Genomic DNA, 144179 nt, shown 5'->3' with positions numbered 1-144179 from the left:
CATGAATTTGAGTTGCTGTTTTGAGGTGACTTGAGGATACGGATAGATGAAGAATGGGTTGGCTAGGACAATTTGTGATGAAGGGTTTTAGTACGCCAAAAGTGTAGAGTGTGGAGAGTGGGGATTTGAATGTGAGGAGTGAGGCTGCACTAAGGTTCCTTTATATTGGGAGATCATGAGAGAATGGAAGGTGTGGATTGCAAGAATGGTTGCTTGATGGACGGTTGGGGTTGTCCATGAAGGAAGGACAAGGATCACTTAATGAGAGTGAATGGTTCGGTCTTCAAAGGGTCTCCTTTCTTCAATGTTGCATGGCAACGTTTCCCCATGCGTTCCTTCTTGAGACAAGTGTGTAGTTCACTTCATGAAGTGACTGAACCTCCCCCATTTAATTGTCCAATCAATCCCCATCAATGCTCCTTTTCTTTTCCCTATAAAGACAAAATAAGAAAGGTGAGAAAAGATATCAAAACGACAACATGAACTTTACGGCTAGAATTAAAAAGAAAAATGAGAAAAGATTAAATTGTTTATTCATGAATTCCAACTAACTAACTAACTATTCATGGGTCCTTATATGCATATTGGTGGCACCATGGGCTGACACCAAACTTAGTTTGGAGCACTATGATGAAAAGTTCTGTTCAAAGCTTCCAAGACTAGCATGCTCTTGGTTGCATTCATGCTTTCTTGGCATGCTTTGAACACCAAACTTGTTCTTCACTGTATACTGCACAATAAGGATTCCACCAAGAGTTTGCCAAGTTTGGGTTTGAATTCATAAATATTGACTTATTTACTATTTTCTAAAAGCATATAGAACATGGGTTGCCTCCCATGAAGCGTTTCTTTAGCGTCACTAGCTTGACGTTTCTCCCTCATCAGGGTGGTTGGTAATGCTTGAAGTCCTCCCCTCTCGCTGTGGACTTGTATCCATTGGTTGTATCAATGATCTCTACATGTTCCAGGGAGAGAATTCTGTTGATTGTGAAGACTTTAGGTAACTGAGATGGTACAGTAGGGAGATTAGGGGGGATATCTGGAAAGTAAGCTGAGATCACTCTATCTCCTGGAGAGAAGTCTTCCGTAGGGATCTTTTTGTTCCTCCACTTCCTTGGTACCTTCTTTTTCTAAGGGATTTGTGATGTTGTCTTCACATGCCTCTAGAGGTTTAGGTTCTTCTAACTTTTCCTTGAGCTGTGGTAGTTGCTGTTTCCCTTATTTATCAACCAAAGGAGTCTCCAGATAAGTTGGGTGTGCTTCAGTGCTTGCTTCCTCATTCAGCATCTCATCATGATCTTTACTTGGTTCCTTGTGCTCTTGGTCTACTTCTTGTGAGAGTTTGAAGACATTAAAGCTAAGCCGTTCATCATGGATCCTCAATATTAGCTCCCATTTCTCCACATCTATGAGTGCTCTGGCCGTAGCTAGGAAGGGTCTTCCCAATATGATTGGGTGAGTGTGACTCTCTTCCATGTCCAGGATGACAAAGTCTATTAGGAGAAAGTATTTTCCAACCTTTAGTAATACATTTTCCACCACTCCTACTGCTTGCTTTTGAGTCTTGTCAGCCAGTCTGATGACCACATCTGTGGGCATTATCTTATTGATCTGCAGCCTCTTCGCCAAGGATAGGGGCAGTAAGTTGATGCTTGCCCCTAAATCACAGAGTGCTTTGTCAAACATTATTTCCCCTATGGCACAGGGGATGTGAAAACTCCCTGGGTCTCTTCTTTTTGCAGGAAATTCAGGTTGAATAAGGGCACTACATTCCTTGTTTAACACTATAGTTTGGCCTCCTTTGAGTGAGCTTTTCCTGGGAAGAAGTTCCTTCATGTACTTGATGAATGCAGGCATTTGTTGTATGGCCTTGATGAATGGTATGTTCACATGCAGAGATGCAAACAAGTCTAGGAACCTTGAGTATATTCTCTTCCCCACAGCACCATTTAGCAGTTGGGGAAATGGTGCATAGAGCTTCAGCAACTCTTGTTGTGAGATTTTTGGTTTTTGGTGATCTCTATCCTCCTCCTCTGTTGAGTTGTTTTCAGGCTGTTGGGAGAGGTTGCTTTGCTCGTCTTCATCCTCTTGATCACTTGTAGTGACCATTTTGCAATCTTCCCATCTTACTTTCTTTGCTTCTCCTCTTGGGTTTTTCTCCGTGTCACTTGGGAAGCCATCAGTAGGTTTGGGAATCTTCTCCGCTAAGCATCCCACTTGGAATTCCAGCTTCTCGATGGTCTCTCCTTGGTTCTTAATGTTGGCTCGCACCTCTTCTTTGAACACCTTCTCTTCTTGAATCTCTTGGCATATTCCTTCAAGTAAGGTTTCAAGCTTAGAGAGTCTGTCATCAATTGATGGTAAATTGGGATTAGAGGTGGAAGGATGAGAGGTGTTGTTGTGGGGGTGTTGATATATCCTCTGTGTGAATTGTTGATGAGCTGCATTGTTGTTGGAGTTATAACGTCTCTGGTCTTGGCTTTGCTCTTGCTGATTCCCCCACCCAAAGTTTGGGTGGTTCCTCCATCCAGAGTTGTATGTCTTGGAGTATGGTTCATGGTTCTGTCTAGGTGAATTCCCAATGTAGTTGGCTTGCTCAAGGTCCTCTTCTTCAACTTCATCTTGGGTTGTTGATGAGGTGGTGATTGCTGCCACTTGGTTCCTTTCCATCTTCTTGGTGAGGTCAGCTAACTGCTTGGTAATGAGCTTGTTCTGAGCCAGCAGAGCATCTACATTGTTTAGCTCCATTACTCCCTTAGTGTTCCCTCTTTCGGAAGCATAGAAGTAGTCATTCTCAGCTACAGTTTCAATGAAATCTATGTCTTCTTCAATGGTCTTCTTCTTGTTCAAGGATCCTCCAGAGGAATGATCTACTGCCTTCTTTGATTCATATGACAAGCCTTCATAGAAGATATGCAACTGCACCCATTCATTAAACATATTTGGTGGACACCTTCTTGTTAGGTCTTTGAACCTTTCCCAAGCTTCATAAAGTGTCTCCCCATCTTGCTGTCTGAACGTCTGTACTTCAGTTCTCAGCCTATTGATCCTTTGCTGGGGGTAAAACCTTGCCAAAAACTTATTCACTACCTCCTCCTAATTTGTCAGGCTTTCTTTTGGGAAGGATTTGAGCCATTTGAATGCCTTGTCCCTGAGTGAGAAAGGGAACAAGAGTAGCCTATAGACATCCTGGTGGACTCCGTTGGACTTCACTGTGTCACAAATCCTCAAGAAGGTGGTCAAGTGTTGATTCGGATCTTCTTGAGCACTTCCTCCAAATGAGCAATTATTCTGCACAAGAGTGATGAGCTGAGGTTTTAGCTCGAAATTGTTGGCCTGTATGGTGGGCTTCTGAATGCTGCTCCCATAGTTGCCTGGGTTGGGATTGATATAAGAGCTTAACACTCTTCTATCCTCCCCAACATGATTTGCTCTACCTCCTCCCCCATGGTTATTAGCCTCTTCTTCATGTTGGTTTTCTATGTTGCCTTCCATGTTTAGTTCAAAGTGTTCCTCCTCCTCTTCAGCACCGATTGCACGTTTCCCTCTTGCTTCCCTCCTTAATCTAAGGAGGGTCCTTTCTGGTTCAGAATTGAAGGAACTTGAAGCCCCGCTTCTTCTCCCTATCATACAACCAACAAGTACAAGCAAGTAAAAATATGTGCAGATAGTATTTGTTCATACCCTGACCGGGCTCCTCCAACTCGGCAAATCTATGAAAAGTCCGACCTCGTCCTAAGGCCCACGCCTAGAGGTCGGACCTCGGACAACAAAGCAAGGAAGGCCCATCAAAAGGAACGCAGCCCAAAACCTAAAGGCCGAAAAGGCCTAGCAAAGGCGGTTCCACAAAGATAGGGATAAAACTCCCGAAAGATAAGATAAGATAAGAATATCTTATCCAGGGAAGATCACGGCCAAACTACTATAAATACACTGGAGCACCCAGGTATGACACACATTCCACATTCTACACATATCTGCTTGGACCCATGCTAACTTAAGCATCGGAGTGTCATTGCAGGTACAACCACCAACCACCCAACATATCAAGCTCGGGTCCCTGACCCCCACCTCGGGCCTCTCCAGACGACCGAGCTATACGTTTCAGGTAACCCTCGGAACATTGGCGCCGTTGCCGGGGACCTGGAAGTCATCCCTCTATCATGGCGGACGACCCTCTCAACAATGACCACACTGCATCTGAACAAGAGGACGAAATTGACACCGGAGAACGACCGGACAGCCCTCTATCACCACGCACGCCAGGAGGAAACAAACAGAATCGCCCAAAGACATCACTCCCAAACAAAGATCCACAAAATCCCGAAAAAGAAAAGGGCTCGGAAATTCTAGAAGCAGTCCGGGCACAACAAAATCGACTGAAACAACTCGAAGAGGACATAAAGAAGCAGAAAGAAACTGAACAAGATCTGAGAAGGGAGGCTCGCAAGCGCAGAGAGTTAGAAGAAAAACTGCGGAAAATAGAAGCCAACCTGAAGGACCGAACAGAACGCGGCTCCACCCCCGAAAGCAACCATGATCCCTTCACGCGAGAGATCATGAAGGAAAAAGTACCGCGAAACTTCAAACCACCCGACATGGATCTCTACGACGGCACCACCGATCCAAGTCACCACCTCAGCAACTTCAGAAGCAGAATGTACCTAGTCGACGCCTCCGACGCGATTCGGTGCAAAGCCTTCCCCACCACTCTCACCAAGTCAGCCATGAAGTGGTTCGACAACCTGCCACCAAGATCAATCACCAGCTTCGAAGACCTAACCAAAAAATTCCTAACAAGGTTCTCTATTCAAAAGGACAAGACAAAACATGCCCCCAGTCTACTCGGGATCAAGCAAGGTAACCAAGAAACTCTCCGAGAATACATGGAGCGATTCAACAAAGCCTGCCTGGACATACAACACTTGCCCACTGAAGCAGCCATCATGGGACTAGCAAACGGCCTAAAAGAAGGACCGTTTAGCCAATCCCTATCCAAACGATACCCGACCTCCCTATACGAGGTGCAGGAGCGAGCAGAAAAATACATCAACATGGAGGAAACCTCCCAGTTAAGAGACTCTTCTAGGAAGGAATCGGCCTACCCACTCCGAGATCGAGATCGGGAACAGAAGAAGAAAGAAGAACCCAACTCGGACAAGCCACGGAAGTACCACAACTACACCCCCCTCCGAGTCTCCCTGGTAGACGTCTACAGAGAAGTATGCCACACCGAAAGGATCCCACCGCCCCGACCGCTAAAACACAAGAGAGCGGGAAGAGATCGGTCCGAATACTGTGAATATCACAAGCTCTACGGTCATTCTACTAACGACTGCTACGACCTAAAAAATGTTATAGAAAAACTGGCCAGAGAAGGAAAACTCGACAGATACATAGCAGAGAAAGGAGAAGAGACCAGGAAGAGAAGACGGGGAGATAACGAAGGTCGGGCCGAACAAACCCCGCGAACCCCTGAAAGACATGTTCACATGATAAGTGGAGGTTTTGCAGGCGGAGGAACATCCAGATCCTCGCGAAAAAGACACCTCAAAGAAGTCTATCACGTCCGAGAAGACAGTCCCCTGCCCGAATTACCTACTGTCTCATTTACCCGAGAAGATGCTCAAGGGATAATACCCGGGCACGATGATCCAATGGTAATCACCATTATCCTAGCAAACGCCAACTTACATCGAACCCTGATTGACCAGGGAAGCTCAGCAGACATCCTGTTCAAAGCGGCCTTCGACAAGCTCGGACTTGAAGAGAAAGAGCTAAAGGCCTATCCCACCGACCTATTTGGGCTAGGGGACACCCCAATCCATCCCTTAGGATACATCTCGCTACACACTACCTTTGGAAGAGGCGAGCAATCCAAAACATTAAGCATCGACTACATTATAGTCGACGTCACTTCAGCATACAATGCCCTCATTGGGCGACCAACCCTAAACAGACTGGCAGCCATAGTCTCGACCCCACACCTCTGTATGAAATTCCCTACCGCAAAAGGAATCGCTACCCTAAAAGGCGACCAAAAACTAGCGCGGCGATGCTACAACGAAAGCCTGAGCCTAAAAGGGAAAGAGGTCAACACAATAGAACTCGGACGAGTTCAAGCCCGAGAAGATCTTCGGCCACAACCAGAGGGAGAAACCGAAAAAGTCCAGATTGGGAACACACCTGAAAAAATAACAAACATAGGAGCGAACCTCAAAACGGGCCTAAAAGAGGAACTCATAAACCTCTTAAAGGGGAATTCCGACCTCTTCGCCTGGAAAGCCTCCGACATGCCAGGCATAAGCCCCGACCTGATGTGCCATAAACTATCAGTTTACCCGGGGTCCCGACCTGTCCAACAAAGACGTCGGAAGCTCGGACCCGAGCGCATGCAAGCAATAGAAGAACAAGTACAAGCACTACTAGATGCAGGGTTCATTAGGGAAGTAAAGTACCCCCTATGGCTCGCAAACGTGGTCCTGGTAAAAAAGCCCAACGGAAAATGGAGGATGTGCGTCGATTACACAGACCTCAACAAAGCCTGCCCCAAAGACCCATATCCACTACCAAACATCGACGCCTTAGTAGACGCAGCCTCAGGCTACAGGTATCTCTCCTTCATGGACGCATACTCAGGGTACAATCAAATCCCGATGTACGGACCCGACCAAGAAAAGACCTCGTTCATAACCCCGAGGGCAAACTACTGCTACGTAGTAATGCCCTTCGGGCTGAAGAACGCAGGGGCAACCTACCAGAGGCTAATGAACAAAGTGTTCTCAGAGCACATCGGACTACAGCTAGAGGTGTACGTCGACGACATGCTGGTAAAGACACAAGAAGACAGAAACTTGCTGACCGACCTCACCAGCGTCTTCGGCACCCTCAGAAAACACAACATGAGACTTAACCCGACAAAGTGCACCTTCGCCGCAGAAGCCGGAAAGTTCTTAGGCTTCATGCTGACTCAAAGGGGCATCGAAGCGAACCCGGACAAATGCCAAGCGATACTCAATATGAAGAGCCCGACGTGTGTCAAAGAAGTACAAATGGAAGGCTAGCCGCCCTATCAAGATTCTTGGCAGGATCAGCAATAAAGTCACTACCTCTCTACTCACTCCTAAAGAAAGGGAAACCCTTCTCATGGACCCCGGAGTGTGAAAAAGCCTTTCAAGAATTCAAGGAATTCCTCGGGCAGCCACCAATCCTAACCCGACCTTTAAAAGGAGAAGCACTCGTATTATACCTCTCGGTTGGGCATCGAGCAGTCGCTTCAGCATTGATACGAGAAAATGACCAAGGACAGCATCCCATATACTTCGTAAGCAAGGCACTACAAGGGGCCGAATTAAACTATCAGAAGATAGAAAAATTCGCCTACGCCCTAGTGTTCACAGCTCGGAGGCTCCGTCCCTACTTTCAAGCCCACACCATCAAAGTCCGGACAAACCAACCCATGAGACACATCCTCCAAAAAACAGACCTGGCAGGACGAATACTGCAATGGGCGGTGGAACTGTCCGAGTTCGACCTCCACTATGAAACCCGGACTGCCATAAAATCTCAGTATCTAGCCGACTTCATCGCAGAATACACTGAGACCCCTGGAAACCCACTCTCATGGAACCTGTATGTCGACGGGTCCTCAAAGAAAACTAGAAGCGGAGCCGGGGTTATACTCGAAAGCGACCAAGGAACGCAGATAGAACTATCCCTAAAATTCGAGTTCCAGGCCTCAAACAACCAAGCCGAATACGAGGCCCTACTAGCAGGTCTAAAGCTAGCCGAAGAGGTCGGAGCCCAGAAAATCGTGATCTTCAGCGACTCCCAGGTCGTCACATCACAAGTAAATGGAAGCTACCAGGCCAAAGACCCCACTATGAAAAAATACCTGGACCAAACACAGGCACAACTACGCCACTTTTCAGAGGTACGGATTCAGCACATACCTCGGGAACAAAATGCCCGGGCAGACGCCCTCTCGAAACTTGCCAGCACCAAGCCCGGAGGCAACAACAGAAGCCTCCTCCAGGAAACCTTACAATCTCCCTCCGTGCTAAGAGAGGAAGAAACGCTAAATATATCCGACCAACAGCAAGGATGGATGACCCCCATACTCAACTACCTGAAGTCGGGAACTCTCCCCGCCGAAAGAAAAGAAGCTAAAAGACTCACGAAAGACGCCCAGAATTATACACTAATTCACGACGTATTATACAGAAGAGGATTCGCAAACCCCCTCCTTAGGTGCGTCCCGACCTCAGAAACAAAGAGCGTCCTCGAAGAAGTCCACGGAGGCATGTGTGGGAACCACCTCGGAGCTCGGGCGTTATCCAAGAAAGTAGTCCGAGCCGGGTTCTACTGGCCAACTTTGCAAAGAGACGCAACGGAGTTTGTGAAAATATGCCCCCCTGCCAAAAACACGCCAACTTCCACAAAGCACCACCCGAAGACCTTATCAGCATCACCGCACCATGGCCCTTCGCAAAAAGGGGACTTGACCTACTCGGCCCGTTCCCCCAAGGACCGGGGCAAGTCAAATACCTCATAGTAGGGGTCGACTACTTCACAAAGTGGATCGAAGCTGAACCCTTAGCCACCATTACGGCTCAGAAAAGCCGCAAATTCCTATACAAAAACATTGTCACTAGGTTCGGAGTCCCCTACTCCATAACAACAGACAATGGAACACAGTTCACGGACACAAGTTTTCAGAACTTGGTGGCCGAACTAAAAATCAAACAAAAATTCACCTCAGTCGAACACCCACAAGCCAACGGACAAGCAGAGGCTGCAAATAAAGTCATCTTGGCAGGGTTAAAACGAAGACTCCAAGAGGCCAAAGGAGCATGGGCCGAGGAGCTTCCCCAGGTATTATGGGCATATCGGACAACTCCACACTCTACAACGGGAGAATCGCCATTCCGACTAGCTTACGGGATGGAGGCAATGATTCCTATCGAAATAGATGAAGGGTCACCCAGAGTCATCTTCTACAACGAAGAAGGTAACCCGCAGGCGCAAAAGGAAGAACTCGACCTCCTCCCCGAGGTCCGAGAAAGAGCCCGGATCCGAGAAGAAGACTTAAAACGGCGAACGGCCCTTAGATACAATCAGAAAGTAATAAAACGAAGCTTTTCCACTCACGACCTAATTCTAATCCGAAATGACATCGGAACACAAAAGTCGGGAGAAGGAAAGCTAGCTGCAAATTGGAAAGGACCCTACAAAGTAACAGAAGTCGTAGGAACAGGCTATTACAAGATATCCGACCTAGAAGGCAATGAGCTGCCCAGGGCCTGGCACGCCTGTAATCTAAGACGGTACTACAGCTAGAAAAATTTGACCCGAGGTGTACTCTTTTTCCCTACAAGGGTTTTTTAATGAGACACCCGGTCAAGTAAGGCACCCGACCTAGTCAAGGGTAAACACTCTGTAAATATTCTTTCTTTTTTTTTAATACTAATCAAAATTTTCCTATTTTCTTTTGTTCTTCCTCGTGATGAAACAAATCCTGAAAAAGTACCCCGCCAAGGCGCATTAATTTATGCTCGACAAAACGCAAAAAATCATTGCCAAAAGACCACACAAGGTCGGCAAAGATAAAAGCGACGAGGTTCAAATTAATGTGAGAAGTTATAAAGCAACTCTGAAAAGGCTTAAAAAAAAAAGCCAAATAAAAAGAGATTACAAAAATAACTTAAAAGGCCGACCAACGACAAGGTCGGACCCAACAAAGGGAGGTACTCGAACGCCCGAGGTCCGAGAAAAAGCCCGGACCCAAGAAAGAAGCCCTAAAACAGCGAAAGCCAAGATTTCGAAAACGCTTACTAAAAAGTTGCTATACAAAACAGCTAAAAAGTACAAGCGAAAAAACGAAATCAAAGGAAAGGGTAAAGCAAAAGTTTCAAGCGCTAGCTAAAAAGTTGTTAACCAAAAACAACTAAAAAGCATAAAAGCGGAACAAAAGGTCAAAACGCGAGCAAAACACCACATAATAAGCTAAAAAGTTACTACAAGTAGCTAAAAGCAGAAAGGCGTCCAAAGCGTTTACAGAAAACATCCAAAAAACAAAAAGAGCCCACAGGCCGGGCAAGAATCAAAGATTACAGAGGATCAAGGTCCTTTCCGGACTCCACATCAACAGAAGGCTGCGGAGGAAACATAGAAATCGGGACTGCATCGACAGCACCGTCATCCCGGTTTGAAACCTCCACACCAGATCCATCCCCGGCCAAAGGTGATGTCGGGTTCGCAACCGAAACTTTGGGGTCGGACACCGGAACCTCATCCTCGTTGGGAGCAGGGACAATCTTTCCCTCCACAACAACGTTATCCGTACTAAATAAGCTCAGATCCAGATCAGGAGCAAGAGCCCGGACCTGAGCCTTCAGATTTTCAAACATAGCATCCATACCCTTGGCCACATGACCTTCTAGCTCGTAAAAATCATCCTGAGCAGACTGCAACCTCTCCTTTGTCTCCACAAGCTCGGCGTATATCCGAGTATAATTCTCCGTCGCCGCCTTCGCCATCTCCTCAGATGCTTTCGCTGCCGCCACCGCCGCGGTAGCTTTAGCTTTCTCTTTCTCCAAAGAGGCCTCCAGCTCAGTAATCCTAGCAGCCTTCAGCTCACTAATCTTCTCGAACTCGGACTGAGCCTTCTCAAGTCGGGAGCTGGTCGCGCCAATGGGGGATTTCTTGAACTCCCGGGCAATAGCAGCATGAAGACTGGCCATCCGGACACAGCTCCGCGCCATATACTGAAAATGGTGCTCCATAGACACATCATCAGTAGAAATAAAAGTCTGAGGGAGAATGTGCTGTTCAATCCAACCAAGAGCATCGAAATCCTTATCGTTAAAACCCGCAAGCTCTTGAGAGGTTTTCTGCTTCTTGGGAGGAGGACCCGAGAACGGAGGAGGAGAAGAGGTAGCGGGCCCAAAGGTCGGAGGATCTTGATTTATAGCTCGGAACCGGGGAGTCGGAATAGTCTTTGACCGAGTAGTGACACCCACAGTAGTCTTCTCCGGAGAAGATCGGGCAGAAACCCCCCCAGCCTCAATATTCCGAGCGGCCACAGACTTCTTCGTCCGACGAAGGAACTTCATGGAATCCGCCTGAGAAGACATCTCTGCAGAAATAAAAGAAAAGGATTACCACAACAGAAATTCCACCAAAACAAGTAAAGCCAAAAATACTAAAAAAGATGAATCTCGGAGAGGTCGGGAACTACCTAACTCGGAACGGAGAAGGCTTGGATCTCCCAACATTTTCTTCGTGTCCAGGTGAGGTGCCCGACCCCATAAACTGCTCACCACACCCACAAAAGCCTGCTCAACCTCATCTAGACTCTCAAAGGTATACTTAGCAGACACTACATTCTCCTGCCAACAAAGAGGAAAGGAAGGCTCCCCACTCTCATCTAGAAAGAAAGGTCGGGCGTCTCCAGTAGCCCGGACCTTGAAATAAAAGTTCTTAAAATCATGAAAGGACTCATCATAAAGGGTACAAAACTTCCTTCCCTGGTTAGCCCTAAAAGAGACCCAAGATACCTTCCCTCCACCCGACCCCGGCTTCGTCAACACAAACAAGTAGGAAAAAAGAGAGATAGAGGGAGCGACGCCCAAAAAATGACACAAAAGTTGAAACAGCTTTAAGAACGCCCAAGAATTCGGATGGAGCTGCATAGGGGCAAGGTTACAAGACCATAACACCTCGGACTCCAGGTCGGTAAAAGGAAGTCGGACACTCAGCTTAGAGAAAAAACAATCATAAGCATAAAAGAAGAGCTTCTCGGAACTATCTAGGGGCGGGAAGCACACTCTCTCCTCAGAATCCGGGGCTACTAGTTCATAATCCCTCTCAGACTCTCTATTTTCACATATGCTACAGTGCCTACGGAACCTAGCTAAATACTCAGAATCTACCACAGAAGGGACTTTAGAGGAAGAGGGTCTACCCAACCAAGACCACTTGGAATCTTGGTCGACATCGCTTGAAGAACCTTTCGAGACATAAAACTCTTACCTACAAAGAAGAATACAACAGCAAGCAAAAATCACATAAAAGCAGACAGCAAAAACCCATTCAGCAAAGCAAGAAACAAAAACCCAACGAAGAAAATGAGGCAACCCGGAACAAAATACCAGAGAACGAAAAAGAGCCCCCCCCCCCCATATGCAAACAACAAGCAATGGCGGCACCTCTTTTTGGGGCAACCCAGGCATAAAGAAAAAGAAGCAAACAAGAGCAGAAGCATACGATCACAAGAAAAGAGAAACATAGGAACAAACCTGGAAGAAAGAAAACGAAGGCGAAGAGCTCCGAAGCAAGGAGAACGAAACGGCGGCGCAGAGGAAACCCCGGAAAGACACACGGAAAGATTCGGGGAAGAAGAACTAAGAGAGAGAAGAAGCAGTGCTCGAAAAAGGAGACGGCGAAACTTAGAAAAACAGGAAGGGAACAGAATAAACGAAGAAAAAGGAAGGGAGCAAATAAATAATGCCCTCACAGAACCCGAACGGAAATCGAGGAGAAACGGTAAAAAGCAATAAATGCAGGAACGGCCATTTTTGAATTTTGAAAAACTACTATGCCCGAGCTCGACCTCCAAAAAAAAAGGACGAACTCGGGCAGGGGCACTGTTCATACCCTGACCGGGCTCCTCCAACTCGGCAAATCTATGAAAAGTCCGACCTCGTCCTAAGGCCCACGCCTAGAGGTCGGACCTCGAACAACAAAGCAAGGAAGGCCCATCAAAAGGAACGCAGCCCAAAACCTAAAGGCCGAAAAGGCCTAGCAAAGGCGGTTCCACAAAGATAGGGATAAAACTCCCGAAAGATAAGATAAGATAAGAATATCTTATCCAGGGAAGATCACGGCCAAACTACTATAAATACACTGGAGCACCCAGGTATGACACACATTCCACATTCTACACGTATCTGCTTGGACCCATGCTAACTTAAGCATCGGAGTGTCATTGCAGGTACAACCACCAACCACCCAACATATCAAGCTCGGGTCCCTGACCCCCACCTCGGGCCTCTCCAGACGACCGAGCTATACGTTTCAGGTAACCCTCGGAACAGTATTGTTGTCAGAATTAGTGTTAGTTGTGAGTGATGCAATATATCAAACAGTTAGTGGGTTAGCAAACTGAATTGTAAATAACAAAGAAAAACGAAAGAGTAGAGGGGGAAAGAAAAAAGTTAACTAAGACAGAAAGTAAATTACTCAAACAGAAAATTAAATAAAAAAAAAACAAAAATGCTCAATCTAGTAATCTTCCAATCTAATCATTGTTGATGCACAATCAATCCCCGGCAACGGCGCCATAAACTTGATGCAAGTGGAAATTGTCTCTCAACAAATTTCCTTCGGCAAGTGTACCGAATTTGTAGTCAAGTAAAAACTCAAAATAGAGTGAGGTCGAATCCCACATGGATTGATTGATCAAGCAACTTTAATTAGAAGATTGTTCTAGTTGAGTGAATTCAGAATTTGGGTTGAGAGTTGCAGAAAATAAAATGGCGGGAATGTAAATGACGGAAAAGTAAATGCTAGAATTAAAGAACTGGAAGTAAATGACTGAAATTAAATTGCAGAATTGTAAATGGAAATGGGGTGTTTGCTCATGAAAATAAACGCAGAAATTAAAGAGAATGGGTGAGATCAGAATTGGGGAGTTCATTGGGCACAGGAGATGTTGCAATTCTCCGGATCAAGTTCATTTTCATCTTTTCCTCAATCAATGCACTCATTGATCTCCTTGGCAATCTTAATTGATTGAATTACAATTTCTTGCAATTCAATCTCTCAAATCTTGATCAATAGCCAATTCCTTGGTCAATTGCTCATGAGAAAAGATGAAGTGTGGTCACTGATTATACCACATGCATTTCCCAAATCAAGTTTTGAGAGGATTATAGTCACATATCCATCCAAACCCAATTTGGTCCAGCATGAGAAAACATTTCTAGCTTGATCTCTTCATTCCTCTTTCAAGGTTCAGAAGGGATCCAAGTTTGAATAGCTTCTTTTCCAAGATAACTACCCAATGGGATGAAGATCGAAAGCTTTCAAGGAAAATCAAGAGAAAAGATAGAAGAAGAATGAAGAAAACTAGTATTGATCCATCAAATTACAACAGAGCTCCCTACCCAATGAAATGGGTTTAGTTGTTCATAGCTCTAAAAAATGAAAACAAAGATGGAGAATACATTCTGAACTAGAAGAGCAGAGAAAGTAAAAAATAGAGAGTAATGCTTTCCCCCCACTTTCAGAACTCTTTCCAACTCTGCTTAAATAATTCAAAGCTACTCCTATATATACTACTCTTCTATTCTTCTAGTTGATTCTTCAAGTCTTGGGCCTTTGGATCTTCAGTTTGGAGCAGTTCTCTTAATCACTTGGGCTTGGTTTTACTTGCAGAGAGAAAGTGTGAAGTGGGCAGAGACTTTAGCTCAGGACGTTAGAGGTGTTAACATTCAGTGAGAAAATGGGTTCGAAAACGTTAGTGTCATTCAACTTTTTCACTAACGTTTCTTACCCAAGTAAAGGCTACGTTAACCTCAACGTTAGTGGCACAAACGCTGCCACTAACGTTGCCTCTTTGTCCTTCGCACACGTTATTGGGACTCAACTTTTCCAATAACGTTGAGAGCCTCCCCCTTTCCTACGTTAGAGTCCACGTTAACTTAGTTAACGTGGCTCTTTTAACGTAGGCGTGCCAATCTTCGAGAACGTTAGTGACACTCAACATTGTCACTAACGTTCCAATATGCCCCTATCTCACGTTAGAGTCCACGTTAACTAGGTTAACGTGGCTTCTAACGTGGCCTTGCAAACCATTTCCATCGTTAGTGACAATGTTGAGTGTCACTAACGTTGGCTCATCTTTCACTCATCGCCGTTAGCTTCCACGTTAACTAAGTTAACGTAGAAGTTAACGTGGCTCCTTGGGGTTTTGTGGTTGCTTCCAACGTTAGTGACAATATTGGGTGTCACTAATGTTGTCGACCATTCTTGCTTCTCACGTTAGCTCCCACGTTAACCAAGTCAACATGGAAGTTAACGTGGTACATTGCACCTTAGGCCAACGTTAGTGACTATGTTGAATGTCACTAACGTTGGCTTCCTTCCCCTTGTTAACGTTAGAAGCCACGTTAACCAAGTTAACGTGGACTCTAACGTGGCCACTTATGATCATTGGCCAACGTTAGTGATAATGTTAAGTGTCACTAACGTTGGTTCAAAGTCCTTTCTTCACGTTAGAGCTCACGTTAACTTAGTTAACGTGACTCTTAACGTGGGCAATGATGGCTTCGAGAGCGTTATTGGCAATCACTTTTCTCATTAACTTTGGAAGTTACCTCCCATTCCACGTTAGTGGCCACGTTAATTAGATTAACGTGACTGCTAATTGGTTCTTCCTTGCTTCCTTTGGTCCTGAAATCAAGCAATAGAGTGCATCAAAGTTCTAGTCTAAGTCATGGGTAATGCAACATACAATTTGTCACTAAATTCATGCAAAATCCTCATGAAATCATGTAAAATGCACAATGTATGCTTGAATCAAGGTGTAAGTGAATATCTACCCAAAACTAGCTTATTTTCTATGGAAATGCATGAAACTACCCTAAAAACAGTAAAGAAAAGGTCAGTGAAATTGGCCAAGATGCCCTGGCATCAAGCTCTGCTGTGTCTCGATGGATTAATGCAATTATTTTTGTTTTCTATTCAATCACGCTTGTTTCTATTCTAAGATATTCATTCGCACTTCAACATGATGAATGTGATGATCCGTGACACTCATCACCATTCTCAACTTATGAACACGTGCTTGACAACTACTTCCGTTCTACCTTAGATTGAGTGGGTATCTCTTGGGTTCCTAGTTCACGAGTTTGATTGCCTCTCCTGACAACAAAGTGTTCAAATCCGTGAAACCAGAGTCTTCGTGGTATAAGCTAGAATCAATTGGCAATACTCTTGAGATCCGAAAAGCCTAAACATTGTCTGTGGTATTCCGAATAGGATCTGTGAAGGGGTGACTATGACGAGTTTCAAACTCACAAATGTTGGGGCCGTGACAGTGTGCAAAAGGATCAATGGATCCTATTCCAGCACGAGTGAGTATCGATAGTTGATTAGCCCTATGGAACCCGTAGTTGGACTATTTTCGCTGAGAGGATGGATGGTAGCCATTGACAATGGTGATCCACCAACATACAGCTTGCCATGGAAGGAGCCTTGTGATGAGCGGATAATTTATACGCTTTTTGGCATTATTTTTACATAGTTTTTAGTAAGTTTAAGCTACTTTTAGGGATGTTTTCATTAGTTTTTATGTTAAATTCACATTTCTGGACTTTACTATGAGTTTGTGTGTTTTTCTGTGATTTCAGGTAAATTCTGACTGAAATTGAGGGATTTGAGCAAAACTCTGAAAAAGGCTGACAAAAGGACTGCTGATGCTGTTGGATTCTGACCTCCCTGCACTCGAAATGGATTTTCTGGAGCTACAGAACTCCAAATGGCACGCTCTCAACGTCGTTGGAAAGTAGACATCCAGGGCTTTCCAGCAATATATAATAGTCCATGCTTTATTCGAAGATTGACGACGTAACTTGGCGTTAAACGCCAAGTTCATGCTGCTGTCTGGAGTTAAACGCCAGAAAAACGTCATGATCCGGAGTTGAACGCCCAAAACACGTCATAACTCAAAGTTCAACGCCAAGAAATGCCTTAGCTCGTGGATTGATCAAGCTCAGCCCAAGCACACACCAAGTGGGCCCCGGAAGTGGATTTATGCATCAATTACTTACTCATGTAAACCCTAGTAGCTAGTCTAGTATATATAGGACATTTATCTATTGTATTAGACATCTTTTGACCACTTTAAACTCTTTATTCATTCGGTCACTTGATCATGGAGAGGGCTGGCCATTCGGCCATGCCTGAACCCTTTGCTTATGTATTTTCAACGGTGGAGTTTCTGCACACCATAGATCAAGGGTGTGGAGCTCTGCTGTACCTCAAGTATTAATGAAATTCTATCTTCTTTTATTCCATTCCTCTTTATTCTTATTCCAAGATATTCATTCGTACCCAAGAACATGATGAATGTGATGAGTTAGATAACCCTCATTATCATTCTCACTTATGAACGTGCGTGATTGACAACCACTTCCGTTCTACATGCAACACAAGCTTGAACGTGTATCTCTTAGATTCCCCAACAGAATCTTCGTGGTATAAGCTAGATGGATGGCGGCATTTATGAGGATCCGGAAAGTCCAACCTTGTCTGTGGTGTTCCGAGTAGGATCCTGGGAATCCGGAAAGTCTACCTTGTCTGTGGTGTCCAAGTAGGATTCCGGTAATGAATGACTGTGACGTGCTTCAAACTTGTAACCTGCTGGGCGTAGTGACAACACAAAAGAATCAATGGATTCTATTCCAGTAGGGGAGGGAACCAACCGGTGATTGGCCGTACTGTGACAGAGTGCGTGAGCATTAGCTTTCACTGCGAGGATGGAATGTAGCCATCAACCATGGGTGATGCCTCCAGACTGGTTAGCTGTGCCAGTGACAGCCGCATAGGATATTTCCCCGAGAGGATTGAAAGTAGCCACAGTTGATGGTGAACCCCTATACAAAGCTTGCCATAGAAAGGAGTAAGAAGGATTGAGTAGAAGGAATAGGAGAGCAGGCGTCCGTGAGCTCTACAGCACCTCCATTCCGCTTATCTGAAATTCCTACCAATGAATCTACATAAGTATTTCTATCCTTTTTATTATTTATTTCTTTCTATTTTCGAAACCCATAAATCAATATTTAATCCGCCTAACTGAGATTTGCAAGGTGACCATAGCTTGCTTCATACCAACAATCTCTGTGGATTCGACCCTTACTCACGTAAGGTTATTACTTGGACGACCCAGTACACTTGCTGGTTAGTTGAACGGAGTTGTGAAGAAAATAAACAGTGCCATAAGAGTATACATCCTTTATAAACAAAATAACAAGTGATCACAATTTCGTCCACCAAGTTTTTGGCGCCGTTGCCGGGGATTGTTCGAGTATGGACAACTGACGGTTCATCTTGTTGCTCAGATTAGGTAATTTTCTTTTCAAAAATCTTTTTCAAAATTTTTCTTTTCTTTTTTTTCGTTTTTTTTTCAAAAATATTTTCGAAAAAATTAAAATAAAAAACCAAAAAAATTAGAAAATCATAAAAATCAAAAATATTTTGTGTTTCTTGTTTGAGTCTTGAGTAAATTTTTAAGTTTGGTGTCAATTGCATGCTTTAAAAATTTTTCTTGCATTTTTCGAAAATTTCATGCATTCATAGTGTTCTTCATGATCTTCAAGTTGTTCTTGACAAGTCTTCTTGTTTGATCTTGATGATTTCTTGTTTTGTGTATTTTGTTGTTTTTCTTGTGCACTTTTGCATTCATATTTTCCATGCATTAAAGATTTCTAAGTTTGGTGTCTTGCATGTTTTCTTGCATTAAAAATTTTTTCAAAATTATGTTCTTGATGTTCATCATGATCTTCAAAGTGTTCTTGGTGTTCATCTTGACATTCATAGCATTCTTGCATGCATTCATTGTTTTAATCCAAAAATTTCATGCATAAAATATTTTTGTTGTTTTTCTCTTTCATTATTAAAAATTCAAAAATCAAAATATATATCTTTTCCTTATTTCCCTCCAAATTTTCGAAATTTTGGGTTGACTTGGTCAAAAATTTTCAAAATTAGTTGTTTCTTACAAGTCAAGTCAAAATTTCAATTTTAAAAATCTTATCTTTTCAAAATCTTTTTCAAAAATCATATCTTTTTCATTTTTTTTTCTATTTTTCGAAAATTTCAAAAATTATTTTTCAAAACTATTTTCAAAATCTTTTTCTCATCTTTATATCTAATTTTCGAAAATTAGCTAACAATTAATGTGATTGGTTCAAAAATTTGAAGTTTGTTACTTTCTTGTTAAGAAAGGTTCAAACTTTAAATTCTAGAATCTTATCTTGTAGTTTCTTGTTAGTTAAGTCATTTTAAAAATTAAATTTTTTTTTCTTTTCAAAATATCTTTTTATTAAAAATTTTTTTTTATCTTTTATCTTATCTTTTTCAAAAATTTTATCTTTTTCAAAATTTGATTTCAAAATATCTTATCTAACTTCTTATCTTCTTATCTTTTTAAATTTTGATTTCAAATCTTTTTCAATCAACTAACTAACTTTTCGTTTGTTTCTTATCTTTTTCAAAACCACCTAACCACTTTTCCCTCTCTAATTTTCAAAAATTCTCCCTTTCTTTTTCAAAAATTCTTTTTGTTTTAAATTTTAATTTTAATTACATTTTATCTTTAATTTTCGAAAATCACTAACTTCTTTTTCAAAATTATTTTCGAAACCTCTCTTCTCTTTTCTTCTTCTATTTAATTATTTAATTACTAACACTTCTCTTCACCTCTCTTCATTCATATCCTAAACATCTCTGCCATCCTCACAGTTGTGTTTCTTTTTTCCACTCCCCTTCTACCCCCTTCTTCTTCTACTAACATAAAGGAATCTCTATACTGTGACATAGAGGATTCCTCTTTCTTTTCTTGTTTTCTTCTCTTTCATATGAGCAGGAACAAGGATAAAGGCACTCTTGTTGAACTTGATCCAGAACCTGAAAGGACTCTGAAGAGAAAATTAAGAGAAGCTAAATTACAACAATCCAGAAGCAACCTCGAACAAGAGAAGAGATGGCCGAAAATAATAATAATAATGCAAGGAGAATGCTTGGTGACTTCACAAAGCCAACGTCCAAGTTTGATGGAAGAAGCATCTCCATTCCTGCCATTGGAGCCAATAACTTTGAGCTTAAGCCTCAACTAGTTGCTTTAATGCAACAAAACTGCAAGTTTTATGGACTTCCATCTGAAGATCCTTACCAGTTTTTAACTGAGTTCTCGCAGATCTGTGACACTGTAAGACAAATGGAGTTAATCCTGAAGTCTACAGACTCTTGCTTTTCCCTTTTGCTGTAAGAGACAGAGCTAGAGTATGGTTGGATTCACAACCCAAGGATAGCCTGGACTCATGGGATAAGCTGGTCACTGCCTTCTTGGATAAGTTCTTTCCTCCTCAAAAGCTGAGCAAGCTGAGAGTGGATGTTCAAACCTTCAAACAAAAAGATGGTGAATCCCTCTATGAAGCTTGGGAAAGATACAAGCAGCTGACCAAGAGATGTCCATCTGACATGTTCTCAGAATGGACCATATTAGATATATTCTATTATGGTCTCTCTGAATTTTCGAAAATGTCATTGGACCACTCTGCAGGTGGATCTATTCACCTGAAGAAAACGCCTGAAGAGGCTCAAGAACTCATTGACATGGTTGCAAACAACCAGTTTATGTACACCTCTGAGAGGAATTCCGTGAACACTGGGGTACCTCAGAAGAAAGGAGTTCTTGAAATTGATGCTCTGAATGCCATATTGGCTCAGAACAAAGTGTTGACTCAACAGGTCAACATGATCTCTCAAAATCTGAACGGATTGCAACATGCATCCAACAGTACTAGAGAGGCAGCTTCTGAAGAAGCTTATGATCCTGAGAACCCTGCCATGGCAGAGGTTAATTACTTAGGTGAACCTTATGGAAACACCTACAACTCATCATGGAGAAATCATCCAAATTTCTCCTGGAAGGATCAACAAAAGCCTCAACAAGGCTTTAACAATGGTGGACGCAACAGGCTGAATAATAGTAAGCCATATCCATCATCTTCTCAGCAACAGACAGAGAACTCTGAACAAAACAATTCTAATTTAGCAAATATAGTCTCTGATCTGTCAAAGGCCACTTTTAGTTTCATGAATGAAACAAGATCCTCCATTAGAAATCTGGAGGCACAAGTGGGCCAGCTGAGTAAGAAAGTCATTGACACTCCTCCCAGTACTCTCCCAAGTAATACAGAAGAAAATCCAAAAGGAGAGTGCAAGGCCATTGATTTAATCAAAGAGGCCGAATGCACCAAGGAGGAGGAGGACGAAAATCCCAGTAAGGAAGATCTCCTGGGACGTTCCTCAAGCAAGAAGGAATTTCCTATTAAGGATCCTGAGGAATCTGAGGCTCATCTAGAGACCATAGAAATTCCTTTAAATCTCCTTCTGCCATTCATGAGCTCTGAAGAATATTCATCCTCTGAAGAGAATGAAGATGTGACTGGAGAGCAAGTTGCTCAGTACTTAGGAGCTATCATGAAGCTGAATGCCAAGCTGTTTGGTAATGAGACCTGGGAAAGTGAACCTCCCTTGCTCATTAGTGAACTTGATACTTGGATTCAGAAGACTCTACCTCAAAAGAAACAAGATCCTGGCAAGTTCTTAATACCTTGCACCATTGGCACCATGAGCTTTGAAAAAGCTCTATGTGATCTTGGGTCAGGAATAAATCTTATGCCACTCTCTGTAATGAAGAAGCTGGGAATCATTGAGGTACAACCTGCCTTGTTCTCATTACAATTGGCAGACAAGTCCATAAGACAAGCATATGGAGTAGTGGAGGACGTGCTAGTAAGGGTTGAAGGCCTTTACATCCCCACTGATTTCATAATCCTAGACACTAGGAAGGAAGATGATGAATGCATCATCCTAGGAAGACCTTTCCTAGCCACAGCAGGAGCTGTGATAGATGTCAACAGAGGTGAGTTAGTCCTTCAATTGAATGGGGATTACCTTGTGTTTCAGGCACATGGCCATCCCTCTGTGACAAAAGAGAGTAAGCATGAAGAGCTTCTCTCAGTTCAGAGTCAAGAAGAGCCCACACAGTCAAACTCTAAGTTTGGTGTTGTGAAGCCACAACCAAACTCTAAGTTTGGTGTCCAAACCCCATATCCAAACTCTAAGTTTGGTGTTGGGAATATCACACTTAAGTTGACCTGATCACCTTGTGGCTCCATGAGAGCCACTGTCAAGCTACTGACATTAAAGAAGCGCTTGTTGGGAGGCAACCCAATTTTATTTATCTAATTTTATTTTATTTTGTTTCCTTGTTATTTTTATGTTTAATTAGGTACATGATCATGAGGAGTCACGAAAAAAATCAAAAAAAAAAATTAAAAACAGAGTCAAAAACAGAAGAAAAAATTTTCACCCTGGAGGACGCACGGGCTGGCGTTCAACGCCCAGAAGGTGCATCTGGCCGGCGTTCAACGCCAGAACAGAGCACCATTCTGGCGCTGAACGCCCAAAACAAGCAACAACCTGGCGTTAAACGCCAGGATGCGCACACAGAGGACAATCTGGCGCTGAACGCCAGAAACAAGCATGAAACTGGCGTTCAACGCCAGAAACATGCATTACATGGGCGTTTAACGCCCAGAACGTGCATCAAAGGGCGTTTGAACGCCAGAATGATGCATGAAGGCATGTTACATGCCTATATGGTGAAGGAATGGTATTTGTTTTCACCTCAGGATCTGTGGACCCCACAGGATCCCCACTTCAGGATCTGTGGACCCCACAGGATCCCCACCTAACATATTCCCACCTTACTTCCCAATCCTAGTTTTTGTGATGTGATTCCCCATGTCACAATTCCCAACATCTTCTTCATCAATCACCTCAATTCCTCCTCTCAATTACCCCATTCACCATTCACATCAACCTCCTCTTCCCCATAAACCCCACCTACCTCCATCAAATTCAAATTCAATTTCCCACCCATTCCCACCCAAATTAGCCGAACCTATACCCCCCCTCTCCCTATAAATACCATTATTTTCTTTTACATTTTCACACAACACAAACCCCACATTCTCCTACATAGCCGAACCCTCTCTTCTCCCTCTCTACCATATTTTCTTCTTCTTCTTCTACTCTTCTTTTCTTTTTTTTTGCTCGAGGACGAGCAAAATTTTAAGTTTGGTGTGGTAAAAAAGCCTAAGCTTTTTATTTTTCATTCACCATCAATGGCACCCAAGACCGGAGTTCCTTCAAGAAAAGGGAAAGCAAAAGCTTCCACATCCGAGTCTTGGGAGAAGGAGAGATTTATCTCCAAAAGCCATCAAGACCACTTCTATGATGTTGTGGCCAAGAAGAAAGTGATCCCTGAGGTCCCTTTCAAGCTCAAGAAAAATGAGTATCCGGAGATCCGACATGAAATTCAAAGAAGAGGTTGGGAAGTCTTAGCCAACCCCATGCAACAAGTCGGAATTCTAATGGTTCAAGAGTTCTATGCCAATGCATGGATCACTAGGAACCATGACCAAAGTATGAACCCAAGCCCAAAGAATTATCTTACAATGGTTAGGGGGAAATACTTGGATTTTAGTCCGGAAAATGTGAGGTTGGCGTTTCACTTACCCATGATGCAAGGTGATGAACGCCCCTACACAAGAAGGGTCAACTTTAATCAAAGGTTGGACCAAGTCCTTATGGACATATGTGTGGAAGGCGCCCAATGGAGAGTAGACTCCAAGGGCAAGCCAGTCCAACTAAGAAGACTGGACCTCAAGCCTGTAGCTAGAGGATGGTTGGAGTTCATTCAAAGATCCATCATCCCTACAAGCAACCGATCTGAAGTTACTGTGGATCGGGCCATCATGGTTCATAGCATCATGATTGGAGAGGAGGTGGAAGTTCATGAAGTCATCTCCAATGAACTCTACAAAATAGCTGACAAGCCTTCATACATGGCACGGCTAGCCTTCCCCCACCTTATATGCCATCTATGTTACTCAGCTGGAGTTATCATAGAAGGAGATGTCTCCATTGAAGAAGACAAGCCCATCACCAAGAAAAAGATGGAGCAAACAAGAGAAGTTCCTCACGGCCCTCAAGGAGAACATGAGGAAGTTCATCATCAACAAATGCCTCAAGGAATGCACTTTCCTCCCAACAACTATTGGGAGCAACTTAACACTCCTTAGAAGATTTGAGCCATAATGTGGAGCAATTAAGGGTGGAACATCATGAGCACTCCATCATTCTCCAAGAAATAAGAGAAGATCAAAGAGCAATGAGGGAGGAGCAACAAAGGCAAGGAAGGGACATAGAAGAGTTGAAGAACATCATTGGTCCTTCAAGAAGAAGACGCCACTAGAGGTGGATTCATTCCTTGTTCTTTATTTCTTTCTGTTTTCGGTTTTTAATGTTGTGTTTATCTATATGTTTTGTGTCTTTCTTTCATGATCATTAGTGTGTAACCATGCCTTAAAGCTATGAAATAAAATCCATTAGTCCTTCACCTCTCTTAAAAGAAAAAATGTTTTAATTCAAAAGAACAAGAAGTACATAATTTTCGAAATTATTATTGAATTTAGTTTAATCATATTGATGTGGTGACAATGATTTTTGTTTTCTGAATGAATGCTTGAACAGTGCATATGTCTTTGGATCTTGTTGTTTATGAGTGTTAAAAATTGTTGGCTCTTGAAAGAATGATGAACAAAGAGAAATGTTATTGATGATCTGAAAAACATCATGAAATTGATTCTTGAAGCAAGAAAAAGCAGTGAAAAAAAAAAAAGAGAAAAAGGGGCGAAAATTTTAAAAAGCAAGGATCCAAGGCTTTGAGCATCAATGGATAGGAGGGCCTAAGGAAATTAAATCCAGGCCTAAGCGGCTAAATCAAGCTGTCCCTAACCATGTGCTTGTGTCATGAAGGTCCAAGTGAAAAGCTTGAGACTGAATGGTTAAAGTCGTGATCTAAAGCTAAAGAGTGTGCTTAAGAGCTCTGGACACCACTAACTGGGGACTCTAGCAAAGCTAAGTCACAATCTGAAAAGGTTCACCCAGTTATGTGTCTGTGGCATTTGTGTATCCGGTGGTAATACTGGAAAACAAAGTGCTTAGGGCCACAGCCAAGACTCATAAGTAGCTGTGTTCAAGAATCAACATGCTTAAATTAGGAAATTCAATAACACAATCCAAAATTCTAAGTTCCTAGAGACGCCAATCACTCTGAGCTTCAAAGGAAAAATTGAGATGCCAAAACTGTTCAGAAGCAAAAAGCTACAAGTCCCGCTCATGTAATTAAATTAATATTCATTGATATTTTGGACTTTATAGTATATTCTCTTCTTTTTATCCTATTTGATTTTCAGTTGCTTGGGGACAAGCAACAATTTAAGTTTGGTGTTGTGATGAGCGGATAATTTATACGCTTTTTGGCATTATTTTTACATAGTTTTTAGTAAGTTTAAGCTACTTTTAGGGATGTTTTCATTAGTTTTTATGTTAAATTCACATTTCTGGACTTTACTATGAGTTTGTGTGTTTTTCTGTGATTTCAGGTAAATTCTGACTGAAATTGAGGGATTTGAGCAAAACTCTGAAAAAGGCTGACAAAAGGACTGCTGATGCTGTTGGATTCTGACCTCCCTGCACTCGAAATGGATTTTCTGGAGCTACAGAACTCCAAATGGCACGCTCTCAACGGCGTTGGAAAGTAGACATCCAGGGCTTTCCAGCAATATATAATACTCAATGCTTTATTCGAAGATTGACGACGTAACTTGGCGTTAAACGCCAAGTTCATGCTGCTGTCTGGAGTTAAACGCCAGAAAAACGTCATGATCCGGAGTTGAACGCCCAAAACACGTCATAACTCAAAGTTCAACGCCAAGAAATGCCTTAGCTCGTGGATTGATCAAGCTCAGCCCAAGCACACACCAAGTGGGCCCCGGAAGTGGATTTATGCATCAATTACTTACTCATGTAAACCCTAGTAGCTAGTCTAGTATATATAGGACATTTATCTATTGTATTAGACATCTTTTGACCACTTTAAACTCTTTATTCATTCGGTCACTTGATCATGGAGAGGGCTGGCCATTCGGCCATGCCTGAACCCTTTGCTTATGTATTTTCAACGGTGGAGTTTCTGCACACCATAGATCAAGGGTGTGGAGCTCTGCTGTACCTCAAGTATTAATGAAATTCTATCTTCTTTTATTCCATTCCTCTTTTATTCTTATTCCAAGATATTCATTCGTACCCAAGAACATGATGAATGTGATGAGTTAGATAACCCTCATTATCATTCTCACTTATGAACGTGCGTGATTGACAACCACTTCCGTTCTACATGCAACACAAGCTTGAACGTGTATCTCTTAGATTCCCCAACAGAATCTTCGTGGTATAAGCTAGATGGATGGCGGCATTTATGAGGATTCGGAAAGTCCAACCTTGTCTGTGGTGTTCCGAGTAGGATCCTGGGAATCCGGAAAGTCTACCTTGTCTGTGGTGTCCAAGTAGGATTCCGGTAATGAATGACTGTGACGTGCTTCAAACTTGTAACCTGCTGGGCGTAGTGACAACGCAAAAGAATCAATGGATTCTATTCCAGTAGGGGAGGGAACCAACCGGTGATTGGCCGTACTGTGACAGAGTGCGTGAGCATTAGCTTTCACTGCGAGGATGGGATGTAGCCATCAACCATGGGTGATGCCTCCAGACTGGTTAGCTGTGCGAGTGACAGCCGCATAGGATATTTCCCCGAGAGGATTGAAAGTAGCCACAGTTGATGGTGAACCCCTATACAAAGCTTGCCATGGAAAGGAGTAAGAAGGATTGAGTAGAAGGAATAGGAGAGCAGGCGTCCGTGAGCTCTACAGCACCTCCATTCCGCTTATCTGAAATTCCTACCAATGAATCTACATAAGTATTTCTATCCTTTTTATTATTTATTTCTTTCTATTTTCGAAACCCATAAATCAATATTTAATCTGCCTAACTGAGATTTGCAAGGTGACCATAGCTTGCTTCATACCAACAATCTCTGTGGATTCGACCCTTACTCACGTAAGGTTATTACTTGGACGACCCAGTACACTTGCTGGTTAGTTGAACGGAGTTGTGAAGAAAATAAACAGTGCCATAAGAGTATACATCCTTTATAAACAAAATAACAAGTGATCACAATTTCGTCCACCACCTTGCGTGCATGAAGAAGACAACAGTAGAAAAACAGAGATTCAGAAGACAGAGCATCTCCAAAACCTCAATCTGTTCTCCATTACTGCATAACAAGTATTATTCATTTCATGTTCTTTTACTTTTTACAAATAAAACTTTTTTCATTATTAATCTCCGGACTAAGGTTTACAAGATAACCATAGATTGCTTCAAGCCAACATTCTCCGTGGGATCGACCCTTACTCACGTAAGGTATTACTTGGACGACCCAGTGCACTTGCTGGTTAGTGGCACCGGAGTTGTGAAAAGTGTGAATCACAATTCCATGCACCAAATTTTTGGCGCCGTTACCGGGGATTGTTTGAGTTTGGACAACTGAAGGTTCATCTTGTTGCTTAGATTAGGAATTTTTTTTTCTTTTCGGTTTATAATCACTAAATTTGAGTCTTTTATTTTCTTCTAAAAAATTTTTCTAAAATCTTATTTTTCTTTATCAATTTTTTATTTTTTCCTTGAGTTTAATTTCATGTTCTAAGTTTGGTGTCTTTTGTTGCTTTTCATCTTATACATTTTTAAATTATTAGTGTCCAGGGTATAAAAATTTTTAAGTTTGGTGTCCTTTGTGTTTTTATTTTTCGTAAAAATTTTCAAAATTTGTTCTTGGTGTTCATCTTGATATTCAAAGTGTTCTTGGTGTTCATTTTGGTTTTAATATAAAAATTTTAAGTTTGGTGTCACTTTGTTGTTTTTCTCTTTCCTCATTAAATTCAAAAAAATAAAAAAAATATCCTTTCCTTTAATTACTCATAATTTTCGAATACACTAGGATTGATTTAGTCAAAATTTCAATTTTAAAAATATTCTATCTTTTTAAATCTTTTCCAAAACAATTTCTTTTTCAATTTTCTTTTATTTATTTTATTTTTCTAATTTTTGAAACTTCTTTTTAATTTTTCAATTATTCTATTTAGTTTTATTTTTATTTTTGGTCAACATCATTTCCCTTTCTCCATCATGGACCTAAGTGGAAATGAACAGTCTAGAAAGACTCTGAGGTCATATGCTAATCCCAGTGCTGCTTCATGTAGGGGTAGTATCTGTATACCCCCATTAAAGCTAGCAGCTTTGAGCTAAACCCTCAGCTCATTATCATGGTGCAGCAAAATTGCCAGTATTTCAGTCTTCCACACGAAGAACCTACTAAGTTTCTGGCATAGTTCTTACAAATTGCTAACACAGTACGTGATAAGGAAGTAAGTCAGGATGTCTACAGACTATTACTATTTCTATTTGCTGTGAAAGATCAAGCTAAGAGGTGGTTAAATAACCAACCCACAGCAAGTATAAGAACGTGGAAACAACTATCAGAAAAATTCCTGAATCAATATTTCCCTCCAAAAAGGATGACACAGCTAAGGCTGAACATCTAAGGCTTTAAACAAGAGGATAATGAATCTCTTTATGATGCCTGGGAGAGGTACAAAGAGATGCTAAGGAAATGCCCCTCTGAAATGTTTTCAGAATGGGTGCAGTTAGACATATTCTACTACGGATTAACAGATAAGGCCCATATATATTTAGACCACTCAGCTGGTGGATCTATAGACATGAGAAAGACAATTGAAGAGGCTCAAGAGCTCATTGATACATTTGCTAGAAATCAGCATCTGTACTTAAGTAGTGAGTCTTCCATGAAAGAAGAGGCTAAGGCAGTATCCACTGAACTTAGTCCTCCATAACAAGTTGCTGAACTCAATCAGCAATTATGTTATCTTATAGAACAGCTAGCAGAATTTAAGAAAATGCTACAAGAAACCAAGGATGCTAACCAAAATATGGAAAAATAATTGAATCAAACAAAACAGCAGTTATTCAGACAAATAACAGAAGAATGACAAGCTATTCAATTAAGGAGTGGGAAGACATTAAATGTCTCAACTCAAGGCAACAGAAAGTCAAGGAAGGAACAGCTGACAAAGGATGAGCAAACCACTACCCAAAATTCCTCTGAGGACAGTAAGAGCCCAGAGAGAAATAATTCTGGCGTTCAAACGCCAGAAAAGGGTGAACAACTGGCGTTAAACGCCCAGTCCATGTCCAGTTCTGGCGTTCAAATGCCAGAAAAGGGTGGAAAATTGGCGATAAACGCCCATCCAACCCCTAATCCTGGCGTTTAAACGCCAATGAGGGATCAGACACCTGCAAGTGCTGATAGTAACCCTCCTAAGAAGGCTTCTCCAACCACCTCTGTAGGAAATAAACCTGCAGCAACCAAGGTTGAGGAATATAAAGCCAAGATACCTTATCCTCAGAAACTCTGCCAAGCGGAACAGGATAAACAATTTGCCAACTTTGTAGACTATCTCAGGACTCTTGAAATAAAGATCCCGTTTGCAGAGGCACTTGAGTAAATACGCTCTTATGCTAAGTTCATGAAAGAGATCTTAAGTCATAAGAAGGATGAAGAGAAACTGAAAAAGTTTTTCTCACTGAGGAATGCAGTACAGTCATTTTGAAAAGTTTACCAGAGAAGCTTAAAGATCCCGGAAGCTTTATGATACCATGCACATTAGAGGGTACTTGTACCAAGACAGCTCTATGTGATCTTAGGGCAAGTATCAACCTAATACCTGCATCCACTATCAGAAAGCTTGGCTTGAATGAAGAAGTCAAACCAACCCGAATATGCCTCTAACTTGCTGATGGCTCCATTAAATATCCATCAAGCATAATTGAGGACATGATTGTCAAGGTTGGGCCATTTGCCTTTCCTACTGACTTTGTTGTGCTGGAAATGGAGGAGCACAAGAGTGCAACTCTCATTCTAGGAAGACCTTTCCTAGCAACTGGACGAACTTTTATTGATGTCCAAAAAGGGGAGGTTACCCTGAGAGTTAATGAGAATGAGTTTAAGTTGAATGTTGTCAAAGCTATGCAGCATCCAGACACATCAAAAGACTGCATGAGAATTGATATTATTGACTCCCTGGTGGAAGAAGTCAATATGATTGAGAGTCTCGAATCAGAGCTTGAGGACATCTTTAAAGATGTTCAGCCTGATTTGGAGGAACCAAAGAAAACAGAAGAACCCCTGAAAATTCCTCAGGAAGAGGATAAGCCTCCTGATCCCGAGCTCAAACCACTACCACCATCCCTGAAATATGTATTTTAGGGAGAGGATGCAACTTTTCCTGTGATCATAAGCTCTGCCTTAGAACCACAAGAAGAGAAAGCACTACTTCAGGTGCTAAAGACACATAAGACAGCTCTTGGGTGGTCCATAAGTGATCTTAAGGGCATTAGCCCAGCCAGATGCATGCATAAGATCCTATTGGAGGATGATGCTAAGCCAGTGGTTCAACCACAGAGGCGGCTAAATCCGGCCATGAAGGAAGTGGTGTAGAAAGAGGTCACTAAATTACTAGAGGCTGGGATCATTTATCCTATTTTTGATAGCCCCTAGGTGAGCCCTGTTCAAGTTGTCCCAAAGAAAGGAGGTATGATAGTGATTCATAATGAAAAAAATGAACTGGTTCCTACAAGAACAGTTACAGGGTGGCGTATGTGTATTGACTACAGAAGGCTTAATACAGCCACCAGAAAGGATCATTTTCCTTTACCATTCATAGACCAGATGCTAGAAAGACTAGCAGGTCATGACTATTACTACTTCTTGGATGGCTATTCAAGCTATAACCAAATTGCAGTAGATCTTCAGGATAAAGAGAAAACAGCATTAACATGTCCATTTGGAGTATTAGCCTACAGAAGGATGTCATTTGGTATGTGTAATGCACCTGCAACCTTTCAGAGATGCATGCTCTCTATTTTCTCTGATATGGTAGAAAAATTTCTGGAAGTCTTCATGGATGACTTCTCAGTATTTGGAAACTCATTCAGCTCCTATCTTGATCATCTATCACTTGTTCTGAAAAAGTGCCAAGAGACTAACCTGGTTTTAAACTGGGAAAAATGTCACTTTATGGTGACTGAAGGAATTGTCCTTGAGCATAAAATTTCGAACAAAGGAATAGAGGTGGATCAAGCTAAGGTAGAGGTAATTGAAAAATTACCACCACCCACCAATGTTAAGGCAATCAGAAGCTTTCTGGGACATGCAGGATTCTTCAAGAGGTTTATAAAGGATTTTTCAAAAATTGCAAAATCTCTGAGTAATCTGTTAGCTGCTGATATACCATTTGTCTTTGACACAGAGTGTTTGCAGGCCTTTGAGACTCTGAAGGCTAAGTTGGTCACATCACCTATCATTTCTGCACAAGACTGAACATTACCATTTGAATTAATGTATGATGCCAGTGACCATGCTATTGGTGCAGTATTAGGACAAATGCATAACAAGCTTCTGCACGTCATTTACTATGCCAGCCATGTTCTAAATGACGCACAAAAGAATTACACAACTACAGGAAAAGAGCTGCTTGCAGTGGATTATGCCATTGACAAGTTTAGATCCTATTAAGTAGGATCAAAAGTGATTGTGTACACTGACCATCCTGCTCTCAAATATCTACTCACAAAGCAGAATTCAAAACCCAGGCTCATAAGATGGGTGTTGCTTCTGCAAAAGTTTGATATAGAAATAAGTAGCTGATCACCTGTCCCGGATAGAACCAGTAGCAGGGGCGTCTCTTCCCCTGACTGAGATCTCTGAAACCTTTCCTGATGAGCAATTCTTTGCCATTCAGGAAATACCATGTTTTGCAGACATTACAAACTATAAGGCTGTAAGATTCATTCCTAAAGAGTACAGTAGACAACAAATGAAAAAATTAATCTCTGATGCAAAGTACTACTTGTGGGATGAACCATATCTCTTTAAGATATGTGCAGACGAAATGATTCGCAGATGCATGCCTAGAGAAGAAGCACAAAAGATCCTATGGTATTGCCATGGATCGCAATATGGAGGACATTTTGGAGGTGAGCGAACAGCCACAAAAGTCTTCCAATGTGGCTTCTACTGGCCTACCCTCTATAGACACTCCCGAGAGTTTGTACGTAACTGTGACAGTTGCCAGAGAGCTGGTAATTTGCCTCACGGTTATGCCATGCCTCAGTAAGGGATCTTAGGAACTGAGTTGTTTGATGTATGGGGTATTGATTTCATGGGGCCTTTCCCACCATCATATTCAAACACTTACATTCTGGTGGCAGTAGATTATGTATCCAAATGGGTAGAGGCAATTGCCACACCCACTAATGATACTAAGACAATGTTGAAGTTCCTCCAGAAGCATATCTTCAGCAGATTTGGTATCCCCAGAACACTAATCAGTAATGGAGGAACTCATTTCTGTAATAAACAGCTTGACTCTGCTCTGATCCGATATGGAATTAACCACAAAGTGGCAACTCCATATCATCCACAGACAAATGGGCAGGCTAAAGTCTCAAATAGAGAACTAAAACAAATCTTGGAATGGACTGTAAGTACCCGTAGGAAGGATTGGGCAAAGAGCCTGGATGATGCTCTATGGGCATACAGAACTGGATTCAAAACTTCTATAGGGACCTCTCCATACTAGCTTGTGTATAGAAAAGCCTGTCACCTGCCAGTGGAACTGGAACACAAGGCCTACTGGGCAACCAGATTCCTAAACCTTGATGCCAAGTTATCTGGAGAGAAAATATTGCTCCAGTTGAATGAGCTAGAGGAATTCAGACTCAATGCTTTCGAAAATACAAAAATTTACAAAGAGAAAGCAAAAAGGTGGCATGACAAGAAACTGTCATCCAGAGTCTTTAAGCCAGGATAGAAGGTTCTGCTGTTTAACTCTAGGGTCAGATTGTTCCCAAGGAAATGAAAATCCTGGTGGAGGGGACCATATGTGATCACAAGTGTGTCACCATATGGATATATAGAGCTTCAGGATATTGACTTTGACAAAAAGTTCATTGTTAATGGATAGAGAGTCAAACATTATCTTGAAAGCAATGTTGTGCAACAATGCTCAAAACTGAGACTAGACTAAAGCTCAGTAAAAGTCCAGCTAAAGACAATAAAGAAGCGCTTGCTAGGAGGCAACCCATTCATTAGCAAGGGTTCTTGTTATTTAAATAATAATTATAGGAGTTTGATATAAATTATCTTTAAGGTTAATTATCAAATGCAGAAGTTTACAGAGTTATAGAAGGATTCAGAACACAAAGCAGAGAAAGAAGATCACTGGCTTGAAAACGCCAGTAAGAGGCATTTTGGGCGTTAAACGCTAGAATGGGTACCATTCTGGGCATTTAACGCCAATAAAGATACCATTCTAGGAGTTAAACGCCATAATAAGTACCATTCTGGGAATTTAATGCCAGAGTTGCAGCATCCTGGGCGTTCAGAAAAAAGCCCAGTAACAAAAGATTCCTGGCGTTTAACGCCAGCCAAGGTACCTGGCTGGGCGTTAAACACCCAAATTGGCCAACAAATGGGCGTTAAACGCCATAATGGATACCATTCTGGGCGTTTAACGCCATAACAGACAGGGGGAGGTGATTTTATTTTCACTTCAATTTTTTTCAAATTTTCATGTTTTAATCCATAATTTTCTGTATAAACCTGTTACAAATTTTCATCTCTCAAATTCAATTTTCAAAAATTTAATAATCTTCTAAATTTTTTTTACTTTTCTTTCAAAATCTCTTTCAAATCTTTTTCAAAAACTCATTTATCTTTTCAATTTCTTTCCAAATCTTTTCCAACTCATCCTATCATCTTTTAATTTTTAGATGCATCAACAAAAATTCAGATTTAACTTCTTTATATCTTTTCCGTATCTTTTTAATTTTAAAATCACATCTTTTTCATATCATGATTCATCTTTTACAAATCATATCTTTCTATCATATCTTTTTAAAATTTTCAAAATTCACCCCCTCCCTTTTAAATACATGTTTGGCCATCCCCATTCCTCCACCATTCGAATCTGTCTCCCCCTCTATTCCTCTCCTTTCCTTTTCTTTTGCTTGAGGACAAGCAAACCTCTAAGTTTGGTGTGTTTTTCCGTGATCACTGAGCAAAACCTCACCAAGACCATGGCTCCTAAAGGAAGACAAACCACTTTAAGAGGCAAGAAAGAGAATAATCCAAAACCACATTGGAATCATGAGAGGTTCTTATGTAACACCCTAATATTCAAATCCTTATGCTCGAGTCATAAGTCAATGATATTACGGTGGTACGACTCTCAGGTGGATTTTTAATATATAAATATAGTTAATTTCGAAAGGAGTATTATTCGAGAAGCCTGAAAAGAGTAGAAATAAAATCGCGAAGACGTATCACTCACGTTTCGACAACGAAAAGTTAAACTGTGAAGCCGAAAGCGATAAACGGACAAGGCATAAAGGAGATTAAGAGATAGATAACGGATAGATATATATAACATAAGTAATAGCCACTAGTCGCGACCCGCGAAGTTTAGGCCGGCTAGGGTACAGTATGAAAGTAGTTGACAACAGTACATCCTAATCTCTCCCAAAGGAAACATAAGAGCCTTTATAGGCAAGTTCCAAAAGAGTTCAACACATAATATAATCGTTTCAAAACAAAGATGGAGAGATTCTAAGCAAAACACAAAGTAGAGAAAATAAAGATCTTCGCCGTCTCTCAGACGTACCACAGCTCACTTCTGAGCACTTGGACCTATATCTGAAAAACAAGAGATATATACGGAATGAGAACCCCGGGCCCATGGGTTCCCAGTACGGTAAAAGTGTCAAATAAATACAATGCACTGCAATAAAAACTCACTAAGCATCCTAAACTCCTTTTCACCAAATATCCAGCCTAGATTCTCACTAATCCATAAATAGGCATCTGACGTAAGGGGATACTAAGTCTAGTTCATATCTCGTATGATTCCCAACTCGCTGACTCTCCCACGAATCAGATTCAGAATCATAAACAAAACCATCATCAGTCGTACTGTCTCAGCAATTCTATATCAATACATCATACCCTCACCTGGAGCTAGTGAAACCACATCACTGCGTCTACCCAGGGAGCTCAAATCATCTCAACCAATGATTATCATCATCATGCAATCGTATCATCAATTCATCTCATCAAGAACAGCCCCCAACATCCACCAACACCATCATGAGGGATCTCTCAGTTGCACAAACACAAGCAATACAGACAAGTAATACACAAATAAGGTACAAGTAGAACAAGTAGCATGTAATCAGGTAACATAGCATATATGATATAGAAATCCAAAACAAATAGGCAAACCCAAACAATTCAAACATATGCAAATGATGTATGCCTGCCCTATGGCTGATGATATCATCCGTCGGTTATCAAGCCAACCCGACGTGTCCGGTAGCTAACCCGGGCACAGTCTCTCTGTTGCGTATTAATATCATTAGAGGGAATATGTGCCCTGTCACCATTAGAGGGTATCTGCGCCCTGTCGCCGTTAGAGGGTATCTGCGCCCTGTCGCCATTAGAGGGTATCTGCACCCTGTCGCCATTAGAGGGTATCGGTGCCCTGTCACCCTTACAACCAGAGAGAAAACACAAGCATGCTTACATTCAACATTTTTCATCATTATTCAATTATCATTATGCCTTTATACTCAGCCATAATCCATAATGGCTTTGCCGTAGCTCGGCAATAGCTCAGCCATTCGGCTCACAGTTCAATCCAGAACTAGCCAATTTATCAACATGGCTCTGCCGTATCCGGCAATAACTCAGCCATCCGGCTCATGGTTCACTCAAGAACCAGCCATTTATCAATAGATATAGCCCTTCGGCTCATGGCATACACGGTACTCCTACCGTCATCCTCCATATCTCACATAATCATCGTTGATCATCATTGATCATAACTTTTTCCCTTGCTTCACTCGCAAGTTTCCACATCCCCTAGTTCCTTTCTCATTACTAAGCATATCATAATGATTTAATACATAAGGGGTGAGATCGGAGGCTTAGAAGTATGAGATTTGGCTTTTAGAACTCAAAAATCAACTTTGGAATGAAAACAGGGTCACGCGTACGCGTACTCCACGCGCACGCGTGAATGGCCACAAAACTCATCAGCGTATACGCGCCATTCACGCGGACGCGCAGATTGAAAAATAGACAACGACGCGTACGCCTCAGCCACGCGTACGCGTGGGTACACTTGCGCCCCAAGCACAAGACTGGCACAACTCTGGCACAACTCTCGGGAAAATGGCTGGGCAATGGGTGCAGCGCATCGACGCGCACGCGCACACCACGCGCACGCGTGGATGGTGCCTTCTTGAAGAACGACGCGTACGCACCAAGTGCGCCTACGCGTGGAGGGTCATTCTGCTAAAAGAATTTCTAAGTTAAAAGCTGCAGAATTCACAGATTCAACCCCCAATCTTCCGACGGACATAACTTTCTCATTTTAAATCGTTTTTCACCCGTTCTTCGAACGGCATGGACATCCCGGATCCAATTTCATTTCTAAAAAGATTTGGCACAAAACAAAGATCCGTAGTCCAAGTTATGTCCCGCCAAAGTATGCCCAAAAACCATGTTTTCATATAAAACCACAAAGTGCCATTTTCAAAACAAGCCATTTTCAACTCTTTTCAAAATCAACCAAAACATGCCAATTTCAACCCTTTTTGAAACCAATCAAAATATACCAAAATCAACATCAAGCCTCCTCAACTCATACATTAACACTTTACCACGAATCACAAAACCATCATATAACCATCTTTACCCATTTCAAGCAAAAGGCTAAATTACAAACATATCAACATGTCATACATCCTTCCTCATCTTAATTTCCAACAATACTATTTCCAATCAACCACCATTATACATAATCAATATCATAATCACTATCACGTGGTTTCACCCACAAATCAACCTTAATCATTCCTCAAGCATATATCACAATATATATACCTCTCATGCATCATCATACCATCAAGACATCAATAATCATAATCACATATATGACCACATAATATTTCTCAACCCAAAACCAAACATACTTCATCTACATAATTTCACCCTTCAACTCCTCAAACCTCATTATTCAACAATCAACCCAATCATTCGCATATTCATTATATGAAATTCATCCAATCACTTGTGTCATCATAGAATGCAACATCAACTTACCTCCCTTACCTCTTTCCGGCCTCCGGCCCAAAATTTACGGCCTCCGGCCCAATTTCACAATTTAAATGCATAAATCACAAATTAATACTCATTACCCAATACATCAAATTTTCAATACACCAAGCATACAAGGCCACACAATTCTCAACCCAATCATCAATTCACATTACATACCAACTTGCATATTAGCATCAACCACTTGCACAATCCAAACTTAATCCTAGGGCATCTAGCCTAGGAATTCTCATCACATCACACGGTACTTAAATGAAACTTAAACCGTACCTCTTGTAGCCAAATCAATTGAGCCTCTTCTATGGAAGTCTCCACCAACCCTTAGCTCCAAGCCTCACCAAAGCTCCACAAGCAACACCAATCTCCCAATTGTGCACCAAAACCATCAAATGCACTAACATAACCAATATTACATACATACATCAACCTAGGGCTCATAAAAATGACAAATCACAAGGGTTTGAGCACTTCTTACCTCAGCCCATATGAAGTAGGGATATAACCCACTTAGAATCCATGTTGGAGTATCCCTAAACACCCAAAATCACAAGATTTCAACACTAACTTCCCAAAAACGTGTAACAGTGGGGAATTTCGAAAACTGGGCAGAGATGAATGGAATACTCACCACAAAACTTAGATAGAATTGTAGAGGATGAGAAGAGCAACGCGTGGCCGCAAACGGCTCGTCAATCGGAGCTTCGTAGCTCAAGTTATGGTGGTTTGAAGATCAAAGAGAGTTAGGTTTTCTCTCTTCTCTTCTCTCTTCTCAATTCAGCGCCCCACACTCCTCTTTTAGGGTAAAAATGAGCTGAAATGCTCATAACTAATGTTTATATATGTTGGGTCTTGGGCCCACTTAGGCCCAGTTCACTTATTTTTGTCCGTTGGCCCAATTTTGGACCAAAACCTTTAACATTAGCGCTCTAAATCGCACTTCAAATATTTCTACATCCCCTAATTATAATTCCTCATTTCTTAATCTTATTTACTCATAATCAACTTTCTCAGCTGTAGTACCAGACAGGTCTCAGCTGGTACTGCCGGTCAAAATTTCACTGCGCACTTTTACGCAGAAAACTATGTCTTCCGACTCGGAAAAATTCACTGAATCCAAATATCATATTGAAATCATAAATTTCCAATTGCCAAATCTTCCAACCATATCCGCTCCTACTTACTCATTATTTAATTAATTTCGGTTAGACCGGGTATTACATCTTAACCAAAGAACATGCAGACTAATACCACAAAATAATGGGTTTGAGGTCAGTGATCCTAGAAGTTAAGTTCAATCTGAAAGAAGACGAATATCTGGAGATCCAAGAACAGATTCAAAATAGAGGTTGGGAAATCCTAGCTACTCCTGAGACAAAGGTGGGAAGAAACATGATCCAAGAATTTCACTCAAATATGTGGCTAACAGATAAGCAGAGAATGACGAGAACTGCCTTCTATACCTTTCGAACTATGGTCAGAGGGAAGACTATTTACTTCCACCTTAACAAAATAAGAGAGGTCTTCAAGCTGCCTCAACTACAAGATGATCCAAAATTCTTTAATAGGAGAATGGTGAGAGTAGATAAGCATTTTGACCAAGTTCTAGAGGACATATGCCTCCCTGGAACCAAGTGGATAACCAACTCAAAAGATGTCCCAAACCAACTCAAGAGAGAAGATCTCAAACCAGTCGCTAGGGGCTGGTTGGACTTCATTGGGCATTCTTTACTGCCCACTAGCAACCGCTCTGAGGTCACTGTCAAAAGAACAGTGATGATTTATTGCATTATGCTGGGAAACGAAGTGGAGATTCATCATCTGATTTCTTGTGAGATTTACACAATTGCAAATAAGAACTCCACTAAAGCCAAATTGGTTTACCCAAGCTTAATCTCTCTCCTATGTAAAGATGCCGGGGTAAAGATGGGAGTGGATGAGTTCATCTCAGTCGAGCATCCAATCACTAAAAAGTTAATGGAAGGACAGCAAGTACACGACAACTCCAACAAGAGGAGGGCGCAGGAGTTCCTCCTAGAAATCCCTCAAATTAACCATTGGGCCCGCCTAGAAGTATCTGTCACCAAGCTGCAAGAAGCTATGGATCAACTTAAGAAAGAACAGATAAATCAAAATAGCATGCTCTGCAAGCTTCTTAAGGAACAAGAAAAGCAAGGGCGTGAGCTACAGGAGCTGAAGCGCCAGAAGCTCTCCATTGAGGGACTAGACACCCCACAGATTGAAGAAGCATCCATCTCCCAAAATAAAGGTTGTTGAGTCTTAATCTTAAATCTGTGATAACTTTTATTATTAGAAACCTAGCTTAAGAATTACATGAGTATTAGTAATTAGGGTCTTTATTTTTATTTTTATTTATTATCTCCAAGTAAGCTTCACGTTAGGATTTTTGCTAGTAAATAATTTTATAAAATTGCGTTGTAAGTATAGATTCTATACCAACAAGAATCCCTTCGTACAAACGTTTTGGTTGTCACAAGTAACAAACCCCTAAATAAATTGATAACCGAAGTATTTAAACCTCGGGTCGTCTTCTCAAGGAATTGCAAGGAGGTATGTTCTTATTATTGGTTATGAGTTTTGTAAATTGGGGTTTTAAAGATGAGGAACAAGTAATTTAAATGGCAAGTAAAATAAATAATTGACTGTAAAATAAACTCTTGGCAAGGTATGAGAACTGGAAGTCCTATCCTAGTTATCCTTATCAATTGTGATGAGAATTGGATTTTTCTCCCACTTTGTTAACCTCTAACTATGAAGGTAAGTCAAGTGAATGAATTAATTCGAATCCTCAAGTCCCAATCTTTCCTTAGGAAAAGTTAGAGTTATTGGATCTCGAATCAATTCTTGAAAAATTCCAATTTTCGGTCAACAATGAGTTTGATAACTCAAGAGTTACCAATTAATCAACCAAAGCCAAAAGGGAATAAAATCTACTTGAATGAAAATAATTTGGATGGAGCACAAGCATCAATAACATAAATTAGAGAAAACAATCATAAATCTGAAATACCTCAATTGCATTAATAAAATAAAATCAATCCAAATGTGAAGAGTCATAAGCCAAATAAGCAACATCAATAATCAACAATTAAGAGGAGTCGAAATAAAAAGAGATATTGAACCTGATGAAGAGTTGAAATAAATTCTAATTTCTAAAAATTCTACCTAAATCCTAAGAGAGAGGAGAGAACCTCTCTCTCCAAGAACTACATCTAAAACTAAAATTATGAATTATGAGAGCCTCCTGAGTCTCTGCAAGTTCCCTGACTTTAATCTGTGTTTCTGGGCTGAAAATTGGGTTAAAATGCGGCCCAGAATCTCTGCCAGCGACTTTTGTAATTCTATAGATCGCGCACGTCACGCGATTGCGTCATCCATGCGGACGCGTCATTCGCGTTTTTCCTGCCACGCGTTCGCGTCACTACGGATTCCTTTCTTCTGCCCGGTCGCGTCGCTGACGCGTATGCGTCACTTCTCGCTGGTCATCTCCTTAATTTCTTGTGTTCCTTCCATTTTTGAAAGCTTCCTTCCCAATCTCTCACTCATTCATGCCCTATAAAGCCTAAAACACTTAACACACAGATCAAGGCATCGAATGGTAATAAGAGAGAATTAAGATTAGCTAAATTAAGACCAAAGAAGCATGTTTTCAATAATGTAATAATTTTAGGAAGGAAATATAAATGCATGCTAATTATATGAATAAGTGGGTAAAGACTATGATAAAACCATACAATTAAACACATTGTAAACCATAAAATAGTGGTTTATCAATCTCCCCACACTTAAACATTAGCATGTCCTCATGCTAAACTCAAGGAGACCAAATAAATGAGTAGGGAAAGGCAAGACTCATGCAATGCAACCTATGAATGTGAATGCAACTACATGCTAAAATGATTCTACCTACTTGGTGAAAAAGTAAATAAATCTTTCAAGAATAAATATGAACTGGATTTCACTAATTCAAATCACAAAATACAATATAAATAACTTGCAAGAAGAAGATAGCTCATAAAAGCAGGGAACATAGAATTAAGCACTGAACCCTTACTAGTAGTGTATATCATTCTAACTCTTAAATGTCTAGGGTCAATTCTCTCAATTCTCTACTAATCTTGCTTTCTCTAGCTTGCTCTTCATCTAACAATCAACAAAAATTTAATGCACCAATACACAAATCAAGAGGTCTTTTAAGGGTTGTAATGGGATTAGGGTCAAGGTAGGATTGTATTTGGCCAAGTGGACTAAAATTTTAATCCTTAATTAACATAAACTTTCCACCTAACTTAAGACAATTCATTTAATAAAAATACAAAATCTAACTTCCCCTTTAACTGTGTTTTTTACTACATGTTTATGCATTCTAAGTTTTGAGTACAGCTCATATGCATTGATTTCACTTATTTATTTTGGGGCATTTTATCCCCTTTTATTACTTGCTCTTTTCTTTTTCTTTTTCACTTTTTTTTTCAATGCATATAATTAAAGTATTGAATGGAATAACATGTGCTCAACCATTATTTTGCACATTTTCACTAAAATATACAACACCCAATTATTCAAACCAAATATTTTCAAACCCAACTTCTCCAAACTTAAATCATAAGCACTTTTACTAGTCTAAGCTAACCAAGGATTCAAATTAAGGACATTATTGTTTTCCGCTTAGAATCAGTAATGAGCTAGAGTAAAGAACAAATGGATATATTAGGCTCAAATTGGTTTGCAAAGGATAATAAAAGGTTAAGGCCATATGGGTATGTAAGCTTAGTGAGACAAAGGCCTCAATCATATCAGTGCATGCATACATCAAACAATGGAAATATAGACTTAAGCAAGACAAAGATCACAATTTTAGAGAGAAAAACACACACCAAAAAGAAAATATTGGTTGATAAAATGCAACCAATCAAATAGGCTCAAAATCTCACTGGTTTTGTGTGTTCGAGCTCTAAACTATGTTCCAAGATAATATTTCTTCAATCATGTTTTTCAAAAAGTTTTATTCAAATTAGTGAAATACTATAAAAATTTATTGAAAAAGAAAATATTACTTTAACAAAGTGGTAAAATATGCACAAAAACAAACATGCAAATGCAACAATGAAAAATAAAAATTGGTGTTAAGAAGGGACTAACTGACCCGTGGAGATCAGTATCAACCTCTCCACACTTAAAGATTGCACCGTCTTCGGTGCATGCTGAGATGTACAGGTGGATGGGTGTTGTGGTTCCTCAGCTGTTGCTCGTTGTAGAAGCTTTCTCTTTACCCGTTCTGGTGGCCAGCCTGAAAAAGGGAGAAGAGAAAGGAACATGAAGTCAAATGGATGGAGCAAAAAGGAGGGCGGTACGAGTGATAATCATGCCAAGTAAAAAAAATAATGAATGAAAGACATGGTCGCGATTCCATGTGATCAGTTCATCAATGGAAATATAGCAATGCATGGGGAGTATTGGATGCAAGATGTTTATTAGCATGCCGGCAAGGGCATGAGTAGCATAGATCAAGCATCAAAAGTTTTAATGTATTGTTAGTCGTGAGAAAATAACAATAACGTTTGTATTAACAATTATATTTAATTAATAAAATAGTAAAGGGAATTTGTGAAAAGTAGGCATTTATAGTAGTAGATTAAAAGAAATCTTAAAAATAGTGCACAATGCCATACGGGCGTTTTCACAAACACATAGCATGCACGGTAAATAAGCTATTTGAAAGTATTAAATTGAACATGAAAGCAACCCTTTAAAAGTAATATATAATTGTCAAATAATCCACAAAAATATAGAAAAGCAATGACCCAAATAAAATTCCAACACCAATGAAAATAATGCAATGAATGAAAGTATGCAATTAAGTAAAAGAAAATGAAAGATAAGAAGAATGAGAAGGGAAAGAAGGGAAGAAGAAGTAAGTAAGAAAGGAGGGAGGAAAAATTAGGATTGGGGAAGAAAAGATAAAATATTTTGGCATATTAGGTTAAGGTGTGCGACGCTGGTGACGCGGTCGCGTGGGTGACGCAGCCGCGTGGTGCGCAATAAGGTCAGGCAACGCGGACACGTGGGTCACGCGATCGCGTCACGTGATTTGTGCTAGTGGCGCGAGTTCAGCCTCGCATTCGCACAACTCGCTGTTTGAATTGCATTTTGCCAAAAATCTGGGTGACGCGGTCGCGTGGGTGACGCGATCGCGTGGATAGCCATTTTTTAAAGACGACGCGGTCGCATGGGGCACGCGTTCGCGTGGGAGGGCTTGGGGTTCTAGCACGAGTCCAGCCCAATTCCAGCACAACTTTCGGCCATGCACCTTTTTTACGTCAATTTTCATGGCACGCGGCCGCGTGAGTGACGCGGTCGCGTGGGAGGCCAAAATTCCACATGACGCGGTCACGTAAGCGACGCGATCGCGTGGAGTCAAATTATGCTAATGGCGCGCCTCCAGCCACGCTCTCGCGTGACTCTCTATTCAATTCTTTTCTTCCCAACGCACTAGTGACGCGGACGCGTCAACGACGCTGCCGCATCGTTTGCGTGTTTTCCTTTTTTTAACTGGGATGTAATTATGCAGTATGCAGTGCTAAATGTAAATGTTATGAATAACATCCAGGTTCAATAGAAATAAACATTATAAAATAAACAAAACAAAATAAAATGGAAACAGGAGCGATCATACCATGGTGGGTTGTCTCCCACCTAGCACTTTTAGTTAAAGTTCTTAAGTTGGACATTGGATGAGCTTCCTGCTATGGTGGCTTGTGCTTGAACTCATCCAGAAATTTCCACCAATGTTTGGAGTTCCGGTAGCCTCCGGGGTCCCAAACTAGGCATGTGATGAATATCAGAATATATTCCAGGATCCCAAACTTTGGTTCCAAATCCGCTTTCATTTTGATCTATACTTTTCCATCCGGGCAGTTTGGAAATTAGATTCTCACCAAGATGACCAAACGTTTTCCAAGATCCATTCGATTGAGCATGATACCAATCCTTGCACTTCGAGTTGAAGCGTGGAACCTTATTGAACCTTGTGCACCAACTCTGAGTACGAGCCATTTCCCTCTTACTCTTAAAGCCGCAGAGATCTCTAAGCTGGCCATCTGTTTCAAGCAAATCATATTCAAGTGGAAGATTGAAGATAAAAGGCAAGTATTTTACCCACTTGTAGTTTGTGTTGGGCGATAATGGCCTTGGGATAGGTGTTTCCAGTGGTTCTGTAAGTTTTACTCCCTTATAATCTTCTGTGAATTCTTCCATTTCAACCATATCTTGATCAGAGTCTTCAATTTCTCCCTCATCATCGCTCAAGTCATATATTGGAGGTTGAGAAAGATCTACCTCAGCATCATCTTCATATTCACTCGGGGAAGATTCTTCTGTCTCAAAGAAATCACTTACGGATGCAAGTTCATCACTAGGAGGACTTGACTGGTGATCATCATCATCAAGGAAACATGTGTCTTGGGTAATTCCATCTAGTTCTTCATAAGATATCTGCATTGGGGGCTGCGCAACATCCTCTTTAGCATCAATTGTAACATCCTTGACGGAGTCTTCCATGACTCTGTATTTCCTAGGAGGTTCAGCATCTCCTAAATCTTCAACCAACTCTTCTTCTTCTACAATGATAGCATCCTCTACTTGTTCCAGTACGAAGTTATGCTCTATGCTGTCCACTGAAGTCTCTAGTGTTTTCTTCGTGCTGCTTTCTTCACTAGATTCTCCACATGAAGCCATGGGAATCTGTTGAGTGTCTGAACGTCTGGAAGATAATTGATTTATTGCTTGCTCCAGTTGATGAAGGGTTGCATTGAACTGATTTACTGATTCCTTAAAGCAAACCTGTGATTCTTGGCTTGATGGATATGGACATGGTGCATAAGGGAGTGGTAGTTCTTGGGAGTAATTGGATTGGCGTTGGGGTGGATAAGGATCCTGTGGTAGTGAATGGTGAAAAAAAGCTTGTGAGTGTGGTGGTTCGAAGTTATGTCAAGAGGATGGTACAAGGTGGGGCTTGTTGGTAGTTACAAGGTTGTCCACTGGTGCACGAAATTGTGATCATCAATGGCGCCATCAACATGGTACGCTCAATTACAATCTCAACTCTTTATCACAACTTCGCACAACTAACCAGCAAGTGCACTGGGTCGTCCAAGTAATAAACCTTACGCGAGTAAGGGTCGATCCTACGGAGATTGTTGGTATGAAGCAAGCTATGGTCATCTTGTAAATCTTAGTCAGGCAGATTCAAATGATTATGAATGATATATGAATAAAGCATAAAGATAGAGATACTTATGTAATTCATTGGTGAGAATTTCAGATAAGCGAATGGAGATGCTTTGTCCATTCCGTCTCTCTGCTTTCCTACTGTCTTCATCTAATCCTTCTTACTCCTTTCCATGGCAAGCTGTATGTTGGGCATCACCGTTGTCAGTGGCTACAGTCCCGTTGGTGCACGAAATTGTGATCACTACTTTTCACAACTCAAATAATCCCTAGTAATGGCCCCAAAGACTTGGTGCTCAATACCATGGCATAAACACAACTTCGCACAACTAACCAGCAAGTGCACTGGGTCGTCCAAGTAATAAACCTTACGCGAGTAAGGGTCGATCCCACGGAGATTGTTGGTATGAAGCAAGCTATGGTCACCTTGTAAATCTCAGTCAGGCAGACTCAAATGGTTATGGATGATATATGAATAAAAGATAAAGATAGAGATACTTATGTATTTCATTGGTGAGAATTTCAGATAAGCGAATGTAGATGCTTTGTCCCTTCCGTCTCTCTGCTTTCCTACTGTCTTCATCCAATCCTTCTTACCCCTTTCCATGGCAAGCTGTATGTTGGGCATCACCGTTGTCAATGGCTACAGTCCCATCCTCTCAGTGGAAATGTTCAACGCACCCTGTCACGGCACGGCTATCCAGCTGTCGATTCTCGATCATGTCGGAATAGAATCCAGTGATTCTTTTGCGTCTGTCACTAACGCCCCACAATCGCGAGTTTGAAGCTCGTCACAGTCATTCAATCATTGAATCCTACTCAGAATACCACAGACAAGGTTTAGACCTTCCGGATTCTCTTGAATGCCGCCATCAATTCTAGCTTATACCACAAAGATTCCGATTAAAGAACCCAAGAGATATCCTCCCAATCTAAGGTAAAACGGAGGTGATTGACGGTCACACGTTCATAGGTGAGAATGATGATGAGTGTCACGGATCATCACATTCATCAAGTTGAAGAACAAGTGATATCTTGGAACAAGAACAAGCTGAATTGAATAGAAGAACAATAGTAATTGCATTAATACTCGAGGTACAGCAGAGCTCCACACCTTAATCTATGGTGTGTAGAAACTCCACCGTTGAAAATACATAAGAACAAAAGTGATCATTGGCTTCGGCCCCAGAGAGGGAACCAGAAGAACCAAGATCTGATCTAAGATCTAAAGTGATCAAAAGATGAAAATACAATAGCAAAAGGTCCTACTTATAGAGAAATAGTAGCTTAAGGTTTACAAAGATGAGTAAATGACATAAAAATCCACTTCCGGGCCCACTTGGTGTGTGCTTGGGCTGAGCATTGAAGCATTTTCGTGTAGAGACTCTTCTTGGAGTTAAACGCCAGCTTTTGTGCCAGTTTGGGCGTTTAACTCCCATTCTTGTGCCAGTTCCGGCGTTTAACGCCGGACATTCTTGAGTTGATTTGGAACGCCGGTTTGGGCCATCAAATCTTGGGTAAAGTATGGACTATTATACATTTCTGGAAAGCTCAGGATGTCTACTTTCCAACGCCTTTAAGAGCGCGCCAATTGGGCTTCTGTAGCTCCAGAAAATCCACTTCGAGTGCAGGGAGGTCAGAATCCAACAGCATATGCAGTCCTTTTCAGTCTCTGAATCAGATTTTTTTCTCAGGTCCCTCAATTTCAGCCAGAAAATACCTAAAATCACAGAAAAACACACAAACTCATAGTAAAGTCCAAAAAAGTGAATTTTAATTAAAAACTAATAAAAATATACTAAAAACTAACTAATTCCTACTAAAAACATACTAAAAACAATGCCAAAAAGCGTACAAATTATCCGCTCATCACAACACCAAACTTAAATTGTTGCTTGTCCCCAAGCAACTGAAAATCAAATAAGATAAAAAGAAGAGAATATGCAATGAATTCCCAAAACATCTATGAAGATCAGTATTAATTAGATGAGCGGGGCTTTTAGCTTTTTGCCTCTAAACAATTTTGGCATCTCACTCTATCCTTTGAAATTCAGAATGATTGGCTTCTATAGGAACTCAGAATCCAGATAGTGTTATTGATTCTCCTAGTTAAGTATGATGATTCTTGAACACAGCTACTTTATGAGTCTTGGCCATGGCCCAAAGCACTCTGTCTTCCAGTATTACCACCGGATACATACATGCCACAGACACATAATTGGGTGAACCTTTTCAGATTGTGACTCAGCTTTGCTAGAGTCCCTAATTAGAGGTGTCCAGGGTTCTTAAGCACACTCTTTTTGCCTTGGATCACAACTTTATTTCTTTCTTTTTTCTTTCTTTTTCTCTTTCTTTTTTTTTTCGTTTTTCTCCTTCTCTTTTTTTTCTTTTTTTTTTGTATTCACTGCTTTTTCTTGCTTCAAGAATCATTTTTATGATTTTTCAGATCCTCAGTAACATGTATCCTTTTTCATCATTCTTTCAAGAGCCAACAATTTTAACATTCATGAACAACAAATTCAAAAGACATATGCACTGTTCAAGCATACATTCAGAAAACAAAAGTATTGCCACCACATCAAAATAATTAATCTGTTATAAAATTCAAAATTCATGCAATTCTTCTCTTTTTCAATTAAGAACATTTTTTATTTAAGAAAGGTGATGAATTCATAGGACATTCATAACTTTAAGGCATAGACACTAAGATACTAATGATCATAAGACACAAACATGGATAAACATAAGCATTAAATTTCGAAAAATAAGAAAATAAAGAACAAGGAGATTAAAGAACGGGTCCACCTTAGTGATGGCGGCTTGTTCTTCCTCTTGAAGATCCTATGGAGTGCTTGAGCTCCTCAATGTCTCTTCCTTGCCTTTGTTGCTCCTCCCTCATGATTCTTTGATCTTCTCTAATTTCATGGAGGAGAATGGAGTGTTCTTGGTGCTCCACCCTTAGTTGTCCCATGTTGGAACTCAGTTCTCCTAGGGAGGTGTTGATTTGCTCCCAATAGTTCTGTGGAGGAAAGTGCATCCCTTGAGGCATCTCAGGGATTTCATGATGAGTGGGATCTCTTGTTTGCTCCATCCTTTTCTTAGTGATGGGCTTGTCCTCATCAATGAGAATGTCTCCTTCTATGTCAACTCCAACTGAATAACAGAGGTGACAAATGAGATGAGGAAAGGCTAACCTTGCCAAGGTAGAGGACTTGTCCGCCACCTTATAGAGTTCTTGGGCTATAACCTCATGAACTTCCACTTCTTCTCCAATCATGATGCTATGAATCATGATGGCCCGGTCTATAGTAACTTCGGACCGGTTGCTAGTGGGAATGATTGAGCGTTGGATAAACTCCAACCATCCTCTAGCCACGGGCTTGAGGTCGTGCCTTCTCAGTTGAACCGGCTTCCTTCTTGAATCTCTCTTCCATTGGGCGCCCTCTTCATAAATGTCTATGAGGACTTGGTCCAACCTTTGCTCAAAGTTGACCATTTTTGAGTTTGAAAGGGACCTCTGGGATCACCTTCTTCAAGGCCACAACTTCATAGAAGTGGTCTTGATGCACCCTTGAGATGAATCTCTCCATCTCCCATGACTCGGAGGTGGAAGCTTTTGCCTTCCCTTTCCTCTTTCTAGAGGTTTCTCCGGCCTTGGATGCCATAAATGGTTATGGAAAAACAAAAAGCAATGCTTTTACCACACCAAACTTAAAAGGTTTGCTCGTCCTCGAGCAAAAGAAGAAAGTAGAGAGTAGAAGAAGAAGAAATAGAGGAGATGGAGGTGGCTTTGTGGTTTGGCCAAAGGGGGGAGAAGTAGTGTTTAGGGTGTGTGAAAATGAAGGAGTGAAGATGGGTTTATATAAGGGTGAAGAGAGGGGTAGGTTTCGGCTATGGGAGGGTGTATTTGGGAGGGATGAGTGGTTGAGGTGATTGGTGAATGGGTGAAGAAGAGAGAGGGTGGTGGGGTAGGTGGGGATCCTGTGGGGTCCACAGATCCTGAGGTGTCAAGGAAAATTCAACCCTGCACCAAGTGGCGTGCAAAAAATGCACCCTTTGCCAATTCTGGCGTTAAACGCCGGGCTGGTGCCCATTTCTGGCGTTTAACGCCAGCTTCTTGCCCTTTCCTAGCGTTTAACGCCAGTCTGGTGCCCCTTTCTGGCGTTAAACGCCCAGAATGGTGCCAGACTGGGCGTTAAACACCCATTTGCTAGCTTCACTGGCGTTTAAACGTCAGCAATGCTCTCCTCCAGGGTGTGCTATTTTTCTTTCTGTTTTTCATTCTATTTTTGCTTTTTTAATTGATTTTGTGACTTCTCATGATCATCAACCTACAGAAAACATAAAATAACAAAGGGAAATAGATTAAATATAACATTGGGTTGCCTCCCAACAAGCGCTTCTTTAATGTCAGTAGCTTGACAGAGGGCTCTCATGGAGCCTCACAGATACTCAGAACAATGTTGGAACCTCCCAACACCAAACTTAGAGTTTGAATGTGGGGGTTCAATACCAAACTTAGAAGTTGGTTGTGGCCTCCCAGCACCAAACTTAGAGTTTGACTGTCGGGGCTCTGTTTGACTCTGTTTTGAGAGAAGCTCTTCATGCTTCCTCTCCATGGTGACAGAGGGATATCCTTGAGCCTTAAACACAGAGGATTCTTCATTCACTTGAATGATCAATTCTCCTCTGTCAACATCAATCACAGCCTTTGCTGTGGCTAGGAAGGGTCTGCCAAGGATGATGGATTCATCCATGCACTTCCCAGTCTCTAGGACTATAAAATGACATCTTGGATAGTTCAGAGAGACCATCATAGAAAATACCTATGATGCTCCATTCAGAAAGCATGTTAGAGGGACACTTTCTGATCAATTGTTTGTATCTTTCCCAAGCTTCATAGAGGGATTCTCCTTCCTTCTGTCTGAAGGTTTGGACTTTCACTCTAAGCTTACTCAATTTTTGAGGTGGAAAGAACTTTGCCAAGAAGGCATTGACTAGCTTTTCCCAAGAGTTCAGGCTTTCTTTAGGTTGTGAGTCCAACTATATTCTAGCTCTGTCTCTTAGAGCAAAAGGGAATAGCATAAGTCTGTAGACCTCAGGGTCAACCCCATTAGTCTTGACAGTGTCACAGATTTGCAAGAATTCAGCTAAAAACCGATGAGGATCTTCCAATGGAAGTCCATGGAACTTGCAATTCTGTTGCATTAGAGAAACTAATTGAGGCTTAAGCTCAAAGTTGTTTGCTCCAATGGCAGGGATAGAGATGCTTCTCCCATAGAAGTCGGGAGTAGGTGCAGTAAAGTCACTCAGCACCTTCCTTGCATTGTTGGCATTGTTGTTGTTTTCGGCTGCCATGGGTTCTTCTTCTTTGAAGATTTCTGTTAGGTCCTCTACAAAGAGTTGTGCCTTAGCTTCTCTTAGCTTTCGCTTCAAGGTCCTTTCAGGTTCAGGGTCAGCCTCAACAAGAATGCTTTTGTCTTTACTACTGCTCATATGAAAGAGAAGAGAATAAGAAAATATGGAATCCTCTATGTCACAGTATAGAGATTCCTTGAGGTGTCAGAGGAAAAGAAAAATAGAAGGAAGAAGTAGAGAATTCGAACTTATCAAGAAAGATGGAGTTCGAATTGTGCATTAAGGAATAGTGTTAGTCCATAAATAGAAGGATGTGAGAAGAGGGAAAGAAATTTTTTGAAAATAAATTAAAAATATTTTAAAAACATTTTGAAAAACTTTAATTGATTTTCGAAAAACAAGAGTGGAAAAGAAATCAAGTGATTTTTTAAAAAGATTTTGAAATTAGAAATCAAAAAGTTATGATTGAAAACTATTTTGAAAAAGATGTGATTAAGAAGATATGATTGAAAAGTTATGGTTTTAAAAAGATGTGATTGAGAAGATATGATTTGAAAAACAATTTAAAAAAAATTTAATTTTAAAAATTAATGACTTGGCTAACAAGAAAAGATATGATTCAAACATTAAACCTTTCTCAACAGAAAAGGCAACATACTTGAAATATTGAATCAAATCATTAATTGATAGCAAGTATTTTTGAAAATGGAAAGAAATTGATTTTGAAAAAGATTTGATTGAAAAGATATGATTTGAAAAAGATTTGATTTTGAAAAATTTTGAAAACTTGAAAAAAATTTGCATTAAAAACAAAATCTTCCCTCTTGTGCCATCCTGGCGTTAAACGCCCAGAATGGTATCCATTCTGGCGTTTAACGCCCAAAGCACTACCCTTTTGGGCGTTAAATGCCCAGCCAGACACCCTGGCTGGCGTTTAAACGCCAGTTTGCCTTCCTCACTGGGCGTTTTGAACGCCCAGCTTTTTCTGTGTAATTCCTCTGCTGAATGTTCTGAATCTTCAATTCTCTGTATTATTGACTTGAAAAGACACAAATTAAAAAAAAATTTTGGACTTTTAATAATGAGGAATAATCAAAATGCAACTAAAATCAAATAAACAATGCATGCAAGACACCAAACCTAGAAGTTTGTATACCATTGACACTAACAAAATGAGAATGCATATGAAAAACACAAGACACTCAAGACAGAGAATTTAAAGATCAGAGCAAGGAAATCATCAAGAACATCTTGAAGATCACTTAAGACATATGAATGAATGCAAGAAGAATAGAAACATGCAATTGACACCAAACTTAACATGAGACACTAGACTCAACAAGAAACATACAATATTTTTGGTTTTTATGATTTTGTAATTTTTTTGGCCTTTTTTTGAAAATTAAGTGGAAAAGAAAATAAAGGTATCAAAATTCTTAATGAGAATTCCAGGAATCATGCAATGTTAGTCTAAAGCTTCAGTCTAAGGAAATTAGACATGGCTAGCCGATCTTCAGCAGGACATTGCATTCAAGAGCTAAATTGATGAGAATCAATCAGCTTTGGTGATGATAAGAACATCACCTTGAAACACTAGAATTCATTCTTAAGAACTCTGAAGATAAATACCTAATCTAAGCAACAAGATGAACCGTCAGTTGTCCAAACTCAACAATCCCCGGCAACGGCGCCAAAAACTTGGTGCACGAAATTGTGATCATCAATGGCGCCATCAACATGGTACGCTCAATTGCAATCTCAACTCTTTATCACAACTTCGCACAACTAACCAGCAAGTGCACTGGGTCATCCAAGTAATAAACCATACGCGAGTAAGGGTCGATCCCATGGAGATTGTTGGTATGAAGCAAGCTATGGTCATCTTGTAAATCTTAGTCAGGCAGATTCAAATGGTTATGAATGATATATGAATAAAGCATAAAGATAGAGATACTTATGTAATTCATTGGTGAGAATTTCAGATAAGCGAATGGAGATGCTTTGTCCCTTCCGTCTCTCTGCTTTCCTACTGTCTTCATCTAATCCTTCTTACTCCTTTCCATGGCAAGCTGTATGTTGGGCATCACCGTTGTCAGTGGCTACAGTCCTGTCCTCTCAGTGAAAATGTTCAACGCACCCTGTCACGGCACGGCTAATCATCTGTCAGTTCTCAATCAGGTTGGAATAGAATCCATTGATTCTTTTGCGTCTGTCACTAACGCCCAACATTCAGGAGTTTGAAGCTCGTCACAGTCATTCAATCATTGAATCCTACTCAGAATATCACAGACAAGGTTTAGACCTTCCGGATTCTCTTGAATGCCGCCATGAATTTTAGCTTAGACCACGAAGATTCCGATTAAGGGATCCAAGAGATAAACATTCAAGCCTTGTTTGCTTATAGAACGGGAGTGGTTGTCAGGCACGCGTTCATAAGTGAGAATGATGATGAGCGTCAGATAATCATCACATTCATCAAGTTCTTGAGTGCGAATGAATATCTTGGAATAAGAACAAGCTGAATTGAATAGAAGAACAATAGTAATTGCATTAATACTCGAGGTACAGCAGAGCTCTACACCTTAATCTATTGTGTGTAGAAACTCCACCGTTGAAAATACATAAGAACAAAAGTGATCATTGGCTTCGGCCCCAGAGAGGGGACCTGAAGAACCGAGATGCAAGGATCCAAAGATTCAAAGATCTAAAGATGAAAATACAATAGTACAAGGTCCTATTTGTAGAGAACTAGTAGCCTAGGGTTTACAAAAATGAGTAAATGACATAAAAATCCACTTCCGGGCCCACTTGGTGTGTGCTTGGGCTGAGCATTGAAGCTTTCATGTGTAGAGACTTTTCTTGGAGTTAAATGCCAGCTTTTATGCTAGTTTGGGCGTTTAACTCCCATTCATGTGCCAGTTCTGGCGTTTAACGCTGGGCAGTTTTGAGCTTGATTTGGAACGCCGGTTTGGGCCATCAAATCTCGGGCAAAGTATGGACTATTAAACATTGCTTGAAAGCCCAGGATGTCTACTTTCCAACGCCATTGAGAGCGTGCCAATTGGGCTTCTGTAGCTCCAGAAAATCCACTTCCAGTGCAGGGAGGTCAGAATCCAACAGCATCTGCAGTCCTTTTCAGCCTCTGAATCAGATTTTTGCTCAGGTCCCTCAATTTCAGCCAGAAAATACCTGAAATCACAGAAAAACACACAAACTCATAGTAAAGTCCAGAAAAGTGAATTTTAACTAAAAACTAATAAAAATATACTAAAAACTAACTAAAACATACTAAAAACATACTAAAAACAATGCCAAAAAGCGTATAAATTATCCGCTCATCATTCACCATATCTTTCAGCTGGGTATGCATTGTAGAATGGTCATTGTCCATGATATCTTGGAGAGCATTGTTGCCTAAAGGGTTGATTAGATCCTCTTGGCTCCATCCATCCTTGATTGGTCTGACCTTGATGCATATTCCTGCTGTGGTTTCTATTTCCTTCAACAAAGTTAGAACCAAACTCAAAGCGAGAGGGGTGAGAATTCATAATAGATATCAGAAATAAGAGGGAAAAATAAGAAGCTAATAAATAAGAAAAAGAAAATTTTTGACGTTAGGATTTTTGCTAGTAAAGAATTTTATAAAATTCCATTATAAGTATAGATTCTATACCAACAAGAATCCCTTCGTACAAACGTTTTGGTTGTCACAAGTAACAAACCCCTAAATAAATTGATAACCAAAGTATTTAAACCTCGGGTCGTCTTTTCAAGGAATTGCAGGGAGGTATGTTCTTATTATTGGTTATGAGTTTTGTAAATTGGGGTTTTAAAGATGAGGAACAAGTAATTTAAATGGCAAGTAAAATAAATAATTGACTGTAAAATAAACTCTTGGCAAGGTATGAGAACTGGAGGTCCTATCCTAGTTATCCTTATCAATTGTGATGAGAATTGGATTTTTCTCCCACTTTGTTAACCTCTAACTATGAAGGTAAGTCAAGTGAATGAATTAATTCGAATCCTCAAGTCCCAATATTTCCTTAGGAAAAGTTAGAGTTATTAGATCATGAATCAATTCTTGAAGAATTCCAATTTTCGGTCAACAATGAGTTTGATAACTCAAGAGTTACCAATTAATCAAGCTGTCCCTAACCATGTGCTTGTGTCGTGAAGGTCCAAGGGAAACGCTTGAGACTGAGTGGTTAAAGTTGTGATCCAAAGCAAAAGAGTGTGCCTATGAACTCTGGGCACCTCTAACTGGGGACTCTGGCAAAGCTGAGTCACAATCTAAAAGGTTCACCCAGTTTTGTGCCTGTGGCATTTATGTATCGTGTAGTACTACTGGAAAACAAGATGTTTAGGGTCACAGCCAAGACTCATAAAGTAGTTGTGTTCAAGAATCAACGTATTAAACTAGGAGAATCAATAATACTATCCGAATTTTGAGTTCCTATGGATGCCAATCATTCTGAACTTCAAAGGATAAATTGAGATGCCAAAACTATTCAGGAGCAAAAAGCTACTAAACCTGCTCATCTAATTAGAATCTGAGCTTCACTTAAAACTCTGAGATATATTTTTCTCTTGATTTTCTTTCTACCCTATTTTATTTATCTATTTGCTTGAGGACAAGCAACAGTTTAAGTTTGGTGTTGTGATGAGCAGATATTTTATATGCTTTTTGGTGGTATTTTCAGGTAGTTTTTAGTATGCTTTAGTCACTTTTTGGTATATTTTTATTAGTTTTTATTAAAAAATCACATTTCTGGACTTTACTAAGAGTTTGTGTGTTTTTCTATGATTTCAGGTATTTTTTAGCTGAAATTGAGGGACTTGAGCAAAAATTTGATTCAGAGGCTGAGAAAGTACTGCAGATGCTGTTGGATTCTGATCTCCCTGCACCAGGAATGGATTTTCTGGAGCTACATAAGTCCAATTGACGCGCTCCTAATTGTGTTGGAAAGTAGATATCTTGGGCTTTCTAGAAATATATAATAGTCTATACTTTGCCCGAGATTTGATAGCATAAACTGGCATTTAAATGCCAGCTTTTTACCCTTTTCTGGCATTAAACGCCAGAACTGGCATAAAAGTTGGAGTTAAATGCCCAAACTGGCACCAAAGCTGGCGTTTAATGCCAAGAATAGCCTATGCACGTGAAAGCTTCAATGCTCAGCCCAAACACATACCAAGTGGGCCCCAGAAGTGGATTTCTGCACTATCTATCTTAGTTTACCCATTTTATGTAAACCTAGGTTACTAGTTTAGTATAAAAACTAATTTTAGAGATTTATTTTGGTACCTTATGACATTTTACATCTGAGTTTGTATCTTCTATGGCATGAGTCTCTAAACCCCATGGTTGGAGGCGAGGAGCTCTACGGTGTCTCGATAGATTAATGCAATTATTGCTGTTTTCTATTCAATCACACTTGTTTCTATTCTAAGATATTCATTCGCACTTCAACATGATGAATATGATGATCCATGAAACTCATCACCATTTTCAACTTATGAACGCGTGCCTAACAACCACTTCCATTCTACCTTAGATTGAGTGTGTATCTCTTGGGTTCCTGGTTCACGAGTTTGATTGCCTTTCCTGACAACAGAATGTTCAAATTCGCGAAACCAGAGTCTTCCTGGTATAAGCTAGAATCAATTGGCAGCACTCTTTAGATCCGGGATGTCTAAACCTTGTCTGTGGTATTTCGAGTAGGATCTGGGAAGGGGTGACTGTGACGAGTTTCAAACTCACAAATGTTGGGGGCAGTGACAGTGTGCAAAAGGATCAATGGATCCTATTCCAGCATGAGTGAGAACCGACAGATGATTAGTGCTAGGGAACCCGTAGTTGGATGATGAGCGGATAATTTATACGCTTTTTGGCATTGTTTTTAGGTAGTTTTTAGTAAGTTCAAGCTACTTTTAGGGATGTTTTCCTTAGTTTTTATGTTAAATTCACATTTCTGGACTTTACTATGAGTTTGTGTGTTTTTCTGTGATTTCAGGTATTTTTTAGCTGAAATTGAGGGACTTGAGCAAAACTCTGAAAAAGGCTGACAAAAGGACTGCTGATGCTGTTGGATTCTGACCTCCCTGCACTCGAAATGGATTTTCTGGAGCTACAGAACTCCAATTGGCGCGCTCTCAACGGCGTTGGAAAGTAGACATCCAGGGCTTTCCAGCAATATATAATAGTCCATACTTTATTCGAATAATGACGACGTAACTTGGCGTTGAACGCCAAGTACATGCTGCTGTCTGGAGTTAAACGCCAGAAAAACGTCATGATCCGGAGTTGAACGCCCAAAACACGTCATAACTCGGAGTTCAACTCCAAGAGAAGCCTCTGCTCGTGGATAGATCAAGCTCAGCCCAAGCATACACCATGTGGGCCCCGAAAGTGGATTTATGCATCAATTACTTACTCATGTAAACCCTAGTAGCTAGTCTAGTATATATAGGACCTCTTACTATTGTATTAGACATCTTTGGTCTCAGTTTTGTTTTATTCTTCATCCTAAGAGGCTATTGATCACGTTTTGGGGGGGGGGGGCTGGCCATTCGGCCATGCCTGGACCCTTTGCTTATGTATTTTCAACGGTGGAGTTTCTGCACACCATAGATTAAGGGTGTGGAGCTCTGCTGTACCTCAAGTATTAATGAAGTTCTATTTTCTTTTATTCAAATCTCTCTTATTCTTATTCCAAGATATTCATTCGCACCCAAGAACATGATGAATGTGATGAGTTAGATAACCCTCATTATCATTCTCACTTATGAACGCGCGTGATTGACAACCACTTCCGTTCTACATGCAACAGAGCTTGAATGCGTATCTCTTAGATTCCCCAACAGAATCTTCGTGGTATAAGCTAGATAGATGGCGGCATTTATGAGGATCTGGAAAGTCCAACCTTGTCTGTGGTGTTCCGAGTAGGATCCTGGGAATCCGGAAAGTCTAACCTTGTCTGTGGTATTCCGAGTAGGATTCCGGTAATGAATGACTGTGACGTGCTTCAAACTTGCAAGTGCTGGGCGTTAGTGACAGACGCAAAAGAATCAAGGGATTCTATTCCAGTAGGAGCGGGAACCAACCAGTGATTAGCCGTACTGTGACAGAGTGCGTGAGCATTAGTTTTCACTGCGAGGATGGGATGTAGCCATCAACCATGGGTGATGCCTCCAGACTGATTAGCTGTGCGAGTGACAGCCGCATAGGATATTTTCCCGAGAGGATTGAAAGTAGCCACCGCTGATGGTGAACCCCTATACAAAGCTTGCCATGGAAAGGAGTAAGAAGGATTGAGTAGAAGCAGTAGGAGAGTAGGCGTCCTTGAGCTCTACAGCATCTCCATCCGCTTATCTGAAATTCCCACCAATGAATCTGCATAAGTATTCTATCCCTTTTATTATGTATTTTCTTTTTATTTTATAATTTATTCCAATAATCACAATTACCCTTTAATCTCCCTAACTGAGATTTACAAGGTGACCATAGCTTGCTTCATACCAACAATCTCTGTGGGATCGACCCTTACTCACGTAAGGTTTATTACTTGGACGACCCAGTACACTTGCTGGTTAGTTGAACGGAGTTGTGAATTCAGCTGCTGCCCCTTAGAAGCCTTCATCTCAAAATAATTAGAACAGTGATCACAATTTCGTCCACCAAGTTTTTGGCGCCATTGCCGGGGATTGTTCGAGTATGGACAACTGACGGTTCATCTTGTTGCTCAGATTAGGTAATTTTCTTTTCAAAAATCTTTTTCAAAAATTTTTCTTTTATTTTTCGTTTTTTCCAACCTTTATTTTCGAAAATAATTAATAAAAATCCAAAAAAAATTAGAAAATAATAAAAATCAAAAATATTTTGTGTTTCTTGCTTGAGTCTTGAGTCAATTTTTAAGTTTGGTGTCAATTGCATGCTTTTAAAATTTTTCTTGCATTTTTCGAAAATCTCATACATTCATAGTGTTCTTCATGATCTTCAAGTTGTTCTTGATAAGTCCTCTTGTTTGATCTTGATGATTTCTTGTTTTGTGTCTTTTCTTGTTTTTCTTGTGCATTTTTGCATTCATATTTTCCATGCATTAAAAATTTCTAAGTTTGGTGTCTTGCATGTTTTCTTTGCATCAAAAATTTTTCAAAAATATGTTCTTGATGTTCATCATGATCTTCAAAGTGTTCTTGGTGTTCATCTTGACATTCATAGCATTCTTGCATGCATCTTGTGTCTTGATCCAAAATTTTCATGTTTTAGGTCATTTTTTGTGTTTTTCCTTAAAAAAAAAATATCTTTTCCTTATTTCCCTCCAATTTTCGAAATTTTGGGTTGACTTGGTCAAAAATTTTCAAAATTGGTTGTTTCTTACAAATCAAGTCAAAATTTCAATTTTAAAAATCTTATCTTTTCAAAATCTTTTTCAAAAATCATATCTTTTTCATTTTTTCTTAATTTTCGAAAATTTCAAAAATCTTTTTCAAAATATTTTCAAAATCTTTTTCTTATCTTTTATATCAAATTTTTCGAAAATTAACTAATAATTAATGTGATTGGTTCAAAAATTTGAGGTTTGTTACTTTCTTGTTAAGAAAGGTTCAATCTTTAAATTCTAGAATCTTATCTTGTAGTTTCTTGTTAGTTAAGTCATTTTAAAAATTAAATCTTTTTCAAAATATCTTTTTCTTAAAAATCTTTTTATCTTTTTATCTTATCTTTTTCAAAAAAAAAAAACTTTATCTTTTTCAAAATTTGATTTCAAAATATCTTATCTAACTTCTTATCCTCTTATCTTTTTAAATTTTGATTTCAAATCTTTTTCAATCAACTAACTAACTTTTTGTTTGTTTCTTATCTTTTTTAAAACCACCTAACTACTTCTCTCTCTTCTATTTTCGAAAATATCTCTCTTTTTCAAAAATTCTTTTTAATTAACTAATTGTTTCAAATTTTAATTTTAATTACATTTATCTTTAATTTTCGAAAATTACTAACTCTTTTTCAAAATTATTTTCGAATTCTCCTCCTCTTCTCTTCTTCTATTTAATTATTTAATTACTAACACTTCTCTTCACCTCTCCTCATCCAAAATCCGAACCCTCTTCTTCATTCTTCTACCCCTTTCTTTTTCTACTAACATAAAGGAATCTCTATACTGTGACATAGAGGATTCCTCTCTCTTTTCTTGTTTTCTTCTCTTTCATATGAGCAGGAACAAGGATAAAGGCACTCTTGTTGAGATTGATCCAGAACCTGAAAGGACTCTGAAGAGAAAATTAAGAGAAGCTAAATTACAACAATCCAGAAGAGACCTTCTAGAAATTTTCGAACAAGAGAAAGAGATGGCAGCTGAAAATAATAATAATAATGCAAGGAGAATGCTTGGTGACTTCACTAAGCCAATGTCCAAATTCGATGGAAGAAGCATCTCCATTCCTGCCATTGGAGCCAATAACTTTGAGCTTAAGCCTCAACTAGTTGCTTTAATGCAACAAAACTGCAAGTTTTATGGACTTCCATCTGAAGATCCCTATCAGTTTTTAACTGAATTCTTGCAGATCTGTGAGACTGTAAAGACGAATGGAGTTGATCCTGAAGTCTACAGACTCATGCTTTTCCCTTTTGCTGTAAGAGACAGAGCTAGAATCTGGTTGGATTCACAACCCAAGGATAGCCTGGACTCATGGGATAAGCTGGTCACTGCCTTCTTGGATAAATTCTTTCCTCCTCAAAAGCTGAGCAAGCTGAGAGTGGATGTTCAAACCTTCAAACAAAAAGATGGTGAATCTCTCTATGAAGCTTGGGAAAGATATAAGCAGCTGACCAAAAGATGTCCATCTGACATGTTTTCAGAATGGACCATATTAGATATATTCTATTATGGCCTCTCTGAATTTTCGAAAATGTCACTGGACCATTCTGCAGGTGGATCTATTCACCTGAAGAAAACGCCTGAAGAGGCTCAAGAACTCATTGACATGGTTGCAAACAACCAGTTCATGTACACATCTGAGAGGAATTCCGTGAATAATATGGTACCTCAGAAGAAAGGAGTTCTTGAAATTGATGCTCTGAATGCCATATTGGCTCAGAACAAAATGTTGACTCAACAGGTCAACATAATCTCTCAAAATCTGAATGGATTGCAACATGCATCCAACAGTACTAGAGAGGCAGCTTCTGAAGAAGCTTATGATCCCGAGAACCCTGCCATGGCAGAGGTTAATTACATGGGTGAACCTTATGGAAACACCTATAACTCATCATGGAGAAATCATCCAAATTTCTCATGGAAGGATCAACAAAAACCTCAACAAGGTTTTAACAATGGTGGACGCAATAGGCTGAACAATAGTAAGCCATATCCATCATCTTCTCAGCAACAGACAGAGAACTCTGAACAAAACAATTCTAATTTAGCCATATAGTCTCTGATCTGTCAAAGGCCACTTTCAGTTTCATGAATGAAACAAGATCCTCCATTAGAAATCTGGAGGCACAAGTGGGCCAGCTGAGTAAGAAAGTTATTGAAACTCCTCCCAGTATTCTCCCAAGCAATACAGAAGAAAATCCAAAAGGAGAATGCAAGGCCATTGACATAGTCAATATGGCCGAATGCACAAAGGAGGAGGAGGACGAAAATCCTAGTGAGGAAGACCTCCTGGGACGTTCCTTAAGCAAGAAGGAGTTTCCTATTAAGGATCCTGAGGAATCTGAGGCTCATTTAGAGACCATAGAGATTCCTTTAAATCTCCTTCTGCCATTCATGAGCTCTGAAGAATATTCATCCTCTGAAGAGAATGAAGATGTGACTGGAGAGCAAGTTGCTCAATACTTAGGAGCTATCATGAAACTGAATGCCAAGCTGTTTGGTAATGAGACTTGGGAAAGTGAACCTCCCTTGCTCATTAGTGAACTAGATACTTGGATTCAGAGAACTCTACCTCAAAAGAAACAAGATCCTGGCAAGTTCTTAATACCTTGCACCATTGGCACCATGAGCTTTGAAAAAGCTCTATGTGATCTTGGGTCAGGGATAAATCTTATGCCACTCTCTGTAATGGAGAAGCTGGGGATCATTGAGGTACAACCTGCCTTGTTCTCATTACAATTGGCAGATAAGTCCATAAGACAAGCTTATGGAATAGTGGAGGACGTGCTAGTAAGGGTTGAAGGCCTTTACATCCCTACTGATTTCATAATCCTAGACACTAGGAAGGAAGATGATGAATGCATCATCCTAGGAAGACCTTTCCTAGCCACAGCAGGAGCTGTGATAGATGTCAACAGAGGTGAGTTAGTCCTTCAATTGAATGGGGACTACCTTGTGTTCCAGGCACATGGCTATCCCACTGTGACAAAAGAGAGTAAGCATGAAGAGCTTCTCTCAGTTCAGAGTCAAGAAAAACCCACACAGTCAAACTCTAAGTTTGATGTTGTGAGGCCACAATCAAACTCTAAGTTTGGTGTTCAAACCCCATATCCAAACTCTAAGTTTGGTGTTGGGACTACACACTAAATTGACCTGATCACCATGTGGCTCCATGAGAGCCACTGTCAAGCTATTGACATTAAAGAAGCGCTTGTTGGGAGGCAACCCAATTTTATTTATCTAATTTTATTTTATTTTGTTTTGTTGTTATTTTTGTGTTGAATTAGGTACATGATCATGAGAAGTCACGAAAAAATAAAAAAAATTAAAAACAGAGTCAAAAACAGAAGAAAAAATTTTTCACCCTGGAGGCAGCGCAGACTGGCGTTCAACGCCAGTAAGGTGCATCTGGCCAGCGTTCAACGCTAGAACAGAGCACCATTCTGGCGCTGAACGCCCAAAACAAGCAACAACCTGGCGTTAAACGCCAGGATGGTGCACAGAGAGGACAAACTGGCGCTGAACGCCAGGAACAAGCATGAAACTGGCGTTCAACGCCAGAAACATGCATTACATGGGCGTTGAACGCCCAGAACGTGCATCAATGGGCGTTTGAACGCCAGAATGATGCATGAAGGCATTTTACATGCCTATTTGGTGCAGGAATGGAATTCCTTGACACCTCAGGATCTGTGGACCTCACAGGATCCCCACCTACCTTGCCCTCTCTCACTCCATTCATGGTCATCCCTTCTGTTTTTCATTCACCACTCACTCTTTCCCATAAACCCCACTCACCTTCACAATTCAACTTCTCTTTCCCACCCAATCCCACCCATATAGCCGAATCCATCTCCCCTCACTCTCCTCCATATTCTTCTTCTTCTTCTTCTTCTCTTCTTTCTTCTCTTGCTCGAGGGCGAGCAATATTTTAAGTTTGGTGTGGTAAAAGCATAGTTTTTTTTGCTTTTCCATTACCATTAATGGCACCTAAGGCCAGAGAAACCTCAAAGGAAAGACAAAAGCTTCCACCTCTGAGTCATGGGAGATGGAAAGACTAATATAAGCTGGAATAGCTCAGTTGGTTAGAACATGTGGCTGCAAATCAAGAGATCCCTGAGATACCTCAGGGGATAAGTTGTCCTCCACACAAATATTGGAAGCAACTAAGGGGAGGAACACCAAAATTACTATGAATCATTCAACAGAAGCAAGGAAGAGACATAGAGGAGCTCAAAGAGCACCATTGGTTCTTCAAAAAGGCGCCACCCTCACTCAGGTGGATTCATTCCTTGATTCTTTATTTCTTTCTGTTTTCGGTTTTAATATGGTGTTTATCTATGTTTTGTGTCTTTATTTCATGATCATTAGTATGTAACCATGCCTTAAAGCTATAAATAAATTCCATTAATCCTTCACCTCTCTTAAAAGAAAAATGTTTTAATTCAAAAGAACAAGAAGTACATGAATTTCAAAATTATTATTGAATTTAATTTAATTATATTGATGTGGTGACAATGCTTTTTGTTTTCTGAATGAATGATTGAACAGTGCATATATCTTTTGATCTTGTTGTTTATGAGTGTTAAAATTGTTGGCTCTTGAAAGAATGATGAACAAAGAGAAATGTTATTGATGATCTGAAAAATCATGAAATTGATTCTTGAAGCAAGAAAAAGCAGTGAAGAAGAAGAAGTATTCAAAAAAAAAAAAAAAGAGGGCGAAAATTTCAAAAAGCAAGGATCCAAGGCTTTGAGCATTAATGGATAGGAGGGCCCAAGGAAATTAAATCCAGGCCTAAGCGGCTAAATCAAGTTGTCCCTAACCATGTGCTTGTGTCATGAAGGTCCAAGTGAAAAGCTTGAGACTGAGTGGTTAAAGTCGTGATCCAAAGCAAAAGAGTGTGCTTAAGAGCTCTGGACACCACTAACTGGGGACTCTAGCAAAGCTGAGTCACAATCTGAAAAGGTTCACCCAGTTATGTGTCTGTGGCATTTATGTATCCGGTGGTAATACTGGAAGACAAAGTGCTTAGGGCCACGGCCAAGACTCATAAGTAGCTGTGTTCAAGAATCAACATGCTTAAATTAGGAAATTCAATAACACAATCCAAAATTCTAAGTTCCTAGAGATGCCAATCACTCTGAACTTCAAAGGAAAAAGTGAGATGCCAAAACTGTTCGGAAGCAAAAAGCTACAAGTCCCGCTCATTTAATTATAATTAATATTCATTGATATTTCTGAATTTATAGTATATTCTCTTCTTTTTATCCTATTTGATTTTCAGTTGCTTGGGGACAAGCAACAATTTAAGTTTGGTGTTGTGATGAGCGGATAATTATACGCTTTTGGCATTGTTTTTAGGTAGTTTTTAGTAAGTTCAAGCTACTTTTAGGGATGTTTTCCTTAGTTTTTATGTTAAATTCACATTTCTGGACTTTACTATGAGTTTGTGTGTTTTTCTGTGATTTCAGGTAAATTCTGACTGAAATTGAGGGATTTGAGCAAAACTCTGAAAAAGGCTGACAAAAGGACTGCTGATGCTGTTGGATTCTGACCTCCCTGCACTCGAAATGGATTTTCTGGAGCTACAGAACTCCAATTGGCGCGCTCTCAACGGCGTTGGAAATTAGACATCCAGGGCTTTCCAGCAATATATAATAGTCCATACTTTATTCGAAGAATGACGACGTAACTTGGCGTTGAACGCCAAGTACATGCTGCTGTCTGGAGTTAAACGCCAGAAAAACGTCATGATCCGGAGTTGAACGCCCAAAACACGTCATAACTCGGAGTTCAACTCCAAGAGAAGCCTCTGCTCGTGGATAGATCAAGCTCAGCCCAGGCATACACCAAGTGGGCTCCGGAAGTGGATTTATGCATCAATTACTTACTCATGTAAACCCTAGTAGCTAGTCTAGTATATATAGGACCTTTTACTATTGTATTAGACATCTTTGGTCTCAGTTTTGTTTTATTCTTCATCCTAAGAGGCTATTGATCACGTTTTGGGGGGGGGGGGGGGCTGGCCATTCGGCCATGCCTGGACCCTTTGCTTATGTATTTTCAACGGTGGAGTTTCTGCACACCATAGATTAAGGGTGTGGAGCTCTGCTGTACCTCAAGTATTAATGAAGTTCTATTTTCTTTTATTCAAATCTCTCTTATTCTTATTCCAAGATATTCATTCGCACCCAAGAACATGATGAATGTGATGAGTTAGATAACCCTCATTATCATTCTCACTTATGAACGCGCGTGATTGACAACCACTTCCGTTCTACATGCAACAGAGCTTGAATGCGTATCTCTTAGATTCCCCAACAGAATCTTCATGGTATAAGCTAGATAGATGGCGGCATTTATGAGGATCTGGAAAGTCCAACCTTGTCTGTGGTGTTCCGAGTAGGATCCTGGGAATCCGGAAAGTCTAACCTTGTCTGTGGTATTCCGAGTAGGATTCCGGTAATGAATGACTGTGACGTGCTTCAAACTTGCAAGTGCTGGGCGTTAGTGACAGACGCAAAAGAATCAAGGGATTCTATTCCAGTAGGAGCGGGAACCAACCAGTGATTAGCCGTACTGTGACAGAGTGCGTGAGCATTAGTTTTCACTGCGAGGATGGGATGTAGCCATCAACCATGGGTGATGCCTCCAGACTGATTAGCTGTGCGAGTGACAGCCGCATAGGATATTTTCCCGAGAGGATTGAAAGTAGCCACCGCTGATGGTGAACCCCTATACAAAGCTTGCCATGGAAAGGAGTAAGAAGGATTGAGTAGAAGCAGTAGGAGAGCAGGCGTCCTTGAGCTCTATAGCATCTCCATCCGCTTATCTGAAATTCCCACCAATGAATCTGCATAAGTATTCTATCCCTTTTATTATGTATTTTCTTTTTATTTTATAATTTATTCCAATAATCACAATTACCCTTTAATCTCCCTAACTGAGATTTACAAGGTGACCATAGCTTGCTTCATACCAACAATCTCTGTGGGATCGACCCTTACTCACGTAAAGTTTATTACTTGGACGACCCAGTACACTTGCTGGTTAGTTGAACGGAGTTGTGAATTCAGCTGCTGCCCCTTAGAAGCCTTCATCTCAAAATAATTAGAACAGTGATCACAATTTCGTCCACCATTGGACCATTTTCACTGAGAGGACGGATGGTAGCCATTGACAACGGTGATCCACCAACATACAGCTTGCCATGGAAGGAGCCTTGTGTGCGTGAAGAAGACAATAGTAGGAAAGTAGAGATTCAGAAGACAAAGCATCTCCAAAACCTCAACCTGTTCTCCATTACTACATAACAAGTATTATTCATTTCATGTTCTTTTACATTTTACAAACAAAACTCTTTTCATTATTAATCTCCTGACTAAGGTTTACAAGATAACCATAGATTACTTCAAGCTGACAATCTCCGTGGGATCGACCCTTACTCACGTAAGGTATTACTTGGACGACCCAGTGCACTTGCTGGTTAGTGGCACCGGAGTTGTGAAAAGTTTGAATCACAATTCCGTGCACCAGTACCCCTGCTTTCTTAAAGCCATATTGATTAGGTTTTATCTTATTCCTTTTTTTCTTGCATGTATGCATCTATATCTCTCTGGTGGTTAGTCAACTTTTTTCATTTTTTGTTCTTATTTATGTTTTTTCTTTTTGCATGCACTACATCTTTTTGTTTCTATTTTCTTTATTCTTTCTTTTTTCTTTATTTAAATGCTAAATCTTTTTGTTCCTTTAGTGATCTCTTTGTAATGGAAGATATCTTAATAAAAATAATTGAATAATGAATTCAAAATAAAGTGGCGGTGTTCAGGAATGTGTGGTTACATTTGATGAACTTAAGATATTTGAATCTTGAGAAAACAGAAGGATAATCTTCAAAAATAGATATTTAAAGAATTATTATGATAATTCAAATCAATTCCTTGAACTAGTGTAAAAAAAAGGTCCGAAAAGATCAAAGAAATCAAAAGTTATAAGGCTCTGAGCACCAATAACTAGGTCTCGTTATGTGCCTATGATATTTGTGTTTCAAGAACAGACTTGGGCAAGTAAATTCGAGGGTGCTTTATCACCTGATAACTTGGACCAACTGGATCGGGATTATCGATTGAAAGTCCGCTTAAAAGTCGTCATAAGAAAACATTAAGAAGCCTAAAGAAGCTTTGCGCATCAATGTCTGGATCAACAAAACTCTAGTTATGTGCTTTTGGTTTAACTGTGTCAAGGAGAGATTTGGGTAACTTGGGCCAACAATTCTGGGATTATTGATTGAAATCCCTGACGGAGGAAAATTGTCGGTAAAGATTTCCACAAAAAATGTCGCATTGCAAGTATAGTTCTAAACCGATAATTAAACCTCAGTCAATATTTAAATTGTTTGTCACTTAAGCAAATCCAATAAAATTAACTGAAGTATTTAAACCTCGGGTCGTCTCTCAAGGAATTGCAGGAAAGTGTACTTACTATTGGTTATGAGAAAACATTTTTGGGGTTTTTTTATTAAGAGACAAGAAAGTAAAATGACAAGAAAATAAAGTAAAAACTACGAAAGCTCTTAGCGAGGAAAGAGGATTAGAATTCCTATCCTTATTATCATTGTCAATTGTGATGGTAAATATGATTTGCCTTCACTTAGTTAACCTTTAACCAATCGATGAAGGTTAAGTGCATACAATCAACTTGAGTTCACAAGTCCTAGTCAACTCATAGTGATAGACTAGCTTTGGTGAAGTTCAAGTTAATCGGCAATATTCAATCACCAATCAACAAAAGATTTTTGATAAATCAAGAGTCTCTAAATAATCAATCCAAGTCAAGAACATAAAAATCTAAATTTACATCCACCCAAACATTTTATCAAATACTTGGAAGGCACAAAATAAAAGCATAGAAAATTAATAAGAGAATGTAAAATCTAGGACCAACAATTGCGAGGAATCAATAATAACAAATGAAGAAAGAAGCAATAAACATGAAATACCTCAAATTGCATTAAAAAGGAAATCAAGTCTAACATGAAGAGTTCATAAACTAAATTGGAAAAATAAAGGAATCAATAAGAGAAAATAAACTAAGATGCTAGAATAATAGAATGTAGAAGAGAAACTAAATTAAAGCAAGATGAAAATATGAATTGGAGAAGAAATAAAACTAAAAACCCTAAAACCTAGAGAGAGGAGAGAGCATCTCTCTCTAGAAAGCTACATCTAAAACCTAGTGTATGTGAATGAAAGTTCGAATGATGGATCCCCTCCCAGCTCCACTTTGCAACCTCTAATATATATTTTCGGGCTTGAAACTAGGTCAGAAGTAGCCCAAAAATCACCCCCAGTGTTTTCTTTAAATTACAGCACGTGACGCTCGTCACGCGTACGTGTCATCCATGCATACGCGTCGGCCATGCATGTGCGTCACTCCTCGCTTCTCAACTCTTTAGTTTCTTGTGTTCCTTCCACTTTAACATGCTTCATCTTCATCCTTTATGCCATTGATGCCCTGTAAGCCTGAAAACACTTAACAAACACATCACGACATCAACTGGTAATAAAGGAGAATTAAAAATTAACAATTTTAAGGCCTATGAAACAAGTTTTCAATCATAGCACAAAATTAGGAAGAAAAATGTGAAACATGCAATTTATATGGATAACTGTGAGAATAATTGATAAAATCCACTCAATTCAATCCAAAATAAACCATAAACTAGTGATTTATCAATTTCTCCACACTTAGATATTAGCATGTTCCCATGCTAAGCTCAAGAGAACCAAAAGAGTGAAGGGAAAAAGGTAGGACTTATGCAACGCAACCTATCTAAATGCAAGCTACCTACATGCTTCTAGCTATTCTAATTACTATCTACCTATGTATATATATATATATATATATAAACATATATGTGGTCAAAGTGAGTCAAATTTCCAAGAAATCATATATGTACAATCAATGGCTAAATCATTCATATCAAAACACATTCACAGTTGAATTGAGTTATTCAAAAGATGTTCACAAACTTGCAAGATAAGCAATGATTAAATATGGACATATGGAATTGAGCAATTGAACCCTCACCAGATGTGTATATGAACTCTAATTGATTAAGTGTTTAAGGTTAAACCACTCAAATCTCTTCTAATCATGCTTTTTAAAAGTTTGTTATTCATATAACCAATCAACAAATATTCAGTGTACAAATGCAAATATCATGAGGGCTTTTCAAGGTTGTAATGGGGCTAAGGTAAGGTTGAGGATATATGTATGGCCAAGTGAGCTATCATTTGAATCTTTGACTAATCCTAAGTTCTCACCCAACACATACACACACTCTATACAATTCTAAAATCAAGCTTAGTCACCTAAAATCTCACTTTTACACATATATTTACACTCATGTATCAATTCCAATTCCATCACATATGCAATGATCAACCTTGATATCCCGTGGAGTTTCCTTCGACTTTCCCATAGCCCACGGAACATCAGGATCAATGGCTATAGAATGCTGGACAGAATCCCAATCAAAAATCATAAATCTAATAGCTTATTCGGCCTTCTGAAAACCATCTGTATCAATTATTTTAGGCCGGAAGTGGAGGATATCTTGTAATGCCTCCTCAGTGACCAAGATCTGCTTGCCCCTAAGCTGCACTGCATCAAGGGTCGTCTGATAATAGTTGGAATAGAATTCACGAACCCATAATGCGTTCACATCCGCTAGCTCCCTATCCAGAAACAACCTCTTTGTTCAATTTGATGTTCAGGTTACTTACTCAAATCGGTTAGTATGCGGAGCTTCCTTTCTAAGTTGAGTTTCCCTTTTTTTAGAAATTTTGGAGACCTGAGTTCACAGTAAAGATTGGCAAATTTGACTGAGTCGGAAGCAGGCACAAGTTGATCAGTTTTTTCTTGATCGGTAAATTTCTTTTCACCCCAAAATTCATCCGATAGAACAACGGATGACTGTGATCTCTTCCTTTTACTGGAGCTGGACTTAGCCTTGTCTTTATCTTTCCTATCATACATACTAAAAAATAGAATTCTCAGGGCACAGATTATCAAATCAAAATAGAGAACGAAAAGGTAAACAATATACAAACAAGACAAACAGAAGATAGGGAACAAAAGGGTTAAAGCTCAAACATGAAGTGAGTCAAAAAGAGATAAATCCTTGGAATGAAAGAAAGGTAGGATTCAAAAAATCACTCAGAAATTACAATCCAAGAATCTATATAATGAAATTCAGAATGCTTGTTTGTTAAGAAAAAACAAGTATCATGCCTCGAAAGAAATTAAAAGAGTTAGTTTGAAAAAGGGGAAAACTAAAAAGAAAATTTAGAAAGTCAATTAAGTAAAAAGTTAGAAAAGTCAGTTAAAATTAGTGGCATGGTAATGTAGTTCTTAACCCAAAGAAGTTCAAAAAGTCTAAGAACAAGCAATCTCACATCTAGGCATATAATGCAAGTCATTAATGATGAAATATGTAATGAAAGAAGCACAAAAAGAATTGAAATCATCAACAATGTATTTGATTACTAAAGTTGTAAGAATTGGTGGGGAAGAAAGTGAAATGCACTTGGTGTAACCCAAAAAAGTATTGAGCTCAACTTCCATCCAAAAGGGCTTACACTGGTGGAAAGCACCAATCATTACAAATATAGAGAACCTCAATCAAAAGAAAACAAGTTCAAGTCAAATGGCAAAGTTACTGCCATAGCTTCATTGGTCAAGGAAATTGAAAATTGAACTTGAACCAAGAAGATGGAAAGGTTTGACTTAAACTTGAAGGAATTAAAATACGAAAGAGGTTCACTTTGATTTGGTTAATCAAGGTCCTATTTGACACCAAAATCCATCAAATAGTTCTGTGATTCTGTCGATCACAAATCAAATGAAAAGAGAACCACAAGAAATGCGGAAATGCGAGCCAACCAACCCATGAACTGAATTTGGAAAAAGCTGAATGAGTTTCAAAACAAAAGGTACCAAGTTCAATTCATAAGTTGTGAGTTAAAGACAGGACAATTTTTAGAAAATTTTGGCAGCGTTCCAACAGTAAATTGGACGTTCCCGAATTCAAACAGCAGCAAACCAACAACTCATATGAGTTTCAAAATGATTCAGACAAAATCGGCAACCATAATTTCATATGAACTAAGGTGCATATTCAAACAGATCAGCTAATTTCAATCCATCAAACCAAGTTTCATATGAATGTATCAACAACTAAACACACAAAAATTACATGTGAATTCATATGAAAAAGACAAAGAAGCCAACATGTAGCAGCAAAAAAAAATTGCAGCAACAAGGACGAGTCATTTTCAGAAAATGATCAAAATCATCCTTACTGCACAAGCAACCATTAGCCATATATAGCAGCTAGTTCACTCCAACAGCCATGAACAAAAGCACAGCAGCAAGAGACACGGGTGCAGAAAAATCAGACAAGCTTAGAGAAATCCACTAACCAATCCAGATAGCATAAACAACAAGAATTCAAACCTGAATCCACTACAAAATCAATTAACTACATAACCACCTATAATCTACTAACATGCATTTCTAACTAAATTAAGTTAAATAGAATTTAACTAGCAGTAAATGACTGAAATAGAACTCAATTAAAGAAAAACATGAACCTGGAAAGCAGAATTGGAACAGAGAAAGAAAAAGGACAAGAGAAGGGGAAATGGAAGCAGAGGGATGCTGGCCCAGAGTTGACGGCTGCAACAGCGGTGCAGTGGCTGGCCGCGGCGGTCACTGGTGGTGGCAGGAAGAGGAAGATGGAGCGAGAGAGGAGAAGAGGAAGAAAAAGGGAGGAAGGGGAAGAGAAACAGACATTGGGGGTGAAAGGGATAAGGTTACGTGAACGAGAAGGGTTCTCCGCGTGGGTCACACTTGAGCATCGATGAGACAAAACATGCATCGACGCGTATGTATCATCGACGCAAATGCGTGAAGGGAGAAGAAGGAATATGATGCATACGCATGGACGAAAATTGTGCAAAACGCACAGTTTCAGCACACTTGTCACACAACTCTCTGTAATTCGTACTGGGGCAGCATTTAGATACGACGCATGCGTGTCGGTCACGCCCTCGCATGGAAGGTCAGCGACGCGCACGCTTGGGTTGGGTTGTGCCTCTAGCACCCCACTCACACGGTTCCAGCACAACTCTCGGGTTTTTGTACGAGAGAGCAAAATTCAATATGACACGCGCGCGTCGGCCATGCGCACGCGTGGGACAATTTTTTTTTCTTTGAACCAACAAGCTATCAAATTAATGCCTAACATGATTAAACAGGTAAAGCCATAACTTAAACCAAATAAACCCAACTAAAACTTAAATTTCAACTTATTACCAATATACAGAAAAGATAAAATAGGAAGAATTTACCATGGTGGGGTGTCTCCCACCTAGCACTTTTAGTTAAAGTCCTTAAGTGGGACATTTGGTGAGCTCTTTGTCATGGTGGCTTGTGCTTGAACTCATCTTGAAACTTCCACCAACGCTTGGACTCCTAATAAGCTCCAACATTTCCTAGTGAATTCACCAAGCCTTGATGAAGTTCTTCACAAGCTTTGAGCTCCCAAAGTTGATCCTCTTATATGTCGAGATCCCAAATCTTGTGTCTACACCCGTCTTTGAGTGGATCATCATTGTTCCAACTAGGTGGCAAGCAATCTAAATTCTCAATGAAGTACCAAACTCTTCTATTAGATCCAACCAATTGATCACTAGTCCAACCCTTGCGTCTAGCTCTTGAAATCTCAACCTTGATGAGTCTTGATTTGCAACTGCAACCACTAAACATCCTTCTCTTACGCTTAATGCCACAAAGCCTCCTAAGTTGGCCATCCATTACAAGCATACCATACTCAAGTGGGGGAATAAAGCTAATAGAGATAAGTTTTACCCACTCAAATTAAGGAGTATATGGCAACCTAGGTAGAGAAGTCTCCAACGATCTAGACAAAGCATATTCAACTCCCGTCCAACCTTGCCGAAGGACTTCCACTTTTTCAAAAGATTCTTCACTTTCAAGCTCTTCTTCACCAAATTCATCCAACTCTTCTCCATCACTCAAATAATAAATATGAGGTTGAGAGAAATGTAACTCAACATTGCTTTCAATGTCATCGGGAGAAGGCTCTTCTAACTCAAGGATTTCACTTGTGGATGCAGATTTATTACTAGGAGGGATTGATTCATGATCATCATTACCAAGGGAACTTACCTCTTGATCTATTCCGTCTGATTCTTCATAGGGAACATGCCTTAGAGGTTGTGCACTACCTTTCTCAAAAATTACGGCTTCCTCTAATTGTTCCAATACAAAGCCACATTCATCATTTTCCACCGGAGTTCCTAATCTCTCCTCCATGCTACGTTCTTCATAAGATTTTCCACATGTAGCCATGGGAGTACTTTGAGTGTTGAAGTGCAGTGAAGCTAAATTATCTACTACCTCATTCAAGGTAGCTATGAACTATAGTAGCGTCTGTTGCCTCTCTCTTTGCTCTTGAAGATAAACACCAAGGGTGTCATCCATTGGAGAGTAGAGTGGATATGAAGGTTCATTGCTTGGGAGGAAGGGTTCATGATGGGAGAGTGGTTCATCATGATAAGGATGTGGCAGTTCAACACTCTCCATCTTTTTCACTTGTTGCACAATACACTCTAGTCCCTTGTTCTTAGGTTGAGATTTGTTAGCCGTGAGAGCTTTGTGTGCTTTTCGGCCTTCCTCTTGCTCCATTTGATGGATAGTTACTTGAAGTCGATCCATTGCTTCCTTAAAATGATTCTATGGCTCTTGTTCCACTTGGCTAACATAATTAGGATCATATTGTGGTTGAGAGTTAGCATAAATTGGAGGTGGTATATATTGAGGTGGTGGTTCTTGGGAGTAATTGTGTTGGAATGTGGGTGATGCTATATATGGTTTATATGGCTCATAAGGTGGTTGGTATGGTGGATATGTGTTATGGTCATATGGAAGTGTTTGGTGGTGTGGGGCTTGTGAGTATGGTTGTTGAGGGCTATATTGAGGAGGAGATTTATAGGTATATGGTGGTGTTTGTTGATTGTTACGAAGAGGTCCACCATATCCATTGTCTTGGTATGCATCATGGAATGGTTGTTACTCGTAGTACATTAGAGGCGGTTGTTGCCAAGAGGGTTGATCAAATCCTTGTGGCTCCTCCTATCTTTGATTGTCCTGTCCCTGATGCAAGCCTTCATTGTAATCTCCACTTTCTACAACATAATTGGAACCACACTCATAGCCAAAGGGGTGAGAATTCATGGCAGCAAGAGAAAATAAAAACAAATACTAACAAAAACTAATGAAAATAAACTCCTAAAACTAGAAAAAACTAACAAAGAAATAAAAAAGCAAACATATTCACAATATTCACAATAACCAATAATAAGGCACACATTTGCAATTCCCCGGCAACGGCGACAAAAAATTGATGGAGGAAAAATGTCGGTAAAGATTTTCACAAAAATGTCGCGTTGCAACTTTAGTTCTAAACCGACAATTAAACCTCAATCAACATTTAAATTGTTTGTCACAAATACAAACCCAATAAAATTAACCCAGGTATTCAAATCTCGGGTCATCTCTCAAGGAATTACAGGGAATTATGGTTATTTTTGATTATGAAAAAGTATATTTTTGGGTTTTGTAATGAAAAACAAGAAAGTAAAAATGGCAAGAAAATTAAGTAATAACTACGAAAGCTCTTAGCAAGGAAAGAGAATTAGAAGTCCTATCCTTATTATCATTGTCAATTGTGATGGTAAATGTGAATTGCCTTCACTTAGTTAACCTCTAACCAATGGAGGAAGGTCAAGTGCATACAATTAACTTGAGTTCACAAGTCCTAGTCAACTTATAGTGAGAAACTAGCTTTTGTGAAGTTCATGCTAACCGGAAATCTTCAATTACCAATCAACAAAAGACTTTTAATAACTCAAGAGTCTCTAATTGATCCAAGTTAAGAACATAAAAATCTATTTAAAATTCAACCAAGCATTTTATCAAACACTTGGAAGGCATAAAATAAGAACATAGAAATTTAACAGGGAATATTAAATCTAAACAACCAATTGCAAGCATCAATGACTAACAATTAAAGAGACTAATAAAAAACATGGAAAACATAAATTTCATTAAAAGTAATCAAACATAACAAGAGTTTATAAACATAAAAATAGGGGAAAATAGAAATTAACAAGAGAAGAAGATGAACTAAAGTGCTTAAACAAATAAAAGTAACAGAAAACTAAATTAAAGAAAGATTGAAACTGAACCTAAGGAGAAATTCAAAGAGGAAACCCTAAACCTAGAGAGAGAAGAGAGCCTCTCTCTTTAGAAAACAACATCTAACACCTAATGTATGTGAATGAAAGTTCGAATGATGGATCCCCTCCCAGCTCCACTCTGCAGCCTCTAATCTGTATTTTCGGACCATAAACTGGGTCAGAAGTAACCCAAAAGTTGCCCTCAGCGTTTTCTGTAAATTGCAGCATGTGACGCTCGTCACGCGTACGCGTCAGCCACGTGTACGTGTCGCTGAACTATGCGCAGGGTCACGCGTACGCGTCGCTGAATGACGCTCCTGGTCACGCGCACGCGTCGGCCATGCGTGCGCGTCACTCCTCGCTTCTCAACTCTTTAGTTTATTGTATTCCTTCTACTTTAACATGCTTCATCTTCATCCTTTAAGTCATTCATGCCCTGTAAACCTGAAAACACATAACAAACACATCACGACATCGACTGGTAATAAATGAGAATTAAAAATTAACAATTTTAAGGCCTAGGAAGTAAGTTTTCTATCATAGCACAAAATTAGGAAGGAAAATGTAAAACATGAAATTTTATGTGGATAACTGTGAGAATAATTGATAAAATCCACTCAATTCAATACAAAATAAACCATAAAATACTAGTTTATCAATCCCATTAAGAGCTGCCTTGTCACATAACACTTAGAGTTAAAAGCGGTAAAGATCTTTCCCCAAATTAAATGTGAAGTAACTGCCTTCAAGTCATGGAAGCCTAAAAGAATTCTCATAATACAATTTAGATCTAAATGTTTGGAAATTTTCAAATCCTAAATATGCAAGATTCATCAAGGATAAGAGAAGCCAAATGTAAACACAAAGACTATCATAAATCCTACTTTTATTTTTAAAATTAAATTTTGAAAACTCTTCAATTCTTTTCACTTAAGATAAATTCTATTTACTTTTCTTTTTTGTTGAGAACAAACAAAGTTTTAAGTTTGATATTGTTATGACATGTCTTCTTAAAAAGTTTTTTGGATTCTTTTTCATTTGTCTTCTTAGGTTTTCTCAGATTTTTAATCAAATTTCTTATATTTTCTAGTGAAATTTCATAACTAATTAATTATTTGGAGTTTGGTTAGTATTATTGTGTTTCCATGTATTTTTATCTCAAAATAATCAAGGATCAAAACCTTTTTAGCAAGAAAATAAGAAAGCAGTTCAAAGACGGTTCAACCAGACCAAAAAGAATGTGAACCGGACGTAGCATGGATGCCTCTTCTATAGTCACAAGCTCGACGTCTATAGCCAAAAGCCCGACATCCCTCACTACAAGCCCGGCATCTCCTCTAATTCCAAGCACAAGCCCGGTGTTCCACTTCCATTTGCACAGACAAGCCCGGCGTGCCAATCACAAGCCCGATTCCAACATTCCCTTGAGGTGCAAATTGGGCCTATGTCCACATTTAAGGATGTAAGCCCGGCATGGCTCAAGCCTCAACACCCAAGATTCAATGTTTCAATACTCGACAAGGACCAAATTCAGTTATCAAATCATTAGAAGCCTTAATCACATCCGAAGATTGAAGATTCAAGATATTAATTATCATTAATTCTTTCTAGAATGATGAAGATTTGGTTGTTAGAATTTGTTTCTAGATTATATCTAACTTATTATTTTTATTTAAATTTGAGATTAGCTATCTTATCTTTCCGAAAGATAAAGATTAGGATTAATATTGAATTTAAATTCTAGAACTTAGGATATAAACAAGTGAACTTTGTTCACGGAGAAGAATCAATCATACATCAGAGGATTATTTTCTCATAAATAGGATTAGTTTCTTTCTTTATCATAAGTCACTAAACCTCTTTGTTGAAGGTTAGGAGCTCTGTTTGGGAAATATTCTATATCTGTCTTAAATTCTGATTTTATATTTGAGAAAATTAATTTTGGAATCAACTTAAAACTCATCTCATAATCTTCACTTATCTAGCGCTAGTTCGAATACGTGACGTATAATTCAGCTAGTGATAGTTCTTGAAGGTTGTGTGGCTTGAGAATCAAAATCATTCTTTACCTCTTCTCTCAATTAGTTGACCAAGAGATTGACAATTAATTGGATTCAAAGAAATTAAATCACCAAGGAATTGGGGTTTAGTTATAAATAATTTATTGTGAAAAGATTTTTGCATGAATTAAATAAGAAAGCATAAGCATTGTTCTTCCAAGATTAAAACATCTCCGAAGCCTTCAATATTCTCATCTATTAATTTCTCTCAACTTCGAGCATTCTCCCGATTCTCCTCATCTGTTTCTTCTTTTCTACAAGATCCACAATTCAAATTCTAAGGTTTGATCGATCTAATTAGATAATTAAATAGACGTTACTTGCCTAAATCCATTAATCCTTGTGGGAATAATATCCGGTCAATATGGTATTACTTGAACGATTCCGTGCACTTGCCGATATCCATGAGCTTTAATTTTTGCTTATCACTTTTCATGCCTTTGGATAATTTTTCCATTGCCAATGCATGCAGTCGATGCTACCCAACCTGGCAAGAAAGCCCCAAGCCTCTACCATTTGAAGTAAGTGGTGTACATCATTTGAATTTAGCTTTCGCATGTCTTAGTCTCAAACATCGAAATCACACTTTCAACAAGATTTTTCAAGCATACAATTGTAATGCCTTCACCTATGAATACATAATCATCTACAACATTAGCTGCTTCCATAACAGTGTATTTTTGTAGTGGTGACAAGCCTCTTTAACCAATACCATCGACCTTCTATTGGAAAGATGGATAGATATTTGAGAGGGCGTCTACTATCTAAAGAAATACATGTCTTCTCATTCGAAATCTCTGTCAAGAAATTTTAGCATCATACACTACTCTTCTTCGAAATAATATCTAAAAAAGCAATCATGTGTAACTTTTCGATCTCTGTTGATCTACCTACGAGGAGTGGAGAAAGAGATTTTCTTGATGTTTTCTTCTTCTTAATCATCAAACAAACATTCATCGATCGAATTGTCTATGAGCATGTTATCTCGCCTTATTCTTCTACTATACAAAATTTCATTAAACATACATTAAAGCCCTTGTTGTTTTTTATCAAATTTTCTAGCCATTTGTTGAAATAAGTTATTTAGTAGTATTGTATGGTGAGAGATTAAATAAATTGTAACGAATGATAATTGATATTTATAAGTGTCTCCGCAACAACTAGCCACTTCCTAGCATCTACTTTTGCAATAACTAGTTCATAACATCTAGTTTTGGGATGATTAATTTGTAACAGCAAATTTCTAATGGCTAGTTTATAACAATTAAAAGACAGTAAGTTTTGAAATGATTACTTTCATAAATGCTAGTTCACAATAATATTGACTCATAAAGGAGTAAAATATAGTACATCCTAAATGGAATAAGACATAGTACCTCACAAATGGAAATATGAAATGAAAGTTAAACAAATAATGCTAATTTTCTACTAAAGTCTGAATACAACCAACAATTAAGTAAACCACTTTGCAATAACTTTTTTACATGTAATTTTATGAATAGTTCTTCGTTTTTCACTCATTGTAGACGTGTTGGCATTAAGTATTCGCATATCTATTTTCCTTTCCATTTCCATCCTCTTAATTTCCCTTTTCTTTTCATTTATCTCTATTTTTTTAATATTCCTCTGAGTTTGTAATTCTTGTTCCTTCATTCTCACTTGAATTTGTATCTCCTTTTTCTTGATTGTTATCATTTTTTCTCTATGCTCCCTCTCCACTTCTCTTTCTTTTTCCCTATCAGTAACTCATTTCTCCTAACATTCTTAATATCCCCCATGAGAGATAATTTTTTAACTATTATTGATTTCCTCTGGTCAACAACATCTTCAATCATTTGTACTTTTTTCTTACCTTTTATTTTTCTCTTCTTTGATCCTTTTGGGCAAACATGGGAGTCCACACCAATTTCCTCAACCAATAGTATTTTTGGATTTGATTATGATGAGTATACTCTAGTTGCACTGACTTTAGTTCTATTGGGATCTCCAATTTGTACTGGTAGTTGACTTTTCCAGTTTTATTACAAACAAAACATATTCCAATACCTATTAAAAGCGACTTTTTGACCGTAGTTTGTGGAATAAAGTTTATGAGCCCACTCCTTAATATCATCAGAGTTCAAATCACTCCTTGAGTTTCTAGTAGCTTGATTGTAGTGACCAGCAAATTATGTAATAGTCTTGTTGATCTTATACCATCATTTTTAGATGCAACTGTCCCCCTTTTTATGTCTAGATTTAATTCTTCATAGCAGTCGTCGATCTGATTCCAAAATATTTTACCCTTTTGGTTGGTACCGACGATAGGGTCAGTTGAAATATTTAACCACATACTAATCATCATCTCATTCTCTTCCCTTTGCTAGTGCTAAATGCTATCTTATTTGTGGCTTTCAATTTCTTCATTATCAGGGTCGATAATATCTAATCCATGAGGGTAGCATAATCTGAATATTGTGAATTTGGACTAGAACATATCAGATTTTGATTTGATAGATTAGAAGTGCCACTCATACCAACTAAGTCAGGCATTGATGCATTGAATTGAGTTAGAAATTGTAAGAATGTTGGGCTATATTTTCAATTGAGGGGTTAAATATGGATGAGAATGTATATTGTGGTGTTTGTGAATTTTGATTATGTAGTTGGAAAATAGGAAATTGATTGTTACATGGAACTTAAAAATTAAAATTATGAAGGTTTTATAAATTTAGATTTTGAAATGTATTTGGTAGTGTCAAGTTTTCATTTGGATTTTGAGAGTTTGAAGGTTGAGATTATTCGGTATTTGGATCTTGAGAAAACTTTTAAAAGTAATTGAAAATAGGGTTGAATTGATTTGAATTCATTTTTTAAATGATAACAAAATCAAATTTTTGTTGGAGAAATTTGAAAATTATTGGAGAAGATTGGAAGAAATTGTGAGAATGAAAGTGTGTGTAGTTAGTATTTATAAAGTTAAAAAATAAAATTAATATTAATTTTAAACAATTTTACCGTTTGAGTACAACACTTATATTTATTTTTAATAATGTTCTTGCCTTTTGAAAACCTCTACTGAGAGGGACTTACATTTCTTGAAAAAATGTAAAAGTAATCTAGCCAATTTTATTCCAATAGAAAAAAGGCAAAGTTTTTCACTCCTTTGTCAAAAGAGGGACTCCATAAAAGTGTCATTGGAGCTAGTTGGGATTAGATTTGCTGAATTTGTTATTATTTGCGAGTATAAAATATAATATTTCATCATATATTTTATAAGTGTGACTAGGAGAAAATATTGAAGGGTTAGAGATCACACTTTATACCCTTAATTGAGAAAAAAATGAGAAAATCTATTTTCGAAACCAGTCTAAACACATCTCTAAAAAACGTTACCAAATCAACCCGTATTGTTGTATAACTACTAACTAATATTGTTACTCCATTATTTTCCTATTTTTCACATAAATTAAAGCTTTATAGTACCTTTCCTATTAGTTTTTTTTTTTACATTTGTGTGTGTCTGTGTGTGCGCGTGTGTGAAAATAGATTCTATATAATTGATTTGGGTGTAATTTATATATACATTATTGTGAAGGGTAATTAATACAGTATCAACTATCAAATTCTGTCTATACTACATACATTATATATAGTGGTTAATTTCTCCATAAATAAATTGAAAACAACAAATTTGTAGTTATATATTGATGTAAAAGGTAGCAGTAGTAGTAGGATTATGAAATAGAGTTGTAGGAAGAAATTAAAGCATGGATTATTGCATTGACTATAATAAAATGGTGACAAAAGAATGTGATACCCCTCCTTTGAGTTAGGGGATGAACTCAAAGGATGAATCCAAACTCGACGTAATTCTCTATCTCGCTTTTTTAGATCTCATACAATATTTCTAGTAACTAATTACGTATTGAAATTATTTGGTATGGTACAAACTATTTCTTCCCATAGTCATTCATCCATTTAAGTGGGATCTTGGGTCTCTCACTTCTAGGTCTTAATACTGGCTTAAACCTTATCTTCATGAGCTGCTAGTTCTACATTTAGGTTTGCTGCTTCTAATTCAATATGCTTTTGAGCCCCTTCTCTATCAATTATCCCTTCCTCCAAAATTACCTTGTCCTCAATGTTAGGGTCGGGAAACTTCTGTTGCAACTTATAGACATCAACACATGTTGCATCTTCACATTTTATACCCTCCTTGTCCACCAACATCTGCATGCGCAGACAAGCAATCATTAAGACGGTATGGCATGCAAGGATGGTCATGAGGTGTGGTCGTAGCAAGACGAAAGGTTAGAATCTTTGGGCAGTGCAGGGGCGCAGGACCATGGAACGACTTCAGCATAAACATATGGAACACGAGATAAAACGCACACGTCACCGACAACTTCAACCGATAAGCCATTTTCCCAACCTTTTGAATAATTTGATAAGGTCTGTAAAACAGTTTGAGGAGTTTATTATGGTTTTGGAGAGTTAGAGACCTTTTCTGATAAGGTTTAACCTTCAAGAGAATCCAATACCCAATCTCCCTCGTGTGTTGATTTGCTTGCTTCTTTATTTTAGATTGAGCTTGCTACAGAAAATATTGTAACTCACTGTTCAATATCTCTCTTGCCCTGAAAACTCTTTCCACTTCTATCACTGTAGTGCTCCTAGGAGAGTAACTAGGTAGGAATTGCATTCGAAACCCATAAAGACCCTCTTGTAGGGATATATTGATAGCCAAAATGATAGGTCTCATTATAGCACATTTTGGCCCAAGATAGGTAGGAAGCTCACTACTTCAGAAGAAAATGAATAAAAGCTCTCAAATATTGCTCCGGTGTATAATTCACCACTTCGGTCTGCCCATTGCTCTAAGGGTAGTATACTGGTAAGCAGTGTTATGGTGGAGTTTAGGGTTGCACACTTAAACAAATTCTTCCAGAAATGGCTTAAGAATAGTGGGTTATGATCAGACATAATAGAGAAGGAAAACTATGTAATTTGACCACTGTATTAATGAACACCTGGCTACCTCCTTAGCATTGAAACCTAGTTTCAAGACATGAAAACACCTTGATTTACTAAACCGATCAACCACCACTAGGATAGCCAAAAACCCAACTGACTGAGGTATCTGAATAATAATGATACACGTCAGCCACTTCGTTATGTCTGCCTAATCGAAATTTGATATCAAAGTCATACCCTAATAGTTTAGCCAAATAGTACTGTTATCCAGTATCAATATCACATGGGACAAAAGCTCCTTCAACCTTTGGTGGTCAATTTTGACAGTAAATCAATGACTGAGGAGGTAGTGAAGCCATTTTGTCATGGCATGAGTGATGGCATAAAGCTCTCATATATAAGCAGATGAAATGGCTAATTTCAAACTTAACTTTTTGCTGAAATAGGTCAAAGGATGGCCATCCTATGTCACTATAGCACCTACACATGTGTTAGAAAAGTCCATCTCAACTATGAAAGTCTTAGAAAAAGTCACAGGACTCTTCAAATTTTCAAAAGCAACATTTGCCTCTTCCCCTCATTGGAAATTGTTTTTCTTCAATAACTTAGTCAATGACTAGGCTAGCTGAGCTAATCGAGCCATAAATTTCCATTGGTAACTAGTAAGCTCCATGAATCCCCTTAACTTCTTAGGAGTACTCCATTTAGGCCAGGTTTGGTTCGCAGCAATTTTAGAGGGTCAACCTTTACTCCTTCGGCACATACAACATGGCCAAAATATTTAATTTGAAACATGCCCAAATGTACATTTAGACATCTTAGCAAAAATTTTATGGTGAGCCAGAATAGAGAGAGTAAGGGTCAAAAGGGAAAGGTGTTCCTCCCAAGTTGTGCTATCAATTAGAATGTTATCAAAGAAAACAACAATGAATTTCCTTAGGAAAGGTCTAAAAATGCAATTCATAGTATCCTAATGGAGGGAGCATTAGTAAGGTTGAAAGGCATGACGACAAACTCATAATGGCCTGAATGAGTGCGAAAAGTTGTCATTGGAATTGCACCCTTACTCATCCAAATTTGGTGATAGTCAGATCGTAAGTCTATCTTTGAAAAATAGTTTGCACTAAAAAGTTCATCAAGTATCTCTTCTATGGTAGGAATGAGGGATTTATCCTTGACTTTGATTGTGTTTAGGGCCTGATAATCCATATGAAACCGCTAACTTTCATCCTTCTTTTTAACCAATAAAACCAGGTTAGAAAAAGTGCTTCGACTCGCTCGAATGACACTGGTCTGAAAAATCTCAGAGACTAGCCATTCAATTTCAAATTTTTAAAATTATAGGTATTTATAAGGTCTAACACTGATCGGTGTTGATTCTGAGAGTAAGTGGATGTTGTGATCAATGTCTCTTTAGAGAGGTAATTGCTTGGGTTCCTCAAACACATGTTGAACTCCTTTAACACCTTTTGAACTTCCTTCGAGGGGCAATATGTGGAGGATGATGTTGTGTTCTCCTCAATGATCTTTAAATGGTAGAAGATGGTGAGTACATCTACCATCACCAATTTTTGCAGCATCTTATTACTAATTCTCTTTAGCTGCAACAGCCCTTCACCTTGCAATTCCGCTATCACTCCATCCACAACAAACTCCATGGTAAGTAACCCATAGTGTGTTGTGACATACCCGGAGCACATTAACCACTACACTCCAAACACCAAATCAGCACCTTGTAAATCTAGAACGTAGGTGTCCAGAGTAAACTGGTACCCTTGTAACAACAAAGGAATACTTTTACATTGTTCCCTGTGTAACGACCTAGTTTTCGAGAAAACAAAATTTTTCCAAAATTTCAGCAAAGCAAGCACCTCTAATGCATCATCAAACACCTCACCATATCATCAGTTACTAAATTAGCGGAAATCTATGTTTTCAAGCCACTTCAGCTAGGAATTTCGAAAATCCTAGTGGCATGGTTAGACTCTGTTTAATGAGCCGATTTTGAATATGCATAGAAATAAATAATAATATTTTGTATAATAATATTTTAATTTAGTATAATAATATTTTAAGATAGCAATATTTTATTAGATTAATATTTTATTATATTAATATTTTATTATAATGATATTTGATTATATTAATATAATAACCGGGTTCAAAATCTACCGACATGAATTAATGTCAGCACTCTCTAACGAGCTTAGTTATGTTAATACTTCATCATAGATCTTTTACAGTTAAGACAGCCATGTTACTAGTATTATTTATATTAGTAGCTCACATATTTACTCAAGTTAAATATCTGTATTTTAATACATCTAGCTTTAGTAATTATCTCCTGAATTATATTTTATTATTAAATTTTGGATGAATCACCTTATAACTCCCATGGTCCACAAGTTTCCAGCAACTCCGAGCCACATATTTCTTCTTGTTTCTTCATGAACAAGAAAGAAAAGCCAAGAAAACTTCCATGGCTTCCATGCTTCCAAGCTTGCCCATTTTACTTCTAAGACCCCAATCAAAATTCTAAACCGATTAAAGTGTTCTTCTCATCTTCCTCTTCACTTTCATACCAGATTTTATACGTAAAAATGGAGTATTTTGGTTCTTTTTCCTTGAAGTTTCAGCCATGAGAACCCATAGAAGAAACTTGATGTTCTTGATGATTTTGCTTAGAAAATCATATCTAGAAGCCTTGTAGAGCAAGAAACCATCAATTTCATCTTGAGAAAGTTGAGTAAATCCTTCTTGAATTCTTGATGATGGTTCGGTCTTCATGGTGTTTTTTAATTAAAAGTTATTTTTTATTGAAAACTGAGAAGAAAGTAAGTTAGAAAACTACCTAGGAGCAATCAGTTTTGAGCTGAAACAAAAAGATAAGATTTGGTAAATTAATTATGAATTAATTGTGTTCCTGATGCTTGATTGATGGCTGGTTGTGTGTTGCTTGAAATTAAGTGTTTATATGGTGTTATAATCATGTTTTCATGAAGAAACCAAGCTTGGAATTCAAGTAACATTGAAGTGCACCATATCTGCTGGCTGTTTGGTACTTTAAGGGCTTGAATTTAAGCTTGATTAATATACTTCAATGTATGTTTGATGGCTGAAAGTTGTGTTAAAAAGATGAAAAAAATTGGTTACCAAAAAGTTTGTAAAATATGCTAAAAATCAAGCTAAAAACTATGAACAAGTTCATGTAATTTTTTGTCATAATTATGCAAGGTTAATATCATAATTTCACACTAAGGATACAATGATAATTTAGTAAAAAATTGAGGACAAAATGGCAACTTAAAATCCTGGGGATATTTTGGTAATTAACTAAAAATTTTAGGGACAAAATGGTCAAACCGATTTTCAGGAGTATTTTGGGTATTATGAAAAATATGCACCGTATTTTGGAAAATTAAAAAATATGTAGGGATAAAAGTATAAATAGTTAAAAATTGAAGGTTAAAATATAATTAACTTAAGTTTAGGGTTTAAACTATAAATAACTAAAGTTTAGAGGTTCTCTTCATAAAAGAACTAAGGTAAGATAAGAGGATGATATAAAGATTAATTAAGACATTAAAAGAGAACAAAGAAATGGCAAAGCCATCTAATAAACAGAAACAGAGATTGAGAATGTATATTAAAGTCAAATGATGTGGCTTTGGCCATTCGACTTAAAGTCAACTGATGTGGCTTCGGCCATACGACTGGTATGCAACTGATGTAATAGTAAAGCCATATCTAGGACTTGTTTTTAAGTAATATCAGATTGCAGCTAGTCAACTGACATATGAGCTCATGGCCTACGTAGGGCTGCTAGACATGCATCATCCTTGATTGCACATATTCTTCTATTTTGTATTCTGTGTGAATATGTGTTTGTTGTATTCTTTTTCTGTGTGATATTTTTCTATTTTCTCTGTATATATACTTTTTTCTGTATTCTGATATTTATCTGTTAAACAACAAAGAATTAATGAACCTAACTTGTAACCCTAAGTTTACTAAGAACTCCTAAGTTTTTACCCAAATTCCTTTCCCACAAATGGAGATGGGAGTCCTTTTCCATGAACTGCTAACCCACTCTGGGTAGTCTTTTTAATCTAGAATGAGCCTCATTTTCCATTTGTATATATTGTGAGATCGAACACTTTCTACACGCTTGATGAGCGGATAATTTATACGCTTTTTGGCATTATTTTTAGGTAGTTTTTAGTAAGTTCAAGCTACTTTTAGGGATGTTTTCATTAGTTTTTATGTTAAATTCACATTTCTGGACTTTACTATGAGTTTGTGTGTTTTTCTGTGATTTCAAGTAATTTCTGGCTGAAATTGAGGGATTTGAGCAAAACTCTGAAAAAGGCTGACAAAAAGGACTGCTGATGCTGTTGGAATCTGACCTCCCTGCACTCGAAATAGATTTTCTGGAGCTACAGAACTTCAATTGGCGCGATCTCAACGGCGTTGGAAAGTAGACATCCAGAGCTTTCCAGCAATATATAATAGTCTATACTTTATTCGGAAATTGACGACGTAACTTGGCGTTGAACGCCAAGTACATGCTGTTGTCTGGAGTTAAACGCCAGAAACACGTCATGATCCGGAGTTGAACGCCCAAAACACGTCATAACTCGGAGTTCAACTCCAAGAGAAGCCTCAGCTCGTGGATTGATCAAGCTCAGCCCAAGCATACACCAAGTGGGCCCCGGAAGTGGATTTATGCATCAATTACTTACTTATGTAAACCCTAGGAGCTAGTTTATTATAAATAGAACTTTTTACTATCATAATCTCATCCTGGATTGTATTTTGAATCTTGTGATCATGTTTTGGGGGCTGGCCATTCGGCCATGCCTGAACCTTTTACTTATATATTTTCAACGGTGGAGTTTCTGCACACCATAGATTAAGGGTGTGGAGCTCTGCTGTACCTCAAGTTTCAATACAATTACTATTACTTTTCACTCAATTCTCTCTTATTCTTATTCCAAGATATTCATTCGCACCCAAGAACATGATGAATGTGATGATTATGTGACGCTCATCATCATTCTCACCTATGAACGCGTGCCTGACAACCACCTCCGTTCTACATGCAACCGAGCTTGAATGTGTATCTCTTAGATTCCCCAACAGAATCTTCGTGGTATAAGCTAGATAGATGGCGGCATTCATGAGGATCCGGAAAGTCTCACCTTGTCTGTGATATTCCGAGTAGGATCCTGGGAATCCGGAAAGTCTAAAAAAAAATTTCATGCATTAAGTATTTTTGTTGTTTTTCTCTCTCATAATTAAAAAAATTCAAAAATAAAAAAAAAATATTTTTTTTCCTTATTTCCCTCCAAATTTTCGAAATTTTGGGTTGACTTGGTCAAAAATTTTTAAAATTAGTTGTTTCTAACAAGTCAAGTCAAAATTTCAATTTTTAAAAATCTTATCTTTTCAAAATCTTTTTCAAAAAAATCATATCTTTTCCATTTTTTTCTATTTTTTGAAAAATTCAAAAATCTTTTTCAAAATATTTTCAAAATCTTTTTCTTATCTTTATATCATATTTTCAAAAATTAGCTAACAATTAATGTGATTGGTTCAAAAATTTGAAGTTTGTTACTTTCTTGTTAAGAAAGGTTCAATCTTTAAATTCTAGAATCTTATCTTGTAGTTTCTTGTTAGCTAAGTCATTTTAAAAACTAAATCTTTTTCAAAATATCTTATATTTATTTACTAACACTTCTCTTCACCCCTCTTCATCCAAAATCCGAATCCATCATTCTTCACTCTTCTACCCCCTTCTTCTTCTACTAACATAAAGGAATCTCTATACTGTGACATAGAGGATTCCTCTTTCTTTTCTTGTTTTCTTCTCTTTCAAATGAGCAGGAATAGGGATAAAGGCACTCTTGTTGAAATTGATCCAGAACCTGAAAGGACTTTGAAGAGAAAATTAAGAGAAGCTAAATTACAATAATCCAGAAACAACCTTTCAGAAATTTTCGAACAAGAGAAGGAGATGGCAGCCGAAAATAATAATAATGCAAGGAGAATGCTTGGTGACTTCACAAAGCCAACGTCCAAGTTTGATGGAAGAAGCATCTCCATTCCTGCCATTGGAGCCAACAACTTTGAGCTGAAACCTCAGCTAGTTGCCTTAATGCAACAAAACTGCAAGTTTTATGGACTTCCATCCGAAGATCCTTATCAGTTTTTAACTGAGTTCTTACAGATCTGTGAGACTGTAAAGACGAATGGAGTTGATCCTGAAGTCTACAGACTCATGCTTTTCCCTTTTGCTGTAAGAGACAGAGCTAGAATATGGTTGGATTCACAACCCAAGGATAGCCTAGACTCATGGGATAAGCTGGTCACTGCCTTCTTGGATAAATTCTTTCCTCCTCAAAAGCTGAGCAAGCTGAGAGTGGATGCTCAAACCTTCAAACAAAAAGATGGTGAATCCCTCTATGAAGCTTGGGAAAGATACAAGCAGCTGACCAAAAGATGTCCATTTGACATGTTTTCAGAATGGACCATATTAGATATATTCTATTATGGTCTCTCTGAATTTTCAAAAATGTCATTGGACCATTCTGCAGGTGGATCCATCCACCTAAAGAAAACGCCTGAAGAGGCTCAAGAACTCATTGACATGGTTGCAAATAACCAGTTCATGTACACTTCTGAGAGGAATTCCGTGAACAATGGGATACCTCAGAAGAAAGAAGTTCTTGAAATTGATACTCTGAATGCCATATTGGCTCAGAACAAAGTGTTGACTCAATAGGTCAACATGATCTCTCAAAATCTGAATGGATGGCAATATGCATCCAACAGTACTAGAGAGGCAGCTTCTGAAGAAGCTTATGATCCTGAAATCCCTGCCATGGAAGAGGTTAATTACATGGGTGAACCTTATGGAAACACCTATAACTCATCATGGAGAAATCATCCAAATTTCTCATGGAAGGATCAACAAAAGCCTCAACAAGGCTTGAACAATGGTGGACGTAATAGGCTGGGCAATAGCAAGCCATATCCATCATCTTCTCAGCAACAGACAGAGAATTCTGAACAAAACACTTCTAATTTAGCCAATATAGTCTCTAATCTGTCAAAGGCCACTTTCAGTTTCATGAGTGAAACAAGATCCTCCATCAGAAATCTGGAGGCACAAGTGGGCCAGCTGAGTAAGAAAGTCATTGAAACTCCTCCCAGTATTCTCCCAAGCAATACAGAAGAGAATCCAAAAGGAGAGTGTAAGGCCATTGACATAGTCAATATGGCCGAATGCACAAGGGAGGAGGAGGACGAAAATCCTAGTGAGGAAGACCTCCTGGGACGTCCCTCAAGCAAGAAGGAGTTTCCTATTAAGGATCCAAAGGAATCTGAGGCTCATATAGAGACCATAGAGATTCCATTAAATCTCCTTCTGCCATTCATGAGCTCTGAAGACTATTCATCCTCTGAAGAGGATGAATATGTGACTGGAGAGCAAGTTGCTCAATATTTAGGAGCTATCATGAAGCTGAATGCCAAGTTATTTGGTAATGAGACTCGGGAAAGTGAACCTCCCTTGCTCATCAATGAACTGGATACTTGGATTCAAAAAATTCTACCTCAAAAGAAACAAGATCATGGCAAGTTCTTAATACCCTGTACTATAGGCACCATGATCTTTGAAAAAGCTCTGTGTGATCTGGGGTCAGGGATAAATCTTATGCCACTCTCTGTAATGGAGAAGCTGGGGATCATTGAGGTACAACCTGCCTTGTTCTCATTACAACTGGCAGACAAGTCACTGAGACAAGCTTATGGAATAGTAGAGGACGTGTTGGTAAAGGTTGAAGGCCTTTACATCCCTGCTGATTTCATAATCTTAGACACTAGGAAGGAAGAGGATGATTGCATCATCCTTGGAAGACCTTTCCTAGCCACAGCAGGAGCTGTGATAGATGTCAACAGAGGTGAATTAGTCCTTCAATTGAATGGGGACTACCTTGTGTTTAAGACACATGGCCATCCCTCTGTGACAGAAGAGAGTAAGCATGAAGAGCTTCTCTCAGTTCAGAGTCAAGAAGAGCCCACACAGTCAAACTCTAAGTTTGGTGTTGTGAGGCCACAACCAAACTCGAAGTTTGGTGTTAAGACCCCATATCCAAACTCTAAGTTTGGTGTTGGCAACTATACAACATTGACCTGATCACCTTGTGGCTCCATGAGAGCCACTGTCAAGCTATTGACATTAAAGAAGCGCTTGTTGGGAGGCAACCCAATTTTATTTATCTAATTTTTATTTTATTTTATTTTATTGTTATTTTATGTTTTATTAGGTACATGATCATGAGGAGTCACGAAAAAATCATAAAAATTAAAAACAAAATCAAAAACAGCAGAAGAAAAAAATTCACACCCTGGAGGACGCACAGGCTGGCGTTCAACGCCAGTAAGATGCATCTGGCTGGCGTTCAACGCCAGAACAGAGCATCATTCTGGCGCTGAACGCCAGAAACAGGCAACATTCTGGTGCTGAACGCCAGAAATGTGCCCAGAAAAGAAAAGCTGGCGCTGAACGCCAGTAACAAGCATGAAACTGGCGTTCAACGCCAGAAACATGCTTTACATGGGCGTTGAACGCCCAGAATGTGCACCAATGGGCGTTTAAACGCCAGAATGGTGTGCAAAGGCATTTTACATGCCTATTTAGTGCGGGGATGGAATTCCTTGACACCTCAGGATCTGTGGACCCCACAGGATCACCTCAGGATCTGTGGACCCCACAGGATCCCCACCTACCATATTCCCACCTTACCTCCTAATCCTAATTACACTCTCCTAATCCTATTTTACTCTTTCCCATGTCACACTCCCCAACAACTTCAATCTCTGAATCTCTCTTCCCAATAAACACTCTTTCCCAAAACCCTTCAACAATCACCTCAATTCCTCTTCCCAATTACCCTCTTTACCACTCACATCCATCCACTCTTCCCCATAAACCCCACCTACCTTCAAAAATTCAAAACCAATTTCCTACCCATTCCCACCCTAAATAGCCGACCACAACCCCCCTCCCCCTATAAATATCCTTCCATTATAGTTCATTTTCACACAACACAAACCCCTCTTCTCCCACTTAGCCGAACCCACCTCTCTCCCTCTTTACCATATTTTCTTCTTCTTCTTCTTCTCTTCTTTCTTCTCTCTTGCTCGAGGGCGAGCAATATTTTAAGTTTGGTGTGGTAAAAGCATAAGATTTTTGTTTTTCCATTACCATCAATGGCACCTAAGGCCGGAGTATCCTCTAGAAAAGGAAAAGGGAAGACAAAAGCTTCCACCTCCGAGTCATGGGAGATGGAAAGATTCATCTCCAAGAGCCATCAAGACCACTTCTATGATGTTGTGGCAAAGAAGAAGGTGATCCCTGAGGTCCCTTTCAAGCTCAAGAAAAATGAGTATCCGGAGATCCGACATGAAGTCCGAAGAAGAGGTTGGGAAGTCTTAACCAACCCCATGCAACAAGTCGGAATCTTAATGGTTCAAGAGTTCTATGCCAATGCATGGATCACTAGGAACCATGATCAAGGTATGAACCCGAGTCCAAAGAATCATCTCACAATGGTTCGGGGGAAATACTTGGATTTTAGTCCGAAAAATGTGAGGTTAGCGTTCCACTTACCCATGATGCAAGGAGATGAACGCCCCTACACTAGAAGGGTCAATTTTGATCAAAGGTTGGACCAAGTCCTTATGGACATATGTGTGGAAGGAGCTCAATGGAAGAGAGACTCCAAAGGCAAGCCAGTCCAACTAAGAAGACTGGATCTCAAGCCTGTGGCTAGAGGATGGTTGGAGTTCATTCAACGCTCCATCATCCCCACTAGCAACCGATCTGAAGTTACTGTGGATCGGACCATCATGATTCATGGCATCATGATTGGAGAGGAAGTAGAAGTTCATGAGGTCATCTCCAATGAAATCTACAAAATAGCCGACAAGCCCTCACCCATGGCACGGCTAGCTTTTCCTCACCTTATTTGCCATCTATGTTACTCAGCTGGAGTTATCATAGAAGGAGATGTCTCCATTGAAGAAGACAAGCCCATCACCAAGAAGAGGATGGAGCAAGCAAGAGAGACCCCTCACGGTTCTCAAGAGATGCATGAGGAAGCTCATCATCAAGAAATCCCTGAGATGCCTCAAGGGATGCACTTTCCTCCTAACAACTATTGGGAACAACTCAACACTTCCTTAGAAGATTTGAGCCATAATGTTGAACAACTAAGGGTGAAACATCATGAGCACTCCATCATTCTCCAAGAAATAAGAGAAGACCAAAGAGCAATGAGGGAGGAGCAACAAAGGCAAGGAAGGGACATAGAAGAGCTTAAGAACATCATTGGTCCTTCAAGAAGAAGACGCCACTAAGGTGGACTCATTCCTTGTTCTTATTTCTTTGTTTTTTGTTTTTTTATGTTAGATGTCTATTTATGTTTTGTGTCTCTACTTCATGATCATTAGTAGTTAGTAACCATGCCTTAAAGTTATGAATAATATCCATTAATCCTTCACCTCTCTTACAAAAAAAATGTTTTAATTCAAAAGAACAAGAAGTACATGAATTTCGAATTTATCCTTGAATTTAGTTTAATTATATTGATGTGGTGACAATACTTTTGTCTTCTGAATGAATGCTTGAACAGTGCATATGTCTTTTGATCTTGTTGTTTATAAATGTTAAAATTGTTGGCTCTTGAAAGAATGATGAACAAAGAGAAATGTTATTGATGATCTGAAAAATCATGAAATTGATTCTTGAAGCAAGAAAAAGCAGTGAACAAGAAGAAACTTGAAAAAAAATGTGGCGGAAAAAAAAAAGAAAGAAAAAGAAAAAGCAAGCAGAAAAAGCCAATAGCCCTTAAAACCAAAAGGCAAGGGGTAAAAAGGGATACAAGGCTTTGAGCATCAATGGATAGGAGGGCCCAAGGAAATAAAATCCAGGCCTAAGTGGCTAAATCAAGCTGTCCCTAACCATGTGCTTGTGTCATGAAGGTCCAAGTGAAAAGTTTGAGACTGAGTGGTTAAAGTCGTGATCCAAAGCAAAAGAGTGTGCTTAAGAGCTCTGGACACCACTAACTGGGGACTCTAGCAAAGCTAAGTCACAATCTGAAAAGGTTCACCCAGTTATGTGTATGTGGCATTTATGTATCCGATGGTAATACTGGAAAACAAAGTGCTTAGGGCCACGGCCAAGACTCATAAGTAGCTGTGTTCAAGAATCAACATGCTTAACTAGGAAAGTCAATAACACTATCCGAAATTCTAAGTTCCTAGAGAAGCCAATCATTCTAAACTTCAAAGGAAAAAGTGAGATGCCAAAACTGTTCAGAAGCAAAAAGCTACAAGTCCCGCTCATCTGATTTTAATTAATATTCATTGATATTCTGGAATTCATAGTATATTCTCTTCTTTTTATCCTATTTGATTTTTAGTTGCTTGGGGACAAGCAACAATTTCAGTTTGGTATTGTGATGAGCGGATAATTTATACGCTTTTTGGCATTGTTTTTAGGTAGTTTTTAGTAAGTTCAAGCTACTTTTAGGGATGTTTTCATTAGTTTTTATGTTAAATTCACATTTCTGGACTTTACTATGAGTTTGTGTATTTTTCTGTGATTTCAGGTAATTTCTGACTGAAATTGAGGGATTTGAGCAAAACTCTGAAAAAGGCTAACAAAAAGGACTGCTGATGCTGTTGGAATCTGACCTCCCTGCACTCGAAATGGATTTTCTGGAGCTACAGAACTCTAATTGGCGCGCTCTCAACGGCGTTGGAAATTAGACATCCAGAGCTTTCTAGCAATATATAATAGTCCATACTTTATTCGGAAATTGATGACGTAACTTGGCATTGAACGCCAAGTACATGCTGCTGTCTGGAGTTAAACGCCAGAAACACGTCATGATCCGGAGTTGAACGCCCAAAACACGTCATAACTCGGAGTTCAACTCCAAGAGAAGCCTCAGCTCGTGGATTGATCAAGCTCAGCCCAAGCATACACCAAGTGGGCCCTGGAAGTGGATTTATGCATCAATTACTTACTTATGTAAACCCTAGGAGCTAGTTTATTATAAATAGAACTTTTTACTATCATAATCTCATCCTGGATTGTATTTTGAATCTTGTGATCACGTTTTGGGGGCTGGCCATTTGGCCATGCCTGAACTTTTTACTTATGTATTTTCAACGGTGGAGTTTCTGCACACCATAGATTAAGGGTGTGGAGCTCTGTTGTACCTCAAGTTTCAATACAATTACTATTACTTTTCACTCAATTCTCTCTTGTTCTTATTCCAAGATATTCATTCGCACCCAAGAACATGATGAATGTGATGATTATGTGACGCTCATCATCATTCTCACCTATGAACGCGTGCCTGACAACCACCTCCGTTCTACATGCAACCGAGCTTGAATTTGTATCTCTTAGATTCCCCAACAGAATCTTCGTGGTATAAGCTAGATAGATGGTGGCATTCATGAGGATCCGGAAAGTCTCACCTTGTCTGTGGTATTCCGAGTAGGATCCTGGGAATCCGGAAAGTCTAACCTTGTCTGTGGTATTCCGAGTAGGATTCCGGTAATGAATGACTGTGACGTGCTTCAGACTTGCAAGTGCTGGGCGTTAGTGACATACGCAAAAGAATTAAGGGATTCTATTCCAGCAGGAGCGGGAACCAACCAGTGATTAGCCGTGCTGTGACAGAGCGCGTGAGCGTAGTTTTCACTGCGAGGATGGGATGTAGCCTTCGGCCAGTGTGATGCCTCCAGACGATTAGCCATGCGAGTGACAGCGCCGAGGACCATTTTCCAGAGAGGATACAAAGTAGCCATCGTCGAACGGTGAACCCCTATACATAGCTTGCTATGGAAAGGAGTAAGAAGGATTGAGTTGAAGCAATAGGAAAGTAGGCGTTCTTGAGCCATACAGTATCTCCATTCGCTTATCTGAAATTCCCACCAATGAATCTGCATAAGTATTCTATCCCTTTTATTATTTCTTTTATTTATTATTAATTTTCAAAACCATAAACAAATTTAATCTGCCTAACTGAGATTTACAAGGTGACCATAGCTTGCTTCATACCAACAATCTCTGTGGGATCGACCCTTACTCACGTAAGGTTTATTACTTGGACGACCCAGTACACTTGCTGGTTAGTTGAACGGAGTTATGAATTCAAATAAAGCCAATTATCAAATTTCATACAATTACAAAGACAATGGATCACAATTTCGTCCACCAACGCTGCTTACCCCAGACTTTAATCTAGATCATTCGTACAAGTTTCCTTTAAACGATGGAGCACTAGTGGGTTGCCCAATAATGACATATGATCGTGCGAAGGAGTAATGGATGACATTCTACCTTTTGATAATGTCCATCTTGACCCGAGTTTTGAAGACCTAAAATATAGCTCTCTCACTTTTATAGTCTAGAGCAATTAGGTGAGTATAGAGTCTAGGATAGCCTAGGTACCAGCTTAGAGACATTTTGGATAGCTCTCTCGCTTTTAATAACTATATATATATTAACACCATCTTTTATAAAGTTGTGTGTGTTACCCCATCTTTAACACCATCAACAATTTTCCTTTATAGGTACTGTTCATACCCTGACCGAGCTCCTCCAACTCGGCAAAATCCATGAAAGGTCCGACCTCATCCCAAGGCCCACGCCTAAGGTCGGACCTCGGACAAATAACGCTAAGAAGGCCCATCAAAAGGAACGAAGCCCAAAAACCTAAAGGCCGAAAAAGCCTAGGAAAGGCGGTTCTGCAAAGATAGAGGTAAAACTCCCAAAAGATAAGATAAGATAAGAATATCTTATCCAGGGAAGATCACGACCAACTACTATAAATACACTGGAGCACCCAGGTATGACATACATTCCACACTCTACACATATCTGCTTGGACCCATGCTAACTTAAGCATCGGAGTGTCATTGCAGGTACAACCACCAATCGCCAACACATCAAGCTCGGGTCCCTGACCCCCACCTCGGGCATCTCCAGACGACCGAGCTACACGTTTCAGGTAACCCCCGGAACATTGGCGCCGTTGCCGGGGACCTGGAAGTCATCCCTTTACCATGGCGGACGACCCTCTCAACAATGACCACGCTGTATCAGAACAAGAGGAGGAAGTTGACACCGGAGAACGACCGGACAGCCCTCTATCACCACGCACTCCAGGAGGAAACAAACAGAATCGCCCAAAGACATCGCTCCCAAACAAAGATCCACAAAATCCCGAAAAAGAAAAGAGCTCAGAAATTCTAGAAGCAGTCCGGGCACAACAAAACCGACTGAAACAACTCGAAGAGGACGTAAAGAAGCAAAAAGAAACTGAACAAGATCTGAGAAGGGAGGCTCGCAAGCGCAGAGAATTAGAAGAAAAACTGCGGAAAATAGAGGCCAACCTGAAAGATCGGACAGAACGCGACACCACCCCCGAAGGTAACCATGATCCCTTCACGCAAGAGATCATGAAGGAGAAGGTACCGCGAAACTTCAAACCACCCGATATGGATCTCTACGACGGCACCACCGACCCAAGTCACCACCTCAGCAACTTTAGAAGCAGAATGTACCTAGTTGATGCCTCCGATGCGATTCGGTGCAAAGCCTTCCCCACCACTCTCACCAAGTCAGCTATGAAGTGGTTCGACAACCTGCCACCAAGATCAATCACCAGCTTCGAAGACCTAACCAAAAAATTCCTAACAAGATTCTCTATTCAAAAGAACAAGACAAAGCATGCCCCCAGTCTACTCGGGATCAAGCAAGGTAACCAAGAAACTCTCCGAGAATACATGGAGCGATTCAACAAAGCCTGCCTGGACATACAACACTTACCCACTGAAGCGGCCATCATGGGACTAGCAAACGGCCTAAAAGAGGGACCGTTTAGCCAATCCCTATCCAAGCGCTACCCGACCTCCCTATACGAGGTGCAGGAGCGGGCAGAAAAATATATCAACATGGAGGAAACCTCCCAGCTAAGAGACTCTTCTAGGAAGGAATCAACCTACCCACTCCGAGATCGGGATCGGGAACAAAAGAAAAAAGAAGACCCCAACTCGGACAAGCCACGGAAGTACCACAACTACACCCCCCTCCGAGTCTCCCTGGTAGACGTCTACAGAGAAGTATGCCACACCGAAAAGATCCCACCGCCCCGACCGCTAAAACACAAGAAAGCGGGAAGAGATCGGTCCGAATACTGTAAATATCACAAGCTCTACGGTCATTCTACTAACGACTGCTATGACCTAAAAAATGTTATAGAAAAACTCGCCAGAGAAGGAAAACTCGACAGATACATAGCGGAAAAAGGAGAAGAGACCAGGAAGAGAAGGCGGGGAGATAACGAAGGTCGGGCCGAACAAACCCCGCGAACCCCGGAAAGACACATTCACATGATAAATGGAGGTTTTGCAGGCGGGGGAACATCCAAATCCTCGCGAAAAAGACACTTCAAAGAAGTCTACCATGTCCGAGAAGACAGCCCCCTGCCCGAGTTACCTACTATCTCATTTACCCGAGAAGACGCTCAAGGGATAATTCCCGGGCACGACGATCCAATGGTAGTCACCACTATCCTAGCAAACGCCAACTTACATCGAACCCTGATTGACCAGGGAAGCTCGGCAGATATCCTGTTCAAAACGGCATTCGACAAGCTCGGACTTGAAGAAAAAGAACTAAAGGCCTATCCCACCGACCTATTTGGGCTAGGGGACACCCCGATCCATCCCTTAGGATACATCCCGCTACACACTACCTTCGGAAGAGGCGAGCAATCTAAAACATTAAGCATCGACTACATTGTGGTCGACGTCACTTCGGCATATAATGCCCTCATTGGGCGACCAACCCTAAACAGACTGGCAGCTATAGTCTCGACCCCACACCTCTGCATGAAGTTCCCTACCGCAAAAGGAATCGCTACCCTAAAAGGCGACCAAAAACTAGCGCGACGATGCTACAACGAAAGCCTGAGCCTAAAAGGGAAGGAGGTCAACACGATAGAACTCGGACGAGTGCAGTCCCGAGAAGATCTTCGACCACAACCAGAGGGAGAGACCGAAAAAGTCCAGATTGGGAACACACCTGAAAAAATAACAAACATAGGAGCGAACCTCAAAACGGGCCTAAAAGAGGAACTCATAACCCTCTTAAAAGAGAATTCCGACCTCTTCGCCTGGAAAGCCTCCGACATGCCAGGCATAAGCCCCGACTTGATGTGCCATAAGCTATCAGTTTACCCGGGATCCCGACCTGTCCAACAACGACGCCGGAAGCTCGGACCCGAGCGCATGCAAGCGATAGAAGAACAAGTACAAGCACTACTAGATGCAGGGTTCATTAGGGAAGTAAAATATCCCCTATGGCTTGCAAATGTGGTCCTGGTAAAAAAGCCCAACGGAAAGTGGAGGATGTGCGTCGATTACACAGACCTCAACAAAGCCTGCCCCAAAGACCCATATCCACTACCAAACATCGACGCCTTAGTAGACGCAGCCTCAGGCTACAGATATCTCTCCTTCATGGACGCATACTCGGGATACAATCAAATCCCGATGTACGGACCCGACCAAGAAAAAACCTCGTTCATAACCCCAAGGGCAAACTACTGCTACGTAGTAATGCCCTTTGGGCTGAAGAACGCAGGGGCAACCTACCAGAGGCTAATAAACAAAGTGTTCTCAGAGCACATCGGACTACAGCTAGAGGTGTACGTCGACGACATGCTGGTAAAGACACAAGAAGACAGAAACTTACTGACCGACCTCGCCAGCGTCTTCGGCACCCTCAGAAAACACAACATGAGACTTAACCCGACAAAGTGCACCTTCGCCGCAGAAGCCGGAAAGTTCTTAGGCTTCATGCTGACTCAAAGGGGCATCGAAGCGAACCCGGATAAATGCCAAGCAATACTCAATATGAAAAGCCCGACGTGTGTCAAAGAAGTACAACAACTGAATGGAAGGCTGGCCGCCCTATCAAGATTCTTGGCAGGATCAGCGATAAAGTCACTACCTCTCTACTCACTCCTAAAGAAAGGGAAACCCTTCTCATGGACCTCGGAGTGCGAAAAAGCCTTTCAAGAATTCAAGGAATTCCTCGGGCAGCCACCAATCCTAACCCGACCTTTAAAAGGGGAAGAGCTCGTACTATACCTCTCGGTCGGACATCGAGCAGTCGCTTCAGCATTAATACAAGAAAATAACCAAGGACAACACCCCATATACTTTGTAAGCAAGGCACTACAAGGGGCCGAATTAAACTATCAGAAAATAGAAAAATTCGCCTACGCCCTAGTGTTCACAGCTCGGAGGCTCCGTCCCTACTCTCAAGCCCACACCATCAAAGTCCGGACAAACCAACCCATGAGACACATCCTACAAAAAACAGACCTGGCGGGACGAATCCTACAATGGGCGGTGGAACTGTCCGAGTTCGACCTCCACTATGAAGCCCGGACTGCCATAAAATCTCAGTATCTAGCCGACTTCGTCGCAGAATACACTGAGACCCCTGGAACCCCACTCTCATGGAACCTGTATGTCGACGGGTCCTCAAACAAAACAGGAAGTGGAGCAGGGGTTATACTCGAAAGCGACCAAGGAACGCGGATAGAACTATCCCTAAAATTCGAGTTCCAGGCCTCGAACAACCAAGCCGAATACGAGGCCCTACTAGTAGGCCTAAAACTAGCTGAAGAGGTCGGAGCCCAGAAAATCACGATCTTCAGCGACTCCCAGGTCGTCACATCACAAGTAAATGGAAGCTACCAGGCCAAAGACCCAACTATGAAGAAATACCTGGACCAAACACAGGCACAATTACGCCACTTTTCAGAAATACAGATCCAACACATACCGCGGGAACAAAACGTCCGGGCAGACGCCCTCTCAAAGCTCGCCAGCACCAAGCCCGGAGGCAACAACAGAAGTCTCCTCCAGGAAACCTTACAATCTCCCTCCGTGACAAGAGAAGAAGAAACGCTAAATATATCCAACCAACAGCAAGGATGGATGACCCCCATACTCAACTACCTGAAGTCGGGAACTCTCCCCACCGAAAGAAAGGAAGCTAAAAGACTCACGAAAGACGCCCAGAATTATACACTAATTCACGACGTATTATACAGAAGAGGATTCGCAAACCCCCTCCTTAGGTGCGTCCCGACCTCAGAAACAAAGAGCGTCCTCGAAGAAGTCCACGGAGGCATGTGTGGGAACCACCTCGGAGCTCGGGCGTTATCCAAGAAAGTAGTCCGAGCCGGGTTCTACTGGCCAACTTTGCAAAGAGACGCAACGGAGTTTGTAAAAATATGCCCCCCTGCCAAAAACACGCCAACTTCCACAAAGCACCACCCGAAGACCTCATCAGCATCACCGCACCATGGCCCTTCGCAAAATGGGGACTTGACCTACTCGGCCCGTTCCCCCCAGGACCGGGGCAAGTCAAATACCTCATAGTAGGGGTCGACTACTTCACAAAGTGGATCGAAGCTGAACCCTTAGCCACCATTACGGCTCAGAAAAGTCGCAAATTCCTATACAAAAATATTGTCACAAGGTTCGGAGTCCCCTACTCCATCACAACAGACAATGGAACACAGTTCACGGACACAAGTTTTCAGAACTTGGTGGCCGAACTAAAAATCAAACAGCAATTCACCTCAGTCGAGCACCCACAAGCCAATGGACAAGCAGAGGCTGCAAATAAAGTCATCTTGGCCGGGTTAAAACGGAGACTCCAAGAGGCCAAAGGGGCATGGGCTGAAGAGCTCCCCCAGGTGCTATGGGCATATCGGACAACTCCACACTCTACAACAGGAGAATCGCCATTCCGACTAGCTTATGGGATGGAGGCAATGATTCCTATCGAAATAGATGAAGGGTCACCCAGAGTCATCTTCTACAACGAAGAAGGTAACCCGCAGGCACAAAAGGAAGAACTCGACCTCCTCCCCGAGGTCCGAGAAAGGGCCCGGATCCAAGAAGAAGCCTTAAAATGGCGAACGGCCCTCAGATACAATCAGAAGGTAATAAAACGAAGCTTCTCCACTCACGACCTAATTTTAATCCGAAATGACATCGGAACACAAAAGTCGGGAGAAGGAAAGCTAGCCGCAAACTGGAAAGGACCCTACAAAGTAACAGAAGTCTTAGGAACAGGCTATTACAAGATATCCGACCTAGAAGGCAATGAGCTGCCCAGGGCCTGGCACGCCTGCAATCTAAGACGGTACTACAGCTAGAAAAATTTGACCCGAGGTGTACTCTTTTTCCCCTACAGGGGTTTTTTAATGAGACACCCGGTCAAGTAAGGCACCCGACCTAGTCAAGGGTAAACACTCTGTAAATATTCTTTCTTTTTTAAATACTAATCAAATCTTTCTATTTTCTTTTGTTCTTCCTCGTGATGAAACAAATCCTGAAAAAGTACCCCGCCAAGGCGCATTAATTTATGCTCGGCAAAACGCAAAAATCATTTGCCAAAAAGACCGCACAAGGTCGGCAAAGATAAAGCGACGAGGTTCAAATTAATGTGAGAAGTTATAAAGTAACTCTGAAAAGGTTCAAAAAAACCAAATAAAAAGAGATTACAAAAATAACTTAAAAGGCCGACCAACGACAAGGTCGGACCCAACAAAGGGAAGTACTCGAACACCCGAGGTCCGAGGAAAAACCCGGATCCAAGAAAGAAGCCTTAAAGCAGCAAAAGCCAAGATTTCGAAAACGCTTACTAAAAAGTTGCTATACAAAAACAACTAAAAAGTACAAGCGAAAAAAACGAAATCAAAGGAAGAGGCAAAACCAAGATTTCGAAAACGCTTACTAAAAAGTTGCTATACAAAAACAGCTAAAAAGTACAAAGCGAAGAAACGAAATCGAAGGAAAGGACAAAACGGAAGTTTCAAAGCGCTAGCTAAAAATTTGTTATCCAAAAAACAACTAAAAAGCATAAAAGCGGAACAAAAGTCAAAGCAAAACACCGCATAATAAGCTAAAAAGTTACTACAAGTAGCTAATAGCAAAAAGCGTCCAAAGCGTTCACAGCAACCATCCAAAAACAAAAGAGCCCACAGGCCGGGCAAAGAACCAAAAATAAAAGATTACAGAGGATCAAGGTCCTTTCCGGATTCCACATCGGTAGAAGGCTGCGGAGGAAGAACCATAGAAATCGGGACAGCCTTGACAGCACCATCATCTCGGCTTGAAACCTCCACACCAGATCCATCCCCGGCCAAAGGTGAAGTCGGGTCCGCAACCGGAACCTTGAGGTCGGACACCGGAACCTTGGGATCGGACACCGGCACCTCATCCTCATTGGGAGCAGGAACAATCTTTCCCTCCACAACAACGTTATCCGTACTAAATAAGCTCAGATCCAGGTCAGGAGCAAGAACCCGGACCTGAGCCTTCAAATTCTCGAACATAGCATCCATACCCTTAGCCACATGGCCTTCCAGCTCGTAAAAATCATCCTGAGCAGATTGCAACTTCTCCCTTGTCTCCACAAGCTCGGCATATACCCGAGTATAATTCTCCGTCGCCGCCTTCACCATCTCCTCGGACGCTTTCGCTGCCGCCACAGCCGCGGTAGCTTTAGCTTTCTCCTTCTCCAAAGAGGCCTCCAGCTCCGTAATCCTAGCAGCCTTCAGCTCACTAAACTTCTTAAACTCGGACTGAGCCCTCTCAAGTCGGGAGCTGGTCGCGCCAATGGGAGATTTCTTGAACTCCCGGGCAATAGCAGCATGAAGACTGGCCATCCGAACACAACTCCGCGCCATATACTGAAAATGATGCTCCATAGACACGTCATCAGTAGAGATAAAAGTCTGAGGGAGAATATGCTGTTCAATCCAACCAAGAGCATCGAAATCCTTATCGTTAAAACCCGCAAGCTCTTGAGAGGTCTTCTGCTTCTTGGGAGGAGGACCCGAGAACGGGGGAGGAGAAGAGGTAGCAGGCCCGGAGGTCGGAGGGTCTTGATTTATAGCTCGGAATTGGGGAGTCGGAATAGTCTTCGACCGAGTCTGAACACCCACGGTAGCCTTCTGCGGAGAAGATCGAGCAGAAGCCTCAGCCTCGATATTTCGAGCAGCCACAGACTTCTTCGTCCGACGAAGGAACTTCATGGAATCCGCCTGAGAAGACATCTCTGCAGAAATATAAAGAAAAGGATTACCACAACAGAAATTCAACCAAAAACAAGTAAAACAACAATATTGAAAAAGAAGAATCTCGGAGAGGTCGGGAAACTACCTAACTCGGAACGGAGAAGGCTTGGATCCCCCAACATTTTCTTCGTATCCAAGTGAGGTGCCCGACCCCATAAACTGCTCACCACACCCACAAAAGCCTGCTCAACCTCATCTAGACTCTCAAAAGTATACTTAGCAGACACTACATTCTCCTGCCAACAAAGAGGAAAAGAAGGCTCCCCACTCTCATCCAGAAAGAAAGGTCGGACGTCTCCAGTAGCCCGGACCTTGAAATAAAAGTTCTTGAAATCATGAAAGGACTCATCATAAAGGGTACAAAACTTCCTTCCCTGGTTAGCCCTAAAAGAGACCCAAGACACCTTCCCTCCACCCGACCCCGGCTTCGTCAACACAAACAAATAGGAAAAAAGAGAAATAGAGGGAGCGACGCCCAAAAACTGACACAAAAGTTGAAACAGCTTTAAAAACGCCCAAGAATTTGGATGGAGCTGCGTAGGGGCAAGGTTACAAGACCACAACACCTCGGACTCCAGGTCGGTAAAAGGAAGTCGGACACTCAGCTTAGAGAAAAAACAATCATAAGCATAAAAGAAGAGCTTCTCGGAACTATCTAAAGGCGGGAAGCAAACTCTCTCCTCGGAATCCGGGGCTACTAGCTCATAATCCCTCTCAGACTCTCTATTCTCACATATACTACAGTGCCTACGGAACCTAGCCAAATATTCAGAATCTACCACAGAAGGGACTTTTAGAGGAAGAGGGTCTACCCAACCAAGACCACTTGGAATCTTGGTCGACATCGCCTGAAGAACCTTTCGAGACATAAAACTCTTACCTACAAAGAAGAAATACAAAAGCAAGCAAAAATCACATAAAGCAGACAGCGAAAAACCCGTTCAGCCAAGCAAGAAACAAAAAAGAAAATGCGGCAACCCGGAACAAAGTACCAGAAAAACAAAAAAGAGCCCCCCCCATATGCAAACAAAGCAATGGTGGCGCCTCTTTTTGGGGCAACCCAGGCATAAAGAAAGAAGAAACAGACAAAGAGCCACACAAAAGAACAGAAAGCATATGTGCGCAAAGAAAAGAGACGGGAACAAACCTGGAAGAAAGAAAGAAGACGACGAGCTCCGAAGAAAGAAGAACGAAACGGCGGCACAGAGGAAACCCCAGAAAGACGCACGGAAAGATTCGGGGAAGAAGAACAAAGAGAAAGAAGAAGCGGTGCTCGAAAAAGAGATGGCGAAAACTTAGAAAAAACAGGAAAGAACAGAATAAACGAAGAAAAAGGAAGGGAGCAAATAAATAATACCTTCACAGAGCCCGAACGGAAATCGAGGAGAAACGGTAAAATGCAATAAATGCAGGAAACGGCCATTTTTGAATTTTGAAAAACAACTATGCCCGAGCTCGACCTCCCAAAAAGGACGAACTCGGGCAGGGGCACTGTTCATACCCTGACCGAGCTCCTCCAACTCGGCAAAATCCATGAAAGGTCCGACCTCATCCCAAGGCCCACGCCTAAGGTCGGACCTCGGACAAATAACGCTAAGAAGGCCCATCAAAAGGAACGAAGCCCAAAAACCTAAAGGCCGAAAAAGCCTAGGAAAGGCGGTTCCGCAAAGATAGAGGTAAAACTCCCAAAAGATAAGATAAGATAAGAATATCTTATCCAGGGAAGATCACGACCAACTACTATAAATACACTGGAGCACCCAGGTATGACATACATTCCACACTCTACACATATCTGCTTGGACCCATGCTAACTTAAGCATCGGAGTGTCATTGCAGGTACAACCACCAATCGCCAACACATCAAGCTCGGGTCCCTGACCCCCACCTCGGACATCTCCAGACGACCGAGCTACACGTTTCAGGTAACCCCCGGAACAGGTACCTTTAAAGTGAAAAGTCATGAGTTAATATTGTCCCTCCATTACATTAAAACTCATTTCAGGTTAAACTTGCTGGACAATGGTGCACGAAATTCTAATCCCAATCTCAAAATCTTAAGGTGATTTCGTACCACTAACTAGCAAGTGCACTGGGTCGTCCAAGTAATACCTTACGTGAGTAAGGGTCGATCCCACGGAGATTATTGGTTTGAAGCAAGCTATGTTTATTTTATTATTCTTAGTCAGGATATCAATTAAAATTATCAGTTTGAATTATTAGAAAAAATAAGAGAGCGTGAATTAATTACTTGTTGTGCAGTAATGGAGAATATGTTGGGGTTTTGTAGATGCTTTGTCTTCTGAATTCATGCAGTGTAATATTCAACTCAATAACATAATGCAAGGCTCCTTCCATGGCAAGCTCTATGTAGGGTGTCACCGTTGTCAATGGCTACTTCCCATCCTCTCAGTGAAAATGGTCCAAATGCTCTGTCATAGCACGGCTAATCATCTGTTGGTTCTCAATCAGGTTGGAATAGAATCCATTGATTCTTTTGCGTCTGTTGGTGCGCGAAATTGTGAACTATATTTTTCACAACTCTCATAATCCCTGGTAATGGCTCCAAAAACTTGGTGCGCTCAATACCATGGCATTACACAACTTCGCACAACTAACCAGCAAGTGCACTGGGTCGTCCAAGTAATAAACCTTACGTGAGTAAGGGTCGATCCCACGGAGATTGTTAGTATTGAAGCAAGCTATGGTCATCTTGTAAATCTTAGTCAGGCAAACTCAGATGTATATGGTGATGAACGAAAATAACATAAAAGATAAAGATAGTGATACTTATGTAATTCATTGGTAGGAACTTCAGATAAGCGCATGAAGATGCCTTCCCTTCCGTCTCTCTGCTTTCCTACTGTCTTCATCCAACCCTTCTTACTCCTTTCCATGGCAAGCTCGTATAGGGTCTCACTGTTGTCAGCAGCTACCTCCCATCCTCGCAGTGAAAGCTAATGCTCAATACTCTGTCACAGTACGGCCAATCACCGGTTCGGTTCCCTCCCCTACCGGAATAGAATAACTCTTTTGCGTCTGTCACTAACGCCCAGTAGGTTACAGGTTTGAAGCACGTCACAGTCATTCAGTCATTGAATCCTACTCAGAATACCACAGACAAGGTTAGACCTTCCGGATTCTCTTGAATGCTGCCATCAGTTCTTGCCTATACCACGAAGACTCCGATTAAAGAATCCAAGAGATATTCACTAAGCCTCAGATGCTTGTAGAACAAGAATGGTTGTCAGTCACCTTGTTCATGGGTGAGAATGGTGATGGGCGTCAATCATCACCTTCATCATGTTGAAGAACAAGTGATATCTTGGACAAAGAACAAGCGGAATTGAATGGAAGAACAATAGTAATTGCATTAATACTCGAGGTACAGCAGAGCTCCACACCTTAATCTATGGTGTGTAGAAACTCCACCGTTGAAAATACATAAGCATAAGGTCTAGGCATGGCCGAATGGCCAGCCTCCCAATGATCTAAGAACTAAAATGTCCAAAGATGATCTAGAGATCTAAAAGTGATCAAAAGATTTCCATACAATAGTAAAAGGTCCTACTTATAAGAAACTAGTAGCCTAGGGTGTACAGAAATGAGTAAATGACATAAAAATCCTCTTCCGGGCCCACTTGGTGTGTGCTTGGGCTGAGCAATGAAGCAATTTCGTGTAGAGACTCTTCTTGGAGTTAAACGCCAGCTTTGGTGCCAGTTTGGGCGTTTAACTCCCATTGGGTGCCAGTTCCAGCGTTTAACGCTGGGATTTCTTGAGGTGACTTTGAACGCCGGTTTGGGCCATCAAATCTTGGGCAAAGTATGGACTATTATATATTGTTGGAAAGCCCAGGATGTCTACTTTCCAACGCCGTTGAGAGCGCGCCAATTGGGCTTCTGTAGCTCCAGAAAATCCGCTTCGAATGCAGGGAGGTCAGAATCCAACAGCATCTGCAGTCCTTTTTGGTCTCAGAATCAGATTTTTGCTCAGGTCCCTCAATTTCAGCCAGAAAATACCTGAAATCACAGAAAAACACACAAACTCATAGTAAAGTCCAGAAAAGTGAATTTTAATTAAAAACTAATAAAAATATACTAAAAACTAACTATATCATATCAAAACATACTAAAAACAATGCCAAAAAGTATACAAATTATCCGCTCATCACAACACCAAACTTAAATTGTTGCTTGTCCTCAAGCAACTGAAAATCAAATAAGATAAAAAGAAGAGAATATGCAATGAATTCCAAAAATATCTGTGAAGATCAGTATTAATCAGATGAGCGGGGCTTTTAACTTTTTGCCTCCGAACAGTTTTGGCATCTCACTCTATCCCTTGAAATCCAGAATGGTTGGCTTCTTTAGGAACTTAGAATCCAGATAGTGTTAATGATTCTCTTAGTAAAGTATGATGATTCTTGAACATAGCTATTTATGAGTCTTGGCTGTGGCCCAAAGCACTCTGTCTTCCAGTATTACCACCGGATACATACATGCCACAGACACATAATTGGGTGAACCTTTTCAGATTGTGACTCAGCTTTGCTAAAGTCCCCAATTAGAGGTGTCCAGGGTTCTTAAGCACACTCTTATTGCCTTGGATCACAACTCTTATTCCTCTCTTTTTTTTTTTTTTTTTTTTCTTTTTTTTTTTCGTTTTTTTTTTTTCGGTTTTTGAAATGCTTTTTCTTGCTTCAAGAATCATTTTATTGATTTTTCAGATCCTCAGTAACATGTCTCCTTTTTCATCATTCTTTCAAGAGCCAACATTCATGAACCACAAATTCAAAAGACATATGCACTGTTTAAGCATACATTCAGAGAACAAAAATATTGCCACCACATCAAAATAATTAAACTATTATAAAATTCAAAATTCATGCAATTCTTTCTTTTATCAATTAGGCACGTTTTTATTGAAGAAAGGTGATGGATTCATAGGACATTCATAACTTTAAGGCATAGACACTAAGACACTAATGATCATAAGACACAAACATAGATAAACATAAGCATTAAAATTCGAAAAAACAGAAGAACAATAACAAGGAAATCAAAGAACGGGTCCACCTTAGTGATGGCGGCTCTTTCTTGCTCTTGAAGATCCTATGGAGTGCTTGAGCTCCTCAATGTCTCTTCCTTGTCTTTGTTGCTCCTCCCTCATGATTCTTTGATCTTCTCTAATTTCATGAAGGATGACGGAGTGTTCTTGATGCTCCACCCTTAGTTGTCCCATGTTGGAACTTAGTTCTCCTAGGGAGGTGTTTAGTTGCTCCCAATAGTTTTGTGGAGGAAAATTCATCCCTTGAGGAATCTCAGGGATCTCATGATGAGTGAGATCTCTTGTGTACTCCATCCTTTTCTTGGTGATGGGCTTGTCCTCATCAATGGGAATGTCTCCCTCTATGTCAACTCCAACTGAATAACAGAGGTGACAAATGAGATGAGGAAAGGCTAACCTTGCCAAGGTGGAGGTCTTGTCCGCCACCTTATAGAGTTCTTGGGCTATAACCTCATGAACCTCTATTTCTTCTCCAATCATGATACTATGGATCATGATGGCCCGGTCTATGGTAACTTCGGACCGGTTGCTAGTGGGGATGATTGAGCGTTGTATGAACTCTAACCATCCTCTAGCCACGGGCTTGAGGTCATGCCTTCTCAATTGGACCGGCTTCCCTCTTGAATCTTGCTTCCATTGTGCGCCCTCTTCACATATGACTGTGAGGACTTGGTCCAACCTTTAATCAAAGTTGACCCTTCTAGTGTAAGGATGTTCATCTCCTTGCATCATAGGCAAGTTGAATGCCACCCTCACACTCTCCGGACTAAAATCCAAGTATTTCCCCCGAACCATAGTGAGATAATTCTTTGGATTCGGGTTCACACTTTGGTCATGGTTCTTTGTGATCCATGCATTGGCATAGAACTCTTGAACCATCAAGATTCCGACTTGTTGAATGGGGTTGGTAAGAACTTCCCAACCTCTTCTTCGGATCTCATAGCGGATCTCCGGATATTCACCCTTTTTGAGTGAAAAGGGGACTTCGGGGATCACCTTCTTCAAGGCCACAACTTCATAGAAGTGGTCTTGATGCACCCTTGAGAGGAATCTATCCATCTCCCATGACTCGGAGGTGGAAGCTTTTGCCTTCCCTTTCCTCTTTCTAGAGGTTTCTCCGGCCTTGGATGCCATAAATGGTTATGGAAAAACGAAAAAGCAACGCTTTTACCACACCAAACTTAAAATGTTTGCTCGTCCTCGAGCAAAAGAAGAAAGAAGGGAGTAGAAGAAGAATAAATGAAGAAGAGGGAGATGGTGGTGTATTCGGCCAAAGAGGGGGAGAAGTGGTGTTTAGGTAGTGTGAAATTGAAGGGTTGAAGAAGGGTATATATAGGAGATAAGGGGGTGAATGGTTCGGCCATTATGGGTGGGTTTGGGAGGGAAAATGGTTTGAATTTGAAGGGTGAGGTTGGTGGGGTTTTATGAAGGATGGATGTGAGTGGTGAAGAGAAAGATGGGATTTGATAGGTGAGGGGTTTTTGGGGAAGAGGTATTGAGGTGATTGGTGAATGGGGGAAGAAGAGAGAGAGTGATGGTGGGGTCCTGTGGGGTCCACAGATCCTGTGGTGTCAAGGAAAAGTCATCCCTGCACCAAATGTTGCTCAAAATCACGTTTTGAGCCATTTCTGGCGTTAAACGCCGGGCTGATGCCCATTCCTGGCGTTTAACGCCAGGTTGTTGCCCTTTACTGGCGTTTAACGCCAGTCTGGTGCCCCTTTCTGGCGTTAAACGCCCAGAATGGTGCCAGACTGGGCGTTAAACGCCCAACAGCTAGCATTACTGGCGTTTGAACGCCAGCTTCTTCTCCTCCAGGGTGTGCTATTTTTCTTCCTGTTTTTCATTCTGTTTTTGCTTTTTTCATTGTTTTTGTGACTTCTTATGATCATCAACCTACAAAAAAAAGATAAAATAACAAAAGAAAATAATTAATTATAAAACATTGGGTTGCCTCCCAACAAGCGCTTCTTTAATGTCATTAGCTTGACAGAGGGCTCTCATGGAGCCTCAGAAATGCTCAGAACCGTGTTGAAACCTCCCAACACCAAACTTAGAGTTTGAATGTGGGGTTTCAACACCAAACTTAGAGTTTGATTGTGGGGGCTCTGTTTGGCTCTGTTTTGAGAGAAGCTCTTCATGCTTCCTCTCCCTGATGACAGGGGGATATCCTTGGGTCTTAAACACCAAAGATTTTTCATTCACTTGAATGATTAACTCTCCTCTGTCAACATCAATCACAGCCTTTGCTGTGGCTAGGAAGGGTCTGCCAAGGATGATGGATTCATCCATGCACTTCCCAGTCTCTAGGACTATGAAATCAGTAGGAATGTACTGGTCTTCAACTTTAACCAGAACATCCTCTACAAGTCCATGGGCTTGTTTTCTTGAGTTGTCTGCCATCTCAAGTGAGATCTTTGCAGCTTGCACCTCAAGGATCCCTAATTTCTCCATTACAGAGAGGGGCATGAGGTTCACACTTGACCCTAAGTCACACAAGGCCTTCTTGAAGGTCATGGTGCCTATGGTACAAGGTATAGAAAACTTCCCAGGATCCTGCCTCTTTTGAGGCAGTTTCTGCCTAGACAAGTCATCCAGTTCTTTGGTGAGCAAGGGAGGTTCATCCTCCCAAGTCTCATTTCCAAATAACTTGTCATTTAGTTTCATGATTGCTCCAAGGTATTTAGCAACTTGCTCTTCAGTAACATACTCATCCTCTTCAGAGGAAGAATACTCATCAGAGCTCATGAATGGCAGAAGTAAGTCCAATGGGATCTCTATGGTCTCATTTTGAGCCTCAGATTCCCATTGTTCCTCATTGAGGAACTCAGAGGAGGTTGGTACACGCCCACTGAGGTCTTCCTCAGTGGCGTCCTCCTCCTCTCTTTCCTCTCCATATTCGGCCATGTCTATGGCTTTGCACTCTCCTTTTGGATTTTCTTCTGTATTACTTGGGAGAGTGCTAGGAGGGAGTTCAGTAACTTTCTTGCTCAGCTGACCCACTTGTCCTTCCAAATTTCTGATGGAGGACCTTGTTTCATTCATGAAACTTTGAGTGGTCTTTATTAGATCAGAGACCATTGTTGCTAAGTCAGAAGTATTCTGCTTAGAACTCTCTGTCTGTTGCTGAGAAGATGATGGAAAAGGCTTGCCATTGCTAAACCTGTTTCTTCCACCATTATTGTTATTGAAACCTTGTTGAGGTCTCTCTTGATTCTTCCATGAGAGATTTGGGTGATTTCTCCATGAAGAATTATAGGTGTTTCCATAGGGTTCTCCCATGTAATTCACCTCTTCCATGGAAGGGTTCTCAGGATCATAGGCTTCTTCCTCAGATGATGCATCCTTAGTACTGTTTGGTGCATTTTGCATCCCAGACAGACTTTGAGAAATCAAATTGACTTGTTGAGTCAATATCTTGTTCTGAGCCAATATGGCATTCAGAGTGTCAATCTCAAGAACTCTTTTCTTCTGACTAGTCCCATTGTTCACAGGATTCCTTTCAGAAGTGTACATGAATTGGTTATTTGCAACCATTTCAATCAATTCTTGAGCTTCTGCAGGCGTCTTCTTCAGATGAAGAGATCCTCCAGCAGAGCTATCCAAGGACATCTTGGATAGTTTAGAGAGACCATCATAGAAAATACCTATGATGCTCCATTCAGAAAGCATGTCAGATGGACATTTTCTGATCAATTGTTTGTATCTTTCCCAAGCTTCATAGAGGGATTCTCCATCCTTCTGTCTGAAGGTTTGGACTTCCACTCTAAGCTTACTCCATCTTTGTGGTGGAAAGAACTTTGCCAAGAAGGCATTGACTAGCTTTTCCCAAGAGTCCAGGCTTTCTTTAGGTTGAGAATCCAACCATATTCTAGCTCTGTCTCTTACAGCAAAAGGGAATAGCATCAGTCTATAGACCTCAGGGTTAACCCCATTAGTCTTGACTGTGTCACAGATTTGCAAGAATTCAGCTAAGAACTGATGAGGATCTTCCATTGGAAGTCCATGGAACTTGCAATTCTGTTGCATTAGAGAAACTAATTGAGGCTTAAGCTCAAAGTTGTTTGCTCCAATGGCAGGGATAGAGATGCTTCTCCCATAGAAGTCGGGAGTAGGTGCAGTGAAGTCACCCAGCACCTTCCTTGCATTGTTGGCATTGTTGTTGTTTTCGGCTGCCATGGGTTCTTCTTCTTTGAAGAATTCGGTCAGGTCCTCTAAAGAGAGTTGTGCTTTGGCTTCTCTTAGCTTTCTCTTCAAGGTCCTTTCGGGTTCAGGATCAGCTTCAACAAGAATGCCTTTGTCTCTGCTCCTGCTCATATGAAAGAGAAGAGAAAAAGAAAATGTGGAATCCTCTATGTCACAGTATAGAGATTCCTTGAAATGTCAGAGGAAAAGAGAAATAGAAAGAAGAAGGAGAAGAAGAATTCGAACTTTAATTAGATAAGGTTCGAATTGTGCATTTAGAAGGAGTGGTACTCCATAAATAGAAGGATGTGGGAAGGAGGGAAGAGAATTTTCGAAAATTCAATTAAAAGATTTTGAAAACATTTTGAAAATTTGATTGATAATTTTCGAAAATTGAAAGTGGAAGAGAAATCAAGTGATTTTTGAAAAAAATTTTGAAATTAGAAATTAAAAAGATTTGATTGAAAACTAATTTGAAAAAGATATGATAAAAAAAATATGATTGAAAGGTTATTGTCTTAAAAAGATGTGATTGAGAAGATATGATTTGAAAACCATTTTAAAAGATATGTTTTGAAAATTATTTTAAAAGATTTGATTTGGAAAATTAGTGACTTGCCTAACAAGAAAAGATATGATTCAAACATAAAACCTTCCTTAACAGAAAAGGCAAAAAATGTTCAATCAAATCATGAATTGTTAGTAAGTATCTTTGAAAAAGGAAAGAAATTGATTTTGAAAACATTTGATTGAAAAGATATGATTTGAAAAAGATTTGGTTTTGAAAAACTTGAAAAAAAAAATTGATTTGAAAACAAAATCTTCCCCCTAGCACCATCCTGGCGTTAAACGCCCAGAATGGTATACATTCTGGCGTTTAACACCCAAAATGCTACCCATTTGGGCGTTAAAGGCCCAACCAGGTGTCCTGGCTGGCGTTTAAACGCCAGTCTGCCTTCTTCACTGGGCATTTTTGAATGCTCAGCTTTTTCTGTATAATTCCTCTGCAGTGTGTTCTGAATCTTCAATCCCTTGTATCATTGACTTGAAAAGACACAAATTAAAAATATTTTTGGATTTTTAATAATCAAAATGCAACAGGAATCAAATAACAATGCATGCAAGACACCAAACTTAGCAGTTTGTATACTACTGACACTAACAATATGAGAATGCATATGAGACACACAAAATACTTCAAGTCAATAGAATTCAAAGATTAGAACACAAAAATCATCAAGAATTACTTGAGGATCCTTAAGACACATGAATGAATGCATGCAATTGACACCAAACTTAAGATGAGACACTAGACTTAAGCAGGAAACATCAAATATTTTTGGTTTTTATGATTTTGTAAATTTTTTTTTTTGTTTTTCGAAAATTAAGTGGAAAAAGGTATCAAAATTCTCAATGAGAATTCCAGGAATCAGTGCAATGCTAGTCTAAGACTCCGGTCCAGGAATTAGACATGGCTTCACAGCCAGCCAAGCTTTCAAGGAAAGCTTCGGTCCAAAACACTAGACATGACCAAAGGTCAGCCAAGCCTTAGCAAATCACTGCTCCAAAAGCAAGATTGATACACAATCAACAAGCTCTTGTGGTGATAAGTTGAAACCTCGGTCCAATCAGATTAGACATGGCTTCTCAGCCAGCCAGATTTCAACAAATCATCATGAAACTCTAGAATTCATCTTCAAGAATTTCGAAAAAAAATACCTAATCTAAGCAACAAGATGAACCGTCAGTTGTCTAGCCTGAACAATCCCGGGCAATAACACCAAAAATTTGATGTTGTTGCCGGATCTTGGCACTGATGTTACCAAAGGCTTGCTCAAAACTAGAACAATCCCCGGCAACGGCGCCAAAAACTTGGTGCGCGAAATTGTGAACTATATTTTTCACAACTCTCATAATCCCTGGTAATGGCTCCAAAAACTTGGTGCGCTCAATACCATGGCATTACACAACTTCGCACAACTAACCAGCAAGTGCACTGGGTCGTCCAAGTAATAAACCTTACGTGAGTAAGGGTCGATCCCACGGAGATTGTTAGTATTGAAGCAAGCTTTGGTCATCTTGTAAATCTTAGTCAGGCAAACTCAGATGTATATGGTGATGAACGAAAATAACATAAAAGATAAAGATAGTGATACTTATGTAATTCATTGGTAGGAACTTCAGATAAGCGCATGAAGATGCCTTCCCTTCCATCTCTCTGCTTTCCTACTGTCTTCATCCAACCCTTCTTACTCCTTTCCATGGCAAGCTCGTATAGGGTCTCACTGTTGTCAGCAGCTACCTCCCATCCTCGCAGTGAAAGCTAATGCTCAATACTCTGTCACAGTACGGCCAATCACCGGTTCGGTTCCCTCCCCTACCGGAATAGAATAACTCTTTTGCGTCTGTCACTAACGCCCAGTAGGTTACAGGTTTGAAGCACGTCACAGTCATTCAGTCATTGAATCCTACTCAGAATACCACAGACAAGGTTAGACCTTCCGGATTCTCTTGAATGCTGCCATCAGTTCTTGCCTATACCACGAAGACTCCGATTAAAGAATCCAAGAGATATTCACTAAGCCTCAGATGCTTGTAGAACAAGAATGGTTGTCAGTCACCTTGTTCATGGGTGAGCATGGTGATGGGCGTCAATCATCACCTTCATCATGTTGAAGAACAAGTGATATCTTGGACAAAGAACAAGCGGAATTGAATGGAAGAACAATAGTAATTGCATTAATACTCGAGGTACAGCAGAGCTCCTCACCTTAATCTATGGTGTGTAGAAACTCCACCGTTGAAAATACATAAGCATAAGGTCTAGGCATGGCCGAATGGCCAGCCTCCCAATGATCTAAGAACTAAAATGTCCAAAGATGATCTAGAGATCTAAAAGTGATCAAAAGATTTCCATACAATAGTAAAAGGTCCTACTTATAAGAAACTAGTAGCCTAGGGTGTACAGAAATGAGTAAATGACATAAAAATCCTCTTCCGGGCCCACTTGGTGTGTGCTTGGGCTGAGCAATGAAGCAATTTCGTGTAGAGACTCTTCTTGGAGTTAAACGCCAGCTTTGGTGCCAGTTTGGGCGTTTAACTCCCATTTGGGTGCCAGTTCCAGCGTTTAACGCTGGGATTTCTTGAGGTGACTTTGAACGCCGGTTTGGGCCATCAAATCTTGGGCAAAGTATAGACTATTATATATTGCTGGAAAGCCCAGGATGTCTACTTTCCAACGCCGTTGAGAGCGCGCCAATTGGGCTTCTGTAGCTCCAGAAAATCCGCTTCGAATGCAGGGAGGTCAGAATCCAACAGCATCTGCAGTCCTTTTTGGTCTCAGAATCAGATTTTTGCTCAGGTCCCTCAATTTCAGCCAGAAAATACCTGAAATCACAGAAAAACACACAAACTCATAGTAAAGTCCAGAAAAGTGAATTTTAATTAAAAACTAATAAAAATATACTAAAAACTAACTATATCATATCAAAAACATACTAAAAACAATGCCAAAAAGTATACAAATTATCCGCTCATCATCTGTCACTAACGCCCAGCCTTCAGAAGTTTGAAGCTCGTCACAGTCATTCAATCCCAGAATCCTACTCGAAATACCACAGACAAGGTTTAGACTTTCCAGATTCTCATGAATGCCGCCATCAATCTGGCTTATACCACGAAGATTCTGATTAAGGAATCTAAGAGATACTCATTCAATCTGATGTAGAACGGAGGTGGTTGTTAGACACACATTCATGGAGTGAGGAAGGTGATGAGTGTCATGGATCATCACATTCTCCATAATTAAGCGCGAATGAACATATTAGATAGGAACACGCATATGTGAATGGAAAAATATAAGTGATTGCATTAATTCATCGAGACGCTGCAGAGCTCCTCACCCCCAACAATGGAGTTTAGAGCTTCATGCCGTCAAAGAGTATGTAATTCAGATCTGAAAATGTCATGAGGTACAAAATAAGTCTCTAAAAGTTGTTTAAATAGTAAACTAGTAACATAGGTTTACAGAAAATGAGTAAACTAAGATAATTGGTGCAAAAATCCACTTCTGGGGCCCACTTGGTGTGTGCTGGGGCTGAGACTTAAGCCTCTCACGTGCTTGGGCTATTTCTGGAGTTGAACGCCAGGTTGTAATGTGTTTTGGACGCTGGACTCCAACTTGTAACGTGTTTCGAGTGCAGTCCTTTTTCAGCCTAACTTGTAACCTGAGAGCGCGTCAATTGGACTCTTGTAGCTCTAAAAAATTTATTCCGAGTGCAGGGAGGTCAGGATCCAACAGCATCAGCAGTCCTTTTTCAGCCTAACTCAGATTTTTGCTCAGCTCCCTCAATTTCAGCCAGAAAATACCTGAAATCACAGAAAAACACACAAACTCATAGTAAAGTCCAGAAATATGATTTTTTGCCTAAAAACTAATAATATTCTATTAAAAACTAATTAAAACATACTAAAATCTACATGAAATTACCCCAAAAAGCGTATAAAATATCCGCTCATCACAACACCAAACTTAAACTGTTGCTTGTCCCCAAGCAACTAGATGAACAAAATAGGATAAAAAGAAATTAAGGAGCAATAAAATCTCCGAGTTTTAAGTGAAGCTCAGATTCTAATTTAGATGAGCGAGGCTAGTAGCTTTTTGTTTCTAAACAGTTTTGGCATCTCACTTTATCCTTTGAAATTCAGAATGATTGGCATCCATAGGAACTCAGAATTCAGATAGTATTATTGATTCTCCTAGTCTAGTATGTTGATTCTTGAACACAGTTACTTTATGAGTCTTGGTCGTGGCCCTAAGCACCTTGTTTTCCAGTATTACCACCAGATATATAAATGCCACAGACACATAATTGGGTGAACCTTTTCAGATTGTGACTTAGCTTTGCTAAAGTCCCTAATTGGAGGTGTCCAGAGATCTTAAGCACACTTTTTTGCCTTGGATCACGACTTTAACCACTCAGTCTCAAGTTCTTCACTTGGACCTACATGCCACAAGCACATGGTTAGGGACAGCTTGATTTAGCCGCTTAGGCCTGGATTTATTTCCTTGGGCCCTCCTATCCATTGATGCTCAAAGCCTTGGATCCTTTTTACCCCTGCCTTTTGGTTTTAAGAGCTATTGGCTTTTTCTGCTTGCTTTTTCTTTTTTCTTTCTATATTTTTTCTCTTTTTTTTTTTTGCACAAACTTTTGCTTTTTCACTGCTTTTTCTTGCTTCAAGAATCAATTTTTTTTATTTTTCAGATCATCAATAACATTTCTCTTTTTCATCATTCTTTCAGGAGCCAACAATTTTAACATTCATAAACAACAAGATCAAAAATATGCACTGTTCAAGCATTCATTCAGAAGACAAAAAGTATTGCCACCACATATAAATAATTAGAATTTTTCTTATTAAGAACTCGAAAAAAATACTGCCTCTTTATTCTAAAAATCTACTATTTTAGTCATGTTTGATGATGATGAGAAAAATAAATTATAACTTAATTGGAATTAAATTCAAAGTAGAGATACTAATTACTAGTACTAATATATAACTTCTAAGGTAAATTCCTAATAAGAACAGTTATCACAGAGTTAAGGCAAAGATTAGAACTCAACGACCTTTATTTTGGAAAGTGGATGTTCCTCTAGTCTGTGGGGTGCTTGGTCCTTCAAGAGATAATTTCTGACACTTCAATTCCTTTAAGTCACATCCTTGCTCTTCCTATTCCCTTAGGTGCCATGATCTTGATGAGTTTTAGCTCAGTGATCATGGCGAATCACACCAAACTTAGAGGTTTGCTTGTCCTCAAGCAAAAGAAAGGAAAGGAGAGGAATAGTAGGAGAGGCAAATGCGAAATTCAAAAGATATGATGAGTTGAAAAAGAAATGAGAAGAAATTAAAAAGATTTGAAAAGAATTCAAAAAGATAAATGAGTTTTGAAAAAGATTTGAAAAGAAATTAAAGAAAAATCAAGAAATATGTTTAGGATTGAAAATTTTTTTTTTTTGAAAAAGGGATTTTAGAAATTAGGGTTTTTAGAAACTAGGATTAAAATTTTTGGAATTGAAGGATGATATTTTGAAACATGTTTATGCAAGAAATCATGAATTGAAACATAAAAATTAGAAAGTTTGTGAAGAAAAACGAATTTTACCTCCTCCCCACCATTCTGGCGTTAAATGCCCAAACGCTGCATGTTTTGGGCGTTTAACGCCCAATTGCTGCTTCTCCTGGGCATTCAACGCCCAGCTGTTGCTTCTTTCTGGCGTTGAACGCCAGGAAGTCCTTTGTCACTGGGCATTTTTCTGAACGCCCAGGACGCTGTCAATCTGGCGTTAAACGCCCAGAAGGTGCTTCTTTCTGGCGTTCAACGCCCAGAAGATGCTCCTTTCTGGCGTTTAACGCCCAGATGGCTACCCTCACTGGCGTTGAACGCCCAGTTGGTGCTTCTTTTGGGCGTTCAACGCCCAAAATATTTCTTACTGGCTTTTTCACGCCAGTGAGCTTCCAAATTCCCTTGTAACTTTGTGAATTTAAGCAATTGCTATTTTACCTTTGAAGATACTTGACATATACCTGTAAAAATCAATTTAATTAATAAATAAACTTTGTAAATGGCTGGGTTGCCTCCCAGCAAGCGCTTCTTTATGGTCATTAGCTGGACTATTACTGAGCTTTAATCAAGCCTCAGCTTTGAGCACTCTTGCTCAAAATTGCCTTCAAGATAATGTTTGACTCTCTGTCCATTAACAATGAACTTTTTATTAGAATCATTATCCTGAAGCTCTATGTATCCATATGGTGACACGCTTGTGATCACATATGGACCTCTCCATCGGGACTTCAATTTCCCGGGGAATAATTTGAGCCTAGAATTAAATAGTAGAACTTTCTGCCCTGGCTCAAAGACTCTGGATGACAATTTCTTATCATGCCATCTTTTTGCTTTCTCTTTGTATATTTTTGCATTCTCGAAAGCATTGAGTCTGAATTCCTCTAGCTCATTTAACTGGAGCAATCTTTTTTCTCCAGCTAACTTCGCATCAAGGTTCAGGAATCTGGTTGCCCAGTAGGCTTTATGTTCCAGTTCCACTGGCAAGTGACATGCCTTTCCATACACAAGCTGGTATGGAGAGGTCCCTATAGGGGTCTTGAATGCTGTTCTGTATGCCCACAGAGCATCATCCAAGTTTCTTGCAAAATCCCTTCTACGGTTAATTACAATCTGTTCTAGGATTCTTTTGAGTTCTCTATTTGAGACTTCAGCTTGCCCATTTGTCTGTGGGTGATATGGAGTGGCCACCCTGTGGCTAACTCTATAACGAACCAAAGCAGAGTAGAGCTATTTATTGCAGAAATGAGTGCCCCCATCACTGATTAGTACTCTAGGGGTGCCAAATCTGCTGAAGATGTGTTTCTGGAGAAATTTTAACACTGTCTTAGTGTCATTAGTAGGTGTAGTAATAGCTTCCACCCATTTGGATACATAATCCACTGCCACCAGAATGTAAGTGTTTGAGTATGATGGTGGAAAAGGTCCCAAGAAATCAATACCCCATTCATCAAACAACTCAATCTCCAAGATCCCTTGTAGAGGCATGGCATAACTGTGAGGCAGATTGCCAAATCTTTGGCAACTATCACAATTAAGCACAAACACTCGGGAATCTTTATAGAGAGTAGGCCAGTAGAAGCCACATTGGAGGACTCTTGTGGCTGTTCGCTCACTTCCAAAATGTCCTCCATACTGTGATCCATGGCAATGCCATAGGATCCTCTGTGCTTCTTCTTTAGGCACACATCTACGGATTACTCCATCTGCACATCTTTTGAAGAGATATGGTTCATCCCAAAGATAGTACTTTGCATCTGTGATCAATTTTTTTGATTGCTGCCTATTGTACTCTTTGGGTATGAACCTCACTACCTTGTAGTTTGCAATGTCTGCAAACCACGGCACTTCTTGGATGGCAAAGAGTTGCTCATCCGGAAAGGTTTCAGAGATCTCAGTAAGAGAGAGGGACGCCCCTTCTACTGGTTCTATTCGGGATAGGTGATCTGCTACTTGGTTCTCTGTCCCTTTTCTGTCTCTTATTTCTATATCAAACTCTTGCAGAAGCAACACCCATCTGATGAGTCTGGGTTTTGAATCCTGCTTTGTGAGTAGATATTTAAGAGCAGCATGATCAGTGTACACAATTACTTTTGATCCTACTAGATAGGATCTGAACTTGTCAATGGCATAAACCACTGCAAGTAATTCTTTTTCTGTGGTTGTGTAGTTCTTCTGTGCATCATTTAAAACACGGCTAGCATAGTAAATGACGTGCATGAGCTTGTCATGCCTCTGTCCTAACACTGCACCAATGGCATGATCACTGGCATCACACATCAATTCTGGAGAGATGACTGGTGCTGTGACCAGCTTAGCTTTCAGGGTCTCAAACACCTGCAGACACTCCTTATCAAAGAGAAATGGCGTGTCAGCAGCTAGCAGATTACTCAGAGGTTTGGCAATTTATGAAAAATCCTTTATAAACCTCCTATAGAATCCTGCATGCCACAGAAAGCTTCTGATTGCCTTAACATTGGCTGGTGGTGGTAATTTTTCAATTACCTCTACCTTAGCTTGATCCACCTCTATTCTCATGTTCGAGATTTTGTGCCCAAGGACAATTCCTTCAGTCACCATAAAGTGGCATTTCTCCCAGTTTAAAACTAGGTTGGTCTCTTGGCATCTCTTTAGAACAAGTGCTAGATGGTCAAGACAGGAGCTGAATGAGTCTCCAAATACTGAAAAGTCATCCATGAAAACTTCCATAAATTTTTCCACCATATCAGAGAAAATTGAGAGCATGCACATTTGAAAGGTTGCAGGTGCATTGCACAAGCCAAATGGCATTCTTCTGTATGCAAATACTCCGGATGGACATGTGAATGCCGTTTTCTCTTGATCTTTTGGATCTACTGCAATTTGATTATAACCTGAATATCCATCCAGGAAGCAGTAGTATTCATGACCTGCTAGTCTTTCTAGCATCTGGTCTATGAATGGTAAAGGAAAATGATCCTTTCTGGTAGCTGTATTGAGCCTTCTATAATCAATACACATACGCCACCCTGTAACTGTTCTTGTAGGAACCAGTTCATTTTTTTCATTATGAACCACTGTCATGCCACCCTTCTTAGGGACGACTTGGACAAGGCTTACCCAGGGGCTATCAGAAATAGGATAAATAATCCCAACCTCTAGTAATTTAGTGACCTCTTTCTGCACCACCTCCTTCATGGCTGGATTCAGCCGCCTTTGTAGTTGAACCACTGGCTTGGCGTCACCCTCTAATAGGATCTTGTGCATGCATCTGGCTGGGCTAATGCCCTTAAGATCACTGATGGACCACCCAAGAGCTGTCTTGTGTGTCTTTAGCACTTGAATTAGTGCTTCCTCTTCCTGTGGCTCTAAGGTAGAGCTTATGATTACAGGAAAGGTATCACCTTCTCCCAGAAATGCATATTTCAGGGATGGTGGTAATGGTTTGAGCTCGGGTTTAGGAGGTTTCTCCTCTTCCTGATGGATTTTTAGAGGTTCTATTATTCTCTCTGATTCCTCCAAATCAGGCTGAACATCTTTAAAGATGTCCTCTAGCTCTGATTCGAGACTCTCAGTCATATTGACCTCTCTTACCAGAGAGTCAATAATATCAACACTCATGCAGTCATTTGGGGTGTCTGGATGTTATATGGCTTTGACAACATTCAACTTGAACTCCTCCTCATTGACTCTCAGGGTTACTTCCCCTTTTTGGACGTCAATGAAGGTTCGGCCAGTTGCTAGGTGATGTGTGGAAAACGATCCAACATAAAATTCACCGGCAAGTGTACCGGGTCGCATCAAGTAATAATAACTCACATGAGTGAGGTCGATCCCACAGGGATTGAGGGATTGAGCAATTTTAGTTCAGTGGTTGATTTAGTCAAGCGAATCAAGTATTGGTTGAGTGATTTTGTATCCAACAGTAAGTAAATAATAGAAAATGTAAAGGGGAAGGGAAGATTTGCAGAAATTAAAGAGAACTGAAATTAAAAGAGCTGAATCTTAAAGAGCAAGAAATTAAATGACTGAAACTTAAAGTGCAAGAAATGTAAATTGCAGTAACTTAAAATGCAAGGAATATAAATTGCAGTAATGAAAAGGGATTTGAGGATTGGGAATTCAGAACTCAAGCAAGGAAAATTAAATTGCAACAATTAATAAAGCAGAAATTGAATTAGAAGTAACTAGAATTCAAACAGAAAATGGAATTGAATTGCAGCAGGGGTTCACAGAAGAACCAAAAAGGAAAATGTGATCTCAGGACCCTAGAGACTAGATAGCAAAGTCTAGATCTCAATTGCCTTCCCAGATCCAAATTCTCAAAGCAATTAACAAGAAATTAAAGAAGAAGCAGTAAATGGAATGTAATTGACTCAATTATGCAGAAAAGGGATTCAAGAGATCTTGAATGGAGATTGAGACAGAAATTCCACAATTCTTCACACCCAAGACTCAAACAAGAAAAGTAAAAATGCTCAAGCAAGAACGAGGAAGAAGAGAGATCAATTCTCCTCCCCAATTCCCTGAAATCTCAGTTCCTAGCTCTCAAAATTCAAAAATCAAAAGAAGCTCTCAATTCAAAAATGAAAAGAAAGCTCAAAGTCCAAAAAAAAGGTCCCTAATTACATCAAACTAACTCCTATTTATACACTTTCTATTCTTGGATTTTGGAATTTGGACGGGCTTTTGATTTCGTGAAGAATTGAATTTAATTGGATTTTTAATCCAATTTCAGCCCATGAAGAAAGTAGCTCCCAGGAGGCTGCCCTGCCCTTGTGGAGGGCAGGGCAGGAAATGATGCATGCGGCCTTGTGCATGCGTGCGTGGTGCGTTGATGCTTGCAGGAAGTGTGCTTGCTGGCCGAGGCTCCTTGGTGCGCCAATCTTGTGCGCATGTGTGCATCACCAAAATGCTGCCCTGCCCTTGTGGAGGGCAGGGCAATGTGCCAAGGTTGAAGCTCCGCGTTCGAAACTCGGGTGACGCGCACGCTACCTCTTTTCCTTGATTTTCTTGGCACCAAAGTAAGGCCTAGTTCCTTGCTTCCTCATGGTGCCGTGTTCGATCCTTGTGGCAAGCATTGGTGAGCTTCTTCCTTGAATTTATTCCTTTGATGAGCCCGATATTGCCCTTGAGGAGGGCAGGGCAGAGTTCTTGTTTTCCTTGATCCTTGGCATCAAATTGTGCTCCGCCCTTGAGGAGGGCAGGGCATTGTTGCTTCTCAGGCTTGTTTCATTATGTTGCCCTCCTGGAGGGCAGTGTGCCCTTGTGGAGGGCAATGTTTGCTTCCTCCCTTCCATGCGGCACACTTCTCCTTCCCTTGGGCCACGCTTTCTTTAAGCCACGCTTTTCCTCTTTTCTTCCTTTCTTCATCTACAAGAAACCAAAACAACCACTCAAAGTATCTCTAAACTCATAAGGTTTATAATTCATTAAAAATCACTTAATTCTTGCTTAAACCTCATGATTTAGCATCAATTTAATGATGGTTGCTTGATTTAAAGAAGCTATGCATTTTCATTCCAAATCACTTACTTAGGATGCAAGAAAGTGCATAAAGACTAGTAAAACAAGTGAAATTAGCTTGAAAAATGGGTATATGATGACCCGTCATCACAACACCAAACTTAATTCTTGCTTGTCCCCAAGCAAGCACCAAAACTAAGAGAAAATGAAATGAACAAGAAAAGAAACATATCCTTATTAGGCATATAGCAGAACTTAACTTATGGAGTTTTTATGCAGACAATGATAACTCAATTATTGTTGCTGTTACATAATATACATTCTTCCTTAAAAGCTTGCTAAACTTGCTGTTATAAGGTTTATTCTTTCTTTGCTCCCTTGCTAACTTTTCTTTTCTCATGTTGCTTATCAAGCTTATTATTCTTTGAAGGCTTGGTGTCTAATGTTGTAGTAGTAGCCTTTGGCTTTATTTTTAATCAACATCTTCTACCACAGACACATGGCTCACTACTTCTTCCTAGGATCATTGATGCCCAGCATCTCTTTGGATAACTAAATGCTCTGTATCTAGGTTGCTCTTTATTGTGGACATTCAGTTGGTCATCCCAAATCAGTTGATCTAAGTGACCGGGTTTTGAAATACCCCTCAGAATTTACTTATCCAAGCATATCCTAGTACAAGAACACCACAGGCATGTGTCCTAGGGTCCAAGCTATTGGTGTCCAGCCTTTATTCTTTTGTTTTTCTTGCCACATTGGCTTTTTCTTCTTTCTTTTCTTTCTGTTTTTTTTTTGTTTTCAAGGGCTTTTTCTTTACTAATAAGAACCTTTATAACAGCAAGCTAGCTCACTCTTTAATGAAAATGACATCATGCAGCAATTATTTTATGAGTTATGCATTTAATCAAACATATACACCACCATTACCTTCCATTCTAACTTATGCAACATTGGATATTCACTATCTAATTCAAACAATTCTCTTTTATTCAAGCATATGGGAAACAAAACAAAATTCAAGCTAAGTGATGGATGACAAGCATCATGCAGATTATCATACTTGATTAAACAACTTCACTTGCAACTAGATAAACACTTTAGCAGGATATATAATGGTTCCCATGTTCAAAACAATTCACAGCAGCAAGGATTAAGTTTAGATACAACCTTTGAAGTTGCAGACCTTTGATTCTTCCTTCTGTTGTGTTTTCTTTGAGTTAAGATGCACAATATCTTCAATTGTTGACTCATGTCCTGCATAATTCTTAAAGTTGCTTGCTTTTCAAGCCCTTAAGTGTATGGTTAGTATGCATAAATTGAGTGTGGCTCTTAGATTTATTTTGGTGTGGAACACCAAACTTAATTGTTTGCCACTGTCTCTGATGCAACAAGTTAACCATATGTGAAACCTTGTGTCCTTGCTAAAGATTATGGAATTAAAGCTAGAAAGCAACTAAATAGTTGAAAAATTTGTTTGATTGCTTAGAGCTAGCACTTTGCAAAAGGTGAGAATGTGTTTTTAAATGAAATTTTTGGTGGAACACTAAACTTAGAATCTTTCATTCTCCCTTAAATTGTTTTGGTGTGCAACACCAAACTTAGCTCCTTGCAATGCATACCAATTATTCAACCTCTTTATTGAAAAAGCTATGAAAAGAGAACTACCTCAGGTTGGGTTGCCTCCCAACAAGGGCTTCTTTATTGTCACTAGCTTGACATTGGACTCCCTTTAAGGTGGTTGGTGCTGGTGATGTCTCAACTTGTCCCCTCTCACTGTAAGCTTTCTCTGTGTGCCTTGATGCTCAATTTCAATGTGCTCAAGAGAGAGTTGATGGTGTTTTTGTGGAAAAACGAATTTCCAACACACAAATCCAACCGGCAAGTGTACCGGGTCGCATCAAGTAGTAATAACTCACAAGAGTGAGGTCAATCCCACAGGGATTGATTGATCAAGCAACTTTAGTGGGTGATTAGTTTAGTCAAGCTAACATTGGTGAGTGAGAATTGTGGCAGCAGAATGTAAATAGCAGTGAACTTAAATTGCAGAATGTAAATAGGCAGGAAGCTTAAAGAACAAGCAATGTAAGTTGCAGAAACTTAAATGACAAGAAATGTAAATTGCTTGAATCTTAAATGGGTCAGGGATGTGGGATTGCAAAAATTAAACCAGCAAAGGTAAATTGCATTAAACATAAAAGAGACAATTGAATTGCAGTGAAGTAAATCTCAAACAGAAGAGTAAATGCCTTGAAGAATTTAGAACAGAAAAGCAATGCTTAAGTTGCAGCAAATTAAAAGTGATTGAAGATCTCAGGAGTGGAGGAGACTAGATAACAAGTCTAGATCTCAAATCCTTCCTTGATCCAACAAGAACAATTGCAAAAGGAATAAAGGAAAGCAAATTGCAGAAATCGCAGAAGAAGAAGAAATGAGCAGAAAGTGGAATTCAATTATGCAGAAAATTAAAGAAGAGATCTCAAGGTGAGATTGAAACAGAAGTTCTTCAATTCTTCACCCAAGATCCAAAGCAAGAATGAAAACCAAGAGAGCTTTCTAATGGAGCCCCCCCTCTACAAAGATGGAAATGATGCCTTATATAGGCTTTACAAAATGAAAAATGAAAATGAAATTAAAACAAATTACAAAAAATAAAAATCCTAATTTAATTGATCCATGTGCCTTTGAGTGATGATGTGGGCTTAGCTTGCTTTGAATTTGAGGAGAAATGGGTTTGGTTGGCCTTGATTCAACTTGGTGAGGAATTGAATTTAAATGAAATTTTGGTTGAATTTTGGCCCATGTTGCTCCCAGGAGGCTGCCCTGCCCTTGTGGAGGGCAGAGCAGGGAAGCCTTGTGTAAGGATCCAACTAGCGTGCCAAGGCTTGGAAGCATCAGGATGCTGCCCTGCCCTTGGGGAGAGCAGGGCAGTGGTGGCATGGTGCGTGCCATGCTTCCCTGGGCCGTGCTTGCTTGCTGCTGGCCGAAGCTCCCTTGCTGCGCATCAATTGTGCGTGCTGGCCATGCCAAGGATGTGCGTGCCATGCACCAAAATGCTGCCCTGCCCTTGCGGAGGGCAGGGCAATGTTTCCTTTGGGGAGTGCCAAGTTCGAATCCCATGGAGTGCATTGCTTGGCTTTTTCTTCTTGGCACCTAATTCACGCCTAAGGCTTGGCTTCCTAGAGGTCTTGTGTTCGAAACTTGGTGGAGGAAGTTGTTGCAATTTTTCCTTGAATTTTCATGAAGAAAACACGACATTGCCCTCCAAGAGGGCATTCTGCTCTCCTTGAGGGCAGACTTCCTTGGGTTCCTTGTGTCTCCCTCTTCGAGCCTTGGTGGAAGCATTTTGGTTTATTTTTGCTTGTTTTTGGCCCTTAAAGATGCCTTTCGTTCCTGCCTCAATTGTACGCCAAATATGGATTGCTATATATCGTTGGAAAGCTTTGAATGTCAGCTTTCCAACGCAACTGGAAGCACATCAATTGGACGTCTGTAGCTCAAGTTATAGCCCTTTGAAGGAGGCATGGTCATGCTGTGAGCGCCCAGATTTTACCTTAGCGAAATTCTTGCTTCCAACCTCAATGTGCATCACGATTCTGCCCTGCCCTTGGCAAGGGCAGGGCAGTGTGCGTGCTGGTTGCTTCCTTCTTTGATTTGGTCATGGGCCACGCTTTTAAAAGCGTGGCCTAAGGCTCCAAAGTGTACCCCAACTTCAAAGTGTACCCCAAAGCTCTTTTTTCTCCTTTTTTTGTGCTTCTTTGCTTCTTTTTCTTCTTATTTTCTACAAGATTTATAAAATTAAAATATCAAGAAAATCTTCCAATTAAGTACAAAAGAATGCAATATTTAAGCACTAATCATCAATTTCTTGTATGAAAAAGCATAGAAAAATAGGTATATGATAACTTGTCATCAAGAGTACTTGGTTGATTGTGTAGTGATCTTCTGTTCCCAGCTGTTGATATACTAATTGTACTTTGTCACCTTTGGAAAATCCTTTAGTTGGAATTTTTTCGTTCTTCCACCCTTTGTAAGCCTTCTTCCTGTTTTTCTTCTTTTTCTTCTTTGTTGATCTGTCTCCTTTGACAGTGACTCGAGTTGTGATTCCTCTTTTTTTGTTTATCATCCCGGCCTCTTTTTGAATTCCTTCCCCTCCTTGTACCTGCTAACTCTTCTGTTCTATTGTTTTGTTGATTGCTTGCCCTGGAAGATAGTCACTTGTCTTGCTTGTTTCTTCCTTACTTTGTGATTCTGGAAACACTTTTAAGGTGATGCTCTCTTCATGCATCCTGAGGGTTAGCTCTCCCTGCTCTATGTCTACAATGGCTCTCGCAGTGGCAAAAAATGGTCGACCAAGTATTATGGAGTCATTCTCATTCTCTGCTGAATCTAGGATCACAAAATCTGCCGGATAGATGAACTTGTCAACCTTAACTAAAAGGTTCTCAATCAACCCTTTAGGATATACTACTGATTGGTCCACCAATTCCAAGGACATCTGTATTGGTTTCACCTCTTCTATGCCAAGCTTTTTCACTAAGGATGATGGAATTAGATTTATACTTGCTCCTAAGTCACACATCCCCTTGTTGATGAATAGGCTTCCAATAGTGCAAGGTAGGAAGAAACATCCAGGATCTTCAAGCTTGGGAGGGAGCCCCTTTTTGATTAGTGCACTGCATTCTTCATTGAGCATTACCGTCTCCTTCTCATTCCAACTTCTTTTCTTATTGATGATCTCCTTCAAGAACTTGGCATATAGAGGCATTTGCTCCAATGCCTCAGCCAAAGGTATGTTGATTTCCAGCTTCTTGAAAATCTTAAGGAATTTGTGGAAATGTTGATCCTTTGCTTCTTTTTGGAATCTCTGTGGATAAGGTAGTGGAGGTGTAAGACTCTTTTCCACTTGCTGCTATTTTGGATTTGGTTTTTCCATGATCTGCTTTCCTTTCTCTAGATTCTGTGGTTGGTTGTTCTCCTCTGTGAGCTTTTCTGGGACATTCTTGCTTGTTGTGTCCTTGTTGTTAGCTCCATCTTTCTTTGTTGGCTCTTTGTCATTCTCCATAAGTTTCTTGGTTGCTCCTTGGTTGCTATCCACCAATGTCTTTCCACTCCTTAATTGCACAACTTTGCATTCTTCTTTTGGGTTAGGAATGGTGTCACTTGGTAGTGAGCTTGAAGGTCTCTCAATAGAAATCTACTTGGAGATTTGTCCAATCTGCCTTTCTAAGTTCTTCATGGAAGCTTCTTGGTTCTTTGTTGTCAATTCTTGGTTCTTCATCATTTTCTCCAGGAGCAGCTCTAGATTAGTAATCCTCTGGGATTCTTGTGAGATTGGTTGGTTTTGGGGTGTTGTTGGATGATGGTAGGTGTTTTGGTTAGTTGGTTGGTTATTGGGTGGGTAATGGTTTGAGTTGGGGTAAGTGTTTTGTGGTTTTCTGTATGTGTTTTGGTTAGTGTTTGGCTGGTTATTGTGGTTTGTGTTTTTCCAATTGTTTTTATTTGAGTTTCTTTGCCATGGTTGCTGAGTTTGATTGTGGTTGTCTCCCCATCTGAGGTTGGAATTGTTCTTGCAAGATGGATTGTAAGTATCACCATAGACTTCATTTGTTTTGGGATTTTGGTTGTACATGTATTGGACTTGCTCTTGCTGTTTCTCCTCTTGGGTTTCTTTATTTTGCACCCATGTGGTTGATGGTTGGCTTGTGGCACTCACTGATGCTACTTGCAGGCCATCAATTCTTTTGGCCATTTGCTTAAACTGTTGTTGAATCTGCTGCTGCATCATCTTGTTCTGAGCTAGGATTGAATCCACTCCTTCCAACTCCATTACTCCTCTTCTTTGTGATGGTTGGCGTTGCCTTTGGTGAGCAAAGAAATATTGGTTGTTGGCCACCATATCAATGAGGCTCTGAGCTTCCTCTGCAGTTTTCATGAGTTGTAATGAGCCTCCAGCTGAGTGATCAAGTGCTTCTTGAGCTTTCAGAGTAAGTCCTTCATAGAAGTTTTGCAACTTATCCCACTCAGTAAACATTTCTGGTGGATATTTCCTTAACAGAGCCTTGTATCTTTCCCATGCTTCGTATAAATTTTCAGCCTCCATTTGAGTGAATGTCTGCACCTCAGTCTTCAATCTTATGATCCTTTGGGGGGGATAAAATTTGGCAAGGAACTTGCTCACCAAATCATCCCAAGTGTTGATGCTTTCCTTTAGAAATGTTTCTAGCCATTGAGTGGCCTTGTCCCTGAGAGAGAATGGAAAGAGCAGCAACTTGTAACTGTCAGGAGGCACACCATTGGTTTTGACAGTGTCACAAATCCTCAAGAAGGTAGATAAATGTTGATTCGGATCCTCCAATGGCCCTCCTCCAAAAGAGCAGTTGTTTTGGACCAATGTGATGAGTTGTGGCTTTAGTTCAAAGTTGTTTGCATTGACATTAGAGGTAAGAATGCTACTCCCACAATGTCTAGCATTTGCAAATGTGTAGGAAGCCAGTACTCTTCTTTGCTGTTGGTTATTGTTAGCCCCTCCTTCTGGTTGATTGGGATTTGATGGATCTCCTTCCATTTCTTAGAATTCCTCCTCAGATTCTTCCTCTCCAATAACGTTCTTCCCTCTTTCAGCTCTTCTTATTCTTCAAAGAGTTCTTTGGTCAAGTTCAGAGAGAATAGGGGAAGCTCTTCTTGTACCTGACATACAAACACACAATAAGAAACACACAGATCCAGAAAACCAGTGAAACTTCAATCTATTGCTAGAATGAAGTTTTAGTTAGTTTAAGAAAAAATTCAAACAGTTAGCGTGTTGGTTAAAAATAAAGAAAAAGTGCTTGATCTAGATCTCCACTTCACGTAATCATTGTCAATCTATTTCAATCCCCGGCAACGGTACCAAAAACTTGATGTGTGGAAAATGATCCAACACAAAACTCACCGGCAAGTGTACTGGGTCGCATCAAGTAATAATAACTCACATGAGTGAGGTCGATCCCACAGGGATTGAGGGATTGAGCAATTTTAGTTCAGTGGTTGATTTAGTCAAGCGAATCAAGTATTGGTTGAGTGATTTTGTATCCAACAGTAAGTAAATAACAGAAAATGTAAAGAGGAAGGGAAGATTTGCAGAAATTAAAGAGAACTGAAATTAAAAGAGCTGAATCTTGAAGAGCAAGAAATTAAATGACTGAAACTTAAAGTGCAAGAAATGTAAATTGCAGTAACTTAAAATGTAAGGAATACAAATTGCAGTAAAGAAAAGGGATTTAAGGATTGGGATTTCAGAACTCAAGCAAGGAAAATTAAATTGCAACAATTAATAAAGCAGAAATTGAATTAGAAGTAACTAAAATTCAAACAGAAAATGGAATTAAATTGCAGCAGGGGTTCACAGAAGAACCAAAAAGGAAAATGTGATCTCAGGACCCCAGAGACTAGATAGCAAAGTCTAGATCTCAATTTCCTTCCCAGATCCAAATTCTCAAAGCAATTAACAAGAAATTAAAGAAGAAGCAGTAAATGGAATGTAATTGACTCAATTATGCAGAAAAGGGATTCAAGAGATCTTGAATGGAGATTGAGACAGAAATTCCTCAATTCTTCACACCCAAGACTCAAACAAGAAAAGTAAAAATGCTCAAGCAAGAACGAAGAAGAAGAGAGATCAATTCTCCTCCCCAATTCCCTGAAATCTCAGTTCCTAGCCCTCAAAATTCAAAAATCAAAAGAAGCTCTCAATTCAAAAATGAAAAGAAAGCTCAAAGTCCAAAAAAAAGGTCCCTAATTACATCAAACTAACTCCTATTTATACACTTTCTATTCTTGGATTTTGGAATTTGGATGGGCTTTTGATTTGGTGAAGAATTGAATTTAATTGGATTTTTAATCGAATTTCAGCCCATGAAGAAAGTAGCTCCCAGGAGGCTGCCCTGCCCTTGTGGAGGGCAGGGCAGGTGATGAGCGGATAATTTATACGCTTTTTGGCATTGTTTTTAATTAGTTTTTAGTAAGTTTAAGCTACTTTTAGGGATGTTTTCATTAGTTTTTATGTTAAATTCACATTTCTGGACTTTACTATGAGTTTGTGTGTTTTTCTGTGATTTCAGGTAAATTCTGACTGAAATTGAGGGATTTGAGCAAAACTCTGAAAAAGGCTGACAAAAGGACTGCTGATGCTGTTGGATTCTGACCTCCCTGCACTCGAAATGGATTTTCTGGAGCTACAGAACTCCAAATGGCGCGCTCTCAACGGCGTTGGAAAGTAGACATCCAGGGCTTTCCAGCAATATATAATAGTCCATACTTTAATCGAAGAATGACGACGTAACTTGGCGTTAAACGCCAAGTTCATGCTGCTGTCTGGAGTAAAACGCCAGAAAAACGTCATGATCCGGAGTTGAACGCCCAAAACACGTCATAACTCAAAGTTCAACGCCAAGAAATGCCTTAGCTCGTGGATTTATCAAGCTCAGCCCAAACACACACCAAGTGGGCCCCGGAAGTGAATTTATGCATCAATTACTTACTCATGTAAACCCTAGTAGCTAGTCTAGTATATATAGGACCTCTTACTATTGTATTAGACATCCTGGATTGTAATTTCTATCCTGTGATCACGTTTAGGGGGCTGGCCATTCGGCCATGCCTGGACCTTTTGCTTATGTATTTTCAACGGTGGAGTTTCTGCACACCATAGATTAAGGGTGTGGAGCTCTGCTGTACCTCAAAGATTAATGAAGTTCTATTTTCTTTTATTCAATTCCTCTCTTATTCTTATTCCAAGATATTCATTCGTACCCAAGAACATGATGAATGTGATGAGTTAATGACCCTCATTAACATTCTCACTCATGAACGCGCGTGATTGACAACCACTTACGTTCTACATGCACCACAAGCTTGAATGTGTATCTCTTAGATTCCCCAACAGAATCTTCGTGGTATAAGCTAGATGGATGGCGGCATTTATGAGGATCCGGAAAGTCCAACCTTGTCTGTGGTGTTCCGAGTAGGATCCTGGGAATCCGGAAAGTCCAACCTTGTCTGTGGTGTTCCGAGTAGGATTCCGGTAATGAATGACTGTGACGTGCTTCAAACTTTAACCTGCTGGGCGTTAGTGACAAACGCAAAAGAGGGATTCTATTCCAGTAGGAGCGGAAACCAACCGGTGATTGGCCGTACTGTGACAGAGTGCGTGCATTAGCTTTCACTGCGAGGATGGGATGTAGCTATCAACCATGGGTGATGCCTCCAGACTGGTTAGCTGTGCGAGTGACAGCCGCACAGGTTATTTCCCCGAGAGGAATGAAAGTAGCCACAGCTGATAGTGAACCCCTATACAAAGCTTGCCATGGAAAGGAGTAAGAAGGATTGAATAGAAGGAATAGGAGAGCAGGCGTCCGTGAGCTCTACAGCACCTCCATTCCACTTATCTGAAATTCCTACCAATGAATCTGCATAAGTATTCTATCCCTTTTTATTATTTATTTTATTATTAATATTCGAACTCACCATAAACAAATTTAATCTGCCTAACTGAGATTTGCAAGGTGACCATAGCTTGCTTCATACCAACAATCTCTGTGGATTCGACCCTTACTCACGTAAGGTATTACTTGGACGACCCAGTACACTTGCTGGTTAGTTGAACGGAGTTGTGAATTCCAATAAAGAAAACCTCACACAGGTGCTGCCCCTTAGAAGCCCTCATCTCAAGATAATTAGAACATGGCAGTGCCATAAATAAGCTTTCATTCAAAATCCAAGAAACATATAATGTGATCACAATTTCGTCCACCAAGTTTTTGGCGCCGTTGCCGGGGATTGTTCGAGTATGGACAACTGACGGTTCATCTTGTTGCTCAGATTAGGTAATTTTCTTTTCAAAAATCTTTTTCAAAATTTTTCTTTTATTTTTCGTTTTTCTTAACTTTATTTTTGAAAAATAATAATAAAAATTCAAAAAAAAAAAATTAGAAAATCATAAAAATCAAAAATATTTTATGTTTCTTGTTTGAGTTTTGAGTCAAATTTTAAGTTTGGTGTCAATTGCATGCTTTTAAAAATTTTTCTTGCATTTTTCGAAAATCCCATGCATTCATAGTGTTCTTCATGATCTTCAAGTTGTTCTTGACAAGTCTTCTTGTTTGATCTTGATGATTTCTTGTTTTGTGTCTTTTCTTGTTTTTCATGTGCATTTTTGCATTCATATTTTCCATGCATTAAAGATTTCTAAGTTTGGTGTCTTGCATGTTTTCTTTGCATCAAAAATTTTTCAAAATTATGTTCTTGATGTTCATCATGATCTTCAAAGTGTTCTTGGTGTTCATCTTGACATTCATAGCATTCTTGCATGCATTCATTGTTTTGATATAAAAATTTCATGCATTGAATATCTTTGTTGTTTTTCTCTTTCATAATTAAAAATTCAAAAATCAAAAAAAAAATATCTTTTCCTTAATTCTCTCCAAAATTTCGAAATTTTGGTTTGACTTGGTCAAAAATTTTCAAAATTAGTTGTTTCTTACAAGTCAAAGTCAAAATTTCAATTTTAAAAATCTTATCTTTTCAAAATCTTTTTCAAAATCATATCTTTTTCAATTTTTTTTATTATTTTCGAAAATTTCAAAAATATTTTTCAAATTATTTTCAAAATCTTTTTCTTATCTTTATATGTAATTTTCGAAAATTAGCTAACAATTAATGTGATTGGTTCAAAAATTTGAAGTTTGTTACTTTCTTGTTAAGAAAGGTTCAATCTTTAAGTTCTAGAATCTTATCTTGTAGTTTCTTGTTAGTTAAGTTATTTTAAAAACTAAATCTTTTTCAAAATATCTTTTTCTTAAAACTTTTATCTTATCTCTTTATCTTATTCTTTTTAAAATTTTATATTTTTCAAAATTTGATTTTAAAATATCTTATCTAACTTACTATCTTCTTATCTTTTTCAATTTTGATTTCAAATCTTTTTCAATCAACTAACTAACTTGTTGTTTGTTTCTTATCTTTTTCAAAACTACCTAACTACTTTTCCCTCCTCTATTTTCGAAAATATCTCTTCCCTTTTTCAAAAATTCTTTTTAATTAATTAATTGTTTTAAATTTTAATTCTAATTTTATTTTATCTCTAATTTTCGAAAATCACTAACCATCTTTTCAAACTTATTTTCGAATTCTTCCTTCTCTTCTCCTCTTCTATTTAATTAATTAATTACTAACACTTCTCTTCACCTCTCTTCCTCCATAAATCCGAAACCTTCCATCCCTCTTCTTCTACCCCTTTCTTCTTCTACTAACATAAAGGAATCTCTGTACTGTGACATAGAGGATTCCTCTTTCTTTTCTTGTTTTCTTCTCTTTCATATGAGCAGGAACAAGGATAAAGGCACTCTTGTTGAAATTGATCCAGAACCTGAAAGGACTCTGAAGAGAAAATTAAGAGAAGATAAATTACAACAATCCAGAAACAACCTTTCAGAAACATTAGCACAAGAGGTGATGGCCGAAAATAATAATAATAATGCAAGGAGAATGCTTGGTGACTTCACAAAGCCAACATCCAAGTTTGATGGAAGAAGCATCTCCATTCCTGCCATTGGAGCCAATAACTTTGAGCTTAAGCCTCAACTAGTTGCTTTAATGCAATAAAACTGCAAGTTTTATGGACTTCCATCTGAAGATCCTTACCAGTTTTTAACTGAGTTCTTGCAGATCTGTGACACTGTAAAGACAAATGGAGTTAATCCTGAAGTCTACAGACTCTTGCTTTTCCCTTTTGCTGTAAGAGACAGAGCTAGAGTATGGTTGGATTCTCAACCCAAGGATAGCCTGGACTCATGGGATAAGCTTGTCACTGCATTCTTAGATAAATTCTTTCCTCCTCAAAAGCTGAGCAAGCTGAGAGTGGATGTTCAAACCTTCAAACAAAAAGATGGTGAATCCCTCTATGAAGCTTGGGAAAGATACAAGCAGCTGACAAAGAGATGTCCATCTGACATGTTTTCAGAATGGACCATATTAGATATATTCTATTATGGTCTCTCTGAGTTTTCGAAAATGTCACTGGACCATTCTGCAGGTGGATCTATTCACCTGAAGAAAACGCCTGAAGAGGCTCAAGAACTCATTGACATGGTTGCAAACAACCAGTTTATGTACACTTCTAAGAGGAATTCGGTCAACAATGGCATACCTCAGAAGAAAGGAGTTCTTGAAATTGATGCTCTGAATGCCATATTGGCTCAGAACAAAGTGTTGACTCAACAGGTCAACATGATCTCTCAAAATCTGAATGGATTGCAACATGCATCCAACAGTACTAGAGAGGCAGCTTCTGAAGAAGCTTATGATCCTGAGAACCCTGCCATGGCAGAGGTTAATTACATGGGTGAACCTTATGGAAACACCTATAACTCATCATGGAGAAATCATCCTAATTTCTCCTGGAAGGATCAACAAAAACCTCAACAAGGTTTTAACAATGGTGGACGTAATAGGCTAGGCAATAGTAAGCCATATCCATCATCTTCTCAGCAACAGACAGAGAACTCTGAACAAAACACTTCTAATTTAGCCAATATAGTCTCTGATCTGTCAAAGGCCACTTTCAGTTTCATGAATGAAACAAGATCCTCCATTAGAAATTTGGAGGCACAAGTAGGCCAGCTGAGTAAGAAAGTTATTGAAACTCCTCCCAGTACTCTCCCAAGCAATACAGAAGAAAATCCAAAAGGAGAGTGCAAGGCCATTGATTTGATCAAAGTGGCCGAATGCACCAAGGAGGAGGAGAACGAAAATCCCAGTGAGGAAGACCTCCTGGGACGTCCTTCAAGCAAGAAGGGGAGTCCTATTAAGGATCCTGAGGAATATGAGGCTCATCTAGAGACCATAGAGATTCCTTTAAATCTTCTTCTGCCATTCATGAGCTCTGAAGAATATTCATCCTCTGAAGAGAATGAAGATGTGACTAAAGAGCAAGCTGCTCTATATTTAGGAGCTATCATGAAGCTGAATGCCAAGCTGTTTGGTAATGAGACCTGGGAAAGTGAACCTCCCGTGCTCATTAGTGAACTAGATACTTGGATTCAGAGAACTCTACCTCAAAAGAAACAAGATCCTGGCAAATTCCTAATACCTTGTACCATTGGCACCATGAGCTTTGAAAAAGCTCTATGTGATCTTGGGTCAGGGATAAATCTTATGCCACTCTCTGTAATGGAGAAGCTAGGAATCATTGAGGTACAACCTGCCTTGTTCTCATTACAATTGGTAGATAAATCCATAAGACAAGCTTATGGGATGGTAGAGGACGTGCTAGTAAAGGTTGAAGGCCTTTACATCCCTACTGATTTCATAATCCTAGACACTAGGAAGGAAGATGATGAATGCATCATCCTAGGAAGACCTTTCCTAGCCACAGCAGGAGCTGTGATAGATGTCAACAGAGGTGAGTTAGTCCTTCAATTGAATGGGGACTACCTTGTGTTTCAGGCACATGGCAATCCCTCTGTGACAAAAGAGAGTAAGCACAAAGAGCTTCTCTCAGTTCAAGGTCAAGAAGAGCCCACACAGTCAAATTCTAAGTTTGGTGTTGTGAGGCCACAACCAAACTCTAAGTTTGGTGTCCAAACCCCATATCCAAACTCTAAGTTTGGTGTTGGGAATACCACACTTAAGTTGACCTGATCACCTTGTGGCTCCATGAGAGCCACTGTCAAGCTATTGACATTAAAGAAGCGCTTGTTGGGAGGCAACCCAATTTTATTTATCTAATTTTATTTTATTTTGTTTCTTTGTTATTTTTGTGTTTAATTAGGTACATGATCATGAGGAGTCACGAAAAAAATCAAAAAAATTAAAAACGGAGTCAAAAACAGAAGAAAAAAAATTTTTCACCCTGGAGGACGCACGGGCCGGCGTTCAACGCCCAGAAGGAGCATCTGGCTGGCGTTCAACGCCAGAACAGAGCATCTTTCTGGCGCTGAACGCCCAAAACAAGCTACATCCTGGCGTTTAACGCCAGAATGCGCACACAGAGGACAATCTGGCGCTGAACGCCAGAAACAAGCTTGAAACTGGCGTTCAACGCCAGCAACAAGCATCACATGGGCGTTTAACGCCCAGAACGTGCATCAATGGGCGTTTAAACGCCAGAATGATGCATGGAGGCATGTTACATGCCTATATGGTGAAGGAATGGTATTTGTTTTCACCTCAGGATCTGTGGACCCCACAGGATCCTCACCTCAGGATCTGTGGACCCCACAGGATCCCCACCTAACATATTCCCACCTTACCTTCTAATCCTAGTTTTTGTGATGTGATTCCCCATGTCACAATTCCCAATCTTCTTCATCAATCACCTCAATTCCTCTTCCCAATTATTCCATTCACCATTCACATCAACCTCCTCTTCCCCATAAACCCCACCTACCTCCATCAAATTCAAATACAATTTCCCACCCTTTCCCACCCAAAATGGCCGAACCTATAACCCCCCCTCCCTATAAATACCCTTCTTTTCTTTTACATTTTCACACAACACAACCCACATTCTCCAACATAGCCGAACCCTCTCTTCTCCCTCTCTACCATATTTTCTTCTTCTTCTTCTACTCTTCTTTTCTTTTTTTGCTTGGGGACAAGCAAATTTTAAGTTTGGTGTGGTAAAAAGCCTAAGCTTTTTGATTTTCATTCACCATCAATGGCACCCAAGACCGGAATTTCCTCAAGAAAAGGAAAAGGGAAAGCAAAAGCTTCTTCCTCCGAGTCATGGGAGAAGGAGAGGTTCATCTCCAAAAGCCATCAAGACCACTTCTATGATGTTGTGGCAAAGAAGAAAGTGATCCCTGAGGTCCCTTTCAAGCTCAAGAAAAATGAGTATCCGGAGATCCGACATGAAATTCAAAGAAGAAGTTGGGAAGTCTTAGCCAACCCCATGCAACAAGTCAGAATTCTCATGGTTCAAGAGTTCTATGCCAATGCATGGATCACTAGGAACCATGACCAAAGTATGAACCCAAGCCCAAAGAATTATCTCACAATGGTTAGGGGGAAATACTTGGATTTCAGTCCGGAAAATGTGAGGTTGGCGTTTCACCTACCCATGATGCAAGGTGATGAACGCCCCTACACAAGAAGGGTCAACTTTAACCAAAGGTTGGACCAAGTCCTTATGGACATATGTGTGGAAGGCGCCCAATGGAGAGTAGACTCCAAAGGCAAGCCAGTCCAACTAAGAAGACTGGACCTCAAGCCTGTAGCTAGAGGATGGTTGGAGTTCATTCAAAGATCCATCATCCCTACAAGCAACCAATCTGAAGTTACTGTGGATCGGGCCATCATGGTTCATAGCATCATGATTGGTGAAGAAGTAGAGGTTCATGAAGTCATCTCCAATGAACTCTACAAAATAGCTGACAAGCCTTCATACATGGCACGGTTAGCCTTCCCCCACCTTATATGCCATCTATGTTACTCAGCTGGAGTTATCATAGAAGGAGATGTCTCCATTGAAGAAGACAAGCCCATTACCAAGAAGAGGATGGAGCAAACAAGGGAAGTTCCTCACGGCCCCCAAGGAGAACATGAGGAAGTGCATCATCAACAAATGCCTCAAGGAATGCACTTTCCTCCTAACAACTATTGGGAGCAACTCAACACCTCCTTAGAGGATTTGAGCCATAATGTTGAACAACTAAGGGTGGAACATCATGAACACGCCCTCACTCTCCAAGAAATAAGAGAAGATCAAAGAGCAATGAGGGAGGAGCAACAAAGGCAAGGAAGGGACATAGAAGAGTTGAAGAACATCATTGGTCCTTCAAGAAGAAGACGCCACTAAGGTGGATTCATTCCTTGTTCTTTATTTCTTTCTGTTTTTGGTTTTTAATGCTATGTTTATTTATGTTTTTGTGTCTCTATTTCATGATCATTAGTGTGTAACCATGCCTTAAAGCTATGAATAAAATCCATTAGTCCTTCACCTCTCTTAAAAGAAAAAATGTTTTAATTCAAAAGAACAAGAAGTACATAATTTTCGAAATTATTAGTGAATTTAGTTTAATTATATTGATGAGGTGGCAATAATTTTTGTCTTCTGAATGAATGATTGAACAGTGCATATGTCTTTTGATCTTGTTGTTTATGAGTGTTTAAAATTGTTGGTTCTTGAAAGAATGAGGAACAAAGAGAAATGTTATTGATGATCTGAAAAACATCATGAAATTGATTCTTGAAGCAAGAAAAAGCAGTGAAAAAAAAAAAAGGGGGGGGCGAAAATTCCAAAGCAAGGATCCAAGGCTTTGAGCATCAATGGATAGGAGGACCCAAGGAAATTAAATCCGGGTCTAAGCGGCTAAATCAAGCTGTCCCTAAACCATGTGCTTGTGTCATGAAGGTCCAAGTGAAAAGCTTGAGACTGAGTGGTTAAAGTCGTGATCTAAAGCAAAGAGTGTGCTTAAGAGCTCTGGACACCACTAATTGGGGACTTTAGCAAAGCTAAGTCACAATCTGAAAAGGTTCACCCAGTTATGTGTCTGTGGCATTTGTGTATCTTGTGGTAATACTGGAAGACAAAATGCTTAGGGCCACAGCCAAGACTCATAAGTAGCTGTGTTCAAGAATCAACATGCTTAACTAAGAAAGTCAATAACACTATCCCAATTTCTAAATTCCCCCAGAGACGCCAATACCTCTAAACTACAAAGGAAAAAGTGAGATGCCAAAGCTGTTCAGAAGCAAAAAGCTACAAGTCCCGCTCATATAATTAAATTAATATTCATTGATATTTTGGATTTTATAGTATATTCTCTTCTTTTTATCCTATTTGATTTTCAGTTGCTTGGGGACAAGCAACAATTTAAGTTTGGTGTTGTGATGAGCGGATAATTTATACGCTTTTTGGCATTGTTTTTAATTAGTTTTTAGTAAGTTTAAGCTACTTTTAGGGATGTTTTCATTAGTTTTTATGTTAAATTCACATTTCTGGACTTTACTATGAGTTTGTGTGTTTTTCTGTGATTTCAGGTAAATTCTGACTGAAATTGAGGGATTTGAGCAAAACTCTGAAAAAGGCTGACAAAAGGACTGCTGATGTTGTTGGATTCTGACCTCCCTGCACTCGAAATGGATTTTCTGGAGCTACAGAACTCCAAATAGCGCGCTCTCAACGGCGTTGGAAAGTAGACATCCAGGAATTTCCAGCAATATATAATAGTCCATACTTTAATCGAAGAATGACGACGTAACTTGGCGTTAAACGCCAAGTTCATGCTGCTGTCTGGAGTAAAACGCCAGAAAAACGTCATGATCCGGAGTTGAACGCCCAAAACACGTCATAACTCAAAGTTCAACGCCAAGAAATGCCTTAGCTCGTGGATTTATCAAGCTCAGCCCAAACACACACCAAGTGGGCCCCGGAAGTGAATTTATGCATCAATTACTTACTCATGTAAACCCTGGTAGCTAGTCTAGTATATATAGGACCTCTTACTATTGTATTAGACATCCTGGATTGTAATTTCTATCCTGTGATCACGTTTAGGGGGCTGGCCATTCGGCCATGCCTGGACCTTTTGCTTATGTATTTTCAACGGTGGAGTTTCTGCACACCATAGATTAAGGGTGTGGAGCTCTACTGTACCTCAAAGATTAATGAAGTTCTATTTTCTTTTATTCAATTCCTCTCTTATTCTTATTCCAAGATATTCATTCGTACCCAAGAACATGATGAATGTGATGAGTTAATGACCCTCATTAACATTCTCACTCATGAACGCGCGTGATTGACAACCACTTACGTTCTACATGCACCACAAGCTTGAATGTGTATCTCTTAGATTCCCCAACAGAATCTTCGTGGTATAAGCTAGATGGATGGCGGCATTTATGAGGATCCGGAAAGTCCAACCTTGTCTGTGGTGTTCCAAGTAGGATCCTGGGAATCCGGAAAGTCCAACCTTGTCTGTGGTGTTCCGAGTAGGATTCCGGTAATGAATGACTGTGACGTGCTTCAAACTTTAACCTGCTGGGCGTTAGTGACAAACGCAAAAGAGGGATTCTATTCCAATAGGAGCGGGAACCAACCGGTGATTGGCCGTACTGTGACAGAGTGCGTGCATTAGCTTTCACTGCGAGGATGGGATGTAGCTATCAACCATGGGTGATGCCTCCAGACTGGTTAGCTGTGCGAGTGACAGCCGCACAGGTTATTTCCCCGAGAGGAATGAAAGTAGCCACAGCTGATAGTGAACCCCTATACAAAGCTTGCCATGGAAAGGAGTAAGAAGGATTGAATAGAAGGAATAGGAGAGCAGGCGTCCGTGAGCTCTACAGCACCTCCATTCCACTTATCTGAAATTCCTACCAATGAATCTGCATAAGTATTCTATCCCTTTTTATTATTTATTTTATTATTAATATTCGAACTCACCATAAACAAATTTAATCTGCCTAACTGAGATTTGCAAGGTGACCATAGCTTGCTTCATACCAACAATCTCTGTGGATTCGACCCTTACTCACGTAAGGTATTACTTGGACGACCCAGTACACTTGCTGGTTAGTTGAACGGAGTTGTGAATTCCAATAAAGAAAACCTCACACAGGTGCTGCCCCTTAGAAGCCCTCATCTCAAGATAATTAGAACATGGCAGTGCCATAAATAAGCTTTCATTCAAAATCCAAGAAACATATAATGTGATCACAATTTCGTCCACCAGCAGGAAATGATGCGTGCGGCCTTGTGCGTGTGTGCGTGGTGCGTTGATGCTTGCAGGATGCTGCCTTGCCCTTGTGGAGTGCAGGGCAGAGTTTTTTTTGGTGCGCCAGATTTTGCTGCCCGTGCGTGTGTGCTTGCTGGCCGAGGCTCCTTGGTGCGCCAATCTTGTGCGCATGTGTGCATCACCAAAATGCTACCCTGCCCTTGTGGAGGGCAGGGCAATGTGCCAAGGTTGAAGCTCCGCGTTCGAAACTCGGGTGACGTGCACGCTACCTCTTTTCCTTGATTTTCTTGGCACCAAAGTAAGGCCTAGTTCCTTGCTTCCTCATGGTGCCGTGTTCGATCCTTGTGGCAAGCATTGGTGAGCTTCTTCCTTGAATTTATTCCTTTGATGAGCCCGATATTGCCCTTGAGGAGGGCAGGGCAGAGTTCTTGTTTTCCTTGATCCTTGGCATCAAATTGTGCTCCGCCTTTGAGGAGGGCAGGGCATTGTTGCTTCTCAGGCTTGTTTCATTATGTTGCCCTCCTGGAGGGCAGTGTGCCCTTGTGGAGGGCAATGTTTGCTTCCTCCCTTCCATGCGGCACACTTCTCCTTCCCTTGGGCCACGCTTTCTTTAAGCCACGCTTTTCCTCTTTTCTTCCTTTCTTCATCTACAAGAAACCAAAACAACCACTCAAAGTATCTCTAAACTCATAAGGTTTATAATTCATTAAAAATCACTTAATTCTTGCTTAAACCTCATGATTTAGCATCAATTTAATGATGGTTGCTTGATTTAAAGAAGCTATGCATTTTCATTCCAAATCACTTACTTAGGATGCAAGAAAGTGCATAAAGACTAGTAAAACAAGTGAAATTAGCTTGAAAAATGGGTATATGATGACCCGTCATCACAACACCAAACTTAATTCTTGCTTGTCCCCAAGCAAGCACCAAAACTAAGAGAAAATGAAATGAACAAGAAAAGAAACATATCCTT

At 40.0% G+C, this 144179-nt stretch overlaps 1 non-coding gene across 1 annotated transcript; it reads left to right on the top strand.

The window, feature by feature from the left end:
• The first annotated feature begins 112406 nt into the window (after nucleotides 1-112406).
• LOC130948737 (small nucleolar RNA R71) lies at nucleotides 112407-112510 on the top strand. Its single transcript, XR_009073180.1, has one exon. It is a non-coding gene; the product is annotated as a small nucleolar RNA R71 (small nucleolar RNA).
• The last annotated feature ends 31669 nt before the right edge of the window (nucleotides 112511-144179 follow it).

This window comes from Arachis stenosperma, chromosome 1 (genome assembly GCF_014773155.1).
Source record: "Arachis stenosperma cultivar V10309 chromosome 1, arast.V10309.gnm1.PFL2, whole genome shotgun sequence".
NCBI lineage: Eukaryota > Viridiplantae > Streptophyta > Magnoliopsida > Fabales > Fabaceae > Arachis > Arachis stenosperma.
This window is presented reverse-complemented; position numbering and strand designations above follow the sequence as displayed.